This window comes from Maylandia zebra, linkage group LG1, assembly GCF_041146795.1.
Source record: "Maylandia zebra isolate NMK-2024a linkage group LG1, Mzebra_GT3a, whole genome shotgun sequence".
Taxonomy (NCBI): Eukaryota; Metazoa; Chordata; class Actinopteri; order Cichliformes; family Cichlidae; genus Maylandia; species Maylandia zebra.
Genome location: NC_135167.1, coordinates 17,258,391 through 17,380,286, shown reverse-complemented (window position 1 = coordinate 17,380,286; position 121,896 = coordinate 17,258,391). Strand labels below are relative to the sequence as shown.

At 38.9% G+C, this 121,896-nt stretch overlaps 6 protein-coding genes across 7 annotated transcripts; 2 read left to right on the top strand and 4 right to left on the bottom strand.

Annotated features, from left to right (window-relative positions):
• Nucleotides 1–1,498: 1,498 nt before the first annotated feature.
• LOC101475385 (protein phosphatase 1 regulatory subunit 3E) lies at nt 1,499–3,732 on the bottom strand. Its single transcript, XM_004539399.2, has one exon. It carries the CDS (start codon nt 3,308–3,310, stop codon nt 2,387–2,389), a length of 924 nt encoding a protein of 307 aa, XP_004539456.1. The 5' UTR covers nt 3,311–3,732; the 3' UTR covers nt 1,499–2,386.
• A 311-nt stretch (nt 3,733–4,043) lies between these two features.
• lg1h16orf46 (linkage group 1 C16orf46 homolog) lies at nt 4,044–8,154 on the top strand. Its single transcript, XM_004539400.4, has 3 exons — nt 4,044–4,200; nt 4,385–4,612; nt 6,053–8,154. The coding sequence occupies exons 2-3, from the start codon at nt 4,418–4,420 to the stop codon at nt 6,797–6,799; spliced, it is 942 nt and encodes a 313-aa protein (XP_004539457.1). The 5' UTR covers nt 4,044–4,200; nt 4,385–4,417; the 3' UTR covers nt 6,800–8,154.
• Nucleotides 7,728–14,885, bottom strand: atmin (ATM interactor). The gene is made up of 4 exons (XM_004539401.3): nt 14,494–14,885; nt 12,281–12,406; nt 11,646–11,845; nt 7,728–11,539 (listed from the first exon to the last, which is right to left on the bottom strand). The coding sequence occupies exons 1-4, from the start codon at nt 14,776–14,778 to the stop codon at nt 9,775–9,777; spliced, it is 2,376 nt and encodes a 791-aa protein (XP_004539458.1). The 5' UTR covers nt 14,779–14,885; the 3' UTR covers nt 7,728–9,774.
• A 1,863-nt stretch (nt 14,886–16,748) lies between these two features.
• On the bottom strand, nt 16,749–19,848 carry cenpn (centromere protein N). Its single transcript, XM_004539402.5, has 10 exons — nt 19,554–19,848; nt 19,364–19,409; nt 19,169–19,228; nt 18,631–18,704; nt 18,332–18,505; nt 18,137–18,238; nt 17,895–17,949; nt 17,663–17,772; nt 17,424–17,547; nt 16,749–16,969 (listed from the first exon to the last, which is right to left on the bottom strand). The coding sequence occupies exons 1-10, from the start codon at nt 19,722–19,724 to the stop codon at nt 16,863–16,865; spliced, it is 1,023 nt and encodes a 340-aa protein (XP_004539459.1). The 5' UTR covers nt 19,725–19,848; the 3' UTR covers nt 16,749–16,862.
• Nucleotides 19,849–20,891: 1,043 nt separating this feature from the next.
• Nucleotides 20,892–22,924, top strand: cmc2 (C-x(9)-C motif containing 2). 2 transcript variants are annotated; one of them, XM_004539403.5, is made up of 5 exons: nt 20,892–21,188; nt 21,348–21,422; nt 21,932–22,002; nt 22,092–22,163; nt 22,276–22,924. In XM_004539403.5, exons 2-5 carry the CDS (start codon nt 21,386–21,388, stop codon nt 22,357–22,359), a joined length of 264 nt encoding a protein of 87 aa, XP_004539460.1. In that variant the 5' UTR covers nt 20,892–21,188; nt 21,348–21,385; the 3' UTR covers nt 22,360–22,924. The 2 variants fall into 2 exon arrangements, with proteins under 2 accessions (XP_004539460.1, XP_004539463.1); XM_004539406.5 differs by lacking the exon at nt 21,348–21,422 and having other exon boundaries at nt 20,894–21,188; nt 21,886–22,002.
• Nucleotides 22,925–24,554: 1,630 nt separating this feature from the next.
• LOC101477406 (chromodomain Y like 2) lies at nt 24,555–70,996 on the bottom strand. The gene is made up of 7 exons (XM_004539407.5): nt 70,692–70,996; nt 39,519–40,125; nt 32,658–32,875; nt 26,703–26,875; nt 26,397–26,607; nt 26,166–26,309; nt 24,555–26,070 (listed from the first exon to the last, which is right to left on the bottom strand). Exons 1-7 carry the CDS (start codon nt 70,713–70,715, stop codon nt 25,912–25,914), a joined length of 1,536 nt encoding a protein of 511 aa, XP_004539464.1. The 5' UTR covers nt 70,716–70,996; the 3' UTR covers nt 24,555–25,911.
• Nucleotides 70,997–121,896: the final 50,900 nt, after the last annotated feature.

The following is a 121,896-nucleotide window of genomic DNA, read 5'->3' as shown; positions in this document are numbered from 1 at the left end:
TATTGCTATCTAGTAAGCAAATACCGCCACATATGAGCCAAACATTAAATTCAAAAATCACAGTCTATGTTGGCAGTGATCAGTTGGCTATTGATGCATCTCTCTAAGCCCACATCAGTCACCTCAGCCTGGATAATTAATGCTTTCTGGTATTGCATTGCATGGATGCTGGAACAAAGTTTACACAGACCAAAGCAGACAATATGCAAATACCCACTGGTGTAACAGCATAATACACTAAATTCTGCTATGACAGGACATTAGATATTCACAATGTATTTAAATAAACCAATGAGAGAAATTCAGCTCTGTACGTGCTAAAGTTAAGTTGCATGATTGGAACTATCATCGCTCATCTCATCAAAACTGATCTAATATGATCAAGTAGAGCACCGTAGCCCTGACATAAATTATGTCATCTTTGGAGACAAACAATACTGATGGATTCACAGTGGAAGTGCTCCAAAAACTAAGTGGTTATAGGAATAGTCTCTGTCAACATCCAGGCGCGATGGCCTCATTAAACGGAGAGCTTCCCTCTGAGGCCATGATGATGTAAACAAAGGCCAAAGTGATGTTCAGATTACAGTCTGAGCACTGGAATTAAAAGCAACATGTCTGTTGTTCCTCTAGCAGCTAAAGGCTAAACTTTACACATGCTCGCTTTGATATTATTGTACAGATTTTTAAAAGCGCGGTGGATATTGGCATTTAACTAAAATGATTTGAACAACAGACAAGCTTCGTCAGCCACAGTGAAGGCGAGAGAGTTTGGAAGGCTGCTCGCCTCTGATCTAAGTAAAAAGACCTTAGATGTGAGACACACGTTTGTCCAGAAATGACAATAACATTTATAAAGGTGTACTGTATGATGAAAGCGAGCAGACAGTTTGCAATTTGAGAACGAAAGACAGTCAATCCGTTCACATAAAGTATAAGAAGTGTGAGGAGCAGCACTATTCTTGCACAGATGACTATCGTGTACATTTAAAGCAGCTAAAGATATTTAAACACAGCCACCTGTGTGATAGCTACTTGGACTATAGACAGACCTGCTCTGTGAAAAATATAGTTAAGCAGTGTTGTCAAGAATCTTAGATATTTTTGTTTCAAGGCTGTACATGTACAATAAGACGCTTTTCTTTAAATATATTAGTTAAAAAATAATTGTTGTGAAAATAAGATCTGTTCTTTAGCAGTCAACCTGAAGAAGAGAAGAAACAAAAAAGGTCCACAGGTAATCAGAGGTAAACTTAACCTTTCAAACAGCTACTTCAGACATTTTCCTTGTGATAAAAGCTATGCTGGAGGATTTCATTCAGATAAAACAAGAAATTATTGTAAAGAATAAAGAATAGGAGTCCTGAAAAACCTGTTCTTTATAGTTATATTTATAAAGAATTCTTAAATTCCATATATATATATATATATATATATATATATATATATATATATATATATATATATATATATATATATATATATATATACAGAGAGAGAGAGAGAGAGAGATATTTAACATTACTTCATTGTCTTTGAACTTTGTCAAACCAGCTTATTCTTCATAATTTAAATATGCAAAACGTAAAATAATTTATGTTGAATAGGCTACAAATGTATTGCTAAGAGGCAGATTTTTGTATGGTTAAGTATGATGTCCCTGGATTGTTTTACATTGTAAATTTAATGACGTTAAACATCTAATGCATTTAACTCCATTCAAGCCCAATGAAGATAATACTGTACAACACAAATCAACAACTCCCTACATCATGGCTTAGAATAAGGCATTTAAATGGCGTGATAGTAGGAAATAATAAGTTGAATATCTAAATTAAATAACCACCTTATATCTCCATCTTTTAGGGGGGGCGGGGGGGATAAGACATGTTTACCCCAGTCTGCAGGTGATGACCAGGGGCGTATGCTACCATCAGCTAAAATGCTTTCTTTTTGCTTTTGAGTCGATGTTTGCACACATGCAAACTGACAGTTACAGCATCTTGAAATGAGTAGTGATGCCTGAAATTGGCATTACCCGGCACGTTCTCCGTGGCGCGTGTTTTTATATTACATAACGAGAACATGCCCTCCCAAAGGGCACCAAGCTGTACAGAGCCCTGACATCAAGGCAACATATCGAACAGCATCCCACACCGGGAAGCCTATCAGGCTTAAACAGCAGGCCATTTCAACCCCCGGTGCGTCGCCACCACAGGGTCACTGTTTGAAATATCGTGGTAAAATATTTTCTCTGTCACGGAATGTATACAGCTGACAATGACGGAATAATAATAATTTGAATCTTTTGTTTTACAGGCTTATAAGGTACCCGGGGATAAATTGCGCTCAAATGGCGCAAGCGTGTCACTGCATACGTCAAAGCTCAGATAAAATGAATCCATCCCTTTTCCCATTCCCGAGGTGGAGACATCTTGAACCGGTGACGACGGACTTTGTAGTTGTTGCCGTTATTATTGTCCCAAAACTCTTGCCCGCCGACACAGTACTTAATTGCAAATTGCAATGTTCCTCCGTTGTCTGGGTATGTGGGCATAACTATCTTGAAACAGAACTTGTCGGTGTCACCGTCGCTCGAGTTAGGAACATAGGACGCCAAACTGTCCATAAAGGTTATCCAGTTGTTTAGGGAATAGCGCAAAGAGACGCTCTTTTCGAAAGCCAGATTCAACACGCGCACGAAGCCGGAGAGGCTGAATTCGTCTGCCTCCACGGTCTCCAACAGGACATTTACCTCCCTAACTTTCTGCTCGAAGCCGGGTAATGTGCCTGGGTTGGTGAACTGCAATTCCATGAACACAGACTGCGCAGGAGCCCGGGGGAATTTTGTTTCCAAGTGATGAAGGTGAAGGGGTCCCTTGGGTAATTTTGCCATTATGCGCTCAGGCACCTCGGGAACATCTGTGTCGTCGAAATGCTTCACTGAAATGAGCTCCAGGCCCAGGGAGTCCGCGAAGCGGACTTTTTTCTTAATGGTTGGGCTTCTGCTGCGGGCGATCTCTAACTTTGCTCTCTCTGTAGGTGTAGGCAAAGACGTGCACCTCCGACGCAGATTAGGGCTCTGTGGGGGCTTCAGGGAAATCTCCCTGCCCCTTGGCCTCTCATTCACCACTGCGCTCTCGATAGGCTCACAAGTGGCGTTCACCATGTCAAAATCCTCCCCATCTTCAAGCCTCGGATTTGCCGCTGCAAGACTCCCGAATAGTCCAGCTATGCAGCTGTAGTTCCTCGGCAGGCAGTTCTTTGGGGGGAGCATGACCGCGACAGGGTGCGCAGACTCCGCTTCCATAAAACGTTGGAGTCCCTGAACTGCAGAGCCGGAGTAGTCGTTATGGAGAAAAACCGGCGATGCAAGAGATGGAGCCGTCAGGTGTTAGTGTGCAACTCGAGGATAGGTGCTCTGCCTGCGTCAGAAGCTGACACTCTGCAGCCTTGGACCAATAAACCAAAGTGTTGTTGCTTTCCGCAATTAGCGCGACTCTCCTCTTGCAGATGCTTCTTTAAAAAACTAAAAACCAAAAATCCATCATAAAATAAATATGGAGAGCTGTTTGCTCAAAAAACAACAACAAAAAAAAAACCAAATTCCTTCCTCTTCACATCAAATATCTCCTCGTTTCCACTTGAATGTGGGGAAATTCATGCGTGTTCTCTCACAGCTGATCTCTTCCCGGGGCAGAGGTTGACGTCTCATCTACATTTACGTGCAGAGATGCGCGTTTAACTGACCAAAATGGTTTCCTTCTTCACAAGTTTTCAGCTGGTTTACTTCCCCGTTTGAACGCTGTGACATTGAAAACAAACCGCATGAAATAAATAATTTAGGTGCATCAAAAACAGTTATGTGCTTTTGTCTTCAGTCTGGTACATCCAGATATTGTGTGCATAACTAGATTATCAAGCGTTCCCGTGTAAAAAAAAAAGAAGCTATTGTGTTGATTTTTTTATACTTAATACAGATATAGGACAGTAATGTGTCGGTAGTAGAATGCAGCAGGAGCGCAGGAACCCCTCCCCCTTTCTCTTGACGGTACGGGCTTTTAAGTGTCACCATGACGACGGCGTTGCAGTTGGTCTCTAAAGGCATTCACCGTTTCTTCCGCTTTTGTCCTACAAAACTCTCAATCGGGAAATAAAAAAGTCGCCACCACGACAGATAGCACACAGCAGAAGTTGTTTGTGAGTAGCAACAAATATTATTCATGTATTTCTTAATTTCCTCGTTTAATAATCCAGTTTGCTTTATTTTGGTAAGCAAAATCAGCGGTAGGTTTGTTAAGTTGATCATATTTACACTAAAAGTGCTACTCAAGATGCATTTTTAAGTAATTAAGGGAATTCTGTTTTCTATGACCCTTTCGAGATCTCACCATGAGTCAAAGGACCTAACTACATCATGACCTCGCAAGAAAGGGATCGTACAGCTGTGGACAGAGCAGACGGGGAGCTGTCAGCACCGGAGAACGCAGCTGGCGAGCACGAAATAGCAGAAAGGAGACTTGTTGAAAGCCTTTTAGATACCAGCGAGGAGAACTTCTTGAATGAGAAGGAGCTAAATGAGTTCCATTGTTACTCTGGTTGGGAGGATGCTGTAAGTGATCCAATATCCTGTTACTGTACCTCTCTTAATTTGTTACCTATATGTAGTTGCAATTTTGTTTTTAAGTAAGTGTCTTCTATGTCACAGTTTGGACTCAGTGATAAATTGAACAAGTATTTAGGCGCCTTCCCTAATTCTTATTTTTTTTTGTGTTTTTTTACACTTATGTGTTTCAGATAATCAAATTGTAATATTAGTCAATGATAACCCTAGTAAATAGAAAATGCAATTTTTAAACAATTATTAATTCATTAAGGGAAAAGGGCTATCCATTTCTATCTGCTCCAATCTATCAAAGTCATCTATCTATGAAATCTATCAAAGCCAGTCTGGAAAGAGTTGCAAAATCATTTCTAAGGCTTTGGGAGTGCAGTGAAAGACAGTGAGAGCCAGTTTCCATAAATGGAGAAAACTTGGAACAGTACTGAATCTTCCCACTAGTGACGGACTACCAAATTTACTTCCACAGCCCGTCGATGACTCATGTAGAAGGTCATAAAAGAACTCAGAACAACATCTAAAGAACTGCAGGCCTCACTTGCCAAGGTTAAGATCAGAGTTCATGATTCAACAACAACAAAGAGAGTGGGGGAAAAAAGACATCCATGAGAGAGGTCCAAGTAGAAAATCACTCCTGAACAAAAAGAATATAAAGGCTCTCCTCAAATTTGCCAGAAAACATGTCAATGATTCCCAGAAGTTTTGGGAAAATATTTTGTAGAGTGGAAAGTTCGCATTCCATTACATCTGATGTAAATCTAACACAGAGTTTTATAAAAAGAACATCATATTAGCAGTTAAACATGGTGGTGGTAATGTGACGATCTGGGTACGACGAGCTGAAACACACCAGCAAGTCCCCCTCAGAATGTTTTAAAAAAAACAAAAACAAAATGAAGGTTTCATAGTGGCCTAGTGAGTCTTAAATGAGATTGGGATATGTTGACATGACCATTGATCCCTGAAAACGTTTCAGTGTGGCTGAATTAAAACAATTCTGTAAATACGACTGGATCAAAATTCCTTCACAGCGATGTGAAAGACTCATTTCCTGATGCCAAGGGTGGCACAGTCAGTTAATAGGTTTAGGAGTCAATGACTTTTTCACATAGAGTGAGGGTGATTTGGATACCTATTTTTCTTTAAAAAAAATCATCACTTAACAATTAATGACCCTTTCTGATATTAGTATTGATTATCTGAAGCATCTAAGTATGACAAATATGCAAAATGCAAAAAATATGGTCACATTTTATAATGATGGACAGAATCGGACTAAATCTTCATTCACGTATTATTAATCACATCTGTGCTTTTACTGCTTTCCTTCTATTTGCATGTTTCTTACTTGGTTCAATAAGTATTTTTACTTTGTGATTTTTAGCTTTAAACATATCCGAACTTAACAAAAAAAACTTGGTTTTGCAACAGGTTTGTGGTTGGGCCAGAGTTGTTCCCCTGAGCTGCATACTTTTGACTTCAAACACATACAAGAAACCAGAGCATAAGGAGGCTGACAATGGAACTCCTTCATCTGATGACCCAGTGCCTTCTAATGGAGACAGCTCAGCCAGCATTACAGAGCAGCACTGTGAGTCTCATGCAGGCCTGGATAATTTTAAGAAGTTTGTGTCAGTAAATCAGCACACAGGATCTTGGAGTCAAACTGCTATGGCAGCTCAACAGACAGATGCTGCAGAATGTCCTTTCCTTAAAGCCATGCAGAGAAATCCGACACATCTCTTACTGGAAGAAAAGATATACGAGAGAGGGATGGATAAAGAGACACTTTCTCAGCTTCACCATCTGTCTTCAAAATATTCTGTGCCAGAGAACAAGCCTGCTAAGCCTTGGAAACATAGTCATCGTCCCAATAACAGAGTGGTTCCCATTAAAAACTTCACATTTCTACCACCTATTAACCCACCTCACCTGATTGCCAAGGCCAGTGGTCATCTCTGTAGAGACAAGAAGACTCCAGAGAAACAAACCTCAGAGAAAAACGGTTTCCTTTTAGACAAGCAGCGTGGAACAAGGGGAACTAGAGTGGACACTGCTAGTAATTCAGATATTTCCACTTTCTCTGCAGCGCTGACCTCCAAGTACCAGTCATTTTGGCAAAACCCACACAATGTTTTGATACCAAGAGGTATTAAATACAATGTCTTCCAAACCTGACTCAATGCACTGAGGACTAAAGTCTCTCACAAATGCACCCGAGCTGCCTCTTCTCTGCCTCACTTCACTTTTAAGCTGAACGAGGCATGTGAAATAAAAATCTGTCACTTGAATATTTAAGTATGCAGTAAAGGCAACATCTTTCATTATAAAGGGCATCCTGTCTGTCAGCCTCACTCATCACATACCATTAAAATACAGTTAGCTGGAAGAAGAAATTCGGCCTGGCATAATAGTGGCACTGGTGGTCGCTAATATTTTTGAATTTAAGCAGACTACAACTTGGTCAGAACTTTAACATTGCACCGCAGCTTGTTTCTCATAATATAAACTGTGGCCAAACTACTGCATCTGCTTAATACGGTTTAACTTTTATATTAGTAAACAAGGGATTGGTAATGGTTATGGATTATGGGTGGAGCCAAGGTTCTTTCTGAAAATGCCAAGGGTCATGTTGGTTTCCAGGGTCAACATGACTCATGACCTGTTTTCAGTCAGTTGTTATAATACTGTTTAAGCTGTGGCAATTTTGTTACCTTATTACATTTATCTGTATTGCTCTAATTCTTTTCCCTACCTACACAGATGTAAAATAAATGCACAGGCCTGGATTTAGTAGGTTTATACTGGGCAGGTTGCAACTGCATCAGAAGAAGAAAAAAGGTACAATATTATAAAGGTTTTTTGTTTTAGAAAAAACTAATGGTGCAAAATTTGTTTCGCACAACCAAATCTTAAGAGACGATGACATAATGTGTGCAATTGTAATACTGAACTCAAGATCACATGAATAAAACATGTATGACCCACTTATAACCTTTTTAAAAAAAAACAAACAAAAAAAAACAAATATTGATCATGTTTGTCCATCTTTCAGCAACTACTTTCCTATTTTTGTTTTGGGAAAAAAATAAAAATGAACACAATCAACACTTGCCAGCAGTTTATTAACAACATCTATAATGTATCTTGAACAATAATTAAAGGCAGCCATTAAGTCGACACATTTAGGCAACAGAAAAATCAAATAAATTCTGCAAAAACAAATATTTTGTGCTGGAAAAATATCTGCATGCACTCCCTACAAAGAGAAAGTAAAGCACTGTAACAGACACCAGAAAGTGACATAGCTTCTACCCATTCAAATATAGGCATTTTCCCCCATTCCACTAAACCTGCAAGGAAACAGCTCTATTGTATTAGAATTTAGGAAATAAAAGTTGGAATTACTGCTTTAAAACAAAACATGCTCAGACTTTATAGACGTGAACCTTCCTAAAATAGAGAAATAATCCATAAACCAACTGGGAATAGTGGGAGAAAAAAAAAAAAAAAAAAAGCATAATATGTCTGGGCACAGAGTCATTATTGTGTACATTCTTCAGTTTTAATAAACATCCATAAAGTGTAATGACATTAAACACTATTCATTTAAGATGTAATGGAATCAAAGTAATTATTTTCAATCAAATGCTGCAAAGGAATATTTTCATGTGACACAGCATAAATCTTTCCATAAACATGGAGCAGAGGCATTCTCACATTGCATGCAATCACAATAAAAACATCAATACTAAACAGATAAAACATGCAAAACAAAGACTGAAAGGATTTAGATATTTTTCATTTTTTATTCATCATGGTATTCTAGTATAAACATGACTTTGAAGCAGCAAATTATCTGTAACAGAACTCAAGTTAATACTTGGGTTAAGGCACCAACACAACAAAAATGGAAAATAAACAAGGCCTATAGCTCTGTGGTCTCATGTAGAACAGTCTATGTGGTGCCTATGAGGTAACTGAGGTCACAATATAACAAAAAAGAAAAGTGGGGGTGGAAAAAAGTTACATTTAGTGATTTGAAAAAAATTAGTGTGGGAAATTGGGTCTAAAGTGTAAGTCCTTTAAGTTAAAAGAACAAAACAAAACACTGTGTTAATCTGTGCTAATCCTAGCTCTAATCCACTGTTTTTGTGTACGGTAACATTACTGGATCACTTCAGCAGTGTACTGCTAATGTATACACTTACATCCAGCTAATGAATAAGTTAAAGACGATGACAGCCTAGCCTGCTTACTGACTTAAGTCTTAACTAGAGGCCTTGACACAAAAAGTGTTTACAAAACATCAGACTTCACAACCACATTTTAATGCAAGGTGCGCAACACGGGACAAACATTGTTTTTTACTTTGTGCCAGGTTATATTTCAACAACACATCTTCTGCTTTGAGCAATGCAAAGCCTTTACTTTGAAAAAAAAAAAAAAAAATCTCACTTGTCATGTTTTCAGCTGCCTGCAATGTCAGAGTTTACAGTCTTGTTGCCACTGACAAGGTAACATTGAAGATGCAGCATTCAGATGCACATGTGCAGAATCAATATTTTATGTTGTGCTGCTTAAAGGCTTCATGCGCATTGCATACGTATGTAAACTAAACGTACAATATTGTATACTGTACAGCTGAGATGAGATTGTTTTACAGCAGTACATCTATATTTGAAAGCTGTCATACAAGGTAGCAATTTTACAAGCCTTTCATGACAGCCATATATAGGTATGTATGTCATCCCTTTTAAGTGCAGAGATAAACTTTATGTAATGTTAAATGTTTTTACAACTTCTTAAGACCAAACAGTGACCAGTCACAGTGGCTACGCACTGAAATATACAAGTAAGCTTGCATTTTAGACAAGACACGTACAATGTTACCTTATGTGCAAATAAATATGTAAACTGTCACGGGAGCTCATGGGTCATGCCCACTGAGCTAATAAAGTGCAGCAATGCTGTCAGGATAGACACCAGGAAGGGCTCTGGACATTATGCCCCCAGTGGAATGGTTGAGAACATATCTGCAGACTTCTTGCTGCTAAGACTATGGTTTGATTTGCCAGAGGACAGCATAAACCATTTCCTCTTATAGGAAGAGGCAGATATCAGAAACCTTTATTGCAAAGGCATGGGAAGCTTCAGCTGTTGGGTTTCTCAGAATGCTGAAACAGAGCACAAAGTTCTTCACATGTCTGGGTTTCCACAGAGCTGAAATGGGACTCCATGTTCCACGCCAAGTCCGCTGACAGGAAGTCATCCATGACAGTTTGGGTTTCGTTGCTGGTCAGGAACAGGTTTCCTAGGCCTTCTGCTTGGCTGGTCACAGTCTGTGTCTCTGTGCTGTTCAGCAGTCTTGCATTCTCTCCTTGAGTGACAGGAGTCTGAGCAGAGAGACTCGTGGCAAATGAAGGGAGATCTGTTTGTGTTTCTGTGTCTGATGACTCTGTGCTCATAGAAAAGCTTGAATGTCGCAAGATGCTGCTCAGGGGCATGTGGCTTCCGGCATTCAGCAGAAAATTGAGGTCAGTCTGAGTTTGAGTATCAAATAGCTCCAAGTCGCTGGCTTGGGTTCGGCTTGGTCCCTCACTTTGGTCCAGATCATCCATCAGTAGGAAGTCTGTCTGTGTCTGAATGTCTAGAGACTCCATTGGTGTGTCACCACCCAGTCCTCCCAGCTCACTCTCCTCGGTCTGTGTCTGGATGTGCACAGCATTGAGGAATTCTTCAAAATCAAAGTCGATGCCGTTATGTTGCTCTTGAACAGAGCTGAGACTTGACCCACAGCCTGCAGAAGCCTCTGTGAGCACCTGATGGCCTGACATACTGTCAGACAGGATGTTTTCCAGGTCATTTAACAAGGTCATTGTTTGGGTCTGGTTGTCTGCCATGTTGTTTGCACTCAGCTCATGCGTCTGCACCCCAAAACACATACCACCTTCTGATTTTGAGTCCTCATATATAGTGCTTCCTGCAGCACAAAGGGTGTCATCTATGTCCAAAGTTGTTTGGGTTGACACACTGAGGGAGTCATTGCCAAATAGGTCTGAGCACATGACAGCCTGGTTCTGAGCCTTCTCCTCCGATTGTGGCATGGCAAAGTATGTCTGTGTCTGCCTGGTTTTGTACGGAAGCACAGAAGAGGATGCGCAGGGAATTTGGCTCAGGCACTGGCTGTCTGTTTGAGCTCCAATAGACGATGTGGGTTTGGCTCGGGAGAAGAATGTTTGGGTTTCAACACTGACTGGCAAAAGGACTTGGGCACTGACACTGATGTCTGTTTGGGAGCAAGAAGACACAGAGGACTCGCCCACAGAGCACAAGCCTAGTCCCTCCCCAACCCCTACTCCTGTGGGCATTTTTGACAAGTACGATTTGTCTGTCTGAATGTTGGTGGAAGTGCTCCTTCCTCGCTGTGCTGCCATGCTGATGGTTGAATCCTCTGCACCTACTGGATCCAGATTGACTTGCACTCCTGTGCTAATAGGCCCCTGGCTAGAGCGGGAAGTAGGCATGCTATCCTTGAAACCCAAACTTTTAGCATCAAGTTGGGGTACCACTGCTCCTGTGGCTTGTGGAAGGAGCTGAAGGGCACTAACAGAACCTTGGCTATCTACAGCAAGCACTACAGACCTCAGAGCCCCACTTTCTGTAGATGGAAGGAGTACAGGCAAATGAGCCACCTGCATCACAGGAACACTAACCAAAGCCATCTTGGGTTTTGGTAAAAGCAACTTTTGCAGGCTCCTCCGGGAGTCTGGGATAGTAATGGTTGTATCAGGAGGGAGAGAAGTGTCTGTCTGCTCTGTGGCAGCAGGGATGATCTGGAAGGTTGAATCATTGATCTTAACCTTTTCAGAACCACTTAACAATTTTTCCATCTTTCTCTTTTTTACTGGGGGAATTCTGCAAAATAATAAATAAATTAGATAAAATGATAACAATCATAAATGCATGGAGAGAACAAAATACAGTATATGAATGGAAGTGTTGGGGTTATCCCTGTACATGCCTGTGCTCTGTTGGAATTTCATGACCCGTCCTGTAGATATGTGAGAGTAGAGCAGCCCTGCTAGCATAGGGGCAGCCACATGTACAGTGGTAGGTCTTTCCACAGTCTTCTATGTGCCTCTTTAAGTCCCACTCTGTACTGTAGCCATTGTTGCACTTGGAGCACTTATGTTTCTTTTCTGCATGCATCTTCATGAAGTGCTGAAATGAAATGAATCAAAAGCAGAAAATAGCTTTAAAATAAAAATGTCCAAATGGAATTTGAAAAGGAAAGCACATGTCCATTTACTTCTTTCTAGTGATTCACCCAGTTAAAGGTCACAGTATAATTTAGGCAAAACTAGGAAAGAAAGGCAGCTTTTCCCTGTGTTTTGCGGTGCTACAAGAATCAGAGTAGAAATGCTAAGATGGTATTTCATATTGATACATGTGTTTCACATTAGGCAGTTCTTTTTTCCTCAACCTATTGTATCACAGGCTTTCAGTTCAGACTACAGGACACTGTATACAACTTAATCATGCAGTAAATTATTTAACACTGCTTACATTAAAAATGCAAGGTTATTTTTTAAGTTGCACAAGTGGTTCTTAAAAATAGAACAATAACTGATTACATTTCACAGAGGAAATGCTTACTTGCTTAACCAGGGAGAACTGGGAGAAAGGTCTGTTAGGGCCTCTGGGACAACCCTCAATAGGACAGCAGTAAAGCTTCTGAGAGCCCTTCATGTCCTTTCTGACCGTGGGATTGACAATACCATCCTGGGGGTGATAATGACAACAAAGTATTAACAGAGGACAAAATACAGATATATGCATTACAGATACTTGGATCAGAAATATGTGAATGTAAGACTTAAACACACATTCCCATGCTGTGTTTATATTTAAGAAACTCAAATTACAATATAATTGCTAATGATATAAAGGTTGATTTCCCCCCAATATTGTCGGGTCTTTACCTTACTATAAGCACCATGGGATGACTGTTGTACATACAATTGTCTCTGATTTATAGTATTGAAGAGATTCATGTGCTTGTGCTGTGGAAAAGATAAAGCTAACAAACACTGTCTGCTTCGTGATAAGAATATAACTAAAAAGCCAAATTTTGTAGACAGCAAATCCAAATTTTGTGCTTCTCTGAAACGGCATCATATGGTCGTAGGCTGAAGCCTGAGTCATGTCACGACTCTGTGATTGGCTGTAGCTCAGAAGAGAAAACAAGCAGATTTACTGTGTGTCCTATGGCTAGCTTATATCAATTATAAAGTCAAATCTTCTCTCCAACAGACTAGCCAATACAGTGGTAAATCAAAGTAATAGTCTCTAAACTGTTCTTTCTGCTAAGGGAAGTGATATGGTTTGAAAGGCAAGCTAATTCTGGATTAGAATGGGAATAGTCTCATGAGTTTTATGGACTGACCTGACTGCACACAGTCAATAAATTTATATATATATATATATATATATATATATATATATATATATATATATATATATATATATATATATATATATATATATATAATTTTTTTATTTTTAAGTCTTCATAGGGAAACAATATAAACAGTGATGAAACAGCTGTGGAGCGATGCAGTGACGTTATGGTGCTGTTAAATATAAACAGATATAGCCCAACTCTAGCTCCATCAACTATGCAGAAGCACTGAGTGAGCAACTGTGGCATTTTATGCACTTTATCATTATGTCAACCATAATATCATTACGGCTGCTGACAGAAGTTTCACATAGCTGTGGATTAAAAGTAACACAGGCAAGCTGTGCTGCCTTCTTGTTGCTCGCTTTCTTTTCTTTCCTTTTCTTTCCTTTGTGCCTCTTACAGGCACTCTCTGAGGAAAGTGTGAATGCACCATGAAAACCCAACACAGTGACCAATATAACTCTTTATTCATGGACTGCAACGAACATGGACCAAACACAGTTCACCCAGCTTTACGGCAGCTTTTAAGGTTTTGGTGTAAAAACTGAATTACATTTAGAAACTGATTGCTTAACTTTAAACTTTAAACTACTCCTGACTGCAACTCAGATTTAAATAGTAAAACTTGTGGTTTCTTTAGGCCTTTAAACGCTCTCCTTGCTGGGCCAGCATGGATTACTTCTAGGAGCTAATTCAAATTCTAACATTCACCTATTTTAAACAAAGAGCTTAGTCTATTGCAGGACAAAGGCAGTCTTTCCCAGCAAAGAACTTCATTCATTGGGAGACAGTGAATTATTGCGTCCCACGAAGTGCCCAGTCCAGTGAGGACAGAGGAACTAGGAGTTAGTACAGCTGAGGCGGTTTAAACATTTAGACCAAAGTCTAAGTATTGTGTTCGTGATAGACAGCACGTTGTTTGTGCGGTCGTATTCCTGAGAGACCGTAACCATACAACGACAAATAGATTTCTAGCTTTGCACACACACAGCCAATTTAGATACTCCCAAATTCCCTGCCCTAGATTAACAACTCGCTAAAAACTAATATTTAATATTAAAGGGGTATATCTGTATATTATTAATGCAATAAGCACCGAATTTCTCTTGACAAATGCAATAATTGATAACATAAGCGGCTAGGTGCAGTATAGCTAACTCGCTAATAGTAAACAGTCACCAATTAAATAACAGTCAAGAAGAAACTTAGTTAACTTTTACCAAAGCTCGACTATGTTGTCCCAGCGTTATTGGCAACACATTACTACGACCATACGTGCTAGCTAAATCGAAGTTATGGATGACTTGCGTTTTTTTTTTAATGATAGTTTTCTCTCAACCGAATTAGCCAAGTTAGCATCGCAGTTGAGTTCACATCGGAATAACCTGATTTAGAAATTAGTTACCTTTATTCTGTGCGACTTAACCAGATGCATGTTCAACGCAGGTGTGTTGGGGAGAATCTTGCCACATCCTTCCACGGTGCATAGGATGTTCGTCCTCACTTCTTTGGTCAGCTCCACGATGGTGGGTTTTATCATTTCCCGAGACTGCGGCAGAGGTTCTTCGTTACAGTTTAGACTGCCGGCATTAGCGTTATCACTGTTACTCGCCTTGCCCGTTGAAGAGGCAGCCATGTTTCTGTGTTGACAGTGCATTCCGTGTTTGGCAGAGAGCCCCAGCAGCAGCATTGTATGAAAAGAATCATTCCGTCCCTCAACGCTGCCTGTAAGGCTGCATTGCCACCTTTCCACTCTCCTGTTCGGGCTTACGTCACATCCTAGATAACATTCGCATTTCCGTTTTGCAGAATAATGTGATTTTTAACATATACGGATGGACGAATAATTAGACTTCGAGTGCGTATAGCGCAGACTCTAACCCGGTTCAGCATCACTAATGACAAGTTCTAGATTTTTTGTTTTGGATTGGATTTTTTTTAATGAATGCGACCCACCTAATTGAAAACTGAATATTTCATTTTTTTTCTATATTTTATTCCTGCAACTATTTTTGATGAATGATCCCATTTCATTCTCCCACAAAAGGAGAAATTATGTAATTAATTTAGGTGAAAATCGGGTTAAGATTGCACTAAATGTGAAAATCAGTAAAAAAAAAAAAAAAAAAAAAAAAAAAAAAAATGTGCATCACCTGCAAACTTCACAACAATATGATAGACCTTTGGAGACATAAGCCAAAGATTTCAGCCAATTCTGCTCCACTCATGTTGATAAAACCTATGATTTTAATACATATATTCATAGGGTTAGGGTCACATGACTTCACAGTGACACAAAAAGATTAATATACTATACTATATATTTCCATATTAACAGTGCTGACATCAGCATAATACATAGAAACCGCTGATGTCATCAGGATGAGATAAACACATAATCTGGAAAAACTGCACACATAATCATATTGTAATAAAAACATCATAGAACAGCAAAGTCCTTTGGCGGGACTTGTGCTCTCTGTTTGTATGTCACTAATGTTTGGAGACATGTTCTGCAAATCTTCCGACTCATTACTCGCCTCGACTACAAAACACTCGAAAGAATACCGTTTATCAAATCAGAGCTTTCACTTTGTCCTCTCAAAACGTTTAGATTCAGTGTCTGGGTTTGTCATCACATCAGACCCTATCTGATGTAAACCTCTGTTTACATCAGATGGGGTCCAGTATCTTTCAAATTTCACATATCTCCCAAACTCCCCCAGTCTAAGTTTATTAGTTAACATATGAAGAGGCTACTATGGTTGGTAAAGACAGATCTATTTAACTAATACACACCTTTTGTTGGAGCTATTTGTTCTTTATTTTTTATTTTTTTGAAAGTTAAAGTTTGTTGTTAGTTTACTTATATTTTGGGGTTTATTTGTCGGTTAATATTTTGTTTTAAATGATTTGTTTGTTTGTTGTTATTTTGTTAAATTAGTTAGTAAGAGCTGTAGGGCCATTTTGTTTCTATAAATAAAGAGACTGGTATAGGACCAGCATGCATTGGGGTGGGCTTATGGTTTTTTACCAGAGCAGGAGAAGCAGCAGGAAGGATCTTGTTATTGCTTGCCAAGATGGATAAATAAACCAAAACTCTCAACTAAAATGTTTGGACAATGGACTTCATTTGCCTGCGTACGAAATATTACCTCAATGCAGCAGTGGCTTGTGGACTTTAAGTTGTGGGACGTTTGATCTTTTAAAAGTAAAGGAATTGCCACTACACCTTTCACTTGTGTAAATCACATATTTACAAGCCCCCCCCCCCCCCTTTTTTTTTTTTTTTTTTTTTAAATGGACACGTTTTAACAGGACTAAAGAATTGCTTTGACCAATGATGCTTTAAATAAGCTTGAAAGGATTGTTTACAATAAACTTGAGACTAAAGCTTTTGTCTAAATGTTTTGTATACAGACACAAACAGAGTAAAAATGCACTTTGAAATAACGTGCATCTGATTGCTACGCAGAAAAACACTTTGTATTAATGTGTGGTAAAATTACACATTTGTATCAATACCAGAAAACAAATGACAAAACCTCAGGAATATTTAAAATTCTGCTTTTATATGCAATGCTGACAAACAATAAAGTGACAGAGTTGCCAGCAACTAGTATACCTACAGCTGAAGATATAAAAATACAAGAATAAAAATTTCTTATTGAAACAGACTGAGAGTTTTATTAACAAAGACATCATTAAAGTATGAAGTAAAATGAATGGACTAATGGACTGAGCATGCTACAAGTTAAATCAAGTGTCTGATGGTCATTTCTGTGATGAAGGTCCAGGGCCATTGTCTGTGATAACAAAATAATTTTTTCCCTTTAAGGGAACAGATGAGAGAAGGGGTGTCACAGGGGTGGAAGCAACTCCTGTAAAGTAGAAAAACAATGTTTAAATAACCATTAGAGAAAACAGAAAGACAACAATGAGGATCAGGTTTTAACCTGCGTCATAACTGAGAATTTGTCTATTACCTGTCACTATCAGTATTTTTTGATTGTCTCCACCCACACCGGAAAATGTGGGAAAGAGTTGCAAAGTGAGGAGGATTCAGGGACATAACAATTAAACATAAAAGCAAACTTCCTTAGAAAAGTTTCCTCTTCCCAAAGTATCATGAATATTGTGAAGTAGCTTAATGTAACAGCATTACTATATGGCTATTTCTTCCAGGACTTTGGTGCCCTCTTGTGGACACTTGCAGAGATGCAGTTAGTATTCTACATGACTTTGTGACATACCAGGTTATAGTAACATAACTTACTTCCTTACAAAAGACGATGATAGTTATTCTTATGACTGTTTTTAAGACTTTCTGTGTACCTGAGGATGCAGAGTGTCTGAGTGACTCGAGGAGATTGGTGCTTGCAAATTTAACAACACATCTGAATGGCTCGTCCCGCTCTGTCATGGTCTTATTGGTGTGATCTCTGAATTTTGTTTCCAGCTGATGAAACATTAACAAGGAACATGGCAGCATCTGGGTTAACATCTGTATCTGTGAAGCAGTGAAACAACTTAGATAATCAACTTATTTTACTTAGTCGGTGTTGTCCGGCTACCTTGTAAACTGCAGACTGTAGTTGAGGTAATAGCCCATCACCAAATGCCTCACAAGCCATTTGATGTCTGTTTGCTGCAGACCCAGCTTGCTCTTTTTCTATGTGAAGGTCTGTACATATAAATAAAGACATACATAAAACCAACATTAAAAATGTAAGTACATGTTTCACCATATGACAGAAATGCATAGAGAAAACAGCTTAAAGAAAATCAAAAAGTTTTAAAACATACTTGAGACAACACGATTCCTTTCTGCCAGAGGGCTGGGAAACTTGGTGGGAAACACCTAGGTGGATTTAAAAGAAAAAAAGGTCAGAGTAAAATTCCACTCATTTTTCTCTCTAAAGCAGTAATTTAAAAAGGTGAAAACACTGCATGCAGCCCACAAAATCTAAGAAATGAAAACAATAAAAATAAAGTCAGTCTTAACTAGTAAATAATTCTAAAAAAATAAATAAATAAATCAGGCATACTTGCAGATACTGCTTCATAAGCAGATCTCTGATGGCAGTGAGCTTCCGTCCACTGAGGTTAGCATCCTTAATAGCTTGATATCGGGTGGACAGAACCAAAGCCTGCAAAACAAACAAGTCTCTTAAAGTAGGATGGAAACAAACAAGGAAACTGGATAAACAATGTGACGTATTAACCACAGAAGTCATCCTTACCTGTGACAACAGAGGCTTTTGTTTTGAAGTTAGGCTGCTCAGAAAGACGTAAGGGGTTTGAAGATAGTGAACGACATATGTGGGTTTCAGGTGGTTTGGGCGAGAAAAGGTGTCTCCCCATGCAATTCGAATCCACACAGCTTCATCTGTGTGCTTCTTTATCTTGATAGAAACCTTCAAATATAAAGTGAAAACAGACTGATAATGCAGGAGGTTAACAGAAGCATGTGAAATGTAATTTGCTGATAAAACGATTTAAAAATAGGATTTTTGGGTGTAAATTAGATGGAATAGCTTACGTGTCTTATTAGCTCACTGAGGTGGGATTTAAATTGTTCCTTGAACTGTGTCAGCTCTACAGAGTGAGCATCATCTAAAAAAAAAAAAAAAAAAAAAATCAAGATATTTATAAAGACAGCAAGAAATTAAAATATTATTAAGGCACTTAAAGCCATCAGCAATTTAATAAAGAAAACCTCCATTCAATTCAATTGTATTTATACAGCACCAAATCACAAAAACAGTTGCCTCAAGGTGCTTTATATTGTAAGGTAGACCCTACAATAATAAAAGAGAGAAAACTCCAACAATCATATGACGCTCTATGACCAATCGCTTTGGTGACAGTGGGAAAGAAAAAACTCCCGTTTAACAGGAAGAAACCTCCGTCAGAACCAGGCTCACGGAGGGGCAGCCATCTACCGCGACCGGTTGGGGTGAGGGGAGGAAGACAGAACATTCCCTGAAAACCCCAAGAGCTTCGATATTCAACGAAGGTTCAAAACTTATAGGCTTTCAGCCCTTGACGACACAGAGCAGGTTACTGTTTCAACATACCTTGAGGGTCCATGAGCTGGAAGGCATGCCACATGCCCAGGTTGGGATTCTCGATGACATCTGTATGAAACCAGGGCGACACAAGCACTGTTAGTGAACTGTAAATCTGTCCTTACCACTGATATAGCAAAAAGCCAAAATGATAACATAATATATAATAGTAATAATATAATACAGTAACTTCGCTCGACTTACGTATCATTTCCAGCTCAGCTATGTGTTTAACTGTCAATTCATTTTCCTGTGAAACACAACACTTATGTTAAACACTAATAGAGCAAACACCATAATATTTAATAGTAGTTTCAATGTGAACATTTTTTACAGTGTACAATGAACACATAGAAATAACAACAAATTATATTGCCTAAAACCAGCCAAATACCTCGCAAATGGCAAGTAGTTTTTCTGTTAACGCCCATTTTGATTCTGTGTAATCTATGGACTGCCGCTGCGTCGCCGTCAAACGGCTCCACTTATCCAGCGTTGTTTTCAGCATTCGACTCGGTATCCGTCTTACGAGTCGCTCCAGTAAACGTTTAACAGTGTTGTCCATGCTTCCTTCAACAGTGACCGAAATAGACAGACAGCTTGAATTTGAGTAAAACTGTCGATCTGTTCAGCTTTCACGACAACGCACACCACAGTCGATCGATTCCAAACAAACCGCCCAGAATAAAAGCACATGAATCCACCAATCAGATATTTGCAAAACGGACTCACGTATTTCCTTTAGCGCCCTCTGCTGTCTTGGAGTTATATATTAATTTTAAGTACCGCTGCTACTGACGTGACCAACCATGCTTATACGAATCTGTATATAATAATGACCTTAATAAGACCCTTACATAAAGAGTTAAATGTTGAAAGAAATTAGTGACCGCCATTGAGTGAAATTAATTATGACATACAAAAAGTTCATAAAGTTCACACTGCTGCTATAGAAACTGTTGAAAAAAAAAATAGAAGAAAATTTGTCATCTCCAAGTCAAAAGTTCAGGTCACGGTTTGGAAATTTTGACTTACGAACTAAATTAGGGTCAGGGGTTAGTTAGGTTAGGCTAGGTTTGACCAATGAGTAGTTTACTCAGAGCATGAACACTATTTATTCATTTTTAGTTTAGTCCATTTAGTTGTGAATTTTCCCCATTTATGCATGCACCTTCCGAAATGAAAAGGACAAAATAACAACCAAAAATAAATAACTAAATAAATAAAAAGAGGAAATATTGTCAGAGGAAAAACGGTAAAACCCATCACTCAGATTGTTCAAATTACGTAAACACAAACCACACAAAATACCCCCCCCCCCCCCCCACACACACACACACACACACACACGCCACACACACAAACAAGCAAAAAACAACAACAAAAGAACCGTAAGTAGATAATTAAGCATCGTTGACATTTCGATTTATTAATTAATTCATGTTAAATAATGACATGAACATCTGACTTAAGAAAAAAAATCAAAAACAAAAAAAACTTAGTGACGGAAACAAGGTTCCATGCATTACAGAAATAGTAAGTAATGGCGGAAAAAAAATGTGTAGCACAGGTGACCAAATAGTACCGTACCCATTCACAAAAACGGAGGTGCCTGGAGAGGAGCCTTCTTGTATTTCCTGCAAACTCCCGTCATCATTTGTCCCGCCTTTTGTGGAAAGTACGCACGCCATTGGTGAGGCCAAAGAAGAATATAGGCTACGATTCGCCCTCGACTCTTGTCACTCAAATCGTTGAGGCGAAACAGTTACGAAAGCTTCACGTCCTGTAACAGGCAGGCACGTCCTTTAGATTGTAATTTCTTGTAGGTTAAACCGGCGATAGTACTACTACAGCTCATTTAGTCCAGTTCATTAAGGCGTTAGTGACTTGCAGCAGACCATAAAGCTTCTGCAGTTGTTCAATGGTTGTATAGATTCATCTTCTGTGAAGTTAGCTTGGAGCTAGTAGTTAGCAAGCAGTGCCTTTTTTACCCACTGGAAACTTCTCAGATGATAAAGCCTTTGCAGTGGTAAGTGTAATTCAGCTGATAATCCAGTGTTGACATGAAGTTTATTATAAATTACTACATACGCAGTACAGATCCCCAGTTCAAAGTCTAGTCTAGCTAACATAATGCCAAAGTAAATGTAGACGGTGTACATTTGACACAATGCTCTTGTCTCTGCAGGTAAGTGTCCACTGGAAAAAACAATCTCGGTCATCACTATGACACATCAGGATGGAGAGGGATGGGGAGGTGTTAGTATCCTTTAGAGGAAATGCTGCTGACGTACTACAGGGATGTCAAACTAATTTTACATCATGGGGCACATACAACCCACTTTGATCTTGACAGGATGTTTATGCACTCCTTGTTTTCCATTGCCATCCAGTGGGGCAGATTGGAGTGCTTCCCAGAATGCTTCTGGCCCCCATGCCTTATGTTTGATACCCCTGATATACGGTATTTAAAGTGCAGTTGAAGCAGTCTTTGGAATAATTCATTCAAACAGTTAAAATAACGAATTTAATTATTGATTCATTAGTTGTTATTGGTTGGGCATCAGCAGTTCCAGATGTGGCAATATTTTGCTTTCTTGCTATATGTTATTGTATACTAGCCTTAAATCATATTACTTCCAAGGTGCCCCCCTTGGGCTGAGTATTTTACGTTGTTTATAGATGAGAGTATATCCTCAGTTCATCTCTTGCTTGTTGCCTTTCAGTGTCTCTGCAGTTCTTCAGTAAGCCCTTAACTCAAAATGCACCCTGACCTGTCACCTCACCTTCACACAGATGAGTGTAATGAACTAATAAGTCAACTGAGACAGTGCCACAACGAGGTAAGTCAATCTCCAAATGTGACTATTTCTCTATGATTCACATGCATAGATATAAAATTGTGTAAAACCTTGTTTGCTTTTACGATCAGCACAATATTCTGAAGTTCTTTGGCACATGTAACGATGTGGACCGTGCCATGCGTCAGTGTCTGAAGAAAGAGGTCTGTCAGCTTTTTACATTTTTTTCCACTTATGGATAGGACAACAATCAATCCTATTAAAAGATTTTTTTTTCTCTCTTACATTCATTTCTGTCTCCTTACTATTCAACAGAGACTGGAAAAGCGGGAGCGCAGCAAGCAGCATGCGATAGAGATGAAGAAGAGGCTGAAAGAAGGACCTAAAGACCGTCTCTAAGGGACATTTTACTGCAACTGTGCCACTGGCACAGCAAGTTAAACCTACTGAGATTTTGGCACACTGAATGAAGCTTGACACTCTGTACCAGGCTTCTTCAGCTGACATTTCATGTCAGGACAGATGAAGAGCTATTTCTTTATAAGCAGTGTGGGTGATTTCATTTAATGGTGTGCGTCTCCAAGAACAAAATGGTAATCTTGCCATATTGATGCTTATATTACTAGTATTTTTAAAGTTTTATTGAACAGCAAGTAAGCTCAATTAAGCTTACATGGGTATTTTGTATCAGCTACATAGACTAAAACTTGAAGTGTTGACAACAATGTCAAGAGGTCAACATAAAAAAAACATCTAGTACTTGAGATTGAAGATTGAGTTTGGGGATTATTATTCCCCCACCCCATCTCTTGCAGCGGACTACTGCTCCATCACTGATGTGTCTGTTGGCACAAAACCACAGCAATGATTACTCTGTTAACGTATAACAGTATCTATTGTTGAAGATTTCTTTGAATTGGGAATCATATTGATTCTTTTTGAATAAAGTAAAACTCTGAATTAATGTAAGAACCTGTTCTTGCTTTAACATGGTGCCACAACACCGCGGGACACAGTATCAGTTTCGCAGCATGTAACACATGTAGCATTTATATGCATTTTGCTAACAAAATGATCGACATGAGCCTTTTCTCTTTTTTCTTTTTTTTTTTGGTAATTAAAACCACATCAGAAGTGTGAGGTTTTCTCTGAGTGTTAGGTAAGGTTAGGCTAGCTGTGCAAACCATACGCAGAAGCCTTGTGTTTGTGCAAATGTAAAAACATGTTGTCAAAGAATTGTTTCTTTATTTGAAGCAGCTCATTCTACTCATCACAATGTATCAATAACTCCTTGACAAACATTTAAATTATAAGGCAACCCAAGGTGTGCTTTCAGACAGTGTAGGGAAAAAATACACATGTAGGTATGTGTATTTAAAAAGTAAAATAAAATATAAACCTGCAATTTGTAATAAATAATGGAGCAAGTTATAACTGATATACTTCAAATATTTTCATCAAGCACACTTCAAACACATGCTGAGCTGGCGATTTGGGGCTCAAATCCATTATAAACTCCCATAGCCCTAAATAAAGTTTCAAACCAAAGAAATGCTTCTGTCCAAGTTGACACTCAAAGACATTTGATATTTTACAAAATAAATAAATTAAAGTCCATGAATCTTCAGCGTGAGCAGCGCTCAGCAGACCTGAGTGACTTGTGTTCATTGATGCTGTACAGAAGCCATATTATACCTCTTCTTATGAAGCAAATGACACAATATAAATAATCTATCATCAGATTAGTACAATAGAAGTAAAGACAGGGTCTCCTTTCATGGATCTAATGACCACAATAAATTGTTTTGTACAGAAACCTGAGTATACAGCAATTTAGATTTTGTTACATGAATCACATTTCCTTTAGACAGTAAGTGTAAAATCATTTGGTGTGACTGTAAAGGTTTTAGATTTAATGCGCTCAGGTGGAAGTCTGGCATTGTTTGTTTTTGTCAATTTTTGGTTGACAAAAACAAAACAAAAAAAAGCTTCCAACCTTATTATCCCAGCAATCAATGACCACAAAATCATTTAACAATCTCACATTGCATTAAATCTTATACAAATGTCAACAATCTGTTTACACCACAGACCTCAGCTCATACTCACAAAGGTTTTAAAGCACAATGTAAATTAAATTAAATGAGCCCATGTCTCTCACTGATCATGTACAACACCTCTATTTATAAATCATATCTTCAAGTGGCAATAGTGTTAACATTTTGGTCATGAAGGACGTATTTATGTAGACATTTTCTTTTTTCTGGGCCTATTTTGCTAATTCACTTTTCTGCAGGGTCACGAAAAAGAAGCCGGGGTGCCTCTGGAGCAAAGTAAACCACATGGCACGGCACAACAGTTATTTCAAATAAATACAAAAATAAAACGCAACATTTCTAACAGTACTTATAATGGTGGTACAAAACATACCCTGAAATACAAGGAATTCAGACAAGCAGCACATTTACAGTATATTACATGCAATTAGTTACAGAAAACAGTCTACATTATATATATATATATATATATATATATATATATATATATATATATATATATATATATATATATATATATATATATATATTATCATATTTAACTGCAAAATGGACACCTTTTAAAAAAATGTACACAGAGCTAGACACATTTACATTTTGGTAAAACAAAATAGATCCCTAAATATCATACAGAATATAAAACTTCTTGAAACTTTGAATGATCACATGCAGGTTAGGACAGGAAGTGGATTCCAGCAACAAAAATGTTCAATTTCGACATTATTGTTCAACGACAGCTGAAGATGCTTGAGAATCCAGATATTTTCATCTCTTCTGTGCTCTAAAAACGCACAGCTAAGGAAAAAAAACACATCATCTGGGGTTTTTTGTTGTTGTTTTTTTAAAAGAATGTTCATACATTTTATATAATGACAATTACTCAATAAAGGCTCCTATATGTAGCGCACAGTTTGATCGGATTCATCACCAATTTTCCCCTGTGAGAATTGCAGTCAGTTACTTTCAGCATTTCTATTTAGTGCTAGCATTCACAGATTAGTAAAAATTATCGGTGCATTATTCCAGCAAGAGAAGAGAAATCCTGGCCTTCGTGTGATTATTTGTAAAAATTAAAGACAGTATTCTTGCCTATAATGTTAAAGAGGGAAACGACTAAATAGCTTTATTTAAAAAACAAAACAAAAAACCCCCCACCTGAAATACTTTTTATTTTATTTAAATGGAAGAATTTAATTTCATCTACCAGGTTATTTTAATAATGTAAGCAAACAGAAATGCTCTTTTTAATAAAGATGTTTATGTAAGAAAATATAATTATGAGGAAAAAGAATTCCACACTACTTCATGACTACACACAGTCAATACAAATAGGAGAGAATGTGCATGATAAGGAGCAAGCAACTGTGTCCTCATGCAAACTTTGGTTTACACTTCAATTCAAAACAGTAAGAAACTAAAAGAAAAATCCTGGAAAAATGCATCCTATGTACACAAAGCAACTCTTTTACACGCTTGTAATAAATATATATTATTCTTCTATATATTATCATCACTTTGTCATGTGCAGTCAGAAATACATTTATTATTTCATCCATCTTGTTGAATAAGTCTCACATATGTACAGATGCACTCTGTACCTCCCTGCGCTTACGCAATGCATATTTGGCCCTTTGCCTCATTAACACAGAGCGTGGAAATCTGGGAAAACTTAGGGACAAAACAAAAACCTCTTTTAGAAAAGTGATCATGACTGAATTTAATTTTTAACAGATATACACAGAAAGAAATCAGAAAGAATTCTCCTGCTGATAGATGGAAATAAAGGCCCATAATGAGTTTGACACCACAGCACTGCCAACCTGATCCCCCTTTTTTGTTTTTTTAGGTAGCTTCATACCCACACTGATCATCTATAATTTCTGTGGTGGGATGGTTACTTTTCACTTGTCTTGTTCTGCAGGTAACTGAAGAGTGCCTCTAGTCCTTTAGTTGAGCACCATAGCTGCTTCAACATCTGACATTCCTTCTCATTCACTTCCTCCAGGACGGACATGAGGATGCTCCTCACCAGGCATTTAGACTCTTCTAAGACCTTTAAAACACACAGAAAAAGGGGAAAGAGCTATTTCATCTCCATCCTTAAGAGACACCTTTGCCTTCTGCATTGTGTAGATCAACAAGACTTACCACTGCGCTACAAGATGCCATTTCCTTCACACGCAGCATCACCTCTTGGTTGAATGTGGTTGGCCAGAAGACCTGCGACACGAGCCCTCGACTGCATGCTTCTTGTGCTGTGAGTTTTCTTCCACAGAAGAGCATCTCATTGGCCTGGAATGAAGGAGAAAAAATGCTATCGGTGGAACCACATAACATTACGTGGAATTTTGCTAAAAAATAGATTTTGATGGGACCCACAAGAGCGACGCCCAGTATTTGAGGGAAGGTGTAAGAGGAGCATCCAGAAGGAGTGAGGTGCAGGGCTGCACATGGAGTTTGGAACCAGGCCCTTTCACTGGCCCACACCACATCGCACAGTGGCAGGATGGATGCTCCCAAGCCCAGAGCAGGGCCGTTTATTGCCACCACAATGGGTTTCTTGAAGTGGATGAATGCCAACACAAAGTCCCTAAAGGGGTCACAGAATGATCAGCAGTGACTCTATCAAGACTAATGGTAACACACAAAAGAGTTGCTGCCTGTAGTGGAGTGATTTCTTCTTACCGTACAGCATCTGCGATGCGGCTGCTCTCTTTTCTGCGGTCAGTGGACAGACGCCCTATCAGATACGATGGCTCCAGGCCACTGCAGAAAACAGTCCCCACTGAACTGAGCAGTAGTAATTTACTGTCATCCGCAGCGGCATTACCCAAAGCTCGACAAACTTCCTTCATGATCTGAAGAGAAAGAAGAACAAATGTGTATTACATTCTTAACCAACAAAAGAGGACTGGTTGGGAAGGAAATAGCTTAAATATAGGTTCTGAATCCTCAGAGTAAAACTGAAGATCCACTAGGTACATCATTATTTTTTATTGCAATGCCCAGAGCAGAGAAAAGAAAAAAAGACCAGCACTGGGACTACAAGACTTCCTTCTGTATCCTTGCAGTTAACAGAGGCTGAAAACTGTGTAGCACATCACAGCATCTAACAAAATTTCACTTTGAAGGAACAAGCTTGAGATATTCAGTTTAAACATGCTAATGCTAAATATATATATATATATATATATATATATATATATATATATATATATATATATATATTGCATAAATACTATACAATTTACATTCTCTACTTAAATTTAAAGGGCAAAAAATAAATCAAAACAAGCTTTTAGACTTTTGCTCCAATAAGCTTAGTTTCTGTGTAGAAGGTCAGCTTAGCGGTGAAATGGTTTCTAGTTACTTGATGTTACTCTGTGAGCAGGGGTTGTTGTGGGTAAGATGTTAATGTGACAACTAGCACTATGCAGCTTGTTTCCTTGACACCCTGCCCATCAGCAACAACTGGTTTAACTGTATGTTAACAATTCCCACTCCTTATGGCTGCATGCGTTACAAAGGAAGAAAAGCTGTGTCTGTAAACTTCTAAATGTTATAATAAGAATTTTTTTTAAAAAAAAAAGAGTATTTTAAGAAAACATTGGTCAGACTTTACTTGAATATAACCTCCTTGCAGTATGGTATGTCAACAACTGGGCCCAGTACATTTTAGTAGTCTGTAAAGAGACACGTTTCATGCTGCCAGTTAAAACAATATATGCAAAATTCAGTATTAAGAGTTTGGCCTTTGTCTCATCTGATAAACAAGAGAGTTTGCCGACATTGTCAGACAGTCAACCCGACAAACCCCAGCCCCACACCCACACCACCATGTCACTTTCTGCAGTCAGTCTGCACACTGTGTTGTTGCATTTTAATCAGATTATCACTCCTGACCCATATTAACCATTCAACCTCAAAAGTGAACTTAATTCTCTATGTCTCACCAAGCACATAATCTGACCCCAGTTTTAACCGTGTGTGCTGTGTTGTCTCCGTATTTGAATTACTCATGTTGTGGGGACACAAGTCCGTTTACACAGTGACGTGGTTGGGCACAAAAAGCATGTTCTCATAATGAAATTTAATAGTGAATGTAAGGGTTAGGCAAGCACGTTTTGATTAAGGTAAGGATAAGTCTCCAGGAAATTAATGCAAGTCAATGTAATATCCTCTACAATGATGGAAACCATTTGTGTGTGTGTGTGTGTGTGTGTGTGTGTGTGTGTGTGTGTGTGTGTGTGTGTGTGTGTGTGTGTAAACGAGCATGACAGAAATTGAGAAATTACAAATGTCATTATTTTAGGAGGTGAATGAAACACTTGCTCAGATACATGAAGGAGAAATGAACAGATGCTAGTTCCACTCGATCAAACAGAGAAAGAGGAGGGCGATCAAAGTGACATTCATGAGGAGTCGGAGAACTTGAAGACGTTAGTAGATAAATCTGCTGCATTTAGGCATGTTTATCATTGAGACAATTAATGAGATGCTCTGTGCTTTAATCTTCAGGACATTTAGTTTAGAAGAAAATGTTGTGTTAAAGTGCTGAGTCTTGGTTTTAATTTGAGAAGGTGTTCCTCAATATTTGAAGAACTGTTGAGGAGGTCCAAAAAAAGTTGTTCGGCTGCTACATGTTTCTTGAACAGCTTGTTATATGTTAATGTATAATAAAACTAGAAAAGGGCAAATAACATAGAAAACTGATCAGCATCAGCACTTTTTTCTGTAAGAATATTTTAAATTTATCAGAACAGAAATTTGTTTTTCTTGTGGATGCAAGAACTAGCCATTTCAAAGAAAATGTTAAGGATATTTCTCACTTTTTAATTTCTTACTTCTCTTTTATTTATTGATGAAATGGGGAAAGAAAACCCAGTTGGTTGAAAAACAATGGGATTATAATAGAAAGCTACAATACTTTAGGCCAGAAAGGTGATAGAAAGTGTACCAGTTAATAGATAGGGGGACTTTCTCACTTACAGCCAGCACTGAGTGTTTAGAAGAAAAAGGAACTGGGATATTTTTCAAGATTTTCTCAGTAAGCACATCCGTAGACTCTCTTGTTCCTGTGGCTTCAAAGACTGAGAGACATATAAGGAGCTATCTGAGCTGTTTGATGAGCCCACAGCTTACGAGCTTAGTGTCACAGATGAAAGTACACACACATGTGCACACATAGTTTAGGCCACTTCGGTGCTTGTGAAGTACAGACTGCCGTGCTTATGATGCTGTATCAAAGCCAGAACCACCCTCTATGGAAGATGTGAGACACATCCTACAATCTGAGAAGATGAAAATCCTGTTTGCTAGGGTTATGAGCCGAAGGCAGATGATTTTGGCTTGCATGTAATTTGTGGCTAATGCCATAATATTTTAATAGACCTCTAAAAAAAGACCTGTTAACATTGACAGATTGAACCTCATTCATTTATTAACGAGGTTCAATTTTACACAGATGAAATTTAAAATAAATAAATGTTTTTCTGTATGGTTACAGACCAGAATGAATTACTCTCAAAATATAAATGACAGGAGGTAGAGAAAAAGTGTTTATCCACAACTGTGCAAATGATGCACAAAAAAAGAACAGCTGAATGTTTTTAGCGTACTAACGTGTTATTAATACAAAACAGAGATGCAGATACAGATCAGGGTCAGGTATGGTAGGAGGAGCTGGAGGCCACTGCAGCTGTCATGGAGCAAGAAACGGTCACAACCTGGACACTAGTCACTATTCTGTTCATTCATACTATGGCTAATTTAGAATGGCCAGTTAACCTAACCCACACATGTTTTTGGACATGCTAATACAAGACAGAAAGACCCGAATCTGGATTTGAACCCAGGACCTTCTTCCTGTATGGCAGCACTGCTAATTACACATCTGTGTTGCCCACATTAATAACCCTGATTTTTTTTTTTTTTTTTAATGTCAGTGGGTATATTAGTACATATTGGGGTTTGCGTGCATGTGGATGTGTCCTGTTTCTCCCTGAACTCAGCTGTCATCCATTTCCCTTGGAGGAACTCAGCAATTAGCCACTCAACACTGTAAACGCTGGTGTTAAGCGGTTTGGTCTCAGTGTGTGGGCCAGCCCTGAGAGTGGTGAGTTGTAGTAGTGTCTTTGGCCGGAGATTTGACTGTCAGATTAGTGGTTCTTTGGAGCTTTTACTGAGTACCTAATGTCTGTCGAAAGCAATTTTTTTCTCTATTAACTTGTTTGTTAACAATCTCTTTTCAGTGTATTTTAGTTTGTGGTTGTCGTTTGTTTGGTGTGTATACCTGTGTAGCTCTCTCTTTCAGCTCTATTCTTTTAAATGAAAACCACATTTTCATGGGCTACTCTTTTTCTTTTCTCAGTTTCTTTTCCCCTGTTGTTACTCCCCTCATCCCTTAGGCTTTTGAGGAACTTAATTTGGGGGGGTCATCCGGGATAATAATTATATTTCAGCTTCAAGCAAAAGTATACACCTACTCTATAAACAGTAAAATGGTATGGAAATTGCTTGAATTACTAAACAGTTTAAATAGTATCTCCATTAAATCCTTTAAATTAAAACTGAAACAGAAATCAAAATTCAGCTGCTGGTATGCATCTGGGGAGAGCAAGTTACTGAAATCACTCATAGGAAATTTAAATAGACCAGCTTGTTGTTGATTGGAGTGTGGAAGTGAGCAACCAATCATGGGCTGGAAGAATCCTGCAGGCAGCCAGATCAACGAGTGAATCATCACAGTTCACAAAGCTGCATAGAAGAGAGCCATTAAATGACATCAAGTACTGCAGATGCACATGCTCCAGCCTTTCTCAAGCTCTTCACCCAGTTTTTTAAGTTTGAGTTTTATGCCTCCGTTGAGCAAAGCCTGAGTAAAACTATAGTGATATATTTTAGACGAATGAGTCTATGTTGTATCTGCCTTGTTGATGCACACAAAGTCAGCTATGTTTGGACTAATACTGTCTTCCAGTCTATTTAGAGTCTACTTGGAGGGCAAATGCAAAGTTGTTACCCCAGTAGTGTGGCATGTGCTGACAAATCTGTGCTCTCTCAGTAAATCGGACAGCCTTGCATTTACCCTTAATCATCCTTTGATTCACCCTCAAGTCACTTCTACCCATGTGGACATACACATGGGCTGTGGAAAGTGTGCAACTAGGGTAACCTAACACTTTAATCCACTGAAGCACTACACCTGGATATACTGATAATAACCATGTCTGATTAAGCAAAAAGAACGACCACAAATAGATGCAACTTGAAGCAAATTCTACACCGAGTTCAAATATTTCTGTTCTCACTTCATAGGGTCATTAAGAAAAACAATAAATAAAACCTTTATGCACAAAAAAACCTGAATATACAAATATAGGTTACAGGTTCTGATCAGCGATTTAAATTACAGATTTAGACACCGTCTGTTACTATGGCTATAAAGTTCAACATCTACAGTTTGTTTCACTGCTAGATTATGATTTTTTTAAGGTAGTTTGACTGACATGGAGTTAGCAGGTGATCACCAAATTACTGACAAGAGCGTAAGAAAACTCATCAAAAGTGGGAGGACACAGCTTGGTACAGATTATGCCCCCTAAACGCCTGTAGAGAAGACTCAGCTGGTATATCATTACACATAATCAGAAGTGTTTCTCAAAACAGTAAGGCCCTGAATAATCTATTAAGAAATCAACCAAAAACTTTTTGTCATTTTATACCTTAATCTTATCAAGTAATGGAGAGACTGAAAAGGCAGAATTCATTTTAAAAGTTTCTTTTTGTACTCACAAATTTACATTTTAAATAATATATTTTTTGAGAATGCACTGCAAATAAAAAAGAACAAACATTGGTTTATATTTCTCATTAACTAGTTAAGGGTACTCCTATTTTAGAAGTCGGGAAATTAATGACAGCCAAACTATATTCTCAAAACAATATTCCAGTTGTCCCATTTACATACTATGAATAATGTTTATGTTAATGATGCCCATGCCTCCTGGAGACCATAGCCTGTAGAAGCAATGGGAGTGATATTCCTAAATAGCAAACAGCTATGAAGAAATCATTGGCGATTATCTCTAGGGTATCCAGTTCTCTCTCTAAGAATAATTACATAAAGACTTCCTCAATGATCTTGCAGCATAATTTCCTCACTAGTTCAACTGGCATTTTGCTGCAGTAACAACAGATGGCAAAACACTGCATTATATGTACCCCTAATTGCTAAACTTGTTGAAGCCTTGTTTGTTAGGAGGCAGCTTTGAGGAAACTGTGCCCCCTTTTCAGCAGTGCCCTGTGTTAGATTTATGCAGCTAGCATTTTCACACCTGGCAGCTGTCAAATAAAACCACAGTTTTCTAAAACCGTCTCCTGAAAAACTCCCCTTGAGCAGTTAGGGAACTACTGCATAGCTCCAGGGCATCTCTACAACAGTTACTGGGCAAACTTTCATGGTTTCTTTTTTTCCCCCCAAACAGAACTCCATGGCAACTAGGATACAATCAACACCAATTAATACGTGTCAGCGAAGCACAAAATATAAATTATGTAAATATAAATAAACCGACATGCACTAATCAAAATGAAAAATGTAACATGGGCACAGCACTCGTGTGTTTTTTTTGTTCTCACCTCTGGCGTCAGACCATTGTTATCTGTTGTTTGGCTGGAGAGCAGGACATGCGTGAAGCCCTCTTCCTTCCTGACCACAATGTCTCGAAATCGACAATTGCTCTCGTTCTGTCGCACGTTGTACCTGAGACGCTTGTCAAAAACGTAGCCTTTCTCCTCAGCCAGCTTCCGCTTCACTGAGCTGTGTAGGTGCATCTTCCCATTGGCTAAAGGTGAGCCTGATTCATACAAGAAGTGACAGAACAGGTCAGTCTGTCTTCTAGAACGTTTTAAAATAATTGACAGCAACTGAAAGAAAAGAAAAAATCTATTACAGTTGGCTATTGCAATTATTGCTATTGCAATTACAAAGTGCTTCCAAATCCAAGTTTAAGGGTGAAATATATTTTTTAAGAAAGAGCATTAAAAAAAAAGGGACTTTGATTTGCACTTCGCACAGAGAAATTATTCGATAAATATTAGTTTGGTTAGACTGCGGACCTTTTAAAAGCGTCCGCTGAGACTGAAGAAGTGACTTGGATGAGTGACGAAATGTTTCTTCCACTGAAAACGTTACATTCAGATGAATATAATCAACTTTTTGGGATTTCCTTACCTGGATGATTGAGCAAGCATTAAGATACAGTAGTTCATCTTTTGGATTGGATCACATGTGCCAGCCTTTGCTCCCCATGTGTGAGTGAGCCTTGGCCACCCATGACCCTATCATTGGTTCACCACAGTTTCGTTCTTGGATCACTTTTCTTGCATTTTGACCACTGCAGACTGGGAAAACCCCATAACCCCAGTTTTAGAGAATCTCTGACCCAGTTAGTCTAACAATCACAATTTGGCCCTTCTTGGGCTCGCACAAATGCTTACACTTGCCCATTTTTCTTGTTTCGAACACATCAACTTTGAGGAGAAAATATTCACTAGCTCCCTGATATATCTCACCCACTAACAGCTACCATGATGAAGAGATAATGAGTGTTATTCACTTCACCTGTCAGCAGCCACAATGTTGTGCCCGATCAGTGTATTTGAAATCTGGAGAACACCCAACCCTTCCTTACAGCAAATTATCTTTGCTGCCACAGTGTGGCCTGAGTCTTTTTCATGTCACAGTGTTAAACAAAGCCTGCAAAGTTACTCCAACTATCAAATAAATGTTGTGTTTAGCCTATCAAGCCTACAAGTTCCTAATAAAAAAATTCATCCTTTTAGTTTTACTACATTTCTTTATACTATAATATTATTTATTAATACTTGGAGCTGAAAGCTGAAGGAAAAGAAAAAAAGATACATAGTCCATATACAGAAGTCTAGAAAATACTACATTATCTGAACTCAAAAAAATGATTATTTTTTCAGTAATGCGTTTTGTTTTGGGTTTTTTTAGCCTGAATAATTTTATACTAGCAATGATTTTAATTAAATTTGAATTTCTTAGTCGTTCCCAGTGTTATTATGCGATGTGGACAATTACACCTACTTTTACATATACATGTGTCATCTAAGGGTATTCTCTCTGCACAATATCACAACTCTCTTGGTGTGATTCAGTGAATTTCAACTTGATTGCATTAACATTTCAACCTTGGAAATTGCCCACAGTTATATTTACATGCAATCTCATGTTCACATTTTAAAAGCAATCAGTGTAATTTTCAGGTCTTGTCACACAAAGGAGCATTAACGTACAGGAGCAGTGTAATATCTAATGCACAGAAATCACTGATTCATCTGCACTGAGAAAGAAAAAGAAATGTCCAAGAGGGTCGAGTACCACATTCTCAGCTGTAGACTTTTACAAGATAAATGATTAAAGGCAGAAAGAAAAATGAGTCAGACAAAGCACATGTTCCTCATCTAAGAACATCTAGTGATGCTGTGGTAAAAAATAACCAGAATAAATCAGAAATTACTCAGGTACACAAGAGTCTTTTTACTAGAGCAAATGGTGTGATGCTTTTCCAGCCAAATTTATGACTGATGAAAATATGGAGACAAAACTCTGGTCCTTAAACAATAAAGTTCATGTTGACTGAAGATAAAAGTAAAGTATTTCTTGCCTGAAAATATAAGAATGCACTTTTAAATAATCATCATACATTGGGAATTTGTTTTCTTTAATTAACACAATCTGAAACTTGACTAATAGTGACTTCATTTAAAAAGCTAATTTGATTTATTTTTTACAGCAAGCTTGAAAACAAAACTAATTTGTAGGTACTGTGGGGGTTTTTTGGGTGCCAATTCTGAAATTGTGTCACCACCTTAATTGGGTCCATTAATGTTTGGACAATGACTTTTTTTTTGTGATTTTGACTTTGTGCACCACCACAGCAGAACTTAAATGAACAAAAAAGCTGTGATTGAAGCGCAGGCTTTCATCTATTATTCAAAACTAAATTATTACATACATTGTTAAGTGCTTACAACCATTTTGATACTTATGTCTTCATTTTCAGAGACTTGGAAGTAATTCAACAAGCTAACATCATTTTAAATATTATGACTTTTTAAAATATTTTACTTATATTTTTACTTGTATGTAAAATCTTGCAGTTAATGACTGCCATAAGGCTAGAACTCCTGTAGTTCATGAAATGCTGTGTTTCCTCTCTTGAGATGCTCTTCCAGGCTACTGCAGCTGTCTTCAGTTTCTGCTTGTTTATTTGTATTTCTGTATTCAATTTTGCCTTCAGTAACAGAAAGGCTGCTCTACTACACTGAGATCAGGTGACTAACTTGGCCACTGAAGACTATCCATTTTCTTTACCTTGAGAAACTCCTGGGTTGCTTTGGTAGTATGCTTCATTATCCATTTGCACTGTGAAGGGCCAAAGAGTTTTGCAGCATATGGCTGAATTCAAGCAGAGTACAGCCCCATGCATTATGTGACTACTTCCATCAGAGGTAATATTATCAATAAACACTAGTGGCCTGAGGGGTTTACTGCACACTTACACAGCCAGGCTTTCTTTGCATTAGCTGGCCTGACTTAAAACCCCAGTTAGAAATAACAGATATTACATTGGTGGTTGTCAGCTTTCTCCACTAAGGCCAGCTTCCTGCCTTATGCTTTATGCATGTTCACTTCAAAGCTAAAAAAAAAAAAAAAAGGGCATTTCACAGGTCATATGACTTCTTTCCCACAAAAGTGATCCCTATGAGTGCCACCTACTCCAGTCACAGACAGATGATAAGGATGGTGATAAAATGGTAATTAAAACTCTATAAAGAACAGTGGCAGGCTCAGCTGCAAGGGAGGGGTGGAGCAGTGGGTTCAGAGGACAGTGCTAGGGGAGGCTGGATATCAGCTCATTAATTCCATCATGTCTCCCCTATTTTATTTTTACAGCACTCTTCACCAAGTGGCACGGTGTGACTCAGGTCATATCTTCACAAGAACATAAAAAAACAAACAAACCCCAAAACAGAACAGTGAAATGCAACACTTACACAAATAAAGAGGTTAACACTACATTTTAGTTCAAGTTAATTATTTTTATTGCAGAGTGCCGCTGTTCTAAGGTGACAGCTGCACATTAGAGCTCCGAAACTTTAAACTGAAACATTTAAACATTCACATCTCCTGTCTAATATCTAATAAAGGAAAATGGGAATCACTTTAATTTGTTGGCAGATAAAAAAGTGAAATTAATTTTACTGCTTGAATAGGTACTCTTCATGAGAGTTCTGTGTTCTAATCGCTGCAATTCCAGCAGTGCAAGTGATACTTTAATCTACTGGTAACATTTATACATTTTATGCATCAGCAAATCAATACACAGGTATTCCTGTAACAATATGATGGACAGTTTGCGCTTTATTCAGTGGTTTTAGTAAAGTACAGCATTACCACTTGCAAAAATTATATTTCTCTGGCAGAGAATCTGTAAGTTATTACAGTGATCTAGGCAGGTAAAAAGGCAGGTAAAAAGACACTTCAGAACACTGACTTTAACCTGAGCTCTAACCTATTAATCTTGCATTATAGTACATTCCTCTGGTTCCAATTCCTCTGGTTCTCGAGCAGGTCTATGTACCTGGTCTTGACTTGGCTAGATACTGAAAAAGTTTTCTCCTAACCAATTCTGCAATCATCCACTAGTGTTGAGCACTTGAAAAGAAGGTAACCGGATTTCTTTCGGTAAAAAGAGGTCCAACACTCAAAGGTCTCAAGACTACCATGACGTGGATGGCTGAGAACCTAAACAGATATCATAAGATGTGAACAATGGATATAAAATAATACAGCTTGAGTGAAGCAACTGGAGGGACACTTGACTGTGATTAGTTGTTTGGATAGTTTGGATCCCACATAAGAACTGATCCAGTCTAGAACTAACAATTTCAGAAATGATCTGCAAAATAGTGACATCTTTACAGGGACCCGTTTGACTTCAACGGGTTAATGGGTGGAGCACAGGATTTTGGATGAGGTGAGCAGGGCAGTCTTTTGAGGCTTATGAGATTAGTAACTATAATAGCTCCCAGAGTGATGGCCATTAGGATGGGTTAGTGCTGCAGCCCTACCATCCTCATAAATAAACAACAGACTTTTATAAAGTATCACAATCACTTGTTAAATTAGGATGCTTTGAAATTAATGAACAACTGAGAAATTGAATTGATATGTTGTGGATCATACCATGACAGTGATGTCATCATATCCAAAAGCAATAGAAATTCAGTTTGCAACTGGAAATTTAGGCTTATCAGAAAAATTGTATCCACAAAAAGCAAGAAGAGGGCTTAGTTTGACTTAAGCTGATTAAAAAGAAAAGTGAAAATTGTTTACATTTGACCTCAGAATTGTGTAATTGTCTTTATTTATGAAGTAATTTAAACAAAATCAAACCAGATGATCAGTTCTATATGGGGTAAATATGGTTTACATGTTTTTGGCATATTTATTTACAGTCATCTTGTTCATGTTGCTATAGTGCCACTGAATGAAAAGACAATATAAAGCCTTACATAGCATGTTTCATGACTGTAAAGCCAGTAGATACTCACAGTTAAACAAGCAAATGACGCAAGTGGCCATAAAGCTAGTATCTTTATATCAGAAAATTTAAAACATCCTCTGAACTAAAAGCAAAATGGAAACACTCAACCTACAACTATGTACTAGTATGCTTAGTTATTCATCTTTTTTCTCTCATTTTCTGCTAAAACAGATCAAGATGACTTTTTAAAAACATAATTAATGATTAACTATAGTGGTTGAGGCACTGGACTGTGACCCAGGAGTGAAATTCAAAGGTGTTATCAGCACGAAAGAACCACAGTAGGTATGTGAGGCCATTTGTATGATACAAGAGCGACTGAGGTACTGTGGTAACATTAAAATATATAAATAAATAGCTTCTACTACTGCCACTATTACTTCTACTACAGGTTACTGGTTATTGTCATGGTGTAGTAAGTGTTATGGGTGAGGTGGAAAAATATAATAAATCATCCTTATCTATATACAAGCCACTACAGGACATGGTGTTGGGATAATACAAAAAAGCTATGGTCAAATCTGGATTCATTTTACATTTACAGTCGTTGTCAGAAATTTATGTACACTTATCATGGGTGTGATTATCCTGGTAATTCTGGGCTTTTAATTATTTATTTGAACTTTATTTACTTTTGGTGGAATTATTGTACGCCACACTTCCTTAAAGAGGTAGTAAGTAAAATCTCACCACCAGATGTCAGCAGATTTGAGACTACAGTCAACTGAATTCTGTTTTCTTACCACTTCCAATTCAAGTGCATAAATCCAGGTACAGTGGACACTGTAGGACAAATAACTCCACGTTTATTTACTCTGGAGAAGGTTTTAAAACTTTGTGAACTGAGTCAACGAGTCAGTGACTCTCACTTCTATCCAATGACAGTGATACTGAGGTGAGGTGTTGAGGATCTCTTGAACTCCTCTGTTGGTGAGGGCTGCTGTTTTTGCCAGGGAAACTAACTGAATTAATTGTGATATGATGTGAGAATGTAATCAAACTGTTTATCAGGGAGAAAGTGTGATTTTTAGGACACTCAAGCCTCATAGTATCTAGCATAAGGTTAACAAGCTGTTGTTGCTGTTTGGTTGGCTTGTTGTCAGCTGTGCACAGGACAGTAGCAAGTCTAATCTGCTGACAAAAACTAATGGCGACAATTTGGGGAATAAATAAAAAAAAATGTTTATGCACATTTTTTGTGTGTTACAACCCTGACTTCAGTTCAGGAGATGAGAGTTGATGTAAAGAGGAATAGGATGGGGTGGAAATGAGAGAAGTGGTGGAGGATACAGATGAAGAGGAGGAGGAAAATTACAGACTGAGAAAGATGCAAAAATGTTAAATACTCATAAATTGTTTTAAAGAGTAAAATATGATCTTTACATTAAATGTAACGTAGAGGCATGCAGCCAGTCTTTAGACACATGAATAAAACGTGATTAGGCAGAACAGCAGTGTTCATCTTGGCCACTGTATTCCAGATGGCAGGGCAATATGGTGGCTTACAGGAACCAGCACCCACTCCTACGCATCTTTAATAGATTAATTCGAAGTTCATGAGAATGCATTAAGTTGTTGAAAGATGTAATCACACAGCAATAAATCTATATTTATGAGCAAAACCTTTTTTCTATAATATATATATATATATATATATATATATATATATATATATATATATATAAATATATGAAATACTTACTGTACCAATATTAAGTTTTAAAAACAAGATTTAGGAGCACGGGTTTGAGTGGGCATGCATAAGAACAACAATCATATTTCTATAACAATATGTGCCTCAAAAATCCAGCATCACCTCATCTCAGTTTACCATACTATCTGCTTTTTCTTAACAACTTACCTAGTTCAGTAGTAAACTGCTGTCCGCTGGCTTCCATATGTCCTAGTTCTCCATCCACCCTGTCTGAGGGCAGTCGCTGTGACCTTGCTGCAGTCCTGTACATGAGAGAGTCCATCTCTCCGTTCTGTAGTCCATTATGAGGAACCCTCAATGACGGGACAAACGGAGGTCCGCCTGGTGGAGGAGCTTTAAATGTCATCGCTTTGCTCATTCTGTCCCCTAAAGCATGTTTTCCAGGTCCTACACCCACTTTTTTCTGCTTTTGAGTGGTTCCTGATCCTCCACTTCCAATCCCTAGAACAGTCCCTACTCTCACCCCCACAGTTGAGCCACTAGTCCTTTTCTTTTTTCGAGCTTCAGATCTAGCTCTTGAGTCATCTGTTGCAGAAAGGTGGCTAGGAATGAAGGGCTCTCCACGGTTTTTGGAAACTTTGGGCCGTTTGTGTGAGTGCAGTCTTGAGCTATTGAACTGATCAATAAATTCTTCACAGTGTAGTAGATGGTGTTCTGGCTCCCAGGTGTCCTCTTTACTTCCATAGCCTTTCCACCTAATTAGATACTCCCACTTACCCTTCTTATTCCGCCTCTTATCCACGATCTGCTCCACCTTTAAAAAAACAAAAACAAACAGTACAACATAGAAGAACAGATTATTAGACAATATTCTAATGACAAAAATTATCACAAAACACTTAATGCATTTGTGTTTGAGTCTCTAACCCTGTTTTTATTTCCAATATTTAGTCACAATGGCATAGGGGTGTTAAAGATTCTCCGAGTTCACAGTTCAGATAATACCACAGCACCACCTCCCAGCTTCTTCTGGGAACCCATTTGAGTTATGCAGCAGCCCAACTTAAAAGCAACACAGCTAAAGCTAGAAGACGGATGATAGACAGTACATAAAAAAACGAAAAAAAAAATAAAAATGGTTGTTGGCACCATGGTGTCACACATTCTGTCCTGAAGCCTGAACATGAGTATTTTAGCCATCATCACTTCATAGTCTTGAAACTGGATGTGACAAGTGGAGACTTGATCTGACTGAAGGAATGAAGGTTACTGCATGCTCGCATGGTAGCAACTTGTCACTCTGGACTATCTTCTTCACAGACTTAGTATAGCAGCTTCTTTTTTGGCACCTAAATGAATATCCTTCTGTGGGACCACAACTTAAATGAATAACAAAGAGCATGCAGTGTCTGTGTCTTAGTAGATTCGACCGTAGTTATCATATTGAAAACTTTAGGTGACTCCTTTTTCAATTTATTATGATCACAACATTTTCAGAAAACCTGGCCTTTGACCTTGAGGTAACTGGGATTCAAACTTTTTAAGACACATTTACACATATGATATCGATTTGAAAATCTGAAGTGACTTCTTAATTTATTGCATTCACAAGATTTTCATAAAACTTGACCTCTAATCTTTAACCTCTGGTTTGAGATCACTGAGATTCAATTTTATCTGAGATTTTTCGCAATTGTGCCTATGGTTTCATTTTCAAAAATCCTAAATTGCCTCATTCTTGCATTCACAAACGTAGGTGTCCACACTGCCTGAACACCCACCCACCGGTTGTGGTTACGACAACACCTAATCAGCTTTAAAGTTAAGTAAAAATTAAAAATTAAATATTGCTTTCAGCCAAAACTAAAAATAGCAGGAATAAAATTGATTCCAAAACCATCTTTTTTTCTTACTGATATTCATGAAGGAAACACAAAGGATTCAGAAGGGATCTTCTAGCAATGTTGTGTTATTTTCAGATAACTAATTATTCAGCAGACTGATTTCATACCTGTTGATCACTTGAACATAACCTGCTCCATATATTAAGGTTTGGTCCTCAGCATAATTTACCATGTACCCAAGCAAAAACCACCTATGTAGCACTGAAAACTTCGTGTTAACTCTGAAGTTACCTGCTAACCAATAAATCAGCGCTCTTAAGAGGGTTCAAACCCATCTAAGACTAAAGTTAAGAGTTGACTTCCTGGTTAAATAAGGGTTAAATAAATTCCTGTTTCACAGTACAGGCCTCTGGTAATGCTTGATTATTGGGCTAAAACCTGGTTTATCATGAAAATAACAAAAAGCAGAACTGTTTTACTTAAATTAAAAATACATATATATATTTATTGTCTACATTCAGATAGCAATCTGTACCCGGTAAATTTGATTTATCTTGAAAAAGATGAAAAAGAAGGATTTGTGAAAGTGTGTGCCGCACCTTTGGATAAACTTGATGATGATGCACCTTCAGAGGTCTGATTCTGTGTCATTTACCAGATTTGCACATAACTAAAATCAAAAGCTAAATGGGTACACTGAATTGCCTGACCATATTTAGTATGTTTTCCAGAAGATGATTCCTTATATTCTGAAACATTGCCAAGGAGTGCCAGATCGTTAAAAAAAGAAAAAAAAAAAAGGAGAAACATTGTGTGACATGTGTCAAGTTCAAGATAAGAGCTAACTCCCTGTATAAGAAAGATAAGAACCAGGGTGAAGCCAAGATGAGCTGCAGGCTGTTTTCATGATGAAACCTTAAAAATGGGCTTTTTGGAGGCAAACACCAGACGAGCCAGTATTTTATAATTCTATAGAGAAGAGATGAGGACAGGTGGCACACAGGCAAAAGAAGAAACTTTTACATTTAATTGGAAATCAGTTATTTGAGAAAAATACCGAGGTGTGTATAATTGTTCTTGGCAGGGGTCTAAAATGGGAGTGCTTCTGAAGTCATTGTTGCAAACTGAATAAATTCAGAGTAACAAAATAGAAATTCAACTGGTACAAAGCAAACACACACATCACTTAATTTCTTTCTGACACTCATACAAGCAAATATCTCAGATTTAATTTAAAAAATGCCTATAGTCAATGGTTGTCATTCTTTTTTAATCAAAACCATGGATACAAGTAAGTTATTGTTGCATAAACAATATAAAGTCCATGGTGTTCTTAGTGTGGAATCATGATTGTGGTATACACAATGTGTGACTAATCACTTCAACAATGAAACGACTCATTAATTTGCACTTCAATTTGACTGCATTCAACTTGATTCGCAAAGGTGTTGATTAGACTGAAGGTGAAATTACAAGTCAAAAGAGGCTTTCACATGAAAGAAAAAATAGAACATTTATTTAATTTATGCAACATTATATTTATATAAATGTATGTAAATAAATGTTATGTTAAATTACATTTATGTATTTTGTTACATTTATGTAACTTCTACTGGGTTTCACTTTGAAAACACACAATATCTTTAAATAAAAGCTAATAAGTACAAAACATACAATAGCAGCAAAATGTCACCGCCAGACAAAAATAAGGGCATCACTCTCTGTCTGATCCCTCGGTCCATCGCAAACACCCACATGCACATTATCACATCACAGAGAATACAAAACACCCATAATATCCACATCACACCAAAAACAAGTCATACATACACGGCAAACTGAAATATCCCAGTAAAATCTGTCACCGATGGCATTTTTTAAAACATACAAATAAACAGAAGCTCCACTGTTGTTACACGGAAGGCTCAATTATGTGAAGCATCAAAAGGTTGATGAGATTTCATAATAATCACTGCCAGATGTGAGAGTATTTTTGAATCTACCTTTTATGTCTTTTACTGCAAATGACAAGAAAAAAAAAAACAATAAAACAAAAAGAATATATAAAATAAATATCCATGTGACTTCTTCTGAAGAAACAGGTTTTGAGTCATGAGACCCGTGTTAATCGGCTGGGAGGTTTTATCAGAGGCTTCAGTATAGCTGTGGTAATAACTGCTCATCATGTTCTCAGATGTGCCGTGCACAGAAGTAAACAGCCTTTGATGGGTGAGCTGCAGGGGTGGCAGCGAAACGAACAGATGATTAGGTTGCTTACAGTCTAAGATAATGTCAGAGTTAGCAACCAAGCAGAGAGATACATGCTGAGAGGAGAAAGAAGGATAAAACCTGAACATGGTGTGCACTTGCATACACAGAAAGGAGAGGTTTAAAAACTCTTGATGCTGAAGCATCTGCTGCAGAGAATGACTTCATGTGTGGCATGAATGTGCAATGTTGAAACAATGCTCTTGCTATAAAACTGCGTCTACATTAGGTTGTCTAATTTTTCTTGGAATGGCACCATTTTATTGATAAACTTGTGTCAACACTATAATTTCCTGGTCATTTTCAAAGAGACTTGTGCCCATAGTAAAAAAAATAAAAGTCTAAACAAACAGATGATGAATAAATCTCTACCTCATGCTCTTTTTAATTGGAAAGAAATAACGAAATGTCACAATCTGGGAAGTGGGATAGACCAAAAAAGAAGAAGTCTAACAAGATAAAAACACAATTTCAGCTAAGCTGAACTAAGATTCAAGAGACAAGATTCATATGACAACAACATAAAATTAATTTGTGACTAGTAGGTTGTTGGTGTAGCTTAGATGTCCATTTCAGTGGGATGATTTGTTCAGCAATATCAGCATAAAAGGAATGATTGAGAAATTTAAGGTACTGCAACCACCATTGGAGAATTGGAATTCTTTAGTTTTTTTATTTAAAATGAAATAATTGAGAGCAGTCCAGTAAACACATTTAACAAATCACTACAAAAATGTTTCAGAGTTAATCTAGATAAAGATTTTATTTCCAAATTCAATGGTTTTACCAAACACTGAACTCAACCTGCTAAGACAGGAAGGCTGAGCACATCCAAACAAATCATCCCACTGAAATGGACATCTAAGCTACACCAACAACCTACAGTGTAAACAACATCCCCTGAAGGCATCATTTCCACAGCAACTTCAGTTGAAACATATGACACTGATCTCATTTAGGAAAAGCAGAAATTGGGGTTGCCTCGGAGCAAAGCTTCTTAGCGGACAAGTAGTCTAAGCAGGAGTTTAAACAGTTTTTAACTGCATTATGTGTAATTACATTTTAATTATAGGTTTGGGAGCTATCATAAAAATAATTGGAGTTCCATGGCTAAGTAGCAATGTTTACACTGTGCTATATTAAAGAGACGTATAAAAGCATAATAATAAAACTCAAAGGAGGTGCTCAATCCAATTCTTTTGGCTAGTGCGACTGATGTCTCGGATAAAAAAAAATGCTTAGTTCAGTTTGATTATTTATCAATTCAAGTAAATGACAAATATGCCCATGGACAGTGTGCCAACACTGTCCTAGAGAATGCCATAAAAAAGTCCTGCTTTTCCTCTACAGGAAGGCATGCATGTGTGTGAAAGAGAATGAGAAGAGCTGAGATGCTGAGACAAACTGATGCGTACTCAGGCTCAGATTGTTAAGGACAGTGTAAGCACGGCAGGCAGTGAGGAGGGACATTCATGCTCAAACTTCGAATGAGGCAACCGTGCCTAGTGTGAGCACGCCCTAACATATATTGCACAGGTGTACAGACGAAATAAGCTTGCTGCCAACCGCAAAGGCAAAACAGGTAAAGATCCTGAATGTTCTACAACAATCAGCAAGGAGGCTGGCAGTCCAACACAAGCGTTTGTGTCCAGAGGTGATGGTAACTGATGATTCATGGTATCATCTGATCAACATAGACATCAGTCAGTTTCCTGATAGCACTTAGGGCTGGGCGATATGGCCTAAAATTCATATCGCGATATAATTTGAAGCATGTGCGGTAACGATATATATTGCGATATATTCTTTTCTTCTGTATAACGTATTTTCCACACTATAAGGCACACTTAAAATCCTTTAATTTTCTCAAAAATCGAGAGTGTGCCTTATGTATGAATTCTGGTTGTGCTTACTGACCTCGAACCGATTTTGGCGTGCAGAAATCTGTTAAAAAATGTTTTAGTACAACTTTGGTAAGCCGCACTGCTTGCTGGATTGTAAGAGCATTACGGCTGCCGTAGTGAGGAGCTTCGCGGAGTAATCTGGGTCCAAAACTCCGTCCGCTTCAGGTCCCAAAGTCAAACGAACACAGAATTAAAAACAGTCTAAATTCTTTCATCTTTAATTAAATCATCAGCGTTGCTGCTTTATCGGGTGTAACAATTAAGTTGTACATCCATGCATCCATGAAAACAGAATTTATTAAATTTAACGGAGTTAGAAGTTAACAGGAAGTTAGCTCGCTAGTTTACACCTAAACATTTCATACCATGTTCTGACTGAGAGACTTTTGAAACTAATTAAAACGTACAGCTCTGCTACCAACATAAATGAAGACAGAAAACTAAACAGCAGTGGCGTTTGCAGGGTTACTGAAGTTGGACTACCTGGTATATAATGTTGTGCTACGTGAATGTGATTGCTAGCGACACAGCTAACTTTTTTTCCACTCAATAAAAGTTAACGTGAGGGATTCTGGTGGTCAGGGACAAATGCAATCACATAGCAGGATGCTATACATGGGCCAAACTTCAGTCAGGAGAACAACTGAGATTATTCATCCACAATACAAGGTTAGTTATTAATATACTGCAACAACATGGGAATAGAGCAGCTGCGAGAGAATTCAACATTAATGAATCAATGTTACGGAAGTGGAGGAACAGCAGTTTTTGGCTTTCCCCATATTTCAAAAGTGCTTCATCTCTTTGCTATGACTATCGCCCGCCATAATCTGCAGATGATAATGGTTGTAGCCGCTGCGATGCTTTCGACCAAAACAGGCGCAGCTTGATGACATCATCAACATGCACTATCGCGATAGAAATTTTGACTATATCGCTCTATCGTTAGCCAAATTTATATCGTTTCTATCATATATCGTTTATATCGCCCACCCCTAATAGCACTACATGGGTTTTTTTTCGCCATGAGCAAATGAATGTTTTCTTGCCTTGCCAGCATCCAGTTACCAAAGGATAATGGGGCTTTGTTCTAGTAGTTTATAGTTACAGATATCCACTCACCACGCAAACCACGGACTGGTTTTAAAAGAATGAAAAAACAAAACGAAAAACTAATTTGTCCTTCTATTTCACCATGATCATAACCGCTTTTCTTGCTGACGCTTACCGAGTTTGTTTACAGGTCATTGTTGAATTTCAAACCAACACTTGAGATAGTTTTCTGTTCTCTCTGTCCATCTCTCTCTCACTCTTGTACATAGACTCACTTCTGATTTTTGACCTGTGTTAGAGGAAAACTCAGACACTCAAGGAATTCAAACAACCTTTGTAGCTTTCAAAATCCGTTGTCTGCTATGTTTATAATGACCGCCCATCTCCAAAGGTCTGTGCACTACCGTTCTTCTCCCTTTTGTCTTGCATGCATAAACACACATCATGCACATGTGCAGTCTTTTAGTAAGTGGTGCTAAAAGTCCTACAATGTCTTAACTTGACAAGGCCAAGGACTAGGAACGTCTTGTTAGTGATGAAGATTGATTAAACGATTGAACAGCTGAGATCCATGAGAGCCTCTGCTTAACCCGCCTTTGTTACATTAAGTCCTGGATGAGGATCAATTTCCAAAGTCTTAAGGAAAGTTAGACCCGCCCACCCAGCAGAGTGACAATACCTGATCAGCCTTTTATGGCCATGGGGTAAAAATGAAATAAGCTTGGAGCTAAAACAAAAAATAGCAGGAATAAAACTGATTCCAAAACTCAATTTTTCGTATTGATATTCATCACAGAAAGACAAAGGATTCAGAAGTAATATTCCAGGAATCGTGACGCTCCGGGGGTTTTAATAGATACCATAAGTGTATCATTTTCCTTGAGTTAGCATGTTCACAAAGTTGGGTGGTCCACACTCCTGTCCGCCTGCCCTGCAGGGTAACAACAGCACCCCATCAGCCTTTTACGGATGAGGGGTGAAAAGAATGAACATATTACCCAGTCCTTTCATGCTTCATTGCCTCCCTGTCTTTTTTAGAATTGAATTTAAGATTTTATTGCTCACTTTTAAAACTTTTAAATGGACTGGCCCCTTTGTATCTATCTGAGCTGCTTCACATTCATTCACCTTTAAGAGCTCTCTCAACTAACCAGTTGCTTTTACACAAGCTCTTAAAACTAGATTAAAAAAAACAGAGATGACTGTGCTTTTGCAGCAGCAGCAGCAAACCTACAAATCTAACCTCTCATCAGCAGTGCTAGACGTTACAGGCAATTAAGCTTTATTAAAAAGCCAGTTATTCTCCTTGGCTGCAGTGTGACATAATTTTAGAAGATTGCATTGCATGTTCTGCTTTTATTTTATTTTAATTTTGTGGATTCTGCTCTGTTTTAATGGATACTTATATATTTTCAATGTAAAACAATTTAGTGAACTCTATAGTTTTAAGCCTGTTATATAAATAAATATTACCTTAACATTAACTGCAACTCCTAGTTTCTCTTTATCAGCACAAACATTATCTTATGTGTTGTTTGACAGCGTTCTCCAGACTGACAAATACTCTGATCAATTAGAAAGCGGATCAGTGATTCAAACAACTGAACTTAAGTAAAAGTTATTCGGATGTGTTACCACTTTGCCAAAGTCTGGAAAAAAAGCCCAAACTCTCACCCTCAGATAAGAGGAAATTGGTTATGATGCTCAAGAACAACCCAGGAACTACCAACTGTCAAGCCTGCCATAAACTGGAAACTGCAGGAACACCACCATCACTGTTCACAGTAAAGTGAGTTTGCCAACCAAGAAAGAATCACTGACTGCAATTTGCAGCTGCCCACATGAATATGACAAATGCCTTCTGGGTGAAATGTGATGGACGAAAAAGATAAAGAGTGTCATTGTGGCCAAATGGCTCAAACGTTATTTTTGAACTGCTAAAGTTGACGCTTTTAGAGCTAAGAACACTGTAACAACTGTTAAGAACGGTAGTGGTAGCATCATGTTCAGGCTATTTTGGTGTCAGTGGTACTGATACATTGCCCAAGTGGATGGTGTCACGGTTCTGGGTCCGTTGGACCCAGTATTTTGAGTTGATTATGTTTTGGTACTTTTGCATCATGGATTTTCCTTTATGTTTCTCTGGTACTTGGTGTTTCTGTTATCTTGGTGTTTTTTTTTTATATTATGATCTGATACTGTTGTGATTATGATTATTATTTAGTAGACTTTGGTCAGCGTCTAGTCTGTCTCTGTCTAGTCTGTGTCTTAGTAAAGTGTGTTTTGTTTCCTGTTTTACTTTGAAGGTTCTTGTTCCTGTCTGATGTCAGTATTCCGGCTTCGCTCTCCCTGTCTCGTTAGGTCTTATTTCTCCCAGCTGTGTCCCCCTTCTGTCTCTAATTCCTTGATGACTCCCTCAGTGTATTTAAACCCAGTGTGTCTTTATGTCAGTGTCGCGTCGTTAACGTCTGTTCACCCTCAGACCGTGCCTGTGTGTTCCAGCTTGTGTTTTCATGTTTGGTTTATGTTTTGTTTTCTGGCCAGCAATAAAGCTGTGGTTTTGATTCTCAAATCTATGTTCGAGTCCTGCGTTTGGATCCTCCTCTCCGCCTGCCCGCACACAGAGCCTTGACAGATGGAATAATAAAGGAGGAAGACTAGTTAGAAATTCTTCAACTTCATGCTAAAACGGGGGTTCAAACTTGGACACTGGGAGCTCCAACAGGACAATGAATCAAAATTATTAGATGAGGTGTATATATACACATTTGAGCCCATGTGTATCATTTAGACCCTGTGTGGAATAAAAATAAATTCCAACTTGTGTTCCAAGTTCTTGTTTTTTAAAGTAATTCAAGATGTATGTTGGACGCTGGAAAAAAACGTTCAAAGGTATCATTAAAAGCCCAAACTTCTGACCACTACAAATAGACTATATGTGTGTTTTTTCTCATCTTACTAATCACCCATAGTGCTTAACCCGAAACCCCAATTTTAGGGTTCGGTATGTTGCCCAAGAACTTTTACACACTGAAACAAAAAGCCAGAGATCAAAAAACAATTCACTGTAGTCTCCTATTTAGTAGAATACATTTAGCCTTCTAAAAGCTTTTCAATCCCATAAACACTATTATGGCATTGAAAGTTTGATATGACCTGATTATGTACAATACATATGCACATCTTGTGTTGCCATTGCACCATATGTTGTGAAATATATTCAAACCATAGCCACAAGCCGTAAACATAGTCCAAAAACGAGGCACATTTGTCAAATTTTATATTTTCTTGATTTCTAAAAAGGAAAGGAACAGATACACTCTCTACAGTTCAGATTCTGAAAATGGCTTTAAATGCATACAAGGTAAATAGATGCACAACTATGGGGAATATTAGAATATTAGAAAGGTTGGAAGGAGTTTCCTCCAAGCAGACATGAAGCTTTATCTGAACTGTCTTTGCCCTCCAGATCTTGTTTTTATATCCACAGTTCTCCTTAGCTCCCCTTTCCAAATTACATGCCAAATTACATGAGTTAACTTCAATAATTACTTCCTCCAAACCATCAATGTGTCTTTTAGACCCCATTCCCACAAAACTGCTCAAAGAAGTCATGCCATTAATTAATGCTTCAATCTTAAATATGATCAATTTATCTAGAGCTGGGCGATAGAACGATAACGATATGTATCGCGATATAACTTTTTCTCGATAGAAAAATTAAACTATCGCGATAGACCTCGCCGGTCTTGTCCTCTTAAAAAAAAAAAAAGAACAGCCAATCCAAATTACGTAGCGCAGAGCTGAACCAATCACAGCCGCAGCGTCACGTCACGTGACTTGTTACGTACAGCACAAGTGCCAAGCCGCACATGTGTATTTGTTTGGGAAGCAGCCAGCCACCGTACCGCCCGGGTAATGGAGGAAATGAGTGTGCCGACTAGAAAAATCAACCGAGCGTGACCGAAGGTTACCGAAGAGAAAACAGATGATGGTTCCAATGCCGGAGAGATTGTCGAACGGAAGAGCCATAGAAGTTCCGTAGTGTGAAGGTATTTCGGCTATTTCAAGTCTGACAAAAAACAGTAGCGTGCACTGTAAATTGTGCCGAAAGCAAGTCTGGAAATACAATAAACTGGTGCATGCGCTACGTCCACACGTACCCGGGTATTTTTGAAAACGCAGATTTTTCTATGCGTTTGCACCTTTCGTCCACACGTAAACGGCGTTTTTGGTTACTGAAAACGAAGATTTTTAAAAACTCCGGCCAGGGTGGATATTTTTGAAAACTCAGTTTTTGCATTTACGTGTGGACTAGAAAAACGGAGAAAACGCAGCGTCAAAGGTGTGCGCATTTTTTGACGTCACACTGTGCGCCACGTTATTGTTTCAGTGAAATGAATTTCTACAATACTGTTAATTCTACTCTCTGCAGTGTTTAAATGCTTACATATACACACAGTTACTGTCCCTCCACACATACGACTCGGTTCTGCTTCTATGCCCCAGCTTTGTTTACTTTTTCCCACCGAGGCTTCTAGACTTCTGATTGGCCAACATTTCTGCACGGTTAGGAATCTAGCGCCACCTGCTGCTTTGGCATGTTCATAGCAGCGTTTTCCTTCATTTCTCCCTTTATGTGTGGATGGGATTTTTTTTAAAACGGAAAATCTCCGTTTTCAAAAATACCCGTGTACGTGTGGACGTAGCCTCAGTCTCTGACTGGAAGCGCTAATTCGTCATTCGGCTTTTGTCAGACTAAAGTAACTGTTAAAACTGTTTGAAAAGCTAAGCTATACAACAAGGAGAGATCGAGAATTTCCTTTTAGTTCTCAGTTTATTTGATATTGACAAAAGTTAGTCAGTTTTGTCTGTTCTTCTGTAAACAAACTAAGATTTATTTTTAGAATTAATATTTTGTTTCTAAGTGGAATTGACAATTTAGTCGTCTGTTTCGTTTGTTCTATTTTGAAACTTAAACGCTTTAGCGGCTGCCTTTTGTGTAGTTTGCAATATTTGCCTTTATTTATCTGAAAAAGTCTCATGTTCCTTAAGTACATCTACCCTGTTGAACTTATTATGGGAAATAAATATTTAAATCAAAACAAGCGGCTGATTATTTCACATTTTACTTGTGAGCAACGGCACATTTAAATCTTACAAATATAGTTATTTGGCTGATATCGTGATAGATATCATTATCGCCTGAAATGAAAAAAACATATCGTGATATGAAAAAAATCTTATATCGCCCAGCTCTAAATTTATCTCTAATAATCGGCTATGTACCACAGGTCTTCAAGCTGGCTGTAGTTAAACCTTTACTCAAAAAGCCATCTCTAGACCCAGCTGTCTTAGCTAATTATAGGCTAATCTCTGGCAAACTCAATTTCCTTTCATTTCAAAAATCACTGAAGTTGTCAAACAGCTAACAGATCATCTGCAGAGGAATGGCTTATTTGAAGAGTTTCAGTTAGGTTTCAGAGCTCATCAAAGCACAGAAACTGCTTTAGTAAAGGTTCCAAATGATCTTCTTATGGCCTCTGACAGTGGACTCATCTCTGTGCTTGTCCTGCTAGACCTCAGAGCAGCGTTCGATACTGTCGACCATAATATTCTATTAGAGCGATTAGAACATGCTGTAGGTATTACAGGTACTGCACTGCAGTGGTTTGTATTAGAGATGGCACGATACCACTTTTTTATGTCCGATACCGATATCATAAATTTGGATATCTGCCGATACCGATATGAATCCGATATAGTGTTTTTTAATCAACAAAACTGTTTTTTTTTAAATATCTTGCTGCATTTTGTATAAGTTCATACTCAAGTTTAAAACAACAACTACACTAAAGCTATTCTGTTATACCTGTATGCAAAAAAAAATATTTCATAGTTCCGAAATACTGATCAATCTAATAAACTTAAACCTACACCATCCTCCCTATTCTGGTATTTTAAAGAGTACTTAGCGTAAATATTAAGCAACCTAACTAATAGGGTTCCAACTCCCAGCAACAACAAAAATAAATAAATAAAAAATAGGGAACCACCCCTCACGCTCCACCTCATGATGCTTAATCGACGTAATCAACCTTAATTTGATGCAGTGTGAAAAAAAATGCACAGAAATCAATTATTTTTCAAGAAATATTAAATAGATTCAACATCTTTCTTCAACAAAATTGCAGACTGCACAGATGGTACCTTCCCAAAGGAAAATGTACTATAGCTTACTAGGGTATATTAGACTTAACAGTTACTATATACAGTAATGGACTTCTATACATTTTACATCAGATTAAAACTTTGGGTGTAAGATTCAGATAATTATTTAATAACAGCCAGACATTTTAAATGAGAATAAGAAAGAAAAGTATGTCTTTGTGCCCCCTTTTCCCTGTTCATGCCCTATCGGCCCCCCTGGCTAAACTTTGCTAGATCCGCCCCTGCACAGTTACCAGCCGTCAGCTGCGTAGAAAAAGATCCTGGTGTAGAAAGTAATATTAAATAAATTCTAACAACAGCTTATCAAGCTTAAACGTGCTGCTGTTGTTCAGCCGCTGGTTTCCTCATTCTGGTGCAAAGTGGGCCAAAAACAAAGAAGAGAGACGGAGTCCCGACAGAAAAGCCGATCAGCTGATCATTAAGCAGTTTCATGATTGAAGTAGCAGCAAGAAGAGGCAGTCGCTCCATATATTGTTTGTTAAGCTTAACGCAGGAATGCTTTACATTCAGAGATGGACTTACACACTTGCTTTACTTCTCTCGGGGATAACTTTGTCGGAGATGAAATGCCGGGTTGCTAGCGAAGCTCCAAATGCTATCCAGACCATCGACAGGTCCCGCATGCCACAGCCGCTCTATCACGTGATGCATACTGCTCCGACGTGCTAACGTTCTGAGGTGAGTTACGGCGTGTTGCAAGTTTTGTGAGCTGCTTTTGTGATATTTAATGGATCGGATTACATTTTTTATTTTTCTCCGATATCCGATCCAGTAATTTAGGTCAGTATCGGACCGATACGTAATATCGGATCGGTCCATCTCTAGTTTGTATCATATCCATCCATCCATCCATTCGCTTCCGCTTATCCTTTTCAGGGTCGCGGGGGGCGCTGGAGCCTATCCCAGCTGTCATAGGGCGAGAGGCGGGGTACACCCTGGACAGGTCGCCAGTCTGTCGCAGGGCAAACACACAGAGACAGACAACCATTCGCACTCACTTTCATTCGCACATTCACACCTAGTGGCAATTTGGATTATCCAATTAACCTATCCCCACAAGTTGCATGTCTTTGGACAGTGGGAGGAAGCCGGAGTACCCGGAGGGAACCCACGCAAACACGGGGAGAACATGCAAACTCCACACAGAAAGACCCCGGCCTGATGGTGGAATTGAACTCAGGACCTTCTTGCTGTGCGGCAACAGTGCTAACCACCGTGACACCGTGCTGCCCCCCCATCCTGGGCCAGCCTCACTCGAGGAGACGGAGGGGCAGGGCGGGGGTTAATCACAGAGCGGTGGTGGATCTACAAATCGGAGAGATGCCGACAAAGTGACACTACTTGCAAAGAAAATGCCCACTGGATGACACAGAGCAAAGCACCACGGTTGGGAGACTGTGCTGCACTCGGGTGGGGCGGGCAGGGGGGGAAAGTACATATCTATCTAATAGACTCCAATTCGTTCATGTAAATGGAGAGTCTTCTTCACACTCTGAGGTTAGTTATGGTGTTCCACAGGGTTCAGTGCTAGGACCAATTCTATTTACATTATACATGCTTACCTTAGGCAGTATCATCAGAAGACATAGCATATACTGTCACTGCTATGCTGATGACACCCAGCTCAATCTATCTATGAAGCCAGATAACACACACCAATTAGTTAAACTGCAGGAATGTCTTAAAGACATAAAGACCTGGATGGCCGCTAACTTTCTGCTTCTTAATTCAGATAAAACTGAGGTTATTGTACTCGGCCCTGAAAAGCTTAGAAATATGGTATCTAACCAGATTCTTACTCTGGATGGCATTACCTTGGCCTCCAGTAACACTGTGAGGAACCTTGGAGTCATTTTTGACCAGGACATGTCCTTAAATGCACATATTAAACAAATATGTAAGACTGCGTTCTTCCATTTGCGCAACATCTCTAAAATTAGAAATATCCTGTCTCAGAGTGACGCTGAAAAACTAGTTCATGCATTTATTACTTCCAGGCTGGACTACTGTAATTCATTATTATCAGGAAGTCCTAAAAACTCCATGAAAAGCCTTCAGCTAATCCAAAATGCTGCAGCAAGAGTCCTGACAGGGACTAGAAAGAGAGAGCATATTTCTCCTGTTTTGGCTTCCCTTCATTGGCTTCCTGTTAAATCCAGAATTGAATTCAAAATCCTGCTCCTCACATACAAGGTCTTAAATAATCAGGCCCCATCTTATCTTAATGACCTTGTAGTACCATATCACCCTATTAGAGCACTTCGCTCTTGCACTGCTGTCTTACTTGTTGTTCCTAGAGTATTTAAAAGTAGAATGAGAGGGAGAGCCTTCAGTTTTCAGGCCCCTCTTCTGTGGAAACTGAAAAGTTTCCAGTTTTGATTCGGGAGACAGACACTATCTCTACTTTTAAGATTAGGCTTAAAACTTTACTTTTTGCTAAAGCATATAGTTAGGGTTGGATCAGGTGACCCTGAATCCTCCCTTAGTTATGCTGCAATAGGCATAGGCTGCTGGGGGATTCCCATGATGCATTGAGTTTTTCCTTTTCAGTCACCTTTTTCACTCACTCTGTGTTAATAGACCTCTCTGCATTAAATTGTACTTGTTATTAATCTCTGTCTTTCCTTCTCTCACCCCAACCGGTCGCAGCAGATGGCCGCCCCTCCCCGACCCTGGTTCTGTTGGAGGTTTCTTCCTTGTAAACAGGAGTTTTTCCTTCATACTGTCGCCAAAGTGCTTGCTCATAGGGGGTCATTTGATTGTTGGGTTTTTCTCTGTATGTATTATTGGAGGGTCTACCTTACAATATAAAGCGCCTTGCGGCGACTGTTGCTGTGATTTTCCGCTATATAAATAAAATTGAATTAAATTGAATTGAATAATAGAAAACTGCAAGCTAGAGACATATTTTTATAGCCTTTGTCTAATTTTAAAGCATCATTTAGCATCAGTATCACATTCTCTCCTTTGCTTTGTGAACCCTGTGGTCACTGGATGTTACAAATTTAATTAAAAGAAAGATCAAACTCTGGAAATGGCTTTAACTGAAAATTTCTAATGACAGTTTTTTTAAACCTTCCTAACCAGTCACTACTGGTTAGGAGTAGTAACTGGTTAGGATTTGCTAAAGCTTCATCACAAGTTTTAGCAATGTGATAAAGTTCTAAGCCCATAAAATCATAGAGAAAAGGTGGCTGGTTTGCATTGCTTCTTCATGTTCCCAGCTTTACAATACCGTCACTAGATTTAGTAACTTTGCATATTTCTTTGGTGAGACTCCCCCAAAAATAGCATTTATCAAAAACAAAAACAAAAAAACCCGCAATATCCTGTATGTGGCAATGTAAAAAATGTAACAGTTATTAACCAGCAGTGGGCAACTCCTCTGGCCGCAAAATGGGAGTCTAGTTGTATAGAGGTCGATAGGAAAATGAACTTTGGCCTCAGTAAACACTTTCCTGATGAGTTTATGGTCTCAATCACTAGATCATGTTTTACTGAATACAACATTCGGTTCATTATGTAAATTATACTTACCAATCAGTTTGTTAGCTGCACCTGTTTAAATGGTTGTTAATGGAAATATCTGCAATGGCAGCAATTCAATGCATTTAGGCATGCAGACATGATCAAGAAGACCTGCTTAAGTTCAAACCCAGAATCAGAATGAGGATGAAAGGTGATTTAAGTGACTTATTGCATTGGTTGTTGGCATCAGATAAGTGGTTTGAATTTTTTAGAAACTGCTGATTTACTGGCATTTTCCCATACACAAAAAAAGAGAAAATATCGAGTGATAGGCAGCTCACTGGGTGAAATACCTTGTTGATGCCAGAAGTCAGAGGAGAATGGCCAGACTACTTTGAGCCAACAGAAGGGTAACCCAAAAACAACTTGTTACAACCAAGGTATGCTGAAAACATCACACATTAAACCTTGAGGTGTGCTAAAGCAGCAGAATACCACACTGGACCACACTGAATGCCACTCCTGTCAGCCAAGAACAGGAAACTGAGTCAATAATTCCCCCTGGCTGACCAAAATTTAATGGTAAATGTAATTGGACTGGTTTTTATATTGTGCTATTAAACTCTACTTGAGCAACCAAAGCTCAAATTTCATAAAACTTGCTTCATTCACCCATTCAAACACATTTGTACAAGCACTTTTTTCTTCACCCAAGTGCTTACTGTATTCTGCATACTGTAGCATTTAAGGATCAAAGCACTAAATTCCTTATTACTAGATGACATGCATGGTACTGGGGATATTTATATTTTCTTAACACTTTAGTGCCCTTAGTACCAAATGAGCATCATGTAAATCTCAGCCTACCTGAGCATTGTCGCTAACGATGCTCATCTCTTTATGATCACAGTGCATTTATCTTTGGATGACTGGTCCCAGCAGGATAATGTCCCATGTTACAAAGCTGAAATAATCTAAACTGGTTTCTTAAACATGACAATGAATTCACTAGACTGAAACGGCCTCCTTAGTCACCAGATCTCAATCCAGCAGAACACCTTTGGGATGTGGTGAGAACAGGAGATGCGAGGTATTTTCAGCAACTTGTTGAATCTATGCCACACAGAAATAAGGCAGTCCTGAAGGCAAAAGGGCGCCATCCCAACACTATCACAGTTCACTCAAAACTCTTACATAAAACATGCCTCACTCACTCATTCACACAAGCATTTGTTTCTATACCTAAGTGCTTTCTATCTTAAATTCACACACATTCATAATTTGATGAACACATCAGAGAACAACTCAGGGTTCAAGATCTGGCCGAAGAATTCTAAGACATTCAGACTGGAAAGTGGAACAACCAGGGATCAAACCATCAACCTTCCGATTAGAAGATGACCTACTTTACCCCCTCTTGACTTATAGCCATCCCTAGTGGGTATATAGTCTCCACTAGGGTGAGACCACCTTGTGACTGACATCCCTGCTGTATGAACATGCAGCATTCCTTGCTTTCTCAATCAGATTCTCTTGCTGCTCATTACCAGCACATCGTTAAAAAATTAATGACACTGATTGGCTTTTATTGCCAATACTGACCAGCAAGTAATGTTAAGTCAACCATTTCAGATCATCTCTACATTGGCTTTTTAACCTAAAATAAATAAAATAACATGATTTGTCTCGACTGCATTTCTAGTTTTTGTCCAACTTCTGGACTCTATATTAAATTCAGCTTTAGGTGCAAAAATATTTAATAAAAATATTTAAGCTACATCAAGGATTACATGGGTACTTTTGTAGATGTAGCTTTTTTTAAATGCATTTTGCCCTTTCACCCACACATAAAACCGGTGAAAACCAAGCCCTTTAAAAAAAGATTTTCAGATTTTCGTGCAGTGATATTTTTGAATATTCACTTAAACGGAAATTACAGTGGACCTGAAATCTGTTATTGTATGTTTACCAAGAAACAGATAATTAGAAAGTCCAGCTGTGACCTTAACCATACTCTGAAACCATCATTTAGAGGTGTAAACAGCCTTTTGACAGGTGAGCTTTAAGGTGGTTGCTAGAACATGCATGCGAGTTAAACGCTTACAGTCCAACATAATGGTGCACTTAGAAATGTAACTGAATCACATGCAGAGAAAAATATAAAAGTGGAGGAGGTAGACAGAAGGGCTAAGTAGCATACACCAGAGAGGTTTCGTAACAATTAGTATTTAAATATGAGCTGGGAGAGTGGAGGTGGGCACGTCCTCCCTCAACTGCCAATTTCATTTTCAGCATCATCTCAGACTTAACAAGTGGGAACAAGCATATACAAAGGTCTGTGAAGGATGTCAACACAGGTATACAATGTGAAAATTCTTTATGGTTACAGCTGTAACCATAAAGAGACGACAGATAGTGACAGTAGTTAGAGTGGATTTCTAACCACTGTCATACTCTGGCTCACAAGGTGTCACACAACACAACTTTAACCAATATTTAGAAATGTATTGACTAAAAGAGGCATAAAACATCATTAACTTTATGAGGTGTGTCAACAGTTGGAAAAATACTGTAATGTAAAATCTAAGATTACCAGGCTTAACCCAAACAAATAGCATGATACTGGGTGGATGGAGAGCAAGAAAGGCAGGTCTTAAATGCTCCAGTAAGACTGGTCAGGTACTCCCAATTGAACTGATGAACTCCACCTAGGAGGAACCTGCAAGGAAATACTGAGGGACAAACACCAGGCCCAGCCAAGGCAGTAAGCCATCACACGCCTCTCCATAAGAATGGAGTCATAATAACAGACTGATCTCAAATGAAATACAATAGGAGACGGAATGTTTTCAATGCCAGTCTAACATTACTTCTGACTTTTCAACAGGTGTAACAAAACAAAAACAAAAACTAGCCGAATAATCAATGAACCGTTTGTAAAAACAAAAGTTGATGGTTGTGATGGACCGAGTTGAAAAACAGGAGGAGCCCAGGAATTATTAGAAAAATATAGTTTCCATTTATTTAACCCCCAAAAATTATATTTACAAGACTAATAAATGTTGAGCTCATAAAAGCGGTCAAAGAAACAAAACTGAACTCAGGCAACGACTGCAAACTTAACAAACCAAATGACTGCTACAAACAAACATAATTGACCTCCACATGAAATGACATACAAGGGTATATATAATGGCTGATCAGACCATTGTGACACATGAGGGGTAACAAACAAAACACAATCATAAATCACAACCGATGCAGTACAATCTAGTTTGTTAATAAACTAAACACTAAAGAAGAAAATCAAAAAACCCCATTAAACCCTAAACTCAAATATTTAATTAAATACAAATACTTTGTTTTTAAAGTAAAGAAAACACACATTCCCCCCTTCAGCAGGAAGTGGTGGTGTGGTCCAATTATCTTCCTTCATATTTAATGGTTTCAAACCCTGGCTACCATCTTTTGTCCAGCAACTCCCAGGGATGATGGCAGGTAAGAAATAAAAGACAAAGGTTAGTCAGAAAGCAAAGAAACGAAGTAGTATGAATACATAAGTAAACTAAATGTGCGCGCGCTTACAAATAGAACAAATGTATCCAAACCAATCAATAAAGTTATTGGCAACTAAAATGTATTACTATGTTCAAATGAAGAATGAAAATACAAAAGTTACCGACTTTAGAGTGTGGCCACGGGTTTGGCCATCACAATGGTCGACACCCAGCATTGTTTCAACCCCTTTCACCACATCCTCAGCAACCTGATACCACAAGGAAGCAAAATAAGTGGGAAGAGGATGCAAGGATATAACCAAGTAGGTAACACACACACATTTGCCCAAACCACCTGTAAGTAGTTGTAGATAATCCATCCACCACCACCTAGGGATGGCAATCAAAACTTGTTGCCACTTAGGAAATATTAGAACTGGTTTTCTATTATCAATGCCTGCAGGTACTGGCAATGCACACTGATAGATTTTAGCTAATAAAGCAGTTATACCACAGCTGGCACACCAGAATTGACATAAACTTCTAAATATTTTACCTCCAATGGTGCCTTAACAAAATATGCTAATACACTATATTCTCGAGCACACAAAGCAGATAACGGACTTTACTATTCTACATGTCACAAACCAAAACAACTGCAATGGGTTACATCCAGGATTCGACACAACTCATGAGCCAGAACAAGTAACAGGAGAAATACAGCTTTAGCCAAAATTGACCAGTGTATTCACTGAAAGAGAAACCATAATTAACTTTATGAGACCTGTGGTGTTGTTAGTGTATTTGCAGTTGGATAAATTTGAATATTAGGTTATATGGTGTTGTGTAGTGGAAAGCTTAAAATAATTAGGCTGAGGAGAACCAAACAAATGGCATGGCTGTAAAGAGAGGCAGCAAGACTGAGACAGCTGGTTCTTCAGTGCTCCAGAGGAAATGAACTCCAGCTAGCAGGAACCTGCAACAGGGCAACACAGAGGAGCAAACAGCAGGAAACATGCAGCAGGCCTAGCTGAGGCAGAGGACCATCACACCTCACATATCAGACATGCTGGGTCTGCAACAGCATTTGTATCACAGAAACACCAAGCTGAACTAGAGTTTCCACTGCTGAACATTTTCCTTCACTTGCAGAGGCACGATCTCAGTCCAGCACTTGACTGCATAATAATCTGAGTTATTCAAACACTGAATGCAGACAGGTTGCAGACACAAATGTAACAAAATCCACAGTACGTATTAGCACAATTTCATTTTCTTGGGAAATCCAGCTCTACAAGTCTACAATTTTTTCCTTCACAGACTCTGTAAGACTATATTCTGCTGCACTGGTCTTTGGGTAGCATGCTAATCCTCTTGATACAGTGCGTATGTGGAGAGATTAGCATCTTAAATTATTGATTCATCAAAATTATCAACAGATGTAAGATTATACAACTTCTTATGAGTTTTTTTTAAGTTACCCATGACTCCTCTTATGTTAGCTTTAAAGTCTGCGCTTCTTACAAAAATCTAAGCACCTTTCTGTTGTTTCTGGCCGTTGGATGAATTAATGCTAATGATAAAATATGCTTTTGCTTTAATCCTGTGAATACATCCTTTATTTAAAAAACAAAACAAAAAAACTATTATTTCCTACTTTTAAAGATTTGTGAGCTATGGACATAAATGTCTTTTGGAAAGTCACACTGATCTTTGACTAGTACTGGGAATTGAGAACATTTGTAGGCGAGAGCAAGTTTCAAATTCTCCAGTCCATTGGAATCGTAGGCTTATCTTTTAATCAATGGCATGGTTTTTCTGCATTGTGTATTGCATAACAATGATGTCAAACCCATGATAGTAAAAGCTTACACACGCACACAAGCTTGTGTCACATTCTTTGACTTCTATTTCTATGCTGGGTTCCAATTCAGACATAAAAACTTCTGTTTTAATGGTGTAATGTAAAAAGCAAACCTGGCTAAAACAAAAACACAATGGAACATTACCAGTCAGAGCCTGGAGCTCAACAACAAAATATTATGGGATCAGCTCGACAGAGAACAAAAGGGAGTAAACATCTGCTGAACGTCCCTCAAGAAGCCTGGAGAATTATTACCAAAGACTACATAATGAAATTACAAAAAAAAAGCTGTCTAAGAGAGTTCAGGCTATGTATAAAGCTTTTTGCTTTATGTATTGTATATTCATGTATTTTTGCACCACTTTAAATAAATTGTGGCAGTCATTTCTCATCAAGCTATAAAGACATGAAGCATGGCTCAAGAGTTTTGCACAGTATTGTATTCACTTAAGCCTGGATTATACTATGTTATGGACAACTGAAGACCCAACAGCCGTGTAGGCATTCCGGTTCTAATTCTTCGAAATCCACAGCCTGGGCACATGTGTAGCTAATGCATTTTAATGCAAAATCTCCACGGACGAATCAGCATGGTTGCAAAAAAATGGCAGGCACATGCTTATGTGCAGGGGTGCACGTAAGTGATCCGCAGGTGCGCATGCGCTGTCAAAATAAAAGACGCGTACCAGATAAGAAGTTGCAACGCGCGTTTGCGTACATATAAAAGGTACTGTTTTTGTCCGCTAGAGTGGGATTTTCACGGCATATTCTGCAGCAAATCTCTGTGCGTTCATCATTTGTTTGAAGCCAGCTCACCTCCTGCAACCACTTTTCCGAGAATAGGCGCTTCTTTTGCGGTTCGGGCTCCTTCTGACATTTCTTTGGAGCTGGAGGAACACCAAAGTAATTGCTTAAAGGAGCTTGCTTCTTTGACATCTTTAAGAGTTCTAAACAAATGTCTGTCCTCCTCCAGAAAATCTTATGTACGCAAACGCGTGTTGCAATTTCTTACCTGGTGCGCGTTTTTTATTTTGACAGTGTATGCGCACCTGCGGACCACTTATGTGCACCCCTTCTTATGTGGTCCTTCATATCTGATGACGAAATTTACATCACTGAGACCCAAGCGGACCCTAAAAGAATTGCAGATGTGGAAAGCATTAAAAAACGCTTTAATGTAATGGATGCTAGACCACAGTAACTTTGACCTTTAACCACGATTATCTATTCTTGTGAAAATGTGACAGACAGACTATCCAATAATTCAAAATTATGATGCTGCCAACCACACCCGTCATCAGCGTGCTGTTTAGTCAATCAAAAATAAGTTATCTGAGCTGAGCCCCCCCCAACTGCCTCCCTCTTCCCACTCCATCACACCTCCACAGATGCAGGGCCTTGGTGTACAGGTGCATCACTGAGGTGCAGGGGAGACACTCCTCCTCTGTCCCCTTCTGGCCACCTGTGCCTCAATTTTATTTCACAACCTAGACATCCACATTACTAATATTCTCATAGCAGATACATACAGGGCCGTGGGGGTGGGCACACTATACGGCGTCCAGGTTGAATACAGTCTGTGTATTCAACCTCACCTCTGGTGTCGGTGCCCACCTCTCAATTTTAAATACATGTAGACATTGAGGGTTCTCGGGAGGGGCCGTGCTGACACCTGCTGCTTTCGGGCAGGAAGCACCATGCCCTTCCAGTGCTTTAAATGCACTTTAGAACAGCACGCAGCAACACCACATATGAGCGGGCGGAGAGAGTTATGCGATCTTCACACCCCCGTTCTCTGTTCGCCATCGGGGTCTGGGATGCTGGGCCTCACTGCTGTTGCAGGACCGGGGCGGTCTGCTTGTCTCCACCCCAGGGAAAAGGGCAACATCTCCTGGGTCTGGGGGCGAATTGCCCCTCTGGGGGTGATGGTACCTGGACCTGGGTTATAGAGTATGTTTGGGGAGTGAGGGTGTGCATACAGTGTTCATTTCTGCTTGTCTCCACGTTGGACGAGTGCTGAATATTCGTATATGTGTGCATGAGGGTGGAAATGCATGCTTGTGTCTGTGTGTGCCAGTTTCTCTATGTCTATGACTATGTGTCAGGACAGGTCTTAGACTTCACCTCTCTGGGAACATCTGGGCACCCCCCAGGTGTGGAGGCCTATTCCCCCCCCACTACACTCCCTGCCAGTGGCTGATGCCCTCAGCCGTTAGTGCACTAGTGGTTCTTGGTGTCCGGGGCTGGGCGCTCAGGTATCTACAGGCTCACTCCCAGTGGCTGCTTGGCGTGGCCTGGCTCAGCCTCTGGGCCCGGGGCTCGGTCCACTCTGGCACAGCTGTCTGATGGCCGAGCCTGCAGGCACGTTGCCGCAGCCCCCTGTAGCTTCTGCACCATGGCTGCTGGGTGACCCCCCCCCCCCCCCGTCTAGAGCTCTCGTCAGCTCTTTCCAGGTTAGCTTGGTTGGCTGCTGCCTCTAAACATATCATGCATTGTCGGTCTTGTGTGCTGCTCAGTAAGATTAAGTATTTATTATTTACAGATACCTATGCTTATGTTGGTTGTTGCTATAGTTTCCCTTCTGTGCTGTTTTCTTTTTGCTTGTTTTTTTTCTCAGCAGGTAGTGAAGCAAACTTTTAGTGTCTTTTCTCTCTATCCCTCTCCTCCTCCATTTGGCTTTCCCTCTCCTTCTCTTAACTCTCTTCCCAACTTCTCTGTTCTTTTTATTTCTCTTTCCCATCCCCGAGTCCTGGCCTTTCTAACTGTAATAACTTAAAATAAAAATAAATAATAAAGATCGAATAAACTATGAAAATCAAGTGGAGCAGTTTGGCAAAAGGTCCACTTGGGAAAGTAAATTGTTGGGCATTTTCTTGGCCTTCAGACAATAATTCTGATTGCTACAGTGTCATACAGGACAGGCAAAAAATAAAAAATAAAAAATAAAGTTATCTGTGTATAAGTTATTGGTCATTTGCCATTCTCAGCTAATTCATATTTCTGTCTGGGTGCCCTGACAACTTCAACAACTTTAAGTCTTTGATGATTTGAGGGCTTTGTGTGTTCAAGGTTGTGTTTTGTACATTCCAAGACACTCGTCTGCATGCCTTGGGTTGTGTTACTTTTTAATTCCCCTCAACTCGAAGCAGACTGGCTACTGTATTCTGACCTCCGACATCAACGAGGCATTTTCACCCAGAGAACTGCCACTCACTGGATGCTTTCTCTCTTTTGCACCATTCTCTGTAAACACTGAAGATGCTTGTATGGAAAAATCCGAGCAGCTCAGCAGTTTTTGAAATACTCAGACAACCCATCTGGCACCAACAACCAAGCCACATTCAAAAACACTTAAATGACCTTTCATCCTCATTTTGATGTTTGGTTTGAACCAGAGCAGAATTTATCATATCTACCTTCCTAAATGCATGTTGCTGCCATGCTATTGGCAGACTAGATAGTTTAGATATTTGCATTAACAAGCAGTTAAGCAAGTGTACCAAACAAAGTGGCGTGTGTGTGTGTGTGTGTGTGTGTGTGTGTGTGTGTGTGTGTGTGTGTGTGTGTGTGTGTGTGTGTGTGTGCGCGCGCACTCAACACAACTCACCAATAACTATTTTCAACTAAGAAGGAAAACGATGATCTGGTTTACTGAGAACTAAAGAAGGGATTCAATAGATAAGTGAAATTTAAGAAATACCCTCCAGAGAAAGCATTACAGACCAAATATTGAATCCAGCAACATAATTACAGGTCAAATATTTAACTTTTTTCCCCAACGTCAAATGATACCACTGAAGTACTGAATTTTCATATACAGCACTGGTCTCAGCCTCTCTCACTTACTCTTGGACATGACTACATATTTACTCCAATGCCTTTTGGCACAGATTCCATCTCATTGACTCCTCAACATGTTTTTAAAATTTTATTTTCTAGCTAGAGAACTTTGCACAGCAAAAGATAAAAACACGGGTTTCCAAACATTCCAACAGAAACCTATGAGAAACCTTAAGGTGTTCCTCTTCAAATAAAAGCATCAAGACTTGGTGCCTTTCTTTATAAATGTGAAAAACAATGCTGCCTGTAATCACCTTGCTTTTGTTTTCATCATGAAATTAAATACTAATGAGCATGCTAAATAAAATGCAATGCACAGCCCAGAAGTTTTTGGACAATTACACATTTTTGTATTTTTGCCTCTCTACACCCCCACAGCAGATTTTAAATCAATGATTTGATTGTTTAAAGGTTTTATTTAAAGCCTTTGAGAGAAATGTTGCATTAAGTGTTTAGGAAGTGCAGCCATTTTTATAAGTACTTTCCCATTTACAAAGGATCAAAGTGATTTATAAAGTGACTAACGTCACTGATATATAAAGTGAAGTTTGAGTTGTTTTTAATACTTGCTTGAAGTTTCAGAACCCACGGCCATCACCAAATGCTCCATTTCCTCCCTTGAGATGCTCTGTTAGGCCTTTACTGCAGCGTCCTGTACCTGCTATTTGTTTGTGGGTTTCTGCCTTCAGTTATGTCATCAATAACTGAAAGGCATGCTCTAATGAGTTTAGATCAGGTTTCTAACTTTGTCATCGAAGGATATCCTATTTCTTTGCCTTGAGAAATTCTTGAGTTGCTTTTCCATATGTTTTGGGTCATAATCTATTTGCACTGTGAAGCACTGTCAAATCGGTTTTGCAGCATTTGACAGAATCTAAGCAGAGAGTACAGTCCTGAACACTTTTGAAGTCATCCTGCTGCTTTTATAAGCAGTCACGTCATCATTAGAAACTGCCAGCAATAGATTTCCATGCCATATTATTGCCTCCACAACATTTGACAGATGATGTGGCATTCTTCACACGATGAACTTTTTCACTTTCCTTGTTTATATTTTACTCTTCCCATCATTCCGGTACTAATCAATCTTGGTTTCATCTGTTGAAAGATTGCTTTTACAGAACTGTGCAGGCTCTTTAAGATGTTTTCTGGCCAAGCCTTATCTGGCCTTCTTGTTCTTGAATGTAATCAATGCTTTGCATCTTGTTGTAAACCCTCTTTAAATTCATGAAAGATCCTCTTGATTGTAGACTATGACAATCATACACCTACCTACTTGACAGTGTTCTTAAATGAGCTAGATGTTTTGAAGAGGTTTTCTTAACCCTTAGATGCACGAGTGACTCTACCCTAAACTCTTCCATAAGTGTGCCACTTTTGTCATTTCAGTTAATAATAATCATTTGTATTATATGGGGAGGGGTGTCCCCTTTGTTTTTTTCCATCCACCATTTCCACTAGCTTCCAGGCTGCACTAGGGCTGTGCGATATGACCAAAATCTCATATCCCGATATAAGAATTCTATCGTCCCAATAACGATATAAATCACAAAAATGTAACATTTTCTGTAAATTATGTGAATCTCGGGCAGCTCGACTTGCGGGAAGTGTTTCCAGCTGCGCGTAGTGTACCTGGAGTCGAGTGTTTTAACTGATGCATGAAACTATACATTTTTAGACATAAGTTGTAAAGGCCGCCGTTTTCTTTGTGAGTATTTATTACACGGCGTGCTGCGGGGAAAAGCCTGTTCTAACGTTTGAGTCTAAGGTTTATTTTTTCGCACCTGGCAGCTCTTTTTTACCTCTACTACTACTTCTACTACTCTCCGTAAATAATCTGCTCTTTCACGTGATTCAGTTTATTTTGAAAAGTCTCAACAGGATCTTGAGCTTTATTGTGAAAGGTTTATGTGAAACATAAACAAGCGGACACGCGATGGTGTTACCGTCGTTGTTGCTAACCACAACGCATAAAACAGGTGCTTGTCCGTCAGTAGTGTGGTTATATTAAATATAAGAGAAAGGAGAAATTAATGTAGCCACTACAGTGACCATCAAAAGGATGAAAAAATATTGCTGTAAACAGTTTATTTTGCGACACCACGAAACAAACGATAGCATAAAATGAAACGATAGACGTTTTTATATCGTCATCCGATATACATCGTTATATCGAACAGCCCTACTCTGCACAGATGTTTCTGTATACTATGCCCACCACTTCGTTATGGTGTTCCATGTATGCCCTGCCTGCTAGCATCTTGCATCCTGCTGTTATGTGCTGGATTACACAGCCTCTATGGATCTTGTGCTCAGAGCTTGTTCCTGTGCTGCTGTGATTAGTGCCTCTGTGCTGTCTTTCAGTCCAGCCTGGTCCAGCCACAGGTAGGACTTCTGGATGTCAGCCACTTCCTCTATCTGCCGGTGGTACATACCGTGCAGGGGCTTTTCCTTCCATGATGGTTCCTCCTCTTTCTTGGATTTCTGCTGCCTGAGGTATTCACTGAGCATGTGGTCGGTTGGGGCCATCTTCCTCATGTAGTCATAGATGTTTGTGGTCTCATCCTGGACTGTGGTACTGACGCGCACCAGTCCCCGGCCTCCTTCCTTCCCCTTAGCAGACAGCCTCAGGGTGCTGGACTTGGAGTGAAACCCTTGATGCATGGTCAGGAGCTTCCTGGTCTTGATGTCTGTGGCTTCCATCTCATCCTTTGGCCAGCTTATTATCCCAGCAGGGTACCTGATCACAGGCAGGGCCTAGGTGTTGATAGCCCAGATCTTGTTATTACCATTAAGCAGCTGGATAGCGTAGTGGTAAGAGCGGGAGTCGCAAGTTCGATTCCCAACTGGGTTGTGTGTATCCAGTAAGGGTCCTAGGCTAGACCCACTATGCTAACCAAGCCCATCGCAGACATGAGCAAAACAGATAAATATGAAGCCATACTGGCTCGGACGTCGCCCGCATTAACAAGGTCCTCGTCAGGTACTAAGGAACCAGGGCTCCCTGATAAGAAGTGGGCTACTGGAACGAGAAGCCATCAGAGGACAAGAGACGAAAATAGGGCGCTGTTGGAATGCTACTACGCAAGTAACCCCAGCGGACGGGTTACATAAATAGGATGAGGGACCTATGGAATCTTCGATACCCACTACTGACGGTGAAACAACATTCGGAAGAAGGGACTGCTCTCACAGCTAGAGGTTGACGAAATACAACACACATGCTACGGCAAGGTGGAGCCAGGACGACAGGTCAGGGGGTAGATATCATCACTCCCACCCGAGATTGGGTACCAAGCTCCAAGTACAATGGAAGAAGGAACTGAGTGCGAGAGGAACTGACATTCAATTTATCATGTTTAATTTATCATGGATCAGGTAACAGGCCGCAAAACTTATTACTGAATTAAATTTGCAAGAGTTAATTAACTCTTGCAGCAATGTCAAACAACCCTTTTCCATGGTCATTTTTAAACTAAAAGGTATGCAGCACAGGTAAACACTGGTCAGCTTCTCCAGTTAAATACAGTTTAACTGTGGCAGTTGGCAACTGTGGCATCAGATGCAGCTGTAGTCATTTTAGCAGAGAAATGACTCAAAGACAGATTATTGTTAGCAAAACCTGCTCAGCAATGAGCAGTCATTTCAGCTCTATACAAAACTGATCAGTCTTGAGGTTTATAGTACAGGCTGCCACATGAGGCAGGTTTCACATAAAGGCAACAGCCCGCTTAGAACAAGAAGAGGTGTCAAGAGTCAAACTTCAAAACAAAAGTACAGAATTGCTCAGAATAACTTCACCTGTGTAAGGGTACACTCACACAGTTACAAGTGAACAGCATGCTGACGGATTTTCCCCACACATCAACAGTAATTACTGCATAATGTCTTGAAAGTAGCTTTCATAGCTCAGTGGTAGTTCATGAATGCATGACACCAATGTAATGATTCAGTAAAGCACTAGATGTTACAATCCTGGACAATGCATTGCTTTTAATGGAGAAAATCTTGAGGGATAGCTTATGAGGAAAGCAGCCCAGAAACTTTAGCAGCACACATCTTTGTGAGCCTCAACTTTCGTTCTTTTACCCAAGCTAGCCTGCCATTTTCCCTGGTTAGGTTTAGGGATTAGAGATCTGATCTAAATTTTTACAATTTGGGACACATCGTCAGTAGTGGACCTTGGATTTTTCGGTAGAGGAGGCCAAACTTTATGCTAAAATGGAGCAATTAAGTAAATATTTTTTTTAAACAAACTAAATAATAGTGGCAGTAGTAAGAGAGTGGAGGGGTGGTGGTGTAACGATCAAGTGTAAAACGTAACCCAATGTGTTCTCTTTTTGGCAACCTTGTGTTATCTTACTTTAGTTTTAATGTGTTTCTGAGACAAAGAGCACTCATTTACGGAATATTAAAGTCAGTGGTTCTAACTATTTGGGAAAATGCAATAAATGCCACTCACTTATTCAGTCTATTGTATTTTAGCTGACATCCAGCTTCACTCATCATGCATTATTTGGCAGTGTTGTGAGCTGATAATGTTATCTACTTAAAAACACTCAGTGGATGCCCAAGCTTTTCCTCAGATGGACTTTGTGACATGTTTAAACTTTGTACATTACTTTAAATAAGTACACTTGTTTGTCCTTGGGAGACCCATCTGTGTCTCTACCATAAGCTCAAACACGAGACACCACACCAGAGTGACAAAAGCTAATGACAGCATGTGTCAGATTTGACAAAACTGATGAGGGAGCCAGCCTTTGTGCAATTTCTGAACGCCCCCCTCGCCGGGCCCCCACACACTCCCAGAGTGATGTTGCGCACGGGGGCAGCGTGACCTTCCTGTCACCCATTCGGGCAACTTTTAAGCCCATAACTACGAGAGTCAAAATTTCACAAAAATCACGCATCAACCATGAAAGAAGCTCGCACCGAGTTGCGTACGCCGTTTGACAAAAATAAACCGGTGTCTGATTCTGTCTGCCAAACAGCCTGTGACACTAACGCCGCTGTCGAGGCTGTGATGACAAAATATCTTTTGGCACGTATGTGCACCTTCAGAACCATCACTCCGTCTGTAGCTATTCACCATGCCCGTTCGCTCAGCGCTGCTGTCACTTTACCACGACTTTCAACTCGGCGACAGACTGAGGAGTTCAGCCCGTAAATTACATCTTATCCATTTACTACAGTCGTGAAGAATTATGACAAAGTATATCAAAAGCGACATAAAGTATAAGCTTAAATTAGGCAATCTCGTCTTTGCCAAGCTTGAAAACGGGTTAGTTTCGCCTGTTAAAGGGCTTAGGACACCGCTTTTTGCATACGCGACGCCCTTCCCTTTACTTCCTAATTCCATTATTCGTCAATATTACAGAGGATTTTCCGTAGACATGTTTTTATCCTACCTCGTAAAGGTCTCCTGAAGCCATTCTTGGGTGCAGACAGCGGCGGCGCGGCGTTCTTGCCTGCCTTGTTGGCTTTTTTTGGACCCTACTCTCTCGGTGTTTCGGCGAAAGCCCCGATAGACGGGAATTAGCGAGCAGCCTTGTTATTCTGAGCAATCCGCAGCAGCAGATCAGACAGTGTCAATCGAGCCCGGCGGATCGTTCCACGCTTAAAACAAGCAACCATCGGGGCGGTGCTGTTTACATATACTGAAGTACAGGACTAAAAATTAGTCCCGGACTAAGAATGTAGCCTGATGGTCTGCATGCGCCCAGCTCATCTGAGCTCTGTTGCAATCCACTCAGCGGGAGACGTTATACGCGTTGTGTTTACACACACCAGCTGGGTCAGATCCCTTTCTATGATCCCCTTTACCTGTCCACTGTGGCGTCATAGAAAGATCTGACCTACCTTATTTGTATTCACCGGGAAATATCTAGAACAAGTTAAGCGGAACTATTTGTAATGATTCATCACTAGCTACTGATGTTGGTAGACCTTCTTACTGAACTTTGCATCAGCATCAAATATCTTTAAAATATTTATTTATTTATTAATAAATTAAAAACGATTAAAAACAAAAGGTTTGTTTTGCCCTGTTTCCAGGGGTTCTGATGGGTTCTCTCTGGGTCACCCAGCTTCCTTCTGAGTCTGGCACTTCTAAACTGGCCATAGAGCCGTGAATGGCTGTTTGTCTCTCTGTGTTTGCCCTCCACAGACTAGCAACCTGTCCAGGGTGTGGCCATCTTTCGTCCCATGACAGCCGGGTAGGAACCCCTATCTAAAATCTGAAGAATAACTGGTTGTTTGGCACAGACCAGGTCTTGATCACAACATCTTTCGCAGAACCTTGGATGAATTACCTTAGAGTATGAAAACCTTAGAGTATGAATGCTTTTGCAGCATTTTCATATCCGCTCTACCTTAGAGCAAATGTGAAAATGCTGCTAAAGACCTTAAAAAAGACACCCACTACAAACAGGAGAATTTGAGTAATTTTCCTTCTCTAGGACACCAAAACTACAACCTAAAATACTGAAAAAGTTTTCAGTCATTATATGAAAATTAATCTAGAGTTGTATCACTTGAAACTGTTTTCAACAATATTTTATGGATTGAAACAAATCTGAAAATAAGCTGTAAATAAAAAAGAGCAAATGAACAACAAATTGCTCCTGTCAACTGAAAAATAGGAATCCACACTCTTCTAGTGAAATTCATGCAAGTACATGAAAATAAAGAAATGAAAATTAGCATAAAAATATTATTTGTATTAGTTCAAAAGAAAGAATAATCCAAACACTGCATGGTTTAAACAGTTATTCTGTCTGACTTTGCGTCAGATCCAGATCTTTGAAGTTGGGGCCCTCAGACCATTTCAGATGTTTTTGTTTGTCTTTAAATGTATTTCATTCTTTCTAGTAAAATGTTTGATATTGCATGTGTTATCCAGTGTGAAGCAGCTGATTTCTAAGTTTTCCTTCCAAATAATGCCGTTACCCTCTTGGCAGTTACAAAACTGAGGTTTATAAACGTTTGTTCATTTCTGTTATAACTTTAATCTTTAGGATACACACTGAATACAAATACTCTTAGGTATCGTGACAGTCCTTTTGCAATCTTTGCACTTGTCGCTTCCCAATATATTTCAAAATATTTCAGTGTTTCTACACAGTCACTGCATTAAGTGATTTTACAGGACAATGACAGGCCAGACATTTTAAAACACTGATCACATACACATTTGCACATGCTCATTACCTCTGTGTAAACGTTGAATAACACATAGTCTAAAAAGCTATAGGTCTCAGAAGCCATATAAAAGGTAACGCAAGATTTGGATAATAACCCCTCCTATGTGTGCTACAAAGCAAAAATATCTGCGTATAAAAGCGAATACTAAAATTTTAACATATTTGTTCAAAACACTAAGAAGACCATCTCAATGTAACAGAGATGCAATTTGCCCCCATATTTTGTCCTTAATTTCTTGTATAACATACATACATAAGCAATTACTGCACTAAACATCTTTATGATAATACCAGAATTTTACTTTGTTGCAGTTATGCTTATAGGCCTTCAGTAGCTCACAATATGATATGAGATTATGAACAGGATTATTTGTTTTTGCCTTGCTACATATAACAGTTTTCCACTTGCGCTACAGAATACAAATATTCTGTAGGGATGTATTTATTTAATGCGTATATTCAGGAAAAACAAATATCATCACTTTTTGTGTATTTAGAGTTTGATACCAAGTGGTATATGAAGATATCGTCACATTTTAAGTTAAAATGAAACAGTACAATCAATCAATCAATCAATCAATCAATCAATCAATCAAACAAACAAACAAACAAACAATTTTAAAAAAGATAGAAAAGAACTGTCTTCTTTACTAATAAAAAAAAACCTTACTCTCTTCTTAGCATCTTCCCAGCACGGAGTACGCTGCGTGGCTCTGTCTTCTCCATTTGGGTTGGTCTTGGGTGTCCTCTGGGGTGAGATCCACTGAGCGCATGTCTTCAATGATGACGTCCATCCACTGCTTTTTCAGTCTTCCTTGAGGTGAGCGGCCTCCAGTGTCGAGTTGGAGGGCTGTTCTTGACACTGTATTTTCTGCGCACGTCCATACCACTCTAGGCGCGCTTCCCTCATTTTCTTTTCATTGGGGCAACTCCTTCATTCGTCACATGATCCAGGCGGGTTAAGCCCACCTGAGCACCTTCATCTCCGTAGCATTGACGATCTGCTCATGTTTCTTGGTGGCTGGCCAAAAAAATCCCTTAAAATAGTGAGAAATTACTAACAGTTGGGTTGTACTGGGATTAGCTGAAGTGTTAGCTTCAGATCATTTACACTACTGTGCAAAACTCTTAACCCATCCTCATTTCCAAATACTTTGCAAGGGAAATGAATGCAGTAACTTATGGAAAAACTTGTGCAAACACTTGTGGAACTACAGTATGTAAGGCATAAACAGAGTGTGTGCAACTCTAACAAGCTTAAAAGTCTGAGATTTCTTAGGCAAGATTTCTAATAATTTATTTAAGTAACCTTCAGAAATAACTCTCCAGGCTTCTTGACAGGCATTCAAAACTCTTCTATGGATGTTGGTTGCTTTTTGTTCTCTCTCAAGATGATCCCACAGTGTTTTAATGTTGAGGTCCAGGCTCTGGGGAGGCCAATCCATGACTCGTAGTGTTCCATTGTGTTTTTGTTCTATTCAGGTTTGCTTTTACTGCTTTGGCACTGGCTTCGGGATCACTGTAATGCTGAAAAATGAAGCCGCTGCCAATCAGACAGTGTCCAGATGGTATTGAAAAATAATGTTGAGGTCTGGGCTCATGACTGATAGTGTTCCAGTCATTGTGTGTTTTACTATTCAGGTTTACTTTTATTGCATTGGCAGTGTGTTTGGGATCACTGTCATGCTAACAAATCAAGCCAGTCAGACACATTTTAGACAGTATAGCTCAATGATTTAAACTGTGATGCTACTCCATTTTTGATAAGATCTGCAACACTAACTGAAATGCAACCTCAAATCATAGCAGAACCTCTATCATGTTTTAAATATGGCTGTAGACACTCTACTGAACTCCTCTAAAGATTGATTGATTGATTGATTGTTTGATTGATTGATTGATTGATTGATTGATTGATTGATTGATTGATTGATTGATAATACTTTATTCATCTGGAGGGAAATTGGGTTAGGGGTGCCAGCCTTGCCAGCGCCATCTCACCTTCCTACCATACATTCATTACACAAACATCACATGGGGAAGACAGGTCAGAGAGGTATAGTAATGGAAAATGCACAGCATGAGGAAAATCATAAAGATAATGACTTGAAATAAAAAAATAAAATGTGGATTAATCAGTCCTTATCATCCATTGTCACAAATTTTCAGTCCAGTTCTTGTCTTCTAATTTGGCATATCATAGCTTTTTCTCCTCATTTCCCATAGTTAAGAATGGCTTGTTGACAGTCACCCTTTCACCGAGGCCATTTCTGGTGAGGTTTCAGTAAACAGTAGCTGAATCAACGAAAGGCCAGCTGCATTTCACATGTCCTTTTTTAGGTCTTTGTAGGATTTTTCCCAACTATTTCTTAAGGACATGACTTTTAGAAACTGTTCATCTGGAATAGATACTTTTTAGATCTGCCTTTTTTCTCATTTCTTTCTTTCTTTCTTTCTTTCTTTCTTTCTTTCTTTCTTTCTTTCTTTCTTTCTTTCTTTCTTTCTTTCTTTTACTCATTTATTTATTGGTTTTAACAAGTTTTAAAGTTTTCAAGTTGTAGAATCTTGACCATATGGCCCAAAACCTCCAAACTTGTCCAGTTTGTTTCTTAATGCACAAGTTATTTCCCCCAGTGTTAGTATATATGTCCATTGAGCCAATGAGATCGTCCACATATTTTTTAATCTTTCCAGCACTTAGCAATACATCACTTGGCTTCCAAAAGTTCGATCGTTAACAGAGCTCTAATGTTTGCAGCAGGTACAAAATTATTCAGGTATACATTTAAAATACATAGTTTGGGATCAAGTGGAATCACATCACCAATGATTTGGCTTAACAAATTTATTACCTTTTCCCAAAACACTTTCACATGTGAGCACTCCCATATGCAATAAAACAAAGGGCCCCTATCCACTCCACACTTAGTACAGGTGTCGGGGATGTTTGGGATAAAATGATGCAATTTTGAGGGGGTAATATACTGTCTTGTGCACCATTTATATTGAAATAGTTTAGATTGTCTGATTCTGGGCCAAGAAGCACGATTTATACCAGTTATCATCAGATACATCCATTTGCAAATCATTCCTCCATGCCTCTAAAATAGACTGTGTTGATTCTTTGGAGTTTTCCATAAACATTTTGTACAATAAGACCTGCCATTTCTTCTTCTGTTTTCCACTTTGTTTTTCTTTCTTTTTTTGTTGACACACAGCACAGCATGCTGAGATAAATTTTAAACCAATATCTCTTTGAGGATTATCCTGCCAACTGGACTATGAGACTAATATAGAATATAGTTTTTAACCATATGAAGGTGATTTGTCAAAAAACTAGGTGGTCTTTCTTTGTATATTGCCAGGGATGACCTTGTCATTTTTTCTTAGATTCTTTTAAGGAGATACAGAATAACATGGTGAGATATACAGGGTTTTCAGCTGTTAGCTGAAAACTAGTTTAATAATAATAATAATGGATTTATATAGCGCTTTTCAAGGCACACAAAGTGCTTTACAATTCCAAAAACAGGAGAACTAGTGCCTTCTTTTTTCATCAGAAAGGTGCTCTTTCCTCTATCACTAGAACTAAGTCTGTAACTGTATTCTTTGCACCAGTTGTGAATGGCAAGCTGTGGAAAAAGCCATCACACATTTTACTATTGATCATACTTTTGTGTTTAACAACTGTATTCTGTTGTTTCAGGTGGTAGCGTTATGTTGCTCTGGTTACCATGTGACGCGCTCTCTCTGCGACTGTGTGGGGGTTTTTTGGGTGAGAGAGCGCCCTTTTTTGTTGTTGTTATGCTAGAGCTACGCTGAGCAGTTGGGTTAGCGGCGGTGTTTTTCTGTTGAAAATAAACAGCTGTGCTCCCTGGCAATACGGGGAAGCAAGACCAAACAACACCTCTGTCTCCCCCTTGTCTGAGCTCGCCACAATACACAGTCCAACAGAGTTTTTTCATCCAATGACAAGACATTTGGAGCACAGTGAATGACAAATGTAACATCATACATCTTAGATATAAATTTGAAAAATCAGCACTCTCCATATTACTATATTATTGTAATGTTCAATGTTCACATCACCAATGATCGCGACATTACCATTAATTAATTAATTTATTATAAAGAAATTGTGTTTCTCAGAATTGTATTTGTTTTGAGTTTTGTATCCTTGATTAAATACATCTCAGTTTTATATTTATAGTTATTTATATTTATTATTTATAGTTTAGATTTGTGTGTTGTTGTATGTATTTTTTAATTTTTTCTTAGTTCCTGCTTTGTTCATTAGTATTCCAGCCTCCCTCTGTTCCCATGTTTAACGTTCAGTGTGAGTCATCTTGTTGTTATGGTCCTGAATGGCTTGGGGTGTTTGTCTCTCTTTTTCTCTCTCTTCTCTATAGTCTGTTTCTCTCTAGATCTTTCATTCTCATGTAGAGTTGTGTCCGCTTACTTTTTCCAGTGAACTTAATGCAATAAAAGCTATAAAAATCTAATAAAAAGTCTCCTCAGTCTCCCGAGTCGCTGAGTCCAACTCAGGCAAGCAACATTATACTTGTCTCTGAGTTTGCTTGGGTTAATTTCCTGTATTATTTTCAAAACTGCTGTCTCCTGTGTCTGGGCTTGAGTTTTACTTCTTCCCCTTATGATTTTCTGGACCTCTGTCCCATTTTCCCCACCTGTCTCCGTTTTGCTCATTACCTTCTGTGTATAAATAGGCCCCTTCTTCCTCTTAGTCTTTGTCAAAGTGTCCATGATATTTCTCTTTGATGTCTGGATTTGGATTTCCTTTTAGATTTAGACCTAGTTTTTGAATTTTACATTCAACTAAAAAAAGGCTTGTTAAAATTAAAAATGTTGCCTATGGGCCCTTCAGTTTACAAACTCTGACACACAGTAAAGATTAAAGCATGGCTAAAAGCACATTAGCTGCAACTTTTTATATTGTCTATTTAAATGCCCAAATATATGACAAAAGGTATAAATTAAAATCTTCTGAGTTTATGGCTATCTGGTGGTGATCAGAGGGCCCTGTGGCGCCAGTGTCCTGCAGCCTTGCCTCTGTCAGTGCGCCCCAGGCCCCAGCTGTGGCTACAATGTAGCTTGCCATCACCAGTGTGTGAATGTGTGTGTGAATGGGTGAATGACTGAATGTAGTGTAAAGCGCTTTGGGTTTCTTAGTGACTGAGTAAAGCGCTATACAAATGCAGGCCATTTATTAAAAACCTTTATACAATCCAGCTATTTCATGCTCTCTATTGTGACTTATAAGAAACACCTATAAGAAAAGGTAAAAGTAATAAATTAACATCTTTGGGCATGTCATTTCTTACTGTTTTTGCAACATTTACTACGTTGTTGAAAGTTGACATTTCTCCTGGTCCTGAGTGTCATGATAACTACAAGACAAGACATACTAGCAATATTTTTATGAACATGTCTGCTTTTATATCATGCATCCAGATTGAACGGAGAAAATATGCCAACTGTCCACACAGTCTGGGAGGCCTGAAGTCTTCCAAAACCTTGCTGTTGTCAAGGTTTGCTTATATATAGCTGATTTGGGAGAGTTTAGACAAAACCGTTCCATTGTGTTATTGTACATGTATTTAGTTACGGTCAGTTAACCATGTGGTTTTGGTTTAAACTTTCATGGGAATGATGAAAAGAAGACAAAAATTGACTGTCAGGAATTGAACAGCTGCTTCCAGTGGCATCCATCCCATCCTACTCCCTCTGCCAACTTTGTGATTCTACAGTTCATCACCCAACTTCCTCTTTTACTTCCAATGAGCAATATTCAGAATTAATATTGCTGCTAAAGGGCTTTGCCTCTTGAACAGTTATCTCATGCTTACTCATCCAGCTTTGGACCAAATAGCCTTGTGGTTAAGCAGTTGTCAGCCAAAATGTAATGTGTTTGCTAAATTTCCAAAGGAGGGCACTTGCACCAAAAAGTAATTACTTGCTCTTTGGCCCACAGTCTGCTTCTCCCCCAAATTGGATTTGAATCTGCTGAGGAGAAACAAATAGAGCAATATGAAGATACTTACTGGATGTAATGAGAAAGGAAAATGGTGGTTAAAGCATAAATAATTATTTAAAAAGGCGATTAATTTTAAATAATCCACTGACAAGTTCAATCAAGTTGCATAGAGAGAGCAAGAAGTCATGTTTTTACAGGTTTAGGATTTGACCCTATTTATAACTAAATATCCCACTTCATGAAGACTTACAGCATATGAAACAAAGATCTTGAGTGATGTAAATGTTTGAGGGTCCAATCCACCCTCAAATTGTAGAGTCCACATTGTTGAACCCTATCCCCACCACAAGTGGTAAACTGTTCTCTCTAGGAAGTGCAAGAAATTGTTAATGCTTAATGCACCCATTTCCCAGCATTGAACCCTTCCTTTGTTACATCCATTATTGATTTCATAATTACCCACAATCAATTAAGACCATAACAACAGAATCCTGCACACTTGCAGTCGCATGAACTGAATCAGTTTCTGACTAATTCAAATTGACTGACTGCGGCTTCAACACTGCATTGAAAATTTGCTCCTGGGTTTTCTCTGGCACCTTTAAATGTCCCCCAGTGTATGTGGAGGCTTAAACATGCTTCAGTTCCAATAAACACGTATTTATACAAAGACTTTCTGTGTAGCATTTATGAATGTGACTGGATTTGATTAGGTCAAGAACGTGCCTTGTATGCAGAAAAAAAATATCCTGCACCATTATACTATCTTGAAATTGCTGTCACTCATATCCTTGTTGTAGTTACATCCATCCATTCGCTTCTGCTTATCCTTTTCAGGGTCGCGGGGGGCACTGGAGCCTATCCCAGCTGTCATAGGGCGAGAGGCGGGATACACCCTGGACAGGTCACCAGTCTGTCGCAGGGCCAACACACAGGGACAGACAACCATTCACGCTCACATTCACACGTAATGGCAATTTGGATTTTCCAATTAAACTATCCCCACAAGTTGCATGTCTTTGGACAGTGGGAGGAAGCCGGAGTACCCAGAGGGAACCCACACAAACATGGGGTGAACATGCAAACTCCACACAGAAAGACCCCGGCCTGATGTTGGAATTGAACTCAGGACCTTCTTGCTGTGCGGCAACAGTGCTAACCACCGTGCCACCATGCTGCCTTGTCGCAGTTCATTTTTTAAAAACAATTCTATCAAACTCCTTTAGCCAGTTTAGATGGTAAATGGATTGGTTCTTATATAGCGCTTTTCTACTCTATCTATATGTATAAATGTACAACTTGTTCATTCACCCATTCACACCCATTTGGACAAGCACTTTTTTCTAGGCTGTTTCCAAGTGTTCCCTATCTAACATTCACATACATTTATACTCCGATGGATGCCCTGCTCTACCACCTGAGCTACAGCCACCCCGTATATAAACAAGCTTTTTTAGTTGAAAATAGCTGACTAATATCAAACTTACACAAAATCATGGGTTGACTGCCTGTAGTATTTTTTTTTGTGTCAGTGTAATAATATTTCTGTCAAGTGACATTTGAATATTTCATAATATGTTAACTTTGATAGCCCTCTTTGCAATTTCACTCAGACAGATTATATTATCTGCAGGTAAAGTAGCTTCACACGAAAAGATTTCAAGGCTTTAAACATCATGCAATGTTTGTGGGTTATGGGACCGATTAGATAAAGAGAATGCAATCAGTTACTACATCCACTGCTTTCACAGTCCTGTTGAGAAGTGATTCTCTAGCCTTTTCATAATATGTTTTTGTTAGAGTTTGTCAGGATGAGGTCGTGGACGAAAGAAGGAGGACCCAAACGCTGGACTCACAGGTAGGTGAAGATTGGTGTTTTATTGTCAACGGAGTGAACAAACAGAACAGAAGTAGGAAACGGCTGGCCGGCTGGACGACTGACTGAATGGATGAATGAAAGACTGACTGACAACTGACCAGCTGACCTGACGGAACTGAACAGAGGACAACCTAACAGCGGCGAGAACAACATCACAATAACATCAATGACACGACATTGGACTGGTTGAACTGAGGGACATAAATACACAGGCTGAGTGATGAGAGATTAGAACCTGGTGAGTACACAGCTGAACATAATGACCTAATGATAAACGGGAAGAGGACGGAACATAATGCACATGGACCAAGGCTAACACAATAAAACAGGAGGTGAAGCAGACAGAATATAAACAGTGAACATGAACTAAGAATACTGGGTCAAAGACCCAGAAACCCTGACAGAGTTAGGCTGTCTACACTATTACTGTAGCTTCAAACACAAAACAAACTTTGTTAACTTAGTTTGGTGGCTGTAGCCATTCCATTTTGATTCCTGGCTTCTACACTCCACATTTAGTGTCCTTGATTGCCCCTGATACACTTTCAACTTTGAGTGTGTGCATAATAGATAAAAAGCACTTAAAGTTATAGAATAAAGCACTTTATCAATGTGTGTCTGAGTTTTCATGTAGTAGAAAAGCACTAGATCAGTAAATCAATAAATTTATCATTTAAACCAACAGCTTGTAAAATACAGTGTTAGGGTCCCTGGGTCGTTGACCCAGTGTTTTGTGTTTTTGGTTCTTTGATTTTGTTATTTCATTATATTCTAGCTTTGCTTAATGGGTTTTAGGATCATTCTTAGTTTAGGTTCTCTGGGTGGGGTTTGGTTAGAGTTTTAGTGTTCTGGTTTTCTTTCTGTGTTCCATAGTTGCTGTCTCCCCTGTCTGCTGTATCCCCACATCCAGTTAGTGTCTGTGTCTGCCCTGGTCCCACGTCTCTGTTCCCTTTGTTATAGTGCCTGCCTGTGAGTCTGTGTTATGTTTCCTGTTTTACTTTGAAAGTCCATGTCTGATGTTAATGTGTCTGGTTTTGCTTCCCCTTGTCTCGTTAGGCCTGATTTGCCCCAGCTGTGTTTCCCTCCTGTTACCCATTCCCTGATTGCTCCCTCTATGTATTTAAGCCCTGTTTCTTTGTGTCTGTGTTGTGATCTACTCTCGTTTATGCGGTGTGGTCCGGCTGCCTGGTCATGTAAGTTTATTTGGATTTTTGTTACTTTTTGCCATCCAGCAATAAAAGCTGAGTTTTGAGCTACTTTCCGCCTCCGAGTGTCTGCACTTTGGGTCCTTCTACTTCCACTCCTGCCTGCACACAGCCTTAACCTGACATACAGTTGCTAACCAGCTTTTGACACTTTATGCCATGACCTAACCCTACCTACAGTGCACAAGTAAATGCTAGTGATGGCCAAATGAAGCTTTCCGAAGCACTGAAGCTTGTATTGAAAAACGGTTCATTACTCGAAGCTTTTCAACACAGTCCTCTCCGGTGACATCTGGTGGTGAAAATTTTGAAGAGCAGCTTGAATCTGCAAAATAAAACGGACTGCTCAATTATCACTGCTCACTCAAGAGTGGAGTTCTCTCTGATATTGGGCCACCGTTCCGTTGCTTTGAACATGTAATTGGTTTTGTTTTCTCGATTGGGGGGCTGAAAAAAATGTAATGCCTATCTGCGTAATACATTTTGATCAATAAACTTTCCCTATTTAAACATGCACTATGGTGTGGCCTTTCTTTGCTCATAACTCCTTGATGTTGGTAAATACAATAAGTGAGCAATATATATATAATATACATATGAGAATGCACAGCACATTATGGAGTATGCCCCTGCTGTGAAGTCCTGCCTCCATCTACTTGTCATTTAATCACTGGACAGCTGGACAGGTTCATACAAAATATTAGATGAGGCCAATTGTCCTATACATATTTTTGACCTAGGGGTGGGATTGATTGTGAACTGGAAAGGGAAAATGCTTAGGGGGCTGAGTACGGCTGCATCGTCACTGATTTGTAGAATCCTTTTGATTCGATACAGGATCCGATTCAATTTGATTGGAATCTGGAAAGTTTTGCCTCAGTCAGAAATATTACAATTCTGATCATTTAACAGTATATATCCATAATTTTGTATCTATTAAAAGAAAGCTGACACATGTGAGACTTAATTAGAGATGTAAACAGAGAGTTATGAAACCTGCAGCTGCAGAAGCCAGCGAAAAAAAAAAAGAGGCAAACACAGCTAGCGCGGACCCGCCGACACATCAAAATCTGACTCTGACGCGTCGGGTCCGCGCTCTGTGTTTACGTTTGTATGCAGAATCCGTAAACCTGCTCGCAGTTACTGTTTTAGCTGCATGGTGTTTGACGACATGTTGTGAGGTTTAACCTGAGATGCTGGCGTTTCAGGCATAATAACGTTAATTTACAAATCGACACAGGATTGTAATGAATCAATATCACTTTATTCAATTTAGCATGGATTGTAATCAGAAAAGCGATAATCAAAACCCACCCCTAATCAAGAACTTGCAAAGTAAAAACATGATCTATGTAAGGTAGCCCTTTTGTTATTTACATTTAAAAAGAGGATTAGTGTTACTGTGCGCTGGCTGAGTCTGTTTCTTTTCTTAGAAATAGTTTCTCCTGCCCTGGAGAAAATCCACTTGCATGGAACAGAAGAGGCTGTGGAGTGCAGGAACTACACTGCAAGCTGGTAGATATGCAGGTATTCCTGGGTCCTGCAGACTATCACCTAAAAACAATAAACAAAATGATTTTCTAAACTGTAGCAATGTCATGTACGTATAGTGTCAAATACATTTTTGTAGTCTTCATCAGCTTTAATTCACATGGAAGTGTTCCTAAAGTCATATGCTGTAATGATATTTACATTATGAAAACATGATTTTGGACATTTCAAGTTTTTCACTTCGGCAGATAAAATGAATTGAGCAAAATCAACTCAAAATATTTCCACACGCCATAACGTCCTCTCTTCCTCGCTGGCTCCATATCTGTCAGTGGAATGATCACCTCGTCGCTATCTGTCACCATCAACACACTCCACGAATCCCGTGGATGATTCACTTCCTTATATCCGTTTGAATCAGGTACCGAAGCAGTTACGTGCGTAATGAAGCTTCGGACGTCACTGGTCACGTGACTTTTGCCAAACGAAGCAAGCCTCGACACAGTGCTTCTGAACCAGTGTGTTGTTTTTTTTCGACACACGCTCCGGAGCGTCAGCTTCAAGCGGGCCATCACTACTAACCAGCTTTTGACACTTTATGCCATGACCTAACCCTACCTACAGTGCACAAGTAAATGCACTCGTGTGCCTCCCCCAAAACCACCTTCTGAAAATAAATACCTACTGTTACGGATAACTGTGTTGTAAATCATTTTCATTGCAGAAATTCTGACTGGGCTTGCGACCACAGGTGTAAATCATGGAGTGAATGATAGCTCTGTTCCATTCAAGTGTCTCCATAAGCCATTTTTTATACCTCTATTATTTCCTGCAGTGACATGTTAAATTCTTTACTGTAAAATAAATCCTATTTTTCCAAGTTTAAAAGTGAGAGTTGCATATAGGTCAAACACAGCCAGCATATGCCCACAGAAGTGGTTGAGTGAGTTACTTGAACTCAGCCTGTGTAGATATTTGCAGGGTCTTTAAATATCAAGCAAATATCTAAGTTACAGTGGTTCAAAATGAGAAAAGATAGAAATTATGATGTGATATTTTTTTTAAGTTGTGGTTTCTATCTGGGGACTCGTATATAATCTACTGTAACTTGTAACTTTATCCAATGTTTTAAATGTATCTCAGTGCAAGTGCTGTGATTTACAATACTTCTATGAGATACAGTTAACACAGCACAAATTGTAAAGTAATTGCAATAACTTTATAATAATTAGTTAATATGCTCTATTTCTTTTTTTTAATCTAGTCTATCACCTAATCCAAAGCCGCAGCAATAGTAACTTAATGTTCATATCCATCTAACAATCTCAGAAAAGTTTGATGAAAAAAGGTTATGCAAAATCTCCCCCAGTGAGCCAAACTGATGTTATGAAAATATAAATATCTATCTCATATCTAGCAGACACCAATTTGCTCATGTAAATGGGGATTCTTCTTCACAAGCGAACATTAATCATTTGTTCCAGGGTTCTGTGCTTCCCTTAGGCAGTATTGAGTGAAGGCCTAACATACATTTTCATTGCTATGCAGATGATACCAGCTTTATCTATCCATGAAGCCAGATAACACACACCAATTAGTCAAAGTCTAGGAATGTCTTAAAGACTTAAAGACCTAGATGCCCTCTTATTTCCTGCTTCTAAATTCAGATAAAACTATTGTTCTTGTTCTCTGCCCTAAAAATATTAGAAATATGGTGTCTAGTCAGATGCTTACTATGGATGGCATTTCCTTGGCCTCCAGCCACATTCCAGGAATTATTTGTGACCACAATATTCACTTTGCATATAAAACAAATATGTAGCACGGCTTTCTTGCATTTGAGCTTCAGTACTGTTCAAATGTCTTAGGCAGGTGAGAAACAATGTTGTAAACAAAGAATGCTTTCAACAATGGAATCTAAATCAAATGAATATTTGGTGTAACCACCCTTTGTCTTCAAAACAGTATCAATTCTTCTAGGTACACTTGCACACATTTTTTGAAGGAACTCAGCTGGTAGGTTGTTCCAAACATCTTGAAGAACTAACCACAGATCTTCTGTGGATGTAGGCTTCCTCACATCCTTCTGTCTCTTCATGTAATCCCAGACACACTCGATGACGTTGAGATCAGGGCTCTGTGGGGGACCATACAATCACTTCCAGTACTTCTTGTTCTTCTTTACACTTAAGATAGTTCTTAATGACTTTTGGCTGTATGTTTGGGGTCATTGTTCCAATCATTTATATTTCTGAAAGCATCCTTTGTTTACAAAACCTTTATCCAAACATATATGAAGCTAAAGGAAAGTGCTAGACAGACAACCATGACTGTTGGAGGCAGAGTCAGTGTGGAGCTGTGGAAGGCTGCCTTGTTGCAGGTACATGAAACAATGCGTAGGAAGCACGAGGAAACAAGTAGCAGCTCAACAGGTTAAGCAACACCTTAACTAGGTCAAAATCTCTTAAGCATTAGCACCACAGAAATAAACTGAACCATTTGCAAAAGAACTAAATAAACAGATGAGTCCACAGGGCTATAGTTACAGCAGTGGTCATTAACTTTTTTCATCAGCTTTCTGCTTTAGGCTCTGTGTGCCTTCACATAAAAATGGGGATTCAAGCATCATATGCCTCTTCTGCAAAAAAATCAGATCAGTTTGTTGCCAGATCAAAGTGAAATCAATTTTACTGATTGATCAGTGATAAATACCCTAATCTTTGCACTAGCTGCGATTCCAGAACTGTAAAAGGGACTCTGCAACAGATTAAAACCACATATAAACAACATTTATTATAAACTTTCTGCTTCACCAATTGATTCCATGCGAACTCCAGTGATAATGCAAAGCACAGTTTGCACTGCTGCAACTATGTATAAAACATAGTCCTACTGCAGAAAATCTATAGTTTACTTTAAAGATCCTCTAAATATAAGAATCAGTAAAAATATGTCGCTTACAATCAGTTGCAAATCGAATCTTTGAACGTTACCTGCCATGATTTGTGTGTAACATAAATTAACACAGTGATCCAGCAAAGTTAAAGCTGATCCACTTTCATGACACAGAAAGCTTAAAGCTCAACATAGCTCACTAAACTGTTAATCTCTTTTTGTAGTACAGACCTTGGATATATGGAGAGGGGGAAATAATTATTTGATCCCCCGCTGCATTTGCTCACACTAAGTCTGAACATCTGCCGTCATCCCAGTGAAAGCGATATTCACCAATTAATTTAGAAACTAGAAACACTGTGTGACTTCACATCTTTGCTTCTCTTCGCTCAGTGACATGGATGGAAAAGCAAATTTGTCACAGTGTGATCATTTTCTTGTGTAAACCCATTTTCTTGTGTTTTTTAAATAAACATTTTGTCATGCTGATGATTTAAATAAATAAATGTTAAATAAAAAATGTTGTTGTTGTTGCTATTATTTGTGTAGTTATTATGGTGTTCTAAATATGACTCACTGCAGGCCACAACATGCCATCATTATGGGGTTCCATGTCTGTGCTCTTACTGTGGTCATTGTATTATGCTGAGCGCAGAGAGGAAACCGCATCTAACCAGGGAAACCCAGTTCATGTTATACACCCTGGCTACAAAGTGGCACTGAGCATTTATAAGGAAGTGGCTGGCACAGTGGTGCAGTGGAGACCATTGGCGGATATGGGTATCAGTGTTAGTAGGACAGAAATTCAGAGTAGAATACGGCACAAAATGAAAGAAAGATGGCAAAAGCAATGGGAGGAAGAGAGGAAAGGCCGATGGTTTCACAAAATCCAAAGGAAAATAGGGGAAGCACAAGAAGGAACAGGAGAGAGGAGACAGTTATATCTCGACTTAGATTTGGACACACTGGTTTGAATAGCATGTTTTTTTTAATAGGAAAACACTGTACAGGGGAGTGTGACTGCAATAGACAACAGGAAACAATTGCACATGTTTTATTGCATTGTCAAAAACATGACGCAGAAAGAAGACAATTGATCAAAAACCTTGGCGATATGAAAGTGAAACTGGACTTGGTTGATTTATTTTGTAAGTACTCGAGAAGTGAAAGTTATGAGGCCATATGTTGAGTATTGCAGCATCGACAGCGGTCGAAGGAAAATGACGACGGAGGCAAAAATGTCCTTAATATTTTGGGAACTTTATTCCTCATCAACACCCGGTAAAACTTTTCTCATGGGTGCCATTTTCGTTGTGGTATACTTTTTTTTTTCTTAGGGGCGTGATGATGCAGCATCCGTGCTCTTACAATGAAACAGTGCCTCCTTGTGGTGACAACTAAAATACTGTCTCTGTTAAACCACAGTAACCATAATGCAGTTAAACACTATACAACATGAGTACACACAATGAATATCTTAACACCATATTTTGGTTTTTAGGACAATCCTCCTCCAGTTTGGGAGGATTTGAATGTTTTTTTTTGTTGGACATTTCGGTCCACACTCCACACCAGTTGGTGGCGGTAAAGCACTCTGTAATTTAAGCACTGTCATGATTATATGTGAACATTTTGTCATTTGTAAACTATACATGACATGGATTCTACTCTGTAACTGATGTGACGTTCTACAAAGTGGTTTTGATTTAAAAAGAAAAAAAAGGCAAACATTTGTTTCTTTATTCAACTTTTGAACAGTGTTACTTAGTAAGTACATATTCAGTAAATGCAAATTATTTACATGGCAATGCACTTCAGACACAAATGTAGACCCCCTAAATAAAACATTATGGGTTATTCAGAACAGAACTATGCTTCCCATCAGTTGAGACAACTCCTCCACAGTAGCAGGTGGAATTTTTCTTTTCTGAGGATGAGGATGGCTTTTTTTACCTGTCACTATAGATGGTCTGTTTATGTTTTGATTGAGAACCTTTTTTGGGGCAGCTGAAGAGGAGAAGTCTATCTTATAGCCGACCACTGACTGTATCTTGGTCATATTACCCAGCAAAACCCAGTATGCAGGTTCATCTGTAACAGTCCTCGAGCCACGGATCAAAACTGTTGCTTCTACTTTAAACAGAAGAGCAGCGACATAGGTGCAGGTCTCCGCGACTCCGGCCATACAGGTGCAGTTCAACCTTCCCTGTGACGCTCACTATGACCCATGGCTGCAATGCTTGTTCATTCAGTAGTGATGTGCGATACCACTGATTTCCTTTCCGATCCGATACCAAGAAATATTCAGGGTGGTATCGACGATACCGATACTTTATACAAAAACGTATTTTATCTATTGTATCTCAAATTATAGTGTCATAATGATTACAGGACATCAGATTACTTGTTCTTATCACTTAATAATGCAGAGTTCATCATATAGAAATAAAAAAAACTGAAGTTGTGCCTATTTGAACACCTTGCCTGCCTGCAGCACTAAAGGACTCCATGAGAGAGGTCTGTCTCGCCCTAGCAGCATCTGTCCCTCTCCTCCTCTTCAGTTCGTCTCAACATATGCGCCTCATATTCTGTGATATGATTTACTCTGAGGTGTTTGACAAGGTTAGTGATGTTGCCACAACCATACATGCCAACCCTCCTGATTTTTCCGGTACAATCCCGGAGCCACCGTTCTCCCGAATTTCCACCTGGACAACAAAATTGAAAAACCATATTGCAGAATTCATAGCACAGCGACTTAGTTTTAATATTACTCTTATTTCTCTTTCTGGGTCGCAAAAAACCCCCAACTTTTAACATGTTTTCAGTTGAGAATGATATCATATATAACATGATATATAAGTCACTTTGATAACTTAAAAATGTTATTGTTTGGCTTTTTCAGTGTTTTATTTGTTCGGTTTGGCTGAGATTAAAGTTATTAGATTAAATTAAATTTAACTTTATTAATCCCTCGGGTGAGTTCCTCTGGGGTTTTCACACAGCTGAATAAACATCAAACAGAAAACTAATTAAAGAAAGTGTGAGACGGTCGAGAGTTTACGCCAGCGCCCGGTTATATTTTAGATAGCAAGGAGCAGACGGCTGAGTTTCACTCCACCGAGGAAACTCATGACGTATTACCCGGCTTTCTTTAGACCGCGAAGGGCGGGTCCTCAGGTGGAAGCAGCCTCTGAATTTGGACACCCCTGCTGTTTCCGGGCCAGCTAATAATAACGGTGACATTTAACGTATTTTATCGATAAATAAACACTGTAAAATGTATTTATCCCCCCCCCCAACAGCCCTTTTGAATGTCTCCCTAATTCTGAGGTCTCAAGGTTGGGAAAGTATAGCCACAACACCTCACTCTTGGTGCACTTTTTTGCCACATGTATCGCAAACCATGTCTCAGCTGTTTGTGGAGGTAAAATACGTCCGCACAATTACGCTCAGCCATTGTTGTGAGTGCGCGCGCCAAGGGGCTTGAGACATTTATACAGCCGTATTTCGTACATGACTATGAAAGGCGGAAGAGGAAGTAGTTCCTTTGAATGTAGACAATCCGAATGTTATAGTTTCTTTCCATTGTGTTGCTGTTAATGTCATTAACAGCAACACATCATTAACTTTATCATTAACTTAATGGTAAACTACAAAATAACCCTAAATTACTAAAAATATCGATATTTCAATGTGAGAATCGATTCTAGAATATAAATGACTGGTATCGGAGGAATCGATATTTCAGGATCGATCCGCACATCACCGTCATTCAGTCTTTGAGCGTGCAGTACCTGAGACATACACAGCAAAGTTAAGGACAACAACTAATGAGCCAAGGCTGACACAAATGTGTTTTATCTACTTTAAAATCCATTTATCATAAAAGTAACAAATAAAGTGTTTAGAAAGTTAGCACATGTAATTCTTTATCTTTTTATGTATCCATCTATAGAACGCTGCATGGTATATTCTAAATCTGCCTAGTTTTTTTTTGTTTTTTTTTTAAATCTGACCGCAAAAAAATAGCCTAAAGTATGTAATGCAAAGATGTAATCACTTCAAGAGGGAGAAAGCACAAAGTTTGACTTTAAGTGACAATTATGAATCACTTAATATGATAAGGAGATTCTGCAGGTCATTAATCAATGTATAAAACTAAAATAAAATGTATTTTTAGTGACACAACACACAAACACGGAAGCAAGCTGTGTAATTAGGATTATTTATAATAAATTTGAATTCATTAGTGCAATTTCTTTAACCATAGAGAATAACTAAACCCTTCAGGACAATGTCACATCAATGCACTGAACTCACTGTGTTATCCATCTGACAGAGCCTCCACATGTTCTGTAATTTCCCCCTCATGAATGAATTTATGCTTGCACTAATCTGAATGTTCAGGGCAAAATCAAACGCATTTTACTGGCAGTACTCAAGCTGACTTACCTTTGTTTGAATTACGGCGAATTCACAACGTGGAGGCTTAAAAATAGCCAAGTCTTGTACCCAGTCCTTTGTGGATGTGCGCCTCCAGAGATTTATAATTGCGAAATTGGTTCACCCTATATGCGCTGACTCCACAGGCAAGGTACTATTTGAGGCTAAGTCAATAGCAGTTGGTCTTCAAAAAAACAAACTGCTATATTTCATACGGGTCCACATTTCCAATGGAAATGTCCAATCCGGAAGCAATCTGTCTTTATAACGTCCCTTTTCTTTTGAGCTACTTTTAAGTATGGTTAGTAGCAATCTTCCTTCCAACACAGTGTGTTTGTTTTGATTCGTGACCTGCTAAAATGGTGGCACGCTCCCACAATGCATTGCGGCGTGACGTCAACTCCAAAGCCCAAAGTAGCTGGTAACGATCCGTGTTGCATGTTCTTGTACCTGTTTGTCTCTCATGGTTCAACCACATAGTGATTGTGAATAACTGCCCAGCATCTACCAGTTTTTGATGGAAAACAAAGGAATAATGAAATGACAAAAAACCAAACCAAACAAACCCCCAAACTGTCTAGATAAAACATAAGGGCCTTGTGAAGTTAAACACAAAGTTATCTTACACAATACCTATATTTCTCGAGGTAAAGTTCATGTAGCCTGCTAATAGGCCTCCTAGCAAACCAACTAGCTTACAAATATTTGTACTCACGTGAGCACCTTTTCGTTTCTTTCTTCAAGACTTGGTCAAAACATTTCCCGAAGTAGACTGAACTCATGATGTCTTTGAGGTAAGAAAAGCCACTCTGGTTGTGTTAATCACCGGTTTAATGACTATTGTGACATTTTTAGGGCATTATGATGAATACTTTGATAAACGGAAAAAAAGTGTGAAGTTGACCTGCTGAGATTAACACGATTGATTTTTGCCCCAAACTGTGACCCTGATTTTTTCTTTCTTTTATGCCTCTGTGCAAACTGAGGAAGGCAAAGTACAACAAAGGCCTATTAAAGGTAAAGTGCGTTGGTATAGTAATATTTAATGCTGATTTAATAATTACTGCAGTGTTTTAGAGGCTGTGTGATGAATGTTTTACCACCTGGTAAACTAATCCTGGGCATAGTCCGCTGTGAATTTGTAGTTTGCTTTTCTTTGACAAAGGCAGTGTGTGGTTCACTGGAGTGAAATTGTGTGACATTGTTGTTTTTATGGGCTAAATCCTTTATTGACATTAAATATTTACTTTGATTGGGCAAACAGAATTAAATGTTTTATTGACATTGGTGCTAGAGTTTTTGTGGGTTTGTGCATTGGTAAACAGGTTTCTTACTTTGTTGTAGCACGACTTGGCATCAGAGAAAGTGGAATTTCTGTGTTTCTTGTGTGTGCATGATTTCCTGAGCCTTACAGTTGCCTGAGTACTAAAAGAATGTTGTTTTGTCCCAGATTTTCTTTCTCTCTTTTTAACAAAATGTATTTATTAATTTTCTAGATGATTTTTACGTCATTTTATAAAGCAAACCTAAGAGATTAAGAGGAACCTAAGCTTTTGGATGTACATGTGCATCTATATAGATATACTGCATTACAGTTACAGCTCTGGAGGGCTTATTTTTATTAGCCTGGCAATTAAAAGTGCTTTATATCCTGAGCTATTTCATCATCAGTGGATCGCTTTGTTATTTAAATTATCCTGATTAAATTAAGAATTTTCAAATTACTTTTGAGTAAAGAACAATTGAATTTGAATCACAAACTACACCAACCTTTTTGTCGTGAAAGGAACGAATATGTTAAATTACTGTCAAGGCTGCATTCATTAAAACTTTAATCACCCCTTAAACCCGTATTTAGTTTATCCAAGTGCTTGTGGAAGTCTGGCAAAACTGCAGGCTGGCAAAAAAAAAGCTAAAAGAAATACTGGTATTTATTAATAATATATATTTTGTAGCAAATATCCTTTCTTACAAGACCCAGTCTTTCTTCTCTGTTGCCAATGCAAAAAACCCCCTTTTTTTAGCACATATACTGAAGATTACATAAGCACAAAAAAAAACACACACACACACTAAACTGAACTTGTAAAAATGGCTTTTTTTCAGCTGTTTGTCCATACTAAAACTATATTTTTCTTCATCAAAAATGCTTTCTCAAAACCAGCTCACGAGTGTGTCTGAACAGACCGGCTTTGGACATGCATCTAAGGGTGTTAGGTTAATAGGTGATTCTGATTGTTTAGCCATTTGATGGAGGTCATTTTGTAGGGTTCTGGCAACAGTCATCCTGTTCCTCCTTGCACAAGAGCTGATACCAGTCCTGCTGATGGGTTAAGGATCTTCTAAGGGCTTGTCCAGCTCACCTAGAGTAACTGGCTGTCTCCTGGAATCGCATACTCTTGAGGCTGTGCTGGGAGGTGAAGGAAACTGTTTTGTAATGGCACATATTGATGTCCCATTCTGAAGGGATTGGACTACCTGCGCAATCTCTATAGGGTCCAGGCATCACTTTATGCTGCCAGTAGTTGCACTGACCCAAGCCAATTGCAAAACTACGAAAAAAAAAACAGAAAACATAAAGAGGGGGAAAAGTGTAAGTGCCCTACACCTGTAAAGAAATTGTTGTTTGGGGGATTAGGTCATTGTTACCTCTTGTTAGTTTAATTAACATTAACATAGCTGAAACTGAATAACGTCCACTTCTGCGGGGCTAAAACAGAAACAAACAACTATTCACACTCATGGGCAATTTAGATAGGCCAATTAAACTCACCCACTAAGTGCATGTCTTTGGCCTGTGGGAGGAGGCCAGAGCACCTGCAGGGAATCAATGTAAACACAGGAAGAACATGCAAACCTCACACAGAAAGGCCCTGGCAAGGTGGTGGAGTCGAACTCAGGACCTTCTTGCTGTGATGCAACAATGCTAACCACTGTTTTGTTGGCTGGAATTTTTTTTTTCACTTTTAATTCTATTCTATACGCTTCATACATGTTCAATAAGCGCCTGTTTGTACTTGTGGACCTTCTATTAAATTGATTAAATATGTAGACTAAGCCTCCCTTTAAATCCTGTTTTTTTTTTTTTTTTTTAACAGTTATTTCTTAGTTTCATACCATTAAACACCACCAGGACTGTAGCTGAAAAAATAAAGAAAATAGAACTGTCTTATGCACATCTAAATATTAATTTAATGGAATAACAGTTGTGATCCATCGGAGTCTTGTGTGTCTTAATGACAGACCATTAACACTCTTAACTTACACAGCATTTTTTGGCAACTTCCTCTTCTCACTTCAAATAAGGTAAACATTATTACTATATTAGGTCATTAATTATATTAGGGCACACTCAGTTCATTTCAATATACAATCTGCCAAGCATTGCAATTTAGAACTAGGTTACAAACCAAGAGATGATATTTAGCTGCAAGTAATTACTAACAGGACAAGTTCTGTTTATTAAATGTAACCAGAAAAACATGCAAATCCAATGTAGGACTGTAAGCCATGCAAATATTTTGACATTGGGTTCTGTACTGGCCTCGTAGAACCACTTTCTACTATCCAGGAGTTAAACACCTCCACACAAAAGTCACTGACGCCAGAGTGGGTTTAGACTTTGCTTTATATGGCAGGTGTGAAACTGTAACAACAAAATACAGTATATATGAGTGACAAATTAAATAATTACTTGAGGAGCTGCGTGACCAAGTGCTAATGCTAACACCAAACAACTGTCTACGAACCATAAATTAGCACGCGTAAAACAGCATCTAATCAACTGCTATTAATCAACATAAAAGTGCCAAACAATAATGCATACTCACAGGGAATGCCTTTTTATCAGCCTTTCACAGCATAAATCACAGCATAGATCACATTCAGTCGATTGTCTGATTCTTTCTTACACTTCCCCCGTCTGCACACGGACCATGCCTTTCTCTTAAAGGGCCAGTGCACTAACCAAACAAATCAAACATGTACAAATTTGACAACAGTCAGAACAGGTTCTGTAGCATTCTTCTATTAAGAGAACTTGCACTACTTCCAAGGATAAAATGAATCAGAAATGCCTGATCGTCAAAAATGTATGGGTGCTAACATTGCTACCATAAGTGATGGTAAGTGAAGTAATGGAAAGATACCCTGAGAATGTTTGTACTTGCTTCATGGAACAAAGCCCAGAAAGGAAAGAGAGAAGAATTTAAAGAAAGAAGAACCTAACCAATTTCTTAGCTGGCCGATAGTTTTGGCTGATGTCTTGATGTTACATTTACAACAACTGGTAAATAAAAGTTGAAAAATTAAAGAAGACACGGGCGGAACACTTTTCAACCATGTTGTGAGTGTTGACGATGCATAATTTGTCCACCAGAGGGCACTTTGCCTGTGGGAGTTCCCTGTGGGAAAGTGTGTTTGGACCACAACGAAAAACAACCACTTGATATGAAAAGAGCTGGGGAAGTAAAAAAAAAAACTGCATGTAACACATTTAAGGGAAATGGGCCATATAAAAGTAGGAGCCAAACAGCAGCATTATGGACGTGTTCTGATAGAAAATGCATGCCAATTGGTTCAAGAGTGCTTTCATATCTCTGCCAATAATGTATAAAAACAAAATATATGCCAGAATAAAATAATGCACAAACAATAAGTTGTCAAGGAGCTGTGTGATAACCATGATAACTGTGCCCTCGTGGAAACCATGTTTTATCATCTATTTTGTTCCAAAAGGGATTCGTAATTATAGGTTGAATTTCATTCTGGTATCTGGTATACTTTAAATGATTTAGCAATTGATGTGGGAAATTCCCTCACACACTTACAATGATCTAATAATGTTCAGCCTGTGTGCACCGGTGTAAAATGACTGGGCTGAAGTGCTGCAGAGGTGGATGTATTTACTGATTTGCTTTTCACTGCGGTTTTGGTCGGAAAAAACTTGTCGCTTCTGTTAAACCTTTTGATTTTCTTCCCCTTGTTTTGCTCTCTTCTGACAGGCCGTGGCATACAGACTGACTTTTTCAATCAATGTGTGCTATGATCGTATCCATTTTTATGGTGGTACTGCATTGACTAAGCCGTTTAACAACTAACAGTTATTATAAAATGCCTTCCAAAATTCAGTAGCAGAATAGCAAGTATTAGTGACACAATGCAATCAGAGTGAAATGCATTGGGAAGCGCAGTGCAGTAAATGCCTTGTGTAGTTAAATGTTGTGAGTACAGAGTTGAAACAAACCGTTATCAGATCATTCCCTGGTAGGCACAAATGTGACATTGCAGGAAGTTACAAATAGAGAAATTAAAGTTTTTCTGAATGTGCTGTTTTGGTAGTGGAGCTAAATCGGTCTTTAAGAGAAGGTGCGCAGCTGCCTGTCCAGTAAGTGGTCGTTTATGTCTACATCTATAATCCATGTTATGACAGATAACATGGATTATAGATGCCTCCTTGCTGTAACGGTGTGTCATTTCGGCAGTAATTTTTGCATTGAGAAAGATTGCCCCATTTGCTAATTTAAGGGACTGATAAAATGACTTTGAAAACTTGGAAACTTATTACGTGCTTTCCAAAAAGTCTACAATTAAAAATGGGAGGAACCATGTTTATGCATTCAGTTGCATGACTTATTTTCACTATTCTCTCCTTGGTTTGTCAGAATAATATTGATGAACACTTTCCTGTTGTAAATGTGAGCTGTGTGTTAGGGATGTCTGCGCATGTTGATCTATCTGCCATAGCGATACAGGGAGCAGTCAAAATTACCTTTACATAAGGGGTGGCTAATTTAAACTACACACTATACTGCATTACTGCACATTTTGGAGGTAATAGGGTAGTCTATTTTGGCCATTTCCCATTTACAGAATGAATTGAGAGTAATGTGTATATAAATACCAGTGGAAGAGTACTAAAGCATTTCTCATACAGCATGTTTAGCTCACCTTAGTTAGTGGACATAACATAACATCAGCTAAATAATTAAAAAGGGCCTTTTTTTTGTTTTAATTTCAAATCTAGTTTGCCTTGGTGTCAGCTAGTTTTCAGAATGAGTTTGCTATTTCATTCTTGTTTTTATTATTTTATAAGGTTTTACTTTTGTTCCTGATGGTTAAAATCTTCGTTTCATTTTCTTATAGTAATGTGGAGGGTTTTTGCTAGGCACTATTCAGAAGCTCAGAATAGAAATGGCAAAATACAGTCACTTTCTGTAGGGATCCCAGGTCAGTGATCAAATGCACCACTCCATATCAAAGAGGTTGACACAGTTTACTGTATATTTCTTTATTTTTTTAAATTGTGGTTGGTTTTATGAGTGGACAATATTATTCAGTCCGGTCTCTCTTTTCCCTAGTGTCTTTTTTTTATTTATTTTTTTACATTTTTCAAAAGAAACGTTTTTATGTAAGATTTTTTGCTGTGTTTGCTTAACTTTTATTTACTTGAGTGATGGCATCTTGTAACAAAACTGTATTATGCCAGTCTCAGGTAACAAAACATAAATCACAACGAGGGGCAGTAAAAAAATAAGACAAGTATAAAAATCAAAGTAGCAGAAACAGAACTGGATTAACAAGTAAATAAGTGAAACATGTGTGTCCTTTTTTTTTAGTTTGTCTGCATTAATGATCTTATCATTTCCTTATATTTATTCTTTAATATTCAGAAGAAGTAGCCACTCCATCTGTGACATGAAAACAAAAAAGGAAATATTTTTCAAATGGATATGTTGTTTTTCTTTTTTAAAATAAATTAAAGCTATGTTTACAAATTAATAGCTTACAGAGTAATTATCTTAAAGGAAATAGCCGTAACTGACATGGAGAGTAAAAAGCGGTAAATAGAGAGTAAATGCTCAGTGCAGCATAGCAGCATAACTAAGAGATGGGGTTGACTCACCTGATCCAACCCTATCTATAAACTTTATCAAAAAGGAAAGCTTTAAGTCTAATCTTAAAAGTAGAAAGAGTGTCTGTTTCCCAAGTCTCAAACTGGGAGATGTTTTTACACCAGAGGGACCCGATAGCTTAGGACTCTGTTTCCCATTTAAGTTATGGAAACTCTGAGAATCAAAAGCGAGCCTGTAGTCTCTGTAGTCTGGCAGTTATTCTATTTAAGTAAAATATTTTTACATTAACGTGGGCTTAAACAGAGAAGAGAAGCTAATATGGGACAAATATAAGATCTTTATAGTACGTTTATAATACACTAAGGGATCATCTTTTTAAAGACTCTTCTTATAGTCAGTGCATAAATCATAACTGCTTCCTCCAACAATTTTCTCACAGCTTGGGTTTTCTGGCATCATTTATTTCCACTATTTAGTCACGTTCACACTGAATTAACAAATATTACACTATGGCAAGAAATTCAGCAACTGCTGCTTGAAGAAGGGATGGTGAATGTACATACAGAGTGTTTACAGCAAGGTGAAAACCACTGGTTACACGAAAGAACAAGAAAATCAGATTAGACTCTGCCAGAAAACTTCTAAAGACCCTGCAAAGCTCTTGAAAAAATGTTTGGACAGATGAAACAAAGATTAACTTGTATCAGGATGACGGTAAGAGATAAGTATGGAGGAGGAGAGAAACAGCTCTGAAGCGTACCACATTATCTCATCAAACATGGTGAGTTTATACAATTCATTTTGAGACAGTGGAAATGGGACTTTCAGTCCTAAACACATTTTTTGTTAAGGCACTTGAATTTGAACTGAAAGTCTGCCTGTCTTTCTGTCAGTAAGATCTAATTAAATGTGGCGGTGTACAGTGTACAATTTAAAATAAATACTATCTAAATACTTAAAGACATAGCTTTTCTAGTTTAGCATAAAAAATGTAATAAAATGATAAAATTCGAAAATTGAAATCCCAGGGAATGAATAGCTAAGTAGTCAAATATCTCCTACAAATATGTAATATAGACAGACAAATATCTTATAATGCAGATGCATCACAGATAAGATTAATATATGGATCAGCTGTATTCTCCGTACTGTCAACTTTATATAAAATACTCTATTTTTAAGTTTGGGGCTTTTTATTTTCCCAGATGATAAAATACAATCCAGTGGAGTAACATAAATAAGATGAGAAAGAAAAGCAACAAATATGGCTTTTCATTCACAGACAAACTGCTGTTCTTTCAGTGAAATTAATATAACGAAACTATTCTATAGCCGGAAAAATAAGAAGTGTTGTTGTTGCTCACTAGATGGCACCATTGTCTTACTATAAACTGAATGCACTAGTCTCTCAGTTGCATAACATTGGAAAAGTACTGCGCTAAGTGGGTCAAATAAAATTTTAAATCTTTGTTTCTAAAGAAGCTCCTTTAGTGCTGAAGAAAAAAGGGAGTTGTTCTTGTCACTTTTGAACGAAGGCTATCTCTTATGTAAAATGGTGACTCATAAAGAAACACCACCCTGAGTCATAATGAATTCCTTTAGTAGGCTGCACCATCTGGGGTTAGTGTAAGATAAACCATTAACAACCAACAGAGATGTCAGACGTTACAAACTACGTTATACTTTTTGTCCTTACGTGGCCCTTGTCAGGTTTTTGAGAGTGGACAAAGTCATCTAGAGAAAACGGGAGACCTAATTAGTCTTACAGGTCATATTTAACCTTTACAAAGGCTTGAGGCTGATATCCATATTTAACCTTAAAATGTGTCTATTTTTTCTCATTTATAAATGAGATAAGAATGCCTTTAGAGTTATCTTGAAAATATATTATTTTCGAACTGTATACATAAGCTTGGTTGTTACACTTTTAAATTAGTTTATGTTCAGTTTTGAGCATTTCTCTAAACAAAATTCATTTGTTTGGGAAATTTGGAAATTTTGCTTTACTTTGCATAAAGTCATGGTAAAAGTAAGTACACATATCAAGACATACTAGAAAAATCATCTAGTCCTTACCAGGTCTAAAAAATGTGGTAACTATAACCTCATATATGTAACAATAAATATTAAACCATGTCCTTATTTAACAAAAAACAAGCTATAATGCTGAAGCAGTGTAAGAAAAACTCCACTTCATGATTCAGTGACCTGGAGGAACACCTTTAGCAGCAATAACTTGATTGTGAATCATGTGAATCTGTGTGACTTTATTGGTGTCTTACATAGCGGTGGAAGAAATCTTGCCCACTCTTCTTTGCATTGCTCTCTTAAGGTCTTGCACACATTTCAATCACTTGAACTCTGGAGTTTGAATGGGCCAGTGTAATACCTTGATTTGCTGGTTTCCCTGTGGGTCATTGTCTTGTAGCATGAGTCCGTTTGGGCTGCGCTTTCGCTGTCACATTTGACTCTACAATACTTTGGTAAAAAGAGGAGTTCAAACTGCAGGGTGCCCAGCTCCTCTGGCTGCGAAACAAGCTCAGATTGTTGTTTTTTTAATTGAACTTTTGAACATTTAACATGTTAACAGAGGCATGTAGAGTCTGACATGTAGTTCTTGTGCTTTTTGCAGTTTCTCAGCATTGCATAGTCTGACTCTGGAACAGATTTTTTGGAATATCCACTCCTGTGAAGTTTGGTCACTGTCTTAAAAAATTTCTGCTTGTAAAAATTTTTTCTCACTATAAGATGATGCATTTTATATTGTTTGTAAATGGCAAAAAATATGAACACCGTACATTATCTTTCCTCTATGGTGTTGTGTTAATCCACACCTCAAAGCTCCAGAGCACCAAAGTGCCAAAACCTCTGCTTTGATTGAGATGGTTACAACTGCTGCTGATCAGTTAATCATGGGCATTTGATTAACAGTAGCTGGTACACTGCTTTTGCTTTTTGTTGTAACTTTTGTTAAATAAATTATGACACAGTATCATATTATCATGTTTATCAGAGGTTGTATTTTAAGACCTGCTAACGACTAGATTATTTTTATTATGTCCTGATAACTGGTATAAGAATTCTTTTTACATTATATGACTTTAGGTAAGTCACTACTTGTAGAAACGTCACCCTTAAGTACGAATAAGGGTACAAAGTAATGCATAGAATGCATTATACTTAATTCTTGTCCTTTCTTAGACCTGTGTAGTTGGCTTCATACACAAACAACCAGATTTCACTGTAATTACATTGTAACCAATATCATGTTGCACTGAGTTCTTGGAAGATGAAGTGCACATTTAAAGGTTGTGTCCAACAGAGGGCAGCCAAGTGCTACAAAATCCATTACTAGTGTTCGATGAGTTTCACTTAACTGTGCGTGTGTATATATATATATATAGTATAAATATCTATATTGCTTTCATAATGTGCACTCAGCTTTCATCTTCAAACTAAACCTATAAACAATTACTAGACATATGCTGTGTGGGAATATTCTAAATCATGTTGTAGCTGGTATTAATTGCTAATGGGTCTCCTTAAACGTGGCCTAAAAAGAATCCATAATATTATAATTGCCTACTAAGGAAAATGTCTACGATTTTCAGTTAGTCACCATTCTACTCTGATTGTTAAGGATTAATTATTCAGCTACAATTAATGTTATGTTAGTTGTACTTCCTGTCAGTGCAGCGCTCTTCTGATGAAAGCAAGCGTAAACTTGTTATATTAACATTTCCTGTTTATATCAGTCACTTTTTGTGTTCACGCCCTTTTTTTTTTACTCAAACATAGGCAGTGACACTTTCTCACATCCACCCAGGAGTAGCCAAGTGTGACTACGCTTAGATAACCCACTCTAATGCAAGCACACAAACTCACACAGAATAAAAACACTTAGTACTGAGTAAAATGAGAAGTATTAATCATTGAGAAATCCTTACCCTCGACATTTTTAACAACAATTGTTCCACCCTTAATGTAATGTTTTATTTTCCTCAAAGGAGAAAAAAATACTGTAATTATAAAATGCACTTCAGTACAGTCATATCTGTTATTGGTGTTTGTAAGAAATAATAGTTAAACTGAAATTTGTAGATTTTTAAATTACAGTGCCTTTGGTCAGGAATCAAATTTAATATATTCTTGTTGAATCATACACTTGTTTACATGCATATATTTTAAAAGCTTAAAAAGTTAAAGGCTTACCTTAGAGGGATAATCTAGGCTGCGTTTGTTTGTAGTGTTGATGATGGCAACAGAAACAATGTTTGCTAAAGAGTATCTTTGTTAGAATGGCGAAATTTGCTGCCGCTGCCTTGGAGTGTGTGTGTTTAGGACGATATTACAGTTTTTAACATATTTTGCTCAAGCTTCATCTTGTGCTCTGGAAAGTGTTTCATGTCTGTGTATAAATTTAGTTGTAGCATGTTGATTTAGATTTACATGAGAGCTCTAGTGTGATGAGTCTACGTAGATGTGAAGGTCTGTGGAAGATCAAAAATATCTTTTTAAAAAACAGGAAGAAAGCAATATTCATACAGCAATGACAAACACAATGTCCTTACAACATAAAATACGATATTTTTAATATGAGACAGAACAACTTCACGATTAAAGTGATAAACCCAGTCGAACAGGAACTGCTGCCATTTGTCCATTAACTTCTAACAGATTTAATATTTTGTGCAAAAGGTTGTTTAGTCAAACAACAAGAATTTTGCTATATCGGTCTAACCTGTGCAGCCTGTGCAAGAAAATGATTGGAAAAAAAGGTTTAGGTAAGCTTCTACCTGATATGCAAATGAACCGTAATAATGCAAAATGTATAAAACATTAACTAACTTCTGTTTCAGGTTGCTTTCCAATCACAACTCCTATATAGTTTGTTATAATATAGTATGTGTTGGTTGGGCTGATAGTGTTTGTGTCTGTTCTAAACACACCTCACTATGAGGCTAAGAGTATTGATGGTGGTGATAAAGATTTGTAATAATGTCATAAAGCCATAGAAGACAAGGAGCTATAAGTGGAGATTGGCTAAACAGTGTAACCAGTAATCAGTCAGCAGGGTGAAAAATGACAAGGCCAACGTTAGCAGACAGAAAGGGGGAATAAAACATGGGGCTCATGCAGGCTGAACAGACCAGAACAGGAGCAGGGCGGGGGAGTAGAGGTGACCTGCTCTCAGAGGGGACAGGCCTGTCGCATTTTGTGATTACAACCAATAGGTCTCAATTTCACATGACAACCCCAAGTACTCATTTGGGGGCAGCGTCTGTATTATAAAGGTTGGAGGCGAGAGGGGAGGTGGGTTAATGTCCCATTGGTTTTGAGTAACCTCTATGATGAAGAATACTTTTGCTTGTGCTTTTCCTAACCTGCAGCAGAACCTGCTCTCTGTCATGTTTCATACTTTTGATGCGATCGGACAGCATGGCCTGTAGTTTGTGGGAGGAAATTATTAAGTTTATCAGTAATGCAAAATGTTTTGAAGTATGGATGAAGATGTTTAGCTGGTGCTAATGAACCACAGATGGGGGTCTGATTAAAGATTATTAGCTACAATAGGTTGTCTGTATACCACCTGTGGGTTATAGGATACTGATGCACACACAGTATTTCAGGGCTGCTTTTTAACACATGAGCTTGAAAATTGCATAGTTAAAATTGTAAAAATACAATGTTTATGTCAGGTCTGCTCTTGAGTCAGTGTCGTTTAGAATATAAAATATATTTTGAATGTATAATCTAAGTTGGAAAAACAACACTCATCTTACACTTTTCCTGAAATTCTGTGTTTTCTTTAATCTTGTGATAATTGACCGTGAACGTAGTGCAACAGGAACTCGTAATGGCTAATTCACAATCATTTTAATGATGCCAATTTGCTAAAAATGTAAAAACAGATACCAGTTGAGGAAAAAAATTGACTTGAAAAGTTGAGCCCATTGTGTAACTTTATGGTGTTTGTTGCACCTTAAATAAATAGAAATAATCAGTATGTTGTGCGCCCTCAGGATGTGTGATTTAAGTGAACTGAATGAACAGATTTTCTTGTTTGTTTTCAAGTTTATACAGTTAAGTACCAGTTAACATGTGTTGTGCCTTGCAAACATAGTAGCCACAACTGCAGCTGATATTCTTGGGCAGCTTGTTGGTATCTAAGCCTGTGCCCCTCCTTTTGTATTTACATTTTTATGCAGTCATCATTGCATCTGATGACGTTTTCATCATTTATTTTCAGCCTGTGTTCAGTATGAAATAATTAGGCTGTGCTCTTAGCTTGTTTTGTTGTTTTGATTTGCAGTTGCAATATGTGTCAGGCTTGGGTGTCACTCTTGAAACAAGGAACATTGTACGTTTTGGAAAAAAAAAATCTTGATTTAAATAGTTTTGGAAGTTAGATTATTAGAGGACTTAATGTGCACTTTCACTTAAGCCACTCCTGCGCCTTCAACTTTTATGCAGATAAGAATGAAGGCATTCCCCTTCCAGAGCTGGGTGCGTGCCCAGTATGCAGGAGTTTATCTGGCACATGTGTCCCTCCCTCCGTATTTCACTTCTGCTTCCACTTCTCTCCTTCTGATAGCTTTATCACTGCGGAGGGGTCAGATGCTGACACCAGCATAAGGGCCGCTTAAATCGCTCTAAACAACATCTATCATGGACCCTATAAAATAAGCTTCATGGCACACAATACCCTGGCCTTGCGCTTGGAAATGCTCGTCTATCATATGGCTACTTGACTCCAGAAAGCTATTTTTTTGATGATATGTTGAAGATTCAGGAAAGGAAGGCTCTGATTTGGCCCTAATCAGTCTTTATGAGTAATTTTAGATAGCAACTGTATGGGAGATCTATCACTCGTCAGGAGTGAAGATTTGGAGGTGATAAATGGCACTAGCCTACAGTTTTGTTTATTGATCAGCAAGAAGCTTGATATCAGGAAAACCTGATAGCTAAAAAAATATCATAGAAAGTAAGTAACATTTTTCCCCCTTTATTATATTTCAAAGGTATAGCATAGTGAAGAATTAGGTGCTTAAAGGGAGGGAAGTAGGATGCTAATTGACTTTGATTATTGGCTTAATATTATGACATGCAGACATGTTGCTGATACGGCTTAGAAAAACAGAAACAAATGATATTCAGGTGCTTGAAAACAGAGAGTATGCTGTTGTGGCCACTATATCAGAACAGTCCTGCAGGCTGTTCAGTAACCACTTGATTAATAGCTGAATGCTAACAGATTGCAGCAAATTGTTAGTTCACTAAGGTCAGAAAAAAGGAAAAGAAAGAAACTGCTGGCTGTAATCTGACACAAGTTGCTGGTTTTTCACAGCCTCGGTGTATTAAACGAATGCTGTTATTATCTATGAAAGTTTATTAAGGTCTTTACATTCTAGTGGCAGTTTTGTTCAAGCTTTCTAGATGAGCCTTTTAGTTTAAAGGTTAAACATTGCTATTAGCAGGGTGCTTGGCAGAGATATATCATTCAAATTAAGAGTGAAAATGAGCAAAATTTGATTGATAGGCATATTCATATATTCAGACTACAATTTATGGTAAACGTTATCATCCTCTTAGATTCAGACATAAAATTCTTGTAATTTATAAGCTCATTTAATTAAATTGTCTTTGATGTTAGATAATGTCGTATTAATATTGCTACTAATGCTTTATCCTTGTACAATACAAAATTGTTCTTACTGACAAGCCCGTTTAATTTGTGTCTGCTCTTAACTAACGATATGTCCGTGTACACTGCATAGATATAAATATTTGGTGAAGACTTCCTACACCTCATGTGTAGATAGTGTGCTCCTGCTCTTTTCGTAGTTTGTGTGGCTCCTTGCTGCTAAATAGCAGTATGTATAGAAATGGATATCTTGATTCTTCATTGTCTTTTTCACCCATTATTGTGCTTGAGTAAATAGGTAGCTCCAGAAAAAAGTAAGAAATCCATGAAATTCATCTACAAGATAAATATTTTAATTACCACGTTTTAAAATTAACAGCTCAGAAAGCTCAGGCTCCTGACTGGGGTTATAGACATAAGAACAAGGATCCCTGAATGCAAATCTTAAGTAGAAGAGCAAAATGTGTCTGGAAGAGCCAAAAAAAGAGAACAATCAATGACCCAGAAAAGAGGAATTATTGTCGAAGCCCATCACTTAATTTCTTTAAAAGCCTTTTGAGAAGTCAGAAGCGCTCAATGCGCATCCACTAAAGTTAACACTCTGGGTATGCCATACAATTTAATTATTAGGACATGATTCATTCGGTGAGTGGTCACCCATTCAGTGAGACCATTTATGGGCCCAGCGTATTCTTTACAGCTCAAAAATCCTCCTTTTGGTCAGTAATCACTGAACTGTACAAATGTAATTTAGATACTTGATTGAGAAAGAGATTTTGCTAATTAAGAGTTTTTGTAGAGGGTATAATCATTTTGACTGGTTATTCATCAGGAACAATGTGATAATTAGCCCTCATGCAGTCTAAGTAAGAACAGTAAAGTCTCTTAGAGGATGCTTTAGCATATACAATAACTAATCGCCATTTGTAAGCTGAGTGAGTGTGTGTTCATGATTTTTTTTAAACTGCATATTTTAAACTATATTAAATGTATAATGCACACAGTGTTTTATTCATCACATGAAACTTGCTGAGAGATAGACGGATTGTGCTTTGCCTCTTTGTATGTCTTAAACTTGTTTAATTCTAAATGACTGTGAGAATAACACTGTATAATGTTTTTGTTTATTCAGGATCTATTTATGAACCGGGGCTCTTTTATAGATCTGGCTTTCCATCTTTTTAAAGTTGGATTTTTGTTAAATACGTGATGTACTTTACACAGACCACCATGTGCTTTTTGTCATCGATTTGTTTAATTCATGTACTTAAAGTATGTGCTTTCAGTTTCTGTGATATTGGTATTGACTAACATGTTTCTGGTCCTTAAACATCCACAGTCCATAAGTAATGTCTGGTTAGTGTAGGAATGGGATTGTTAATATCTCTTTCGTTATTCACTTTTAAGTAGGAAAAAATGATCAGGATTTTTTTGATACTATATTTATGATATGTTATATTTAATTTTACTTGAGGAAAAAAGTTTTAGTATTTCTATTCCCAGTGCCAACATTAATATAGAGAAGAGATGGATGCAAGTTAAGGAAGTACACCCCCTGAAAGACCTACTCTTAAAATGAAACAAAATATTTTTGATAAACATTACAGATGAAGCCTTATCTCTTCACATTTAATTTTTGAACACACCTACTCCAAAACAATTGGCTCTTAGAATAAACTCATTTTGTCACAGGTAGTTAATTATGCATGCTATAAGCAGTGTTGGGGAGTAACGGAATACATGTACCGCCGTTACGTATTTAAAATACAAAATATGAGTAACTGTATTCCATTACAGTTACCGTTTAAAAAGGTGGTATTGTGGCGGACCACCAGGTGGTTCCACTCACACCCAAGTTGAACGAAAGTTGGAGTGAGACACAGAGACCTCTCCTGTCGTTATTACATACCTCCACATTGGTGACCCGACGTGATGTGAACACGCAACCTTCTGATTCCCCACATCCAAGATTTTTCCGCCCATCTTGCGGGGACCTCGGTTTTTTCGAAGATCGATTTGGTACGGGGATATCACCAGGTTCCCGTGCGCGCGGAGGATGTCCCCAAAACCGCCGTAATTACACCTTTCGGCCTTTTCGAGTTTCTGCGCATGCCGTTTGGCCTGAAAGGTGCCGCCCAAACCTTCCAGCGGTTGATGGACTCGGTCTTGCGTGGGCTGCCCTTTGTTTTTGTATATCTTGATGATATACTGGTGGCCAGCAGCTTGAAGGAGCAGCACATGTTCCATCTGCGGCAGGTTTTTCAGCGTTTGGCGGAGCATGGACTGATTATTAATCCGTCTAAATGCCAGTTTGGGTTGCCCGTTCTCGATTTTCTTGGGCACCGTATTTCCACCGAGGGCGCGGTTCCGTTGCCTGACAAAGTCCGCTGAACACGACAAAGTTCGCTGTCACGCTACGTGACAGCGAACGCAATTACAGCGTTTTTGACAGGGAGCTACTGGCGCTCCACCTGGCGACTCGTCATTTCCGTTTTTTTCTCGAGGGTCGTCACTTTACCGCATACGTGGACCACAAACCCTTGACGTTTGCCATGTCCAAGGTTTCTGATCCATGGAGTGCACGCCAGCAGCGCCAGTTGGCAGCCATTTCTGAGTTTACCACGGACATTCGGCACGTGGCTGGTAAATCCAATCATGTGGCTGACTGTTTGTCCCGTGCGCTGGTTTCTCCCGTCTTTCTCGGCATAGACTACTCCGCCATGGCTGCCGATCAGAGCGGTGACCCGGACATCCTCGCGCTTAAATCCACCCAGACGGGCCTCATACTAGAGGACAGACCCGTGCAGGACGGTGGTCCCCTCCTCGTCTGTGACGTTTCCACTGGCCGCCCTCGCCCAGTGGTTCCCGCTTCCTGGCGTCGTCAAGTTTTTGACTCGGTACATGCTCTCTCTCATCCAGGGGTCCGGGCCTCTGTTAAACTGGTCAGCTCTAAATTTGTTTGGCCAGGCCTTCGCAAATCTGTTAAGGAATGGGCGTCGGCGTGCATTCCCTGCCAGCGTGCGAAGGTTCATAAACACACCAAGGCGCCCCTGGAGCCGTTCTTCATACCCGGCAAATGTTTCGATCATGTGCATGTAGATCTGGTGGGTCCTCTGCCGCAGTCACAAGGTTTTACGCACCTTTTGACTGTTGTTGACCGGACCACCAGGTGGCCGGAGGCGGTTCCCCTGGCGTCCACTACCGCAGCAGTGGTGGCCAAGGCGTTTTTGTCAAGCTGGGTCTCGCGTTTCAGCCCACCCGCAGACATTACGTCAGACAGAGGCCCCCAGTTCATATCCAAGCTTTGGTCGGCCATGGCTGATGGACTGGGGGCTAAAGTCCACCGCACAACCGCATACAACCCGCAAGCTAATGGGATGTGTGAACGGTTCCACCGGTCGCTTAAGGCTGCTTTCGCGCCTCCTTAAAGGATGGCAATTGGGTTGACCGCCTCCCGTGGGTTTTGCTTGGGCTGCGCTCTGCGGTTAAGGAGGATCTCGGTGCTTCCCCAGCTGAGCTAGTGTTTGGTCAGCCCCTCCGCGTGCCTGGAGAATTCTTGCCCGAAAATCCTCCTCCCTGCTTCGATCCATCGGTGCTATCTCTCAACCCGCTTTTGCACTTGCTTCGGGTTCCTGGTCCGGTGCACCATTGCGTGCCTGAAACCTTTGTTCCAAAGACTCTAGAGACTGCAAGTTTGTTTTTGTCAGGCACGATGCCCACAGGACACCGCTGCAGCCGCTGTATGACGGCCCATTCAGGGTTGTTGAACCGGGCCAGAAACATTTTGTTTTGGATTTTGGGGGTCGAAGGGAGACTGTGTGTGTTGACAGACTTAAACCTGCACATGTTCTTCCGGACAGTAATGCCGTGACCGCCCTCCTTCGATGGGGTTGACAGACTCTGGTTTTCCCCCCAGGACTACCCCTGGACCACCGGCGTTTGAGCCTCCTCCTGCCTTTCCTGCTCTCCTTCACCAGCCTCGTTCACAGGATGGACCTTCCTCTGCATGTTCTCTCCCTCCCAGGTTCAGTCGTTCGGGTCGTTTGCTTAGACCCAGGGTCCTGGACTGAATAGGGGCCTAACTGTGTGTTCAGGGGGGGGGGGGGGGGGTATGTGTGGCGGACCACCAGGTGGCTCCACTCACACCCAAGTTGAACGAAAGTTGGAGTGAGACACAGAGACCTCTCCTGTCGTTATTACATACCTCCACAGTATTTAGAATACAGTTACTTTGTTGAAATAAATGGATTACACGGCGGTACTTCCTTGTTTCATATTGTCGTGGGTCAGGACTGTTTCGGTTTTGTTTGACAGCTACGTTCTGTTGTTCCAGGCGGCAGCGTTACGGTTGCCACGGTTACAGGGTGACGCTCTCTCTGCTGTTTCCTGGGTGAGAGAGCGCCTTTTTGTTGTTGTTGTGCTAAGCTAATAGGCAGAATGCTACAGGTATAGCTCTAAAGAATGTAGCATCATAGGCAGTGTAGTCTGTGCTGCAGGGAGAATGGACTGCCATACACGTTATGTGTCTGTGAGCGCGAGGAGGGAGAAAAAGGAAAAGTACGAGCTGTCATCGAGCAAAAACAGGAGCTGGAAGCACGTAAATATAATAATAACCACTGCAGCCAAGAAGAGTGCCTGAAGAGCCCAGTTGTAAGTAAGCTATTAAGACTCGACTGTACACCGTGTTCGTGTTTTCCTCCAAAAACAACAAGTTCCGTTGGAGCAGCCTTTCAACGCCTCTCTCTGTCTCTCGCAAGCAAAGTTGACCCAGACAACAAAGTAAAGCTATTTTTCGGCTACGAGCCCGACACGAACCTGACGTATTAGCCAGAGGTCCCTTTACTACGGTTCGGAGCCGCAAACCTTCAGTAACAGTAATAAATCACAGCAATAGTACATTCACGTAGTTGTAAACAGCATGATAATATATTAAGTAATCCAAAGTATTCAGAATACTTTACTCTCATTGAATAACGTAACGGAATACGTTACAGAATACATTTTGGGGCATGTATTCTGTAATCTGTAATGGAATACATTTTAAAAGTAACCTTCCCAACACTGGCTATAAGTCATTTATAGCTTTTAAAAAGCATTTAGGAATAGATGGCTTAGTCATTAGATTTGCAAGACAATGTTCTTTTTGTATGATTTCTGATATATTAGTTTAAGTTTTCCTTGAGAATGAAACAATATAGACGTGTACTTGCAAAGTGCAATTACAAACGTGCCATCACAAAGTGATGCCTCTTTCCGTTTTGTTGCGTTGAGCTAGCGTTAAGAGTTATACACAGACTCCGATGGAGATTCGCATCATGTATGTCTTTTGAATGTAATGCTGTAGAGACCCAACGTGGACGTCTCACTTCCTGCACCACACAGAGATTTCTTGCCATTCTTATCTACGGTAGGTCTTCACTGACGCTACCACACAATAGTAGTTGCGCACCCACATACAAGCATCAAAATGTCTAATTTAGTAGGAAATGTTGTCCAAACCAGTTCATATAGAGCAGGGGTTCTCAAAGTTTAGACAACTGGTGAACTGTCAAAAGCAGGTTGAAGGCTGCACATACCAAAAACTTTGTTTAATGTTATAAAGGTTTAGTCTGCTAAAGAGAGATAAAACTAAAGAAAATGCTCCTTTAATCTCATGCTGTGCTGCTTTATACATACAGTACCATGCAAAAGTCTTATGCTACCCCTCATTTCTTTATATTTGTAAGGGAAATGGGAAATAAGTACAGAGGTTTGTTGAAAGATCTGCAAACAAATAAATAAAAGACAAAGACATTGACATTAAAAGCTATTTTTGGTTGTTGGGTTCCTTTTGTTCAGTTCTCTGTCAAAATGGTATTGTGTATACTTTTGGTGCAATCTTGAGTGTGATACACATTCATGGTCATTTGAGCATGTTTAAACCAAAAGTGCAGGATGTTCATTGAATGCCACAGCAGTTTTCACACTTTTTGTGTTCTGTGTGATCACCGGGAGATTTACCCTTTAAATATCTGCATGGCAGATTAATGAGGCACTCTGACTCCTTCTCATATGGCCTTCCATAAGTAAATATTTTAAGAATCAACACTGATGTTCACAATAGGACTCTACAGTGGTGTAACTGGAACAATATTTTCTTTTAGTTTGCTCAGTTTGTGCTTTGACTTCACATGAAGCCACTGCTTTCTTTAGGCTCAATACAAACTGTCTGGTAAAAGGATGTTATATACTGTACATTTTTGAGTCAAGGAAGATCTGTCATAAACTATGAGGACTTTTTTGGTGATCATTTCTATATATCAGCTAAAATGAATGCATACCACACAAAAACGATTCAGGTTTTTGCAGTATGTAATTTTTTGTACCATTCTAAGTGCTAAAATTTGTTTATCCACAATACAATATAAATGTTTATCGCCCATTTATGTTCATCAAATTTGTAAAATGGCATAAAGCTTTCCACCACTTGTCTCCAGTCCCAATTTTCTAAATCTGATTACAAGAATTATATGAAGAGGATGTGAAGGTCGCAGAGGAAGAGAAAATCTCAGGAGTCATATAGGAATAAAAATACATAAAGATCATTAGATTTGTTGGCGATTTTTTTTGTTGTATTGCAGTGGGGTAATTTCCTGCTGTGTTATTTCTTTCTTAGTGCTTTGCGTTTTAAAACACATGCTTACCTGTGAATATGAGGGGCTCTCTGTTAACTTGCACTTCAGAATGAAAATCAACCAGATTCACTAGTTGGGAAATCGTAGAATGAGAGCGGGAGGGCAAAGAGCAGCGTAAAGCAGAGTCTGTCTTGGCACCAGAGCTCTGATTCTATTTACGGCTTTTAACAGAAATCTGATTAACGGAGGCATTTTAAGCAGAGTGACCTGGAGGAGGAGTGAGGAATGGGGGAAGAGGAACAGACGCTTTCATTAAATCAGCAATCGATGCCAGCACTCCTCAGAGACCAGCGTACAGGAATAAAGGAATAAAATAAAATGAAATAAAGGAGCCATTTCTTATGGTTATCTAAACTGTTGGGGTTTGAAGTACACAGTGGATTCAACATTGCTTTACTGCGAGGGAGATTTTCTGTCTCTTACCCTCACTCTTGTATGCCTACATTATGTCTGGTATATTGTTTTGTTTCACAGAAGCAGTAAGACTGTACAATCTTTTTACGATATAAACATGAATCATTTAAATAATGAATAAAACTGATTTTCTGCATTGTCAAACAGCCAGCTAACTGCAAAAAGACATAGTAATATAGCTTAGTGATCACAACAAGCATTTGAGTGGAAATTATGAAACACTTAAGATTACTCTCTGAAACAGACCTGAGGCGATGGCCTGAGGGGGTGCTGAGAAAGCAGTCTCTCCCCAGCAGACAGAGCCATTCAACCTTGCATTACTATAATCCATTAGACATGGCTATTGCAACGAATGGCTTGCTTACCACCCATAGTTTCTTATCGTGACTGATCTATCAGTTTACAGAATAAGATAAAAAAAAAAAACAAACTAAAATAGTCATACTTTTAAGGCACTGTTTTTATCGATTTGGACCGGGCCTTCTGGTGTAATGGACAGATTCACTAGAGTATCATGAAATCATGAAGTTTCATGGTGTAATTCACCTGCTTCAGCAATTTAGTGCAGTGGAGCGGAGGAGAAAGAGTGGTAATGATAACAATGCTTATTAAACAATACATGTGAGGGTCCAAAATTACCAAACCTCTGAGACTGCAGCTCTGAGGAGTCTGTGTAATGCATCATAATGAGACAATTTTATCTGTTTCAAAATGTCCCATTATGCTAGTTCTTAACTTTTCCCTGAATTCTCCTTTCAGTGCGATATAGCAGTAATAGTAAAGAAGGGAGGCAATTACTTGCACGCACCACGATCATTCAGTTACTTTAACATATCATGCATAATTACTGGTATTTTAAAACCACTTTAGTAAAGGATCCACACACTGCAGAATACAGCGGAGCAAAGTAGCTTTATCCGTGTGACTAACACTACTGTAACACAGACAGATAGCCCCCTGGAGAGTGTAAGTCTGGTGAACATAATCTGTCTCCCACTTTGTGTGTGTGTGTGTGTGTAGACCTGCTGCAGGGTAGCAGTGTCAGTAATACACAGTAGCAGCAGGAATCACTCTTTCAATTGTGACAACTATTTAGCTCTTGTGTGCTCACGTGACAAATTGAGCACGGAAATCACCTATTGGGAAGGGAAGATGTGGAGATGGACATGTAGTGGCAGGGGAACCACCGCTGGTTAACACTGACCCAAATCTGAAATGGTTTTTAGGCTGTAACTTTTATTTATGTATAGTTTTTGATGGTCTGTTTTGATCTTGACTAAAACCCAGGGACTTTCCTAGAAAAGCAACAGGGATTTGGATAATGATGTGGTCGTCTGGTCAGGCTTTCAATGGGAATACTGTTCACAAAAAGCAACAACAAGGCACGGCTTTTAAAGTTTGTGCCGTTCAACATGATCCAAAGTGCGATGAAAGTCAAACGGCACCCCTCAAAGCAGTGCCCAACTCTCTATATTACTTTGTCCTCTTTGACAGCTGGAGAAGTAATATTTGGCCACTTCATCCATACAGCTTGTCTTGATTCATGCATTTGATTTGCTTTGTGTGGGCTGATAGTGCTGCCATGAATGGAGAGGAGGCAGGGGGAAGAGTGACAAGTCAAGTGGCTGCCACACTGATAAATAGCCTTGGTTTGTTTTAGTTTTTTTTCTTAGCTTCATCTGTTTAAGAGAGGCTCAGAGCGCTCCTGTTAGCTTAAGAGTCCCAGGGAGATTCTTATCCCTGGGAAGGTGGTATTTGTACACAGCTCTCCTCTTTGGGTAAGTAACTCTCCTTTAGCCACATGCCTAATGATGCTAGCCAGCATCTGGTACAGGTGGCCCGAGTGATTCTTTATATTGAAATAGAGCTGGGCGATATGAGATTTTTTCATATCACGATATGTTTTTTTCATTTCAGGCGATAACGATATCTATCACGATATAAGCCAAATAACTATATTTGTAAGATTTAAATGTGCCGTTGCTCACAAGTAAAATGTGAAATAATCAGCAGCTTGTTTTTAAATATTTATTTCCCATAATAAGTTCAACAGGGTAGATGTACTTAAGGAACATGAGACTTTTTCAGATAAATAAAGGCAAATATTGTAAACTACACAAAAGGCAGCCGCTAAAGCGTTTAAGTTTCAAAATAGAACAAACGAAACAGACTAAATTGTCAATTCCACTTAGAAATAAAGTATTAATTCTAAAAATAAATCTTAGTTTGTTTTACAGAAGAACAGACAAAACTGACTAACTTTTGTCAATATCAAATAAACTGAGAACTAAAAGGAAATTCTCAATCTCTCCTTGTTGTATAGCTGAGCTTTTCAAACAGTTGTAACAGTTACTTTAGTCTGACAAAAGCCGAATGATGAATTAGCGCTTCCAGTCAGAGACTGAGGCTACGTCCACACGTACACGGGTATTTTTGAAAACGGAGATTTTCCGTTTTCGTTTTAAAAAATAATCCCGTCCACACATAAAAGCAGAAATGAAGGAAAACGCTGCTATGAACATGCCAAAGCAGCAGGTGGCGCTAGATTCCTAACCGTGCAGAAATGTTGGCCAATCAGAAGTCTAGAAGCCTCGGTGGGAAAAAGTAAACAAAGCTGGGGCATAGAAGCAGAACCGAGTCGTATGTGTGGAGGGACAGTAACTGTGTGTATATGTAAGCATTTAAACACTGCAGAGAGTAGAATTAACAGTAACAGTATTGTAGAAATTCATTTCACCGAAACAATAACGTGGCGCACAGTGTGACGCATGCACCAGTTTATTGTATTTCCAGACTTGCTTTCGGCACAATTTACAGTGCATGCTACTCTGTTTTTTGTCAGACTTGAAATAGCCGAAATACCTTCACACTACGGAACTTCTATGGCTCTTCCGTTCGACAATCTCTCCGGCATTGGAACCATCATCTGTTTTCTCTTCGGTCACGCTCGGTTGATTTTTCTAGTCGGCACACTCATTTCCTCCATTATGCGCTGGCTCCATTACCCGCTGGCTGCTTCCCAAACAAACACACGTGCGGCTTGGCACTTGTGCTGTACGTAACAAGTCACGCGACGTGACGCTGCGGCTGTGATTGGTTCGGCTCTGCACTACTGAATTTGGATCGGCTGACCTTTTTTTTTTTTTTTTTTTTTTTTTTTAAGAGGACAAGAGCGGCGAGGTCTATCGCGATAGCTTAATTTCTCTATCGAGTAAAAGTTATATCGCGATACATATCGTTATCGTTCTATCGCCCAGCTCTATATTGAAAGAAGAACTGACACCAGGACGCTGCTAATTCTCTTTCCTTTCCCATAGATCCAATTTTAGGTTATTTCTCGTCCTTCTTTTACTTTACTTTTTTTTTTTTTTTTTTTTTTTTTGCCCGGGTACTTATTATTGCTGGCTTACAAAATCATGTTGTTCAGTTTTAGATCATAAATACCCAACCAGAATCAGTTTCTCTTCTGCTGCTATATTGCAAAGTTTAATCCCTTCTTGATTTTGATTCGGCAGTGAAAGAGAAGTTACACTGGCTGAACCAGAGGTGCACCACAAGTATAAATATTATTTGATAATGAAAGGACTTTTATTGCTGGTAATGTTTAGCTTCTTAGGATGTGTATAGAAGATGTTTGTCAATTCAGAAATATTTCTCCTTTTCCTCTCACTTTCGGTCCCCTGATTGCTGTCCCTTTTTCCTGTAATAACAGTCTAGTTTGCAAGATTTGTAGAGTTCACACATAAAATATAGCATTTACGCGTTCAGCTTGCTTCACTTCATAAGTATTTTTTCCTTTTGTTTCCTCAGAGGTGCAGCTCTGGGCTCTTCTGAGACCAGGGCAGCAAGCATTAGCACGACAGTTCAAAGCCATCGCTGGGGGTGGGTTCAGAAGCACATATAAAGATGTGATCCAGCCTGGGTGTCAGTAGCACACCTGTGCATGTGGTGTGAACCACAAATTACCCCATCTGATTGTTTCAGGGAAAAGAGAGGATCATCTTAGTTGTCTCTGATGGAACTGGGATGTTTATTTATGTCTAAAACAACATTCACTGCACCCAAATGCCTGCTGATCTCCTACAGTGTTTATTAAAAAGTTGATTAATTTGGTCCCCTATCACCTGTCAGAGAAGAAGCGACAGGAGTCCTAAGAGAATTATTCTTGCTCACAGTTTACACCGTGAGCTGTGTGAGATAATTGTAATTGCATCTGTAAAATAGGTTTATAGGATACTCCCACAGCACCCAATACCCTATATTTTTAGGCAGTTAGTATAAATATAATGTACAACATCAGCGGTAAGTGTTTTAAAAAAAAAAAAAAGAGATTCAATGATGCTGCCATCTTATCTATTTATGCGATCACTAACCTAAATAATGCAGCCAGTTATTATCCCTTCCCTCACTGTTGTCACTGTGGAACAGCTCATCATTCCTCAGTCAGATCTTGTGATAACAGTGCAGGTCTCATGTGTGCTTACCTGTAGGAAAATTGCGTTTGGTGATATTTTCGTCAAGCTCCTAATTTTGCTTCATGATTTTTGAATGTTATATAAAATAGTTAACTTTTGCTCTGTCAGCGATGTGCTGAAATACTTACATGTAGGAAATATATTTTTTGCTTATTTTTGCTTTTTGGCAGGACACTCCAGTGGTAACTTCTCTGTCTCAAATTAAACCCTTATGTGCTGTTACAGATTTTACAGGCAATGTTCAATCAGTGAGAGTAGGGAAACACAGCATTGAGACAAAGTAAAAAAACAAAAACAAATTCCTAAAGAATTCAAGCAGAGTTAGGTGAAAAGTATTACTATTTAAACCCCAAATGTTTGCAAAGAAAGCAGTGTGGTAACTATTATGTAATTCTTTTAGATTGCCTTGCTAAAATGACAAGCGCACTTGTCAGCATGCAAGTGTAGTAGTCTATCCTTACGTGCTGAGGAAGAGGAAGAATGCCTGCAATGCACAGGAAAACCTACACGGGGAAGATGGAAATGACTGCAGCTCTGCCCCTACTTGTTGATTAGAACGGCAGTGCGGTAAACGTTTGTTATGGAAGCACTTTCCATTGTTATACAATGTTATAATATTTTACTTTATGCTTTTATTTGATGTTGTTTCCTATCTGGTACATACATGCGATTTTATACATTTCTGTATTTTTGAGGAATAAGATAAATATAATCACTAGCACAAAAAAAAATATTATACAGTGGTATTGAGTGAAATTTTCCTTGCTGTGTGAAGCGAATCCAGGATCCATATCAGTGAATTCCTACGTAGCAGTTATAGCAGTAGCACCACCACTCACACAACACAAACCTGGACTCCAAAAACAGAAATGAACTTTGAACTGTGGAGAAAATGGACTAAGGTGACATTACCAGTAGTAGCACCAGTGAATAATTTGGCTGCATATGTTTTATTTATTTACTTTTTTTTTGTTTGCTATAAAGCATTTTTTTCACCAAGTGCTCATTAGTTTCATGACTTTGGCTCCCGAGTCTAAACCTGGAGGATGTAGGCCTGAAGATTTCCGTTCAACGAACATTCGCTGCAGTTGAGTACACAGTTTTGTATTCATGTTGGCATAATAAAGGACGGGTGTAAAATAAAAATGACGTCATTACTTACACTCAGAGATCATCCCCTCACAGTGTACCTTAGATTTTTGTGTTGTACCTTAAAACCTAAAACAATTACATTTTTGTGTTTGCAGCCTTTAAGGAACCGTTGAGCTCAGTTGCATTGTAGAGTTCAACAGAAATGGTAACTATAGTTGAACTATGTGTGCATGCAATCATAACTGTTACCAGTATTATTCTTTTTTGCCTATCCCTTAATTTCAGCTAGTCCATAAGCACTTTATAAATGAGTATTCTCCACCATCTTCTAAGCACTTAAAAAAACATTTTTAGTTCTTGCTGTCATTTATGACTGCAATTTCCCCCACCCCTGTCCAATTTATCCATATCTCTCAAACTGCTTAGTTTGATATGCGTAAAGAATGCAAATTAGCCACTTAGTAACCACATCAATTACCCACCTGGCCTCTTTTCAGCCCCACTGTGTTGTTTGCAAAACACTCGTTACGGTCCTGTAGTGATGAAGGCGGACAGTCGTTGGTGGAGTCCGCGTTATAGTTCGCTGTGGAACCAATTAGTACTCAATGCCCGCTGTCCTCTGAGACCTGTAAAACGGAGAAAGAGGCCGAGGCTTAAAACAATAATGTGTAACCGGGCTCCACCTTTATAATATCTAAGTATATTATTTAACAAGGATCAATGTCAATACTACTAGACTTTGTCAGAAAGTTAACATATGTTTTACAATGTGTATACCTTGTGTAGTACATTATGGAGGAATGGAGCATAGAGGAGATAAAGCCAACAAAAGTAATCGAGAGAGACACACAGGACATGGGAAGTTGCAGAACAGAAGCCATATTTCAAATGTATTTTTAGAGGCTGCTAATTGACTCACTGCCTCCCCCGTGTCCCCTCTTCTTGATAAGGTGACGTCAGCAAAAGTCTTTTTCCGGCCCTCCTCTATTTCTAGAGGGAAGATTGGCCTGGTATCATCCGGTTGTGCTCTGAGTATAGGTCCTGTATCTCAGGATGGCAGGGCACAGAGACGGGAAGGCCTGGCTAGGGGAGGAAGAGGAGAAATAGATGGAGGTGAAACCGATCTGTCTCTTGTTATGTCCTCTGTCTTTGTCAGATAACCCAGGAAACATTTCAGACTCATATGCAGCTTTTAGAAGCTTGATTTAGATCCTCTCTTCTACACATAGCCTTCTCCATGAAACAAAAGAATTATGGTGGTATTGTTAGACAAAGGAACCTTGTGTGTAAAGTATGTGAGTATCACTGGGAGGAAGTCGTGCCTCTGCACCCGGGTGTGCATGTCATGCAATCTTCTGTTGAAAGTGTTTCTATGAAAGGAGCATAACTTTGGTGAACCCAGAGGAATTTTAATGTAAGCTCTCATGTCGCTGTCTCATCCCATGACTTTTAATGACCTATACGACCACTGTCATGCAGTGCGAAAAAAGGGTGATAGTTATAGTGTGTATACAAACGTCAGTGTATGTGTATTTGTACATAACACTGCCATACCATACATTTGATAGGAATGGATACTTTTATCTGGTGAATATAACGTGGCATCAAGTGCCAGTCCAGTAAAAATGATTAATTTGCACAATATCTTTTTAGATGGTCAAAAAAATATTATTTAACTATTTTAGGTTTGTATAAGTGCAGTGTTGTCGTTATATTGGACAAGCATATTTACTTTGTGTGACTTAAGTTACAGTTGCTGACTGTGTTGACGGTTGACTGTGTTTCTGCCAATATTCATTCAGATGCTATGAAGACGAGAAGGTATTTGAAAGCCATTTTGGACTATAATAGTTATATCTCTCACATTTTGCACACATGGGTCATAAAACAGAAAAGCCCCCAAAAAGGTGGAGTTTAGCACCACTAGCTTTCTCATCACTGCTATTTGACTGCAGTGGCTGTCAAATAGGATATGGTTTTGATCATTTGTTCAGATTTCTTAAGAGCTGTTTGCCCTAATAGCACAATGTTTCTCTATGAAGGAAATTATAACTGTCATACAGTCTCCTGCAGCGTAGTTTTACTATGTTAGGGTGTCAAGCAGATAGTTACTGGTGCTCTGTTATTTACTTTGTGATATTAAGTAAGCTTTCCTCATGAAAACAAATATCTAATCATCCAATCAAATGGCCGCAACTCAATGTTTTTAAGTACACAGACATGGTCAAGACAACCCGCTAAAGTTAAAACTGCGTATCAGAACGAAGAAAGGAGATTTAAGTGACTTTGAACTTGGCATGGTTATTGATGCCAGATGGGCTAGTCAGAGTATTTCAGAAACTGCTGATCTACTGGGATTTTCCCACATAACCATCTTTCAGGTTTACATAGTGTTGTCTGAAAGAGAGAAAATTTCCAGTGAACAGCAGTTCTCTGGATTAAAATACCTTGTTGATACTAGAGGTCAGAGAAGAATGGCCAGCTTGCATCAAGCTGATAAGAATGTAACAGTAACTGAAAAAACAAGTTGTTACAACCAAGTTCACAAGACTGCCTCTGAAAGCACAACATGTATTGGTAGGAAACCACAGTGGGTGCCATTCCTGTTTCCTAATGGCTGTTCCCAGCAGGAAAACCCACCTTGTTATAAAGCTCAAATCATCTCAAACCATTTTTTAAACATGAAAACGAGTTCACTGTACTTAAATGGCCCCCACAGTCACCAGATTTCAATCTAATAGAGTACCTTTGGGATGTGGTGGAATGGAAGATTCACATCATGGATTTGCAGCTATAAATCTGCAGTAACTGGATGATGCTATCATGACAATATACACTAAAATGTCTGAGGGATGTTTCTAGCACCTTGTTGAATTTGTGTCATGAGGATTTAAGGCTGTTCTGAAGGGAAAGGAACCCTAGGGTGGGCATCCAAGCAAGATTTCTCTGTTAAAGTGTTTGGTGAGTGAAAAATCTTCTTTTTCATTTTTTTTTTAATCCTCATTGTCAGTATCCCTATATCTTGATACTCGTATATCAGACATGGCTGTCATCACCTCTTCTGTACAGCTATCTAGCTAACACTGGAAACATAAGAAAGTGCTTTAATTCCCAACTTTAGGTCAGTGTCTTCTTGAAGGCTGTACTGCTTAGTCACTTTCTGCTGTTGTCCTGGACACTGGCAGAACCCATGATAGACCGAAGTCTGAAGTTTGTTTTGTTGTAAGAAAAAGCTTGTAATAGGGTTGTAATAGGGTATTCAGTCCTGCCAAGGATGTGCAAATTTCAGTGCCCTGCTATACGGAAGTGGGTGAAAAAACATGTAGGGCCCACCAGAAGGCCAAGCCTGTGCACAACAGAAATAGACTGGATTCTTTTAAAGACAATGATTTAAGATAGATTCTTGAAGTTAGTCAGATAAATATCATTACCACCCAAAATACCACAGCATACTAAAAAAACACTGTTTTAATACAGCCAACATTTTCTGGCCAGAAATATGATAACTAATACACAGCATAGAAAGTATTTTCCTCTCACGCTTGGCTTATTAAAAAAGTGAATAATGTGACCTGCTAGTGTACATTTCCTCATTCCTTTTCTACAGCTTCGTTAGCTACACCTGTACATTGGAAGTCACACTCCATTCAGCCTCCTTTTTTCTTTTCCGCTTATGCTTCAAATAAAATGCAGTTTCAAAGACCACGCCATATGTGTATTTTCCACACTTTGGAATATGTAATATATTTAGTTTGGTGGTAATCACTCACACACTGGGACAACAGAGGCAAAGTACTGACTAAGAGAACAGAGTGGGAGAGTCGCTGATGTTTTAAAACATGTATGGATGATTAATTACCTGGAGCTGCTGGAGGAAAATACTGGTTTTAAAGAACACAGAGAGAGCCTGCCACAAAACGAGTGTGCTTCCTCTCCTCCATTGGAATAATTGAAATTTGATTAAAAGGGAAACCAGAACCTTATTTTGCCCGGTAAGCAGAATATCCAGAGTGAAATGCAAAAGTATCTGTTCCTCCTTCAATATGGTAAAACGTCCATGAAAGTTTGCACAGGGTCATTTGCCAAAGGACAAGAAGGGAAGTCATTATTACCCTTCCCTTTACCTGTAACCTCCAACCAATGCATATCACATTGAGTGGGGTGCAGTCAATCAATTGTGACCATACAATTACAATCTATCAACAAGGCTGTCAGGTTGAGCAGATCCTCAGGCTGGAGTTGGTAATGATGAGTTCAAACACCTGAAACAGGTCTTTCAAGTCCAGTGTAGTTTGTGAATTTGTCTGCGGCTTTGTGTGTGTGTGTGTGTGTGTGTGTGTGTGTGTGTG

Bases quoted from the DNA above. Each gene is read 5' to 3' on its own strand.
- cmc2 (XM_004539403.5), top strand. From the start codon at position 21,386: ATGACACATCAGGATGGAGAGGGATGGGGAGGTGTTA. The intron at 21,423-21,931 runs GTATCCTTTAGA...AAATGCACCCTG, and splicing joins AGAGGGATGGGGAGGTGTTA to ACCTGTCACCTCACCTTCAC. The intron at 22,164-22,275 runs GTCTGTCAGCTT...ACTATTCAACAG, and splicing joins GTCAGTGTCTGAAGAAAGAG to AGACTGGAAAAGCGGGAGCG.
- cenpn (XM_004539402.5), bottom strand. From the start codon at position 19,724: ATGGACAACACTGTTAAACGTTTACTGGAGCGACTCGTAAGACGGATA. The intron at 18,506-18,630 runs GTAAGCTATTCC...TTATATTTGAAG, and splicing joins TCAGTGAGCTAATAAGACAC to GTTTCTATCAAGATAAAGAA. The intron at 17,773-17,894 runs GTATGTTTTAAA...TTATATGTACAG, and splicing joins AAGGAATCGTGTTGTCTCAA to ACCTTCACATAGAAAAAGAG.
- lg1h16orf46 (XM_004539400.4), top strand. From the start codon at position 4,418: ATGACCTCGCAAGAAAGGGATCGTACAGCTGTGGACAGAGCAGACGGG. The intron at 4,613-6,052 runs GTAAGTGATCCA...GTTTTGCAACAG, and splicing joins ACTCTGGTTGGGAGGATGCT to GTTTGTGGTTGGGCCAGAGT.
- LOC101475385 (XM_004539399.2), bottom strand. From the start codon at position 3,310: ATGGAAGCGGAGTCTGCGCACCCTGTCGCGGTCATGCTCCCCCCAAAG.
- atmin (XM_004539401.3), bottom strand. From the start codon at position 14,778: ATGCTGCTGCTGGGGCTCTCTGCCAAACACGGAATGCACTGTCAACAC. The intron at 12,407-14,493 runs GTAACTAATTTC...TATCACCCCCAG, and splicing joins TTAAGTCGCACAGAATAAAG to GATGGTATTGTCAATCCCAC. The intron at 11,846-12,280 runs GTAAGCATTTCC...ATTTCATTTCAG, and splicing joins AGTTCTCCCTGGTTAAGCAA to CACTTCATGAAGATGCATGC.
- LOC101477406 (XM_004539407.5), bottom strand. From the start codon at position 70,715: ATGGCTTCAGGAGACCTTTACGAG. The intron at 40,126-70,691 runs GTAGGATAAAAA...GTTTTTTTAAAG, and splicing joins CTTCAGGAGACCTTTACGAG to GTGGAGCAGATCGTGGATAA. The intron at 26,876-32,657 runs GTGAGAACAAAA...CTTTCTCTTCAG, and splicing joins ACAATGGTCTGACGCCAGAG to ATCATGAAGGAAGTTTGTCG.